The sequence below is a fragment of the Equus przewalskii genome, chromosome 29 (assembly GCF_037783145.1).
Source record: "Equus przewalskii isolate Varuska chromosome 29, EquPr2, whole genome shotgun sequence".
NCBI lineage: Eukaryota > Metazoa > Chordata > Mammalia > Perissodactyla > Equidae > Equus > Equus przewalskii.
Genome location: NC_091859.1, coordinates 28253071 through 28382872, shown reverse-complemented (window position 1 = coordinate 28382872; position 129802 = coordinate 28253071). Strand labels below are relative to the sequence as shown.

The 129802-nt window shown below is 43.3% G+C and overlaps 2 protein-coding genes across 8 annotated transcripts; both read right to left on the bottom strand.

Moving 5' to 3' along the window:
* Positions 1 to 40943: 40943 nt before the first annotated feature.
* Positions 40944 to 128848, bottom strand: TXNRD1 (thioredoxin reductase 1). 7 transcript variants are annotated; one of them, XM_008524924.2, is made up of 16 exons: positions 105710 to 105958; positions 104231 to 104328; positions 83003 to 83340; positions 81860 to 81982; positions 80325 to 80397; positions 78547 to 78666; positions 71098 to 71240; positions 70554 to 70669; positions 68678 to 68903; positions 65666 to 65758; positions 64982 to 65058; positions 63334 to 63490; positions 57709 to 57816; positions 54775 to 54870; positions 51612 to 51746; positions 40944 to 42915 (listed from the first exon to the last, which is right to left on the bottom strand). In XM_008524924.2, the coding sequence occupies exons 3-16, from the start codon at positions 83306 to 83308 to the stop codon at positions 42853 to 42855; spliced, it is 1836 nt and encodes a 611-aa protein (XP_008523146.2). In that variant the 5' UTR covers positions 83309 to 83340; positions 104231 to 104328; positions 105710 to 105958; the 3' UTR covers positions 40944 to 42852. The 7 variants fall into 7 exon arrangements, with proteins under 7 accessions (XP_008523146.2, XP_070456862.1, XP_070456863.1 ...); XM_070600761.1 differs by having other exon boundaries at positions 105628 to 105788; XM_070600762.1 differs by lacking the exons at positions 104231 to 104328; positions 105710 to 105958 and adding an exon at positions 128691 to 128848.
* Positions 92239 to 94364, bottom strand: EID3 (EP300 interacting inhibitor of differentiation 3). The gene has a single exon (XM_008524923.2). The coding sequence runs from the start codon at positions 93730 to 93732 to the stop codon at positions 92521 to 92523; it is 1212 nt and encodes a 403-aa protein (XP_008523145.2). The 5' UTR covers positions 93733 to 94364; the 3' UTR covers positions 92239 to 92520.
* Positions 128849 to 129802: the final 954 nt, after the last annotated feature.

Genomic DNA, 129802 nt, shown 5'->3' with positions numbered 1-129802 from the left:
TTTAGGCATGGCTGGATCCTAGTGTTCACATAAGGCAATCAGGAGTCTGTTTTTCTTCATTTCTCTATTTTGCTTTCCTCTATCCTGGCTTCATTCTTAGGATCAAGTTCAAGTATTGAGAAAGTGGCCTCCAGCAGTCCTGGACCTGAAGTGTACCAGCCTAGCAACCTAGAGAAAAGAAAACCCTCTTTCTGGATATTGACACATTTTGTCCTGGGCCCATCCTCTGGGTCGAGAGGTAAGACTTAGCACCATGGGAACAAAACGGTGTTATCAGAAAAAAAAGAGAAAGGATGTTGAGCAGGAGGGCCAGTTATTCACTACAGCCATCATGAGACAGACCTGCTGTGCTATCATTAAAAATCAGGATGTAAAAGAATATTTATTAACCTGGGGAAAAATTCACAGAGTCTTGCCAAATGAAAAAAAGTAGGCTGCAAAACATTACTGTGAAATGATACCATTTGGGGGCATGAAAATCTATTTTTTATAGTGTTCATATGCCTGGAATTAAGGCAGTAAGGAATATCCATCCCCCTAGGCCCTGGTGGGGTGGAAAGCTTTTCCTTTTTTTATATTTTTTTGCAATTTTCAAATTTCTGTATTGAATATGTACTGCATTTGCTCTTGTTAAAAAATGTATTTAAAAATGAATGTGTGATGGTTAATTTAATATGTCAACTTGGCTGGGCAACAGTGCCCAGATTTGTTGGTCAAACATTGTTCTGGATGTTTCTGTGAAAGTGTTTTGGATGAGGTTAACATCTAAATCGGTGGACTTTGAGTAAAGCAGATGTGGGTGGGCCTCATACAATCAAATGAAGGCCTTAATAGAACAAAGACTGACCTCCCCCAAACAAGAGCGAGAGGGAATTCTGCCAGGAGACTGCCTTTGGACTTGAACTGCTGCTTTTCCCTGAGTCTCCAGCCTGCTGGTCTACCCACAGATTTTGGACTCACCAAGCCTCTGAGCCAATTCCTTAGAATAAAATCTTTCTCTCCGGATACATACGTATACACATCCTATTGGTCCTGTTTCTCTGGAGAACCCTGACTAGTACAGTATGGTTCCTGCCTTCTAGAATTAACTTCCATGTCAAAGAAATAGCAGTCTGGGAGTAAGAAGCCTGTGTTTGAGCTCCAGGCAGCCCCTTACCAGATGGCTGGTCCCAGGCAAACCCACTCACCCCGCTGAGCCTGGGGTCCTCATCTCCAACACGGAGATGACCATTCCAGCCTCCAGCCCGGGAAGTCGGGGACACAGGCAATGATTCCTGCTGCGACAGCCCTTAGTACCATTTTCTCAACACTAAGCTGCCAGTTACCCATTTCTGAAGTCTAGGTGCCGCCGTGAATTCCTTTACCTTAGAAGTCAGTGCGAAAAAAAATAAAATAAAGCAGAATCTCTTGAGCTAGGAGACTTGTCTTGTCACTGCTGAATAGATCAAAAGAAACGCCTGTTTTATCTTCACACTTAAAACACCTGCAATGTCAATATATTTCCCAGTTTCATTATTAGCATCAAGCAGACTGATCTGTGTTTAAACCCAGCAAAACTTTTGCTCCCACAAGGAAAGGACCCTCACTTCTCCGGTCACCTCTCTGACTTTGTACTTTCTTTGTGTGCTGAGCATCAAACATGGCATGAAGAGAGAAACTCGCTTCAAACCCCCACCCTCGGGATTGTCGAATGGGTTCTAAAAGCCCTGAGATGATACGGTCCTCCTGATTCTGGCTCACGCTCGCTGGAAAGGCCCAGAAAGGAAAGCCTGCCTTTGTCCCTCACGGGCCTCTCATTGAAGACACCATGGAATTTCCCAAGGTCCCCAGGGTGGCCCTTGGCTTGCTCAAGTTCTCTTGCAGCTTCACAGATGCTCAAGGTGACCCCCAGGGCCTGTTAGACCCAGAAAGTAACTGAGAATCCTTCTGTCTCACCAGGCAGTTCTCACACCTGCCAGGCCCAGCAGCCCTTGTCTAGAACAAAAGATTTTAATGCTTCCTTTGCTGTGTTGCCATGAAATTCATAGGTAATTTTACCCCTCTGCACACACAATTAAAAAAAATCAATAGAATGTCCTTTCCATAGTAGGAAGGAAGAAGAAAGTAATTTAGAGTAAAAATGACAGTGATCTGGAATAGAATAATATTCGTGCTTTCGATCATTGAACAAATGTTTATGAACGTCTCTGCCAGGCAGAGATGCAGGTGCTGGGCGGTGAACAGCCCCTGCAGGAAGAGGGACATGAAATGTCAAGGGTGGGGGTTAATAACTCAGACAAAACCTCATCGGAAGTCCTAATGAACCAATCAGACACTTGCATCATCTTGTGTGAATTCGTTCAATGTTTCCTGAGTGTTGACCAAGGGCAGGCACTGTCGGTGAGATGGGAAAGGAGCCGTGAACAAATCCCACCCCTGCGGAGGGTGGTTCTAGGTAGGCGCATGTTTGAAGGGAAGAGGTATAAGGAGATCAGGAGCCACCCATCTGAGGAACTCGAAGGAGCTGGAGGTTTGGTAGACAAGAGAATAAAAGCTAGGACATCACACAGCCTGCAAGAAAGCCTTTGCCCTTGGATGGGAGGGAGGGTCGGGGGTCACCCCCAGTCTCACACTTTGCCTAAATTTATGGCAAGAATGCTTGACTGGGGGTGCCAGAGAGACATCTGTGTCCTAGGAGACGGCCCCAGGCTTCCCAGATCTCAGAAGCCAGGAGACTAAACACAGTCCCCAGGCATCCTCCCACCGCCCACCTCATCGACACGGCTCGGCTTCCCTGTCCCTAGAATGTTCTCTTCCCAGGCATCCTCAGGGACTCTCTCCTTCCCTTCATTCACGCTCATGACGCCCCTCAGAGAGGCCGTCCCTGTCCACTGTAGCAAAAACACTCCCACCCCACCCTGTCACCATCCCCCCTTACTCCACCTCATTCTTCACTCATCGGTCTTCAATGGTGTGTTACGTGTTCACTAGTCAGCGTGTCTGTTACTGTGTGTCTCTCCCACTTCATCTACTCTCCGTTTGGGCAGGGGCTCTATCGACGTGCTTCAGTGCTGTCACTTCAGCAGCCAGGACAATGCTGGCACCTAGTCGGCCCTCAGGCAATGTGCTTAAGATGTAGCGTATCTCCGGTCATGTGCTGGAGCCAGCTCATCCCGGCTCACAATGGTCAGTTGCCCGCATCTCACCCCAGATGCGTATTCTGTGTCATGGTGTTGGTGTCTGCCACCGTGGGGGTATTTACACCACGGAAATGGGCCAGCGCTGTGTATCCGGATGTTTCCCCCTGGGAAGCTGGTTGTTAAACATTTACCGGAACTTTACTCAACACAAATGAACACGTGCTATTGGAACATGTCCCCTTTGTTAAGAGAGGTGGTTCCCAAATAACTCTGAGGAAAACCCACTCATTTGAGGAATCCGGGGACAACCTGTTTCAACTTCAAGTCGTTTCTCTGTCATAGGCCCAACAGCTGGGTGACATGGGGTGAGCCCAGCACCTCATATTCATTCTCTGCACTCGGAGTTACTGATGTTAATGTGTGGATGCATTCTTAATGACACCAGAGCCATCCCCTCTAAGGGGTAACATGTTTTTTTTGCCCTAGTAATTAAAAAACGGCAATTGCTAATCATTAAAATAGGCAAGTAGATAAATAGTTGTGATAATTGCTGCATTTTTCTCTTCAGAGAAAACAGCAACAGTGTATGTAGTCATTCTCGATAAATATAGAAAATAAGTAATTATTGCTGGAGCTATTCGCTATGAATCTCGATTCCCAGTCTCTTGTCGGTAAACACCATCCATTGTTTAAAAGAATCATTTTGAAAGGGCGAGCAGAGTCCTCGCTCCCGTCCGCCCGGCGCCCCCTCGGATGGAGAGGGGCAGACACCACTTAGCTGGGGAGTTGGCTGGTTGTCTCGGAGCTGATTGTGAAAACAAGTCCGAAAAGATTATCTTTCCAACATGGAAAAAGCCAAAAAGAGCAAGAAAAAGCCGGCGTGTGTCTGCGTCCCAGCCAGGGGCGGCGGCCGGTGCGGAGATCTAATTAAGAAATGTGCAGCGGGCGAGTGTCACAGCCCTGACTTTGGGTCCACTCAGCCCACAAGGCCTTCTTTCATGTCTAACCTTGACTGAACCACGCTTCTCAGAAAGCCCAGCCCCGATGGAAAATAAATGCCGCTGAATTCGAACGGAGCCATTAACGTCTCCCTTCTGGGGCTCTGCAACATTTATTTGCTTTAAAACACACACACTCATCTCAGTTCTATGAGGAGGCAGAGCCAGCTTCGGCCTCAGAGGGAGATTTATCTCTGCCACACTCTGCCTTCTCCACTCGCTGCTCTGCTCCCCCAGGCAGGGCCAGCTGCTGGGAGAGGGGAGAGGGACAGGGGACAGGCTGTGGGGAGTCCCATGGGTGCCACTCCTCCTCCACTAGTGGGAGGAGCCTTAGCACGACCTTGGGGTGCTAAGTTATGACCAAGCGCAAACCCCTCCCTGCCCCCGGAGCTCACTGTGTGATCTGAACAGGCCATACCGTCAACGACTGCAGAAAGATTATTGGTGTGATGGCCGAGATTTGCCTCCAAACCCTGGCTCTCCCTCCCTGGGTCTTAATTTCTTCATCCATTTGGGAGGGTAGGTTGGACCAGTAGCGCCCAGTGGGGGGACAGTTCCCTATGGGGCGTTTTGGAGATCCGTGAGAACATATTTGATGATTGCAGTGTCTGGGGACACCATTGGCATGAGCGGGCACCGGCAAGGACACTAGGTGACCAGCCATGCTCAGGACAGTCTGGTACAATAAAGAATCGTCCCACATTCCATGCGACTTTCAAACGCCCCGCTGCACGTGCCCGCCCCTGTGTGATCTTTTGGGCTCACTTTGTTCCTCCAGACTTTCCTCTCCTCACTTTAGCTGAGAAGGATTGTTCTCCAGGCTCAGGCCCATTTGGACAGTGTAGGAATCCATAAGAGTGATTGAAATAAATATTTTCATTCACAACAAATACTTCTTGAACCCCAAGTGTGTGGCAGGTACTGTGTTGCGTGCTGGGACCCCACACTGAGTCGGATATAGGTCTCGTCGGCATGGGGCTCATAGTCCAGGGTATCCAAATCTCTAATCCTGGAAAAGATGTTACACTCCCGGATTACCAACCTGAGTGTTGGTTTCCCATTAGGCGCCGGGCAGCCAGCCACCACTAGAGGTTCCGAGAGGAATAAGGCAGATCCCCATCCGCCAGGAGCTCAGCGTCAGGGGAGGCGATAAGGAAGTCACACGATGCAGTGTGATAAATCCTATAAGGCAGGTTTGCCCCCTACAAGCTAAGGGCTACCACTCATCACGCACTTACTGTGTGCCGGGCCTAGGAGAGGTACTTACGTACGTTATGTCATTCTAGCCTCACCACCGTCTCATGAAGGACGCCAGTGTGTGTGCCACCATTACCATTTTTACCATTTCCACTTAATGCCTGTTCTGTTATTTACTTGATATTTTTCTTTAATCCACTCATATGATTATACCAACCCTTGTCCTAAATAATAATATCCCTGAAATTGTAAGACTAATGAACTAGTTTTATGTATATATATATTTTTTCTAATATCTATAAAACAAGTGTGTAACAAATCAAACTTTAAAACTCTTCGGATACCACCTAAATCATCTGGTGTATCAGACGTGCAGAAATACTGGGTACGTGAGTCAGGGAAAGAATGCCAGCCGCTATAGAAACAACATGGTCAAGGTTGATATTTTTGCTCATGTCACAGTCCAGTGTAGGTGATGAGGGGGTGGGGATTCTCCTAAAAGTCACTCAGGGACCCAGCTCCCTCCATCCAAAGGCTCCGTCATCCCCTGGAGCCTCGGGGCCTCCTTGGATTCTCTGCATCCAGCTGGCAGAGGAGGGAGCAGAGAGTATCACATCCCATTGGTCAGAATTCATCCATGTGACCCCACCTAACAGCAGGGCATGCTGGGACACGTGTTGCCCGTGGGCCCAGGAGGAACAGAAAACAAGGTTAGTCAAGATTTAGCATCGTCTCTGCCACACTGAGGTGAGAATTCTTACTTTGGAGACATTAGGGTGAGCATTTCCACTTTACAGAATTTTAAGCCTACAAATGAGGAGGCTCAAAAAAGTGAAGCATCCTGCCCCAGGTCACACAGGCATTAGGAGGTGAAGCTGGGACTCAAGCCCAAGGCGAGGCTGCGTTGCAGCCACCAGCTCTGTGCCAGACGAGGACTCCCACACTCTACCTCCGCTCGGAGCTCACTCCTCACCTCCAGATGAGCACGTCAGCCCTTCCGCCGTGTCCTCACATGGTGTCCCACAGGCGCCTCTAACTAAACGTGTCCTGAGCCCAGGTCATCATCTCTCCCCACAGCCCCAGCCCAGTCACCTCTTCCTTCCGAATCTCCTGTTTCAGTAAATGAGTCCACTGACCAAGCCAGAAAACTAGACCTTACCCGAGAATTTTCCTGTCTCAGAATGCTTTTAGCTGCAAGCAACAGAAAACCTAACTCAAAATGACTTAACCCATTAGGAAAAGCCCCATCGACTATAAAAAACAAGCCTTCAAATGTGACTGGTTAACGTGGTAGTTCACCCTCAGCATCAAGAACCCAGCTTCCTGTCTTGTACTTGCCCATCCTCAGCCTGTTGGCCGGATCTCTTAGCCTGGTTCTGAGTAACACAAGTAGACAGCAGTGTCCAGAGGCAGAGAAGGAAAGTAACCCCTCAATATTCTCTTTGAAAAAGCAAAGAAACCCGTCTCAGAGCTTCCCTAGTGGAGATCTCTTTCATATCTCACTGACCATCATTGTGTCACATGTCCGTCTTCAACGAGTCATGGGCAAAGGGAATGAACCCTCGGAATGGCTGAGATTAACAATGATCCACCTCCTGGGGTCGTGTGAACATCCGTCCTCTCTGGTCACACTGGCCACCTGACACCAGAACCAAAATGGTTCTCTTTGGGAACAAAGATGAGTGAGTGGACAAGCAGCAAACCATGTCTTCTCAGACCCTTCCTCCTTCCTCCAACATCCAACCCATCACCAACGTCTGCCAACTTTACCTCCTTCATTTCTCTCGGCTCCATACCTTACTCTTGGTCTCCATCTAGGCTGTCACAATCCACGACCTCAGTAGGCTGGGCGAACTTCTGCTAACAGAGAATGACTCTGTTAACATATAAATAAATCCTTCTCAAATGTTAAAAATTAAACATTCTTTCTCTTAAATGGTTGTCCTGTCAATTTGCCCCAGGAAATCTTTTCCTTATAGATATACAAGGTTGAATTTTATCCTAGTTTTTGTACAAATTATACAAAAATAAATTCTAAAAGTGAGACTACCACAGCTTCGGTTGGTTTCCCAGTCAGGGAACCACACCACCCAGCTGTCGGTTGTCTTACTGTGGAAGCTGTGTGTGGCTGTGATGCTGAAAGCTATGCCACCAGTATTTCAGATACCAGCAGGGACACCCATGGTGGACATGTTTCAACGGACCTTCCAGATTAGACAGACTAGGAAGAAGGACGTGGCCACCCACTTCCCGAAAAAATTGGCCATGAAAACCCTATGAATAGCAGCAGAGCATTGTCTGATATAGTGCTGGAAGGTGCGAGGAGGAGGCAAAAACTCCGGGCAGGGTTCCACTCTGCTGTGCACGGGGTCACTAGGAGTCGGAATCAACTGGACAGCGCTAACAACAACAAAAGGCGAGACATCAGAATTAATGGGTTAGTACTGTATTTGATATTCTCAGTTTCTGGAATTAATTGTGACTGAAGTTATTATAGAATCTGATTTCTGAAGATGCATTAATTAACATTTTTCAAAGTGGTTCATGAGAGAGCATTTAAATCGAATATATTGGTAGCTTAACCACCATTTGAAAAATTCATGAGAAACACTATCACAGAAATAGAAATATGCGTGTATTGTACATATGCAAAACCAAAGTTGCTATTCTCTCACCAAAAAATCCTTCTATCTACACTCGTCTTATGATATGATAAGCGGCAATTTTATTCTTCCAGTTGCCCAGACCCAAAATCTTGTATGTTAGTTATATATTGCTGCATAACCTACTATTCCCAAACTTCACAGCTTAAAATACTATGTATATCTCCCAGTTTCTATAGGTGAGGAATCTGGACATGGCTTAGAGGAGCCCTCTGCTGCAGGGTCTCTCATAGGTGGCAATCACAATGTCGGGGGGCTGCAATCTCATCTCAAAGCTCAAGTGGGGAAGGACCCTCTCCAAGCCCATGTGGTTGTTGGCAGGATTTGGTTCTTCATGGGTTGTTGAACTGAGGGCTTCTGTCCTTGTTGGCTGTTGGCCAGGCGCTGCCCTCAGATCCTTGCCGTGTGGACCTCTCCAATAAGGCACCTTGCTTCACTGAAGCGTGCAAGCTGAGAGGACAACAGAGAGAATCTGCTAGCGAGAGGAAGTTACAATCTTTTGTAACCTAATCACAGAAGTGACATCCCATCAACTTTGCCATACTCTAGTCATTAGAATCAAGTTACTGGGTCCAGCCCAGACTCAAGAGGAAGGGAACTACACAGACAGGAATATCAGGTGGTGGGATCATTGGGAGCCATGTCATAAGACGCCTTTCAGAACTTGGAATCATCCCCAATTTCTCTCCCTCTCTCGCACCCTATATCCAATCCATCAGGCAACCCAACAGGCTGTACCTTCAAAACAACAGATCCAAATCCTTCATTCGTTTACTCAAACATCACTTGTGTGGTGGTATTTGATCATCCTACTTAATATCTCAACCGACCCATTAACACACACATAGTCCCATCCCGCTTCCCTTATTTTTCTTTACAGCACTGATCACTATCAGATATTCTAGACATTTTAATCATTAAAAAATTCTCTCTCTCCCCACTTTAGCATGTGAGCTCCATGAGGACAGAGGTTTTTATTTATTTTACTTGCTACTGTATTCCCCATGCCTAGAGTGGCTCAAAAATATTGTTGAATGAATGAATGAATATTAAAATGCTTGCAAACTTCTTCTATTTTTTCAAAAGCCTAATACAGTAGGGAAAACTTTATTCAAAGATTCGCAAAGATTCCATTCTCTATATAGCTTAGGTGTGGACCCTGTTGGTTTTTCAAAGTGCTCTTATTTCACTGGGCTCCCAAATGGAGCCCATCACAGCTCTAACTCCCTTCCACACCAAAACCCAGATGGGACGGAGCAGGGGAAAAGCTTCCATTTTGGCCTCAATATTCTAGGGTGGTCTCTAATTTGGCCTTGAAAACCACATGACACGGGCCTCCTGGGCTAAAACTACAGGGAACATTCTGCTAAGGGAGCCCTCAGCCCCGAAGGTTCTGCCCACCCATGGGCAGATGTGGTCCTGGATGGACGGCAATGGAAGGCAGCCCAGGACACAAGGAACAAGGAAGAAAAATACACAGGGGTGTATTTTTCTGCTTAATGACAAATGGCCGTGGGACTCAAGGGGTTCTTTGTAACGTGGAGCTTCTTGAACTTTTCCACATCAGCATCCTCAGAGCAGATGAAAACGAGTGCTCAACCCTGGGGGTTTGAGGGTCTGGTCTGAAGCGGATCAGGTCAGCCTGGTTTTCCTAAATTTCCTCTTGCTGAGAGAACAAGAAGCTTGAGTCAGACAGGGGGCTTTAAGGGTCTCTGGTCTAGTCTCTTTTTGTTGTTGTTGCCTTGAAAAACAGTTTCAAGGGAAATTTTCCACGAACAAAGATGATTGATTCTTTCGTTCCTGTTTCATCACCAAATGTACATGCTGTCACTTGTAAATGAACTAATTCTCCACAGATTCAGTCTCCATGATCAACTCCACTCACTCGTATCTCAAATTGCATTGTCATCGTATCAATCTCGACAAGTGCGGTAACGGCAATAAAATAAAATTTGCACTAACTCAGACAAAAAAAAATCGACTGAAAAGGGAAATTTGGGAGGTAGGTTTTGCCATTAGGTCAAACTGAATCTACATTTTTATCCTTTGTCCCAATGTCTACTTAATCCTTCTTGAAGAGTATTAATTTGACCATAATTCACTCCCTGAACACTGGGACTGCCTCATCTCCTGACAAAGGCAGCAGCATCTTTATAAAAATCATCATTAAAGTGACTCCCCATTTCAGTGTGAAGCTAGGAAAAAGACTGTAGCCAAAGGACTTTTATTTCTACTCTTTTCAATGCTCCACTGAATGCAATGAGAAGCCACGAGAAACTTTCTGATGTGAGGTGCTCCTGGTAAAATGAGGCAGGGCCTGCCGGGGGGAGTTCAGGATGAGAAATAACCTTGATGTCGCCCACCTCTGCGGCCCTTTGCCTGTCACAGAATTGACCTTGTCTTTCCAAAGTGTTTGAACATCTTCTTCCTAATTATTACTATGCTCCATAAAATACAAATCTGGTTAAAAATTCCTCACCAGTTTCATCTGACACATGGCCAGTTTACACGCTTCTAAGTAAGATCCTGTAGTAATGTGTCTGAGCCTGGACCCTGGAGCTGACTGCTGGCCTTGGAACCCCACCCACCTCTACCAATCTCTGGCTGTGTGACTTTATCTTCCAAGTGCCTCAGTTTCCTTATCTGTAAAATGGGGCTAACAATTACGAGGATTTGAATGAGTTAATGTGCATGAAGTGTTAATGCCTGGCAGGCAGGAAGTGCTATCGGTGTTACTCTAGCTGTCACTGCATCTCACTGCACGTAAGATGCCCTCAGTTGTAGGAAGCACCGGTGTTTGATGCACCACTCAGAAAAAAATGGTGCCCATTCGACTATGATTCAATGCTTTCTTCTCTCTTAACATTTTTATTTTAGACTTATCGAAAGTACTTAGCCACTTATTTAGACAGATCATGTCACCCTTGGGCACATCTAAAGAGGAAAATATAAGTGAAAAAAATTGGTTAAGCTATTCTTAAAATTTCTTCACAGAGTCCAAATCTTCTTAGTGATTTTCAACTCAGTGTTGTCAGTGTTCATATTTTTCAACACAAAGTCACCCCTAGGCCATCAACAGCATTGACGAGGAAGCATTTCTTTCAAGGGTGCTGCGCTGTGATTCTGACAGAAGGTGTCAGGCGATGACAACCCTGTCATGACCTTGTGTCAATGACAATAAGACACTGAGCATAAGACACATCCGAATTACACAGCTGCTAAGAATGTGTATGTCTGCGGGAGGGGCTGTATCTTGGACTCAATGAAATACGTTAGTACTGTTACACTCTCATTATAAATAGAACAGACAAAGCTCACTAGATGGTTGAACCATCCGAGTCCATGCCTTCGTCTCGTTGTAAAGAACGACGAACCTCGATCAGGATCTCAACCAGTTGTCCACAGGCATCTTTTAAGCATATCAATTTGTCATTCCACAAGGGCACGGTGTTCAGCGTGGCTGTTTAATTCTGACCCAAACCAGGTGCACATAAGTCGTTAACAAAGTTTCTCCCGGGATGCGCAGGTCACCATCCAAGGAGTTCTGAAAGGAAAGGTCAAGCCATCTTTTATTCGTGTGTCTGATTTCACATGGGAAGGAGAAAGAAGCTAGCACCGTGTTGATTCTCTCAGACCGTGTCTTCTCGGCGTCCCCTCTGGGTTTTGCCCACAATTCCAGGGGCTCACCCCTACGTGTGGTTGAACAGTGGTTCTCTCTCAAATCTGCCTGCAGTACAACCACCTGCAGAGCTCGGTAAGAATGCAGATACAAGGAGCCCACTGGGGAACTGGACGAAAGCAGACTCTGTAAGTGTGACCCAAGAATATGCATTTACAAGGACTGGCCCCTCCCCCTTATTCTGAAGCAACCAAAGCTTAAGGGTAGCAGCTCAAGAGAAAAAGAAGGTAGGAAAAAGTGGGAAAAGGTGGGACAAGGGCCACAGGGGGAGGGGAGCATGAAGAAAGGTCGTTTCTACAGAACATGTTTTCAAAAACTGGCTCCGCTTTCCAAAAAGTGGAACAGCTTTTTAAAGGTAGTATGTTGACTTTGTAGTGCTGTGAAAATGGAATGAAAGATGCAGAGGACGCCGTGGAGAGGGCTGGGGTTAGCATGCTTTCCGCCTCCATCGGAGGCCCAATTCCAGCTGCGTGAGACAATGGGGAAACACGCGGGCCCACCGAGAAGGAAGTCAGAGGTGCGGGCCTGCAGCTCGCTGAGCTCACGTCCCTGTCCATCCCTCCACCCTGCCACTCACACTGCGAGATCAGAGGTTGACTGCCAGGAAAATGGGGGCAATGTGCTCACCAAGCAGACCCTGGAAGACCGCCACCAACCGGTTCACCTGCTCAGAAATGAAATAAAATACGGAGTCCACTGTAGAATGGTTTAAGGGGTATTTTTAACTACTCATAATCCCAGAAGTCTTACAAGTAATTATTTTCATTTATTAATGATGGTCTTCTAATTTTAATTCTTATAAATCCACATAATGTTTACATGGTTATAATCACAGCATATATATGTGTGTGTGTATAGTTTTTTGTACAATTTTTTTTTCTTAATATTATTCTGTAAGCCTTTCTTCACGTTTTATAGCTGCCGTATAATTTTAACTAACAGCTTGGCATTACTTTTTATTGACACACCTCAGCTCACTTAACCAGACTCCACGATTTCTTCCAGTTGTTCCCTATTACGGGCAAGGCTGTGATGACCACCTTTGCATATGGCATTTTTAAACACCTACTGCTTAGACTGATTTTCGTTTTCTCTCCTGTCCTGTGGAAGACAGAACCCTTCTTGGAGCCTCCGCAAACCACTCCTCAGCTTCTTTTGGTCACATGTTCATTCCTGAACCAATCACAGGGAGGGGGCGGGGAGTGTCCTCACACCAACCAGTCCTACCCCAGAGCTGCCTAGAGCGGGGCCTGAGCCGTGGCTGGCGCACAGTTACTGACTACTTGGTGAATGAATGAATGATTTATTAAACAAGACAGCCCAGCATCAGTAAGCAAGCAACCGAGATCAACCTTGAATCTTGGCATTCTCAAATGTCACCTTGGTTCTTGACACACCCATTGCTTTCACTGACTAAAAATATGTATTGGGGATTGACAGCATGGCAGAGAAACCCAACTCTTTGGGAAATTATTGAACTATATCAATTATACGGAAATTTATTCCTAATGTCTCACTATGGGCTATCTTCCCCACTTCCCATCTTCTCTTTTTTGCCCTAGAAAGAAGTTTCATCAGTCACAAAAATACCAAGGAAGAGGAGGAGGAGGAGACAACCTTGATGGTCCCAGAGGAGGACAACCATGACAGTGTGTAAGACTTTTTAAATTAATTTCTACTGCCTTCATTAGTTAAAGTTGCCAACTTTAACTAATGAACTAATGCGATTGCTATTATTAGTATTTATCTTCATTAAACTTGATCGGATTAATTCTCTCCTTTGCGCACTGAAAGTTACTGGGAACATTTCTTCCTTCTCCTGCTCCTCCTCCTAATAATGATGATGATGATGACGATGATGACGATGATGATAGCAAACACAGATTGAGACTTACCGTGTGCAGGCTCTGTTTTAAGGCCTTTATATGTGTTAACTCATTTAATCCCCAACATCCTATGAAATAGGAACTATCTCCGGATTTTACAGGTGAGGAAACTAAAACACTAAGAGCCTCCCTGATCTGGGGCACTGCCAAGACCTTGAAGCAGAGGGATCTGCCCACCCGCTAGCTGGGCATGTTGTAAATATGAGTCCGCTACCTATAACCTGGATTCCCTCTGGACCTTAAAGATTGGGCAATTCCATTAACTCATCGTATTCGTTAGGGAAGGACAGGACAGGCTACAGTGACAAGCAGTCCCCAAATCCTAGTGGCTGAGTACAACATAAGTTTGTTTCTTACTCATATAAGCAGGTGGTTGCAGATAACAATCCAGCGCAGCCATTCTCCGTGCAGTGACTCACAAGCCAGGCTGCTTCAATCCATCTCAAGAAAGGGCCTCCACATTCATCGTGGAGGGAAGAGAGAGACAGAAGCAGCCACGAGGGCCTTCCACTCGCTCAGCCTGGGAGCAACATACTTCCTTTCTGCTCGCTTTTCACTGGCCAGGACACCAGTCATGCGCTTCTGTCCACAGGAGGAGAGAATTGGGTATTGATGAGCACTGGTAATGTCCACCATACCCATTCCTTCCTTCCTTCCTTCCTTCCTTCATTCCTTCATTCAGCAAGTACCTTCTAGGCCAAAGCAATGTGCTAGACACCGGGAATATAAAGATAAAAGATAGGACATTGAGCCCTTCTTTTTTTTTTTTCTCACTCTGTTTTTCCCACTGTGATAGGCTGAATAATGGCCCACCAAAGATGTCCGTGTCCTAATCTCTGAAACCTCTGGATATGTTACCTTACATGGTTCAAAGAGAATTTACAGATGTTATTAAGGTAAGGAACTTGAGATGGGAAAATTATCCTGGATCTTCTGAATGGGTCCAAGGTAAAAAGGATCCTTAAAAGAGGGAGGCAAGAGGATCCGAGTCAGTAGGAGGAGATGTGGCGATGGAAGCAAGAGGTCACAGCGATGCAAGAAAGGGGTCATGAGTCAAGAAATGTGGGTGGCCTCTGGAAGCTGGGTAAGGCAAGGAAACGGATTCTCCGCTGAAGTCTCCAGAAAGAATGTGGCTCCACCAACACCTTGAGTACAGACTTCCGGCCTCGCGAACTGTAAGAGAATCATTCGTGCTGCCTTAAGCCACTAAGTTTGTGATCACTTATTTCAGCAGCAGGAAATGAACAGATCTGCTGCTGGGGCTGGGATGGGAAAGGCACAAAAGTCAGTCACAGGGACGATGATCAAAAGAACTGCTAAGGTCCTTCGAGTGCTTACTCTGTGCTGAGTATCTATCTAGATTCAAGTTCCCCAAAACATGAGAGTCATTATTATCCCCAGGTGACAGATGGGAACCTGGTTAAGTAACTTTCCCATGGTGGCACAGCCTGAGTGGTTCAGTCAGGATTGGGACTTAGTCCAGAATCTAGGAAAGACGCTGCACAAGACTTGCCCAAGGCACCCTGTTAGTGGCAAAGGCAGGACCAACTCCAGAGGACTCTTTCCTCAAAGTATATTTACTGAGGGGGAGGTCTCACTGTGCCACCGCGGGGGCTGGCTCTGGGGGGCTGTGGTGTTGAGGAGCCAGGCCTGGAAGAGGAGGGGGGAGATCTTCAGGATTCTGCTCCAGGCCTGGCTGGGGGTGTCACTGCTCCCTAACTACATGGAGGCTCCAGGTGGCCCCTCTTGTCTCTGCGTGGGTGTTCTTGTCTCCGTGTGGACATTGTTGTCCCAGTGTGGATGCTCTTGTCTCTGTGTGGATGCTCTTGCCTCCGTGTGGACGCTCTTGTCTCCGTGTGGACTCTCGTCTCAGTGTGGACGTTCTTATCTCTGTGTGGACACTCTTGTCTCCATGTGGACATTCTTGTCTCTGTGTGGACGCTCTTGTCTCCGTGTGGACGCTCTTGTCTCCATGTGGACGCTCTTGTCTCCATGTGGACATTGTTGTCTCAGTGGGGAGGTTGTTGTCTCCGTGTGGACGCTCTTGTCTCCGTGTGGACGCTCTTCTCTCAGTGTGGACGCTCCTGTCTCCGTGTGGACGCTCGTGTCTCCGTGTGGACGCTCTTGTCTCCGTGTGGACGCTCTTCTCTCAGTGTGGACGCTCTTGTCTCCATGTGGACACTCTTGTCTCCGTGTGGACGCTCTTGTCTCCGTGTGGACCTTATTGTCTCCGTGTGGATGCTCTTCTCTCAGTGTGGACGCTCTTGTCTCCATGTGGACGTTCTTGTCTCCATGTGGACATTGTTGTCTCAGTGGGGAGGTTGTTGTCTCCCTGTGGACATTATTGTCTCCGTGTGGACGTTCTTGTCTCCGTGTGGACGCTCTTGTCTCCGTGTGGACGCTCTTGTCTCCGTGTGGACGCTCGTGTCTCCGTGTGCACGCTCTTGTCTCCGTGTGGACGCTCTTCTCTCAGTGTGGACGCTCTTGTCTCAGCAGCTGCTTTTTGGTGCTTCTGACATCTCCCAGGAGCCTCCAGTCAGCACCACCCTCTCAAGCCGTAGCATATTTGCAGGGAAGTCTGAGAAAGAGTTACAAACTCCACCAGCCCAGAGCTCCTGGGGTCCTTGCAGGCTCTAGCCTCTCGAGTTTGTCTCACTGAAAGAACAGAATCTGCCCCACAGACCCGTCCTGCTGAGCTGAACTTCTCCGATCCACCCGCGGCCCTGCAAGCAACTGTGTGTTCTGAGCGCCACCTAGTGGTGCTGGGGCCCCCGGAGTGTCTTCTCAAACCCGGTCTGGAGGAAGGGGCTCCTACCTCCCCTCTTCTGAGGCCTCTCCAGGGAGGCTCAGGTGACTTGGAGGGTCTCCAGCCCTCTCAAGTTCCAGGACACTTTAGAGAAGCCCAAAGCCAGCTGGTTCCCTGAAACTCTGCGAGTTTCCATGGGGACTGCCCCATCCTGGGCTCTGCCTGAGGGTCCAAGATGCTGGTTCTGGGTGGGGAAAAACGCTTTTTGAATGAGGGCAGGGAAGGTGTGTGGAGGAAGCAGCATCTCATTGCAATGTGAGATGAACTAATAAAGGAAAGCGAATTTTAAAAAGCTGTTGAGAACAGACAGTATTTGACAACTTAGATAAAATGGGCCAGTTCCTCGAAAAACACTCACTCAATATGAACTAGATAATCTAAATATGCCTACAACTGTTAAGGAAATTGAATCTGTAATTTAAAAACTTCCCTAAAAAGAAATCTCCAGATACAGATGGTTTCACTGGAGAATTTTACCAAGTTTTTAAAGAAGAATTAATACTGTCTCTATATATTCTTTATCAGAAAATACAGGAAGAGGGAACACTTCCCGATTCACTTTATGAAGCTAGTATTACCCTGATATCAAAACCAGACAAAGACAGTACAAAAAAGAAAACTACAGATCAATATTCCTCATGAATATAGACACAAAAATCCTTAATGAAATATTGACAAGTAGAACTCAGCAATAGATAAAAAGAATTGTACTCCACGACCAAATGGAATTTATCCCAAGGATGCAAGGCTGATTCCATATTCAAAAATCTATCAGTGGAATCCACCATATTAACAGGCTAAAGAAGAAAAATCACGAGTATATAAATTGATGCAGAAAAGGCATTTGACAATATTCAATGCTCATTCATGACAAAAACTCTCAGAAAAATGAGACTAGAGGAACACTTTCTTACCTTAATAAAGAACATTTGCAAAGAAACACCCACAGCCAACATACTTAATGGTGAAGAACTGAACGCTTTCCCCTTAAGATTGGGAACAAGGCAAAGAGGTCTTCTCTGACCACTCTTATTCAACGTACTGCTGTCAGTTGTACCCAGTGAAGTATGGGAACAAAAGTCATACAGACCAGAAAGGAAGATGTGTTTGCAGATGACATGATTTTCCACGTAGAAAATCACCAAGGAATCTACAAAAATATCCTCAAACTAATAAGTGGGTTTAGCAAAGACACAAGATACAAGATAAATATACAAAAATCATTGTATCTCTATATACTAACAATGAACACATGAACATCAAAATTTTAAAAACAATACCATTTACAATTGCTCACAAAAAGATGAAATACTTAGGTGTAAATCCAACAAAATATGTACAGGACTTGTATGCTGAAAATTATAAAATATTTATGAAAGAAATCAAAAAGAGATCTAAATACATGAAGAGATATACCACGTTCATGGATTGGCAGACTCAATATAGTAAAGATGTTGATTCTCCCCAAACTGATGTACAAGTTTAACCCAATTCCTATCGAACTCCCAGCAAGGTTTTTGTCGATGCAGACAAGATTATTCTAAGCTTTACATGAGAAAGCAAAGGAACTGAAATAGCTAAAACAATTTTGAAAGAGAAGAATACAGGGGGAGGAATCGGTCTACTCAATTTCAAGACTTATTATAAGCCAAAGTAATCAAGAGCATGTGGTATTGGTGGAGGAATAGACACAGAAATCAATGGAACAGAATAGAGGACCCAGAAACGGATCCATACAAATATGCTCCACAGATTTTTGGGAGGTGCAAAAGTAATGCGATGGAGGAAAGACAACCTTTTCAATACATAGTGCTGGTGCAAGTGGACATCCACAGCTGAAAAAGAAACCTAAAACAAAACCAAAAAACCCAGAACCTAAGCCACACACTTTATACAAAAATTAACTCTAAATGGGTCATGGACTTAAAGGCAAACATAAAACTATAAAACTTTTAGGAAAAGACCTAGGAGGAAATCTTTGGCATCTAGGTTTAGGCTGTTTGAATTTAATTTTTAAATACAAAACATATAATAAGCTATTTGGAAGAAAGTAGGAAGCATTTTCTTTTCTTCACCTTGTCATTTGCTGCCCATTCCTACAGAGATGATGAAATCTTGCGGGAAACTTTTTTAAACTACCCAAGCCTTTCCAGAGATAACATTCACTTGGTCCAGGGTCAGACCTGGGCATCTGTATTTTGGAGAGCTCCCAGGTGATTCTAATGTGCAGCTGCATTGAGAAGGACTTTGTGACATGAAGAGCTCCCACAAAGCACCTCGGTACAGCGCTTCTCCAAGGGTGGTCCCACCCAACCCACAGCATCAACCTTGCCTGGGAGCTGGGAGAAATGCATATTCTCAGGCCCCACCCCAGACCTGCTGAATGAGAAACAGCCATCTGTGAATTAACAAGTCCTCCCTCCAGGTGATTCTGATGCCCACTCACGGCTGAGAACCTCTGCCTCAGTAGACACAATCTGACAACAGACAGGAGCAGCTGGTTCACGACAAAGAAATATATCTGGTCAAAAAGCGCCAAGAGCATTGCTCAAGCTTCCTGGTGATCAAAAGAAAAGCAACATGAAAACCACAGGGAAATCCCATTTGAAACCTGTCAAATGAGCAAATTTGGAAATAAATCAAACGAAAGATAATACTTGACGCTCTCTGTTCACCCAACTAGGGTAACCAACCATCCCACTTTCCCTGGGTCTGAAGGGGTTCCCGGAATTGGCAGCTTTCTATGCTAAAGCCAGGACGAGTTGGTCACCCTACACAAGACTCATCAGATGGGTGTAATTATTGCTTACTCTCTGTTTTCCATCTTAGACAGGGATCTGTAGGGGCAGGACCCGGTGTGTCTTGGATTATGTGTGTCCTGTGTTACAGCCTGGTCCACAGCCTTGTACATAACAGATGTTCCATAAATATTTGGAGATGGAAGCAACAGAGGGAAAGAGGGAAGGACAGAAGGTAGAGAGGAAGGAAGATAGACAACTGTTGGGCAGTCAGTCACTCCCTCAGCCCTTCTACACTACCAGACACGTACCACGATTATAGTGCTGACTGCATCACGTGATAGCTGCTTATTTATAGGTCTTTCTCCCTCTATAAGCCATGAGCTCCTCCTGTGCATGGACTATGTCCTACCCACCATCATGCAATCAAAAGTGTCAGAGCCTGGATGTTAGGAGAATGGGTGCTGAGCTCAGCCTTCCTGGCTTCAAATCCTAACTCTAAGGATTATCAGCTGTGTGACCTTGGACAAGCTATTTCACCTTTCTCTACCTCAGCATCCTCATCCGAGAAATAGGTATGAAAAGAATAACACGGGACCCACCTCATGGGGTTGTTGTGAGAATTTTATACCCCTTAATGTATGTAAGCCATTTAGAATGGTGCCTGGAATATACAGTGCTCCTTACTGTTAGCTATAATTATTATTATTATGGGAAGGGAACCCACAAACACATCTGAGGGGTTGAAGTAACCTCGTGGTGACCAGGAAGCTCAGGTGGCTGTATTTTCTGGATGGTGGGTAGACAGCAGTCTCTCTACCTCCAAAAGGTCAGGGGGAGCTTTTCAGGGTTGGGAAGATGATGTACGAAGGCTGCGGGCTGTCGCTGGGCTTCCCTTGTCCATGTCCCCCTGAAGTCATATCTCCATGAAGACCAGATGCTCCACCGCCCTGGGGTCCTCAGAACTCCCGGCCTACAACTGGACTTCACACGCACTGTGAGTTGAGGGGTAAGGGGCTCTCACTGGAAAGTCAGGTCCAGGTGAGCAGACCCTTCGCTTCATCACTGAATCCCCAGGACCTAGTTTCTGGCACAGAGTAGTTGTTCTGGAGCTACTTGGTAAATGACTAATTTTAATAAGTGTAAATACTGTTCTTAATCCTAGTTGTCTATCAGTGCCCAGACCCGCCTCACCTCTGGTCCTGCCCTTGACCCTGCGCCCTCTAGCTGGGTCCTTCCTGCTGGGTCATGAGCCAGGAAGCAGAATGGCTATAAACAAGTTACTCTACTGGTATTTACCCAAAGGAGTTTAAAACACTGTGTCCATGCGAAAACCTGCGCACGGGTGTTTACAGCAGCTTTCTTCATAATTGTCAAAGCTACCAAGGTGTCCTTCAGTGGGCGAATGGATAAATAAACTGTGGTACATCCAGACAATGGAATATTATTCAGCATGAAGAAAAAATGAGCTATCAAGCCATGAAAAGACATGGAGGAACCTTAAATACTTATTATTAAGTAAAAGAAGCCCATGTGAAAAGGCTATGTAGCATATGAGTTCAACTATGTGACATTCTGGAAAAGGCAGAACTATGGAGACAAACAGGGGCCAGCCCGGTGGTGTAGTAGTTGAGTTCGCACCCTCCATTTCAGCTGCCCGGGGTTCACAGTTTCAGACCCTCGGTGCAGACCTAGCACCACTCCTCAAGCCATGTTGTGGTGGCATCCCACATAAAATAGAGGAAGGCTGGCACAGATGTTAGCTCAGCAACAGTCGTCCTCAAGCAAAAAAGAGGAAGATTAGCAACAGATGTTAGCTCAGGGCCAATCTTCCTCACCAAAAAAAAAAAAAAAAAAAAAAAAACTATGGAGACAGGAAAAGATCAGTGGTTGTCAGGGGTGGGGGGATGGAGGGATTAGCGGGGCACAGGGCATCTTCAGGGCAGGGAAATTATTCTGAAAAATGAAATGGCTCCATCTGTGAGCCCCCAGGACTCTGCCTTTCCTCCTGGCCCCTCAACTTGAGAGTCAGCAAAGGGAAAGAGAACACGCTGGATTAAATAGGCAGGAGCCTAAATCGTCTTCTTCATCACCATCCTTTATTAGGAACCCAACATGAGAGCCTGTTTGTCCTGGCTCATCGCCGGCATTCACAAGTGTTCTTTGCTCCAAGGCGCTAAGCAAGCCTTGTTGCTGTCTCTGCAGTGGAGGTGACCATGCAGTTGGGTGTAATGAGGTCATCCATCCAGAACTGAGTGTTTGAGAAACCAATAAAGGCTGAACTAGCACCAGACTTCCCCCTGCCCCCAGAACGAATCATGCCTCCTGTGGGTCCCCACGGGGACGTGCCATCAATGCCACTTTATCAAGCTGACCTCTTCCTCTCTTTCCTTTTCCTAGACCATGCCAGGGACCCCATTCATTCCTCATTTTTAGCTAGCCCCCACTACGAGGTGGCAGGTCCTATTGTAACCCTGGAAGACAGAGATGAATAAGACATAGCCACAGCCCCTGGGGCGTGTACAGTTCAGGAGCCTCCTGTCCTGCTCATTCCAGCTGCTTTGGCATTTAGCACAGCGCCTGGCAAATGAAAGACATGTTTGTTGAAGGCATGGATGAAAATCCCTAAGTGACCCCACATCAGAGTGCAGAATGTACCGTAACTAAAATTCATTCTGGCGCTTCGGCCACCTAGGTCTGGGCCCCCACACCTGGGGAGGGGCAGTCATGAGGACAGGAAGGGTCCTAGTCACATAAGGACAGAACGTGTCCTTTGTCACTGCAGATCAATAGCCAGTGCAGCCAGCTCAGCGTCCTGACCACCCAGGGCTGCCCTTTGGGTGAGAGCGGGATGCAAACAGAACTGCTCTTTCAGGAGTGGAAATGGATTGGCTGTGTTCTTTCTTAGCCTTTTATTTTTTTTCTTTTTAACGAAAATGGGACCATATAGTATATACTATTTTATAACTTTGGGGTTTTTCCCCCTACTTAACAGCATAAAATGGGCCTGTGACCTGTGACCATGAGCGGGCCATTTTATACAGGTCCACAGCCTTAGCTGAAGCCCTCAGGACCAGCCGTATTTCAGAATTCAGAAGTTTCCGGGCATTAGAGAAGCACTGCGCGTACGTTCTGTGCACCGTGTCACATCTCCAGCAGGTTCTGGGACAGACTCACAAGCCACCTCGTTATTAATATTTCCTCAGTGAAATATGCGAACATTGACCATAAGTGAGCTAAATCAAGACCACAAAGGGCCTGCGAGCAGCTCAGGGCAAGTTCCGCCACTATATGAGTTTGGGAGCTGGAAGTATGTTTAAAAAAAAAAAACAACTTTCAGTGTTCAGAATTCTTGTAATTTGGATTTATGGAGAAGGGAACATGGTATAGCCATTATACAGTCGTTCTGCTGCCTTGTGAGGGAAACTGGCTTAACAGGACAGAAGGAGGTGGGGCAGAATAAGGATTAAGTCATTAGTTTGGGAAGAAAATCCATCTGTATTTGGATCCTGGCTTCATCAACTACAAGCTGGGCGCCCCTGGGCCAGTAGCTTGCCCTTTCTGGGCCTCGTCTCTGAAGAGTACACATACCCCTGAGCTGTGGAGAAGATTACAAAAGATGAAGCATATAAAGCGTGTAGCATACACCTGACTAGTGCTGAACAGAGGAGAACTGTTATTGAACTTGCCCTGGTAAATGGTAGAGCTGGGAAATGAAAGCCCTTGCTGTTCCTGTAATGCCAGCGGACCCAGGTGAACACTTAGGCCTTTCTAGTCGTCAGCCCCCACAGCTGACCCTCAGGATTCTGCTCTGACTCACCTAAGTGGAGGCCCAGAAATGCGGGTGGAAGGAAGGGCCCCGCAGGAGCTGTGGTGGGATCTCTCTCGTGCCCCCGAATGGCTTCTGCCTGTCATGGTGGCACTGGGGCACCCTGTCTCGCTGGCGCCTCCGCAGAGACCTATTTCGGTGTCCCAGGGTGTGGCTGTTGTCAGTGAAGGCCTGGGGAGTTCGAAACTGAAGCTCCAGGAGCAAGTCAACCCGACCCCCGGGCAGGACACCGGCACGTCCCACAAGGAGTCACACTGTCTGGTTAAGGACATGGCCGTCCAGCGGAAAGAGGTGTGAGAATGGGCAAAGCTTTGCTTTCCGTGAGTGCTGGGGTCCTCGGTCAGACCACAGGTAGCTGCCGGGCTGGGTGCCGGGAGGAGGGCAGCTGGAGCGGCCAGGAGCCAGAGGTCTGGGCTTGGCCTTGGGGACGGAGCAGAGGGGAGGGGTGGGGGCCGAGGCAAGGCTTCTGTCCACACGTTCCAACCACACACACACACCCGGGGGCACAAAACTGCACCCATGGGTTGTTTACTAAAAGTGAAAAAAAAAAGGAACAGGAGGAAGAACAGACCTGGAAATAAAAGGCTGAAAAGCTCTCTGTCAAATGCCCGCTGTGGACAGAGTTGCACCAGCACAGATTATAGCACCTCAGTGGCCGGAGGCTCCGTGCCCCGAGGACGCTGAGACGGCTCGCGTTTGCCAAGAATAACTTGGTCAGGGCTGGACTGCTGGGCACCTGGAGGCGGGGAGACGGAAATTTTCAGAAGCCCCCTCTCCATGAGGCCTTTCACGGCTCAGCAACCAGACCCTGGAAAACAGCAAACAGCTGGCTCGTCTGTTTAGAAAGTACTGCAGGGCTTTCTTTAAAAAGAGTTGTGAAATATTCTAGAATCCACTGTAAAACATTATCAAAAGTCTTTCCTAATTGCTCATAAGCCCACTAATTTTGTACAATAATAACTTTATTTCTAAATGCGCCTTCCAATCTTAAACTATATAGACTTACCTGTTTATGTTGTTTTAATGACAGTGTTATTAAATTTCATCTGTATCCTTTTCCTCTATACTCCATAAACGCTTTTTCATGATTTTTTAGTCCTCATGTTAATTCTAATAGTAGCATCCATTTCATTGTTGTCAATGCCACAGATTTCTTAACCAGACTGTAAAAAACACTTTTTCACTATTATAAATAATGCTGTGACGAACATCTTCATATCTGTGGTATTTTCACATACCAACTACTTGACTTCATTTTCAGTTATTTATTCAACATTATACGTACTGGATGCCTACTATGTTAGACCCTGGGGATAAGTGAACAAGACAGACACAGTGTCTGCCCGAAAGGCTAAACATTCTATATTTTAATAATTTTCAGATTTTCCTGAGTGGATCTCAAACACAAAAATAATCCTCTGAATTAAAAATTGTTGCATTTGCAGCCAAGAACGTGTAGATTGGGGCCTGCTGGCCTCAGCTGCAGAAGTGACACACGGAGTTGGGAGCAATCGACAACACCCTCTCTGACCCACTTGTGGAGCGTGAGGAGTCACAAGGATGGAGAACAAAACGGCAGCTCCTTCCTACCAGAGCCAGGCTGGGGGACAGGAGGCTAGGGACAGTGTGCAAGGTGGCTAAGACTCCCCTGCAGCATGAACTTGTCCGTCACAGGGGGCGGCGCTGGGCCTCTGCGGGTCTCTCCCTACCCCCACTCCTACGCCCTGTAAACTGCTGAGATGTGGGGTGCCGGCCGGTAGAAAGCATGCGTCCCATGGACAGGCTGGCTCCCGCCGGGGCAAGGATGTGCCAAGCACACCTAGCTCCTTCTCCTGAGCTCTGGAATCAGGCACCTGGCTCCTCTCCCGACAGAGGCCAGGATGCTATTTCACCTGGAGTCCCTCTCTCTGCCCCCATCTTGCACGGAAAGAGGAATAGGGACAAAAGCAATGGGGAGGCTGTCGGTCCCTCTGCTTACAGTCTCCTGCCCGCCCCCAACATCGGCTCCTGACACCCACCTCCTCTCAAAGCCAGCCCCTGGGACTGGCCCTCCGGGGCTTCAGGACCGTGTCAGCCGTCCTTGGCCACGGCTCACGCAGCATCCACAGGCTAACAGAGGGTTGGAGGGAAAATGGCATCATCCCATCAAAGCCAGGACCCACTTCTGCCCCGCGCTTTCGCTGGGTCTGCCATCAGTATGACGGTGGCCAATGGGCAGACCATCGGGAGGCAAATCCCTCTCCCTCAGCCACAGGCCACTTTTGCTTGCATTCTCGTTGCTAAATTAACTTGCTAAGTCCTTATTGTGTGCGAGGCACGGTGCCACCCTTTTCACATCGTTGTCCTGTTGAGTCTTCAGAGCAGCCCTCTGACCAGGAGCATTTACCATCTCTCCCTACACACGAGGGTAGGTGACGTCTCTGGGATCACACCAGAAAGTAGCGGTGACCGGGTTCAAACCAAAATGTGTCTGATGGCAAAGTTGGGATTCCTAGCCTTGACGTCATGCTGTTTAGACAGCACTGGTCACCCCCGTCTCTGTGCCTTCCTTCTTGAAAATGCATGGATTGCTCTCAAAATCACTGCTCCAGTTACTGAAGAGGAAAGAGAGAGAAAACACGTCTTTTGACAGGCCACACAAGACATTAATGGTTGTAGCTGGGAAACCCAGCATCTGATGGCGGATCTGCTGCCTGCCAATGGTCCACATGTAAGAATTGCTAACACCGACAGAGCACTTTCCATGGGCCAGCTCTGACCTAGGTTAACTTATTTATCCTCATGCGACCACCTGAGGGAGGAACTGATGTTACCACACCCATTTTATAGCCGAGGAAACTGAGGCACAGAGAGGTCGAACAACAAACCCAAAGTCACACAGCAAGAGGTGAAGCTAGGATTTGAACCAAGGCTGTCTGACTCTAGAAGCTAATGTTTTAACCACCTTCCCCTAATTCCTTTTTCACTGAAAGGTAAAGAGGCAGTTCAACCCATTTTACCCCCTTTTCTTATGGCCTTGAATATGGACTTGATGCCCGGAGCTGCAGCAGCCAACTTGTAACCATGAGGTAACAAACAAGGGAATTGTGAAGAAGCAGACCCAGAACCCTGACATCGCTGGGCTGCTGCTCTCCTAGCACCTGCCTTGGGATGTGTCCTTATATGAGAAAACAAACATCTATTTGTTTAAGCTCCTGTTACTGGGTGTTTGTAACTTGTAGTCAAAAACACTCCTAAACAATACACTTGGGTGTTATTATCTTCATTATTCAGATGAAAGTGAGGCCAGAGACACTGAGTGTCTTGTTCAAGGTCCCATTGCTAATCAACAGAATATGAACTGACGTTTTCCCACGCCTCATCCTGGCCCCTCCCCACTGTTTCACAGCTACCTCCACAGTGGTGGCAGGAACTCCATGGAGCAGAAAAACCCACTGGCCGTGAACGACTAGTCCTCCATTCAAGCAGTTAATGCGTTTCCCTGAGTCAATGGTCCAGGTCTGTGTGCAACGAGAGGGCGTTCTCAGCTAATCTTCAGACATTAACCAGCTGAGACTCGGGTCACAGAAAAGGAAGAGTAAACTGCCTTAGCTGTCAGAAGCTTGAGCACATGTTCTTTAAGTCTGGTTTAAGCAAAGCTCAGAGAACTTTCTTCCTACCTTAGAGGTATGGTTGAGTGTGATCACTGGCACCCTTGGGTCCTGGCCACCACCTTATTGGATGATGGCAGGAAAAACAGACAATGGCTGTGTGTCCAAGGGACATAATGACAGCAGTCAACAGGCCCATCAATAGAGGCAGGGATCCCTCAACCTCCCGCAAGAACCGAGGGTGCGAACCAACATGCTGGCCAATATGCAGTCCCAGGTTTCCACTTTCCAGAGGAGAGACGACCTCAACAGTTAGCACACGCTAATCTTTGAATCATCTTAACATTTGGGAAAGAACACAATCAGAATGGCAGAGGAGCCCTGAGCAGGAGCCATCAGTGCCATCTCTGTCCCCGCAGTTGGTGAGGTCAGAAATTCCCGGTTCCCCATGGTCGGGACAGATCTTCCCACCTCAGGTTGCTTTGCTTTGCACGAGTGTGACCTTGGATCACTGTGTAGATGTGGGGCCATTAGCATTCTCGAGGTGACTCAGCTTCTCTGGGCCTCCAAGCCTCCTTTGGAAATGGAAGCTGGCAAGTCCTCACCTTCTCTGAGGCAGAGTGTAGACAAAATGGGTTCATGCAGGTTCTTTTCTCCAGCTCAGAGATCTAGAACCCTCCTGATGGCTAATGCGTCCAACGAGAGTTTGCTGAGAGATGCCAAGAGCCGCGGGTCTGATGCCACTGCTAGGCACAAGCTGCACGTCCTTGGAGAAGCCACTCCTTTCCGAACCTCAGTTTCTGCTTCTGCAAAGTGAGCAGGTTTAGAAGTCACAGGCCTCTCTGGAATAAGATTAAGACCAGGCACCACCCCCCTGGGAAACAGACGTGAGCATAAAATTGTGCATCAAGTTTCAGGAGTCTTACAGGGCCCTTTGAGGATGCACGATCCAGGTCAGGAATATTTGGTTGGAGGCCTCTAGGGCTGTTTTCGGTTCTGACCTCTGGGAGCCTGTTCAGTTCCTGAAGTCAGGGCTAGGCTGTGCAGACCTAGGAGAGAGGACGACTAAGGCGGAGAGGCAGCATGAATAACAGTGTGGGAAAGAGGGTCTCTGACTACGTTTCTGTCCTTTTATCACATCAAAGAGAGGGTCTCAGCCCAGAGTTCCCTGACCTCCTCCCTCTGCTCGCTAATCCTCTTTGTGGAGAGGGGCCCCAGACTCAACGTCTTCAGGAGGAAATGGTGTCTAGCCAGAACTGAATGCCAATGTTTTGTTTTCAGGACACCTTTTTTTTTTTTTTTTTTTTCAAATTATTGGTTTTTATTTAATTCCAAAAGCAGAAAGTGTAAATGGGGATACACGGGAATGGTCACCAAAAGTTGCCCCCACCCCTGTCCCTAGCCACCAGCTCTTCTCTCCATAGGCGATCGCTATGGATTCTTATGTGTCCTTCCAGAAATATTTTACGTGCATGCAAACATATGTAAATATGTGTTTTTGCATTTATTTTAAAAATTAATCTCGATTTATGGCCAATGAGGCTGGTTTTCATTTATGATTTAGATATATGGTTTCCTTTTCAAATAAATGTGTTTACATTTAAGAGGAGGGGGGAAGCACTTGAAAGTACAGTGTTAAGTAAATACACAAAGATGACAACAAGTGCGACTGAGGTTTGCAATGACACACACGGGAAAGGCTGTGAAGTTCGTGGGGATCCGCTCCCAGCTCTGCTCTCTGCACCGGAACGGAGGCAGGAGGCTGGAAGGTGCTTTGTGGAGATTCAGGCCTCCTCTTCTGGAATAGCCCTCATCAGCACCCCCTCTGCCCTGGGGAGGAAGAGGATCCCCTGTGCAGGGCACAGACCCTTACCAAGAAGGCTCCCAGGCAGGGAGGGAATCTGGAGGTGGGACCTGAGCCTCCTGTCTCCCCCAGAACGTCAGAACCATGTGGGGCCTCTCTCTTTCGATTGTCACATCCACATAATGGAGCTTCCATTAGATCACCCTGACACATATTTGCTTCCAGAAGGATTGTGTCCCCTGGACAGAGTTTTTCCTCCTGCTTCGTGAGGAGGCTCGGTGCAGGTTTGTGTGTACATACGTGCCTGTGGGCCCCCAACTGTGTCTAAAGAGCAGAGAAGCTGCAGAAATGGAGCCGTGACACAAAGCTCGTTGTCCCCAGCACAGCACTGGCTTGTCTGACAGCCCTTAGTCGTTATGAATAAAATGTTAATGCATTTTATTTATGCACTAATGAATTTCATTATAAAAACAATTACCGCTCTCATTCTCCTCAGATACAACACCTCGTGAAGCTGATGAACAAAGCTTGGAATGACTACTGTCATTACCCATAACTAAATTCAGATTTCAGAAGATATACAAAGACTTTCAAAATAGTTTCAGGAGCGGTGTGGAATTCAAAAGAGGTGGGATGTGTTTACCATCGCATAGAACAATTCCAAGATGAATTTCAAAGGATTCAGTGAAAACATGCTCAGAACTGCCTGCAACTGTCATAAATGGTCACTCTGTGATGCCACACGCCACACAATAGTCACCTACATAGTAACAGGCTCAAATTTCCTGGGATCACTGGATTCTTGCTCATTCATTGGTTGGAGGCATCCTGAGACTCTCAGGCCCAGCTGAACCTTGGGGGTCCTACCTGAGCATATAATGTGGAGAGTTATTCACTGGGACACAAAACTCCAAGTCCCAGATGCTCCCTTCAAACAAACACGTGGCCGAGACCACAGCACAGAAAAATGTGTGGGTCTTCCATATTGGTGTACATCAACATATCTGGATTTTTTTCAATAGTTTTTTTTTTTTTCTGGTGAGGAAGATTGGCCCTGAGCTAACATCTGTGTCCATCTTCCTCTATTTTGTATGTGGGTTGCTGCCACAGCATGGCCCTTGATGAGTGGTGTAGGTCCGCACCTGGAAACTGAACCTGGGCTGCTGAAGCAGAGTGCACCAGATTTAACCACTAGGCCATGGGGCAGGTCCCTAGACTTTATTTTCTAGAGCAGTTTTATAGTCACAGCAAAATTGAGTGGCAGGTACAGAAATTACCTTACATCACCTGCACCGATACAGGTGCACAGCCTCCCGCACTGTCCACACCCCCACCAGAGTGTACATTTGTTACAATCCATGAACCTACACTGACACATCCTTAGCACCCACAGTTTACATCCGGGTCCGCTCTCGGTTCCGTACACTCTCTGGGTTTGGACAAACATATAATGATGTGTATCCACCAGTACAGTATCATCCAGAGCAGTTTCACTGACCTAAAAATCTCGCTTTTATATACTGATTTTTTTCACTGAGCTATAAACTTTTTCTCATACCATTAAATATTTTCCGAAAAAAAAGATTTAAATGGCTGTCCTAGTTGGAGGACAGGCTGAGCTGCTCTATCTCAGACCCCAAAGCGCTGAGTCTTGGAAGAGGGGTCCACATAGGACCCGCGTTCCTTCTCTCCCACCCGGCAGACAGAGGCGCGCAGGGGGCCGGGGCTGCGCCTCCAGGCCCTGGCTCCCTCCGTCTTGTTGTTGCCAATTTGTACTTTATTTGCTGAAGAAACGAGATCGTTTGTCCATATTCTGCGCATGCGCCACCCCGAGGTTCTTCTGGAAGAAGAGGTGATAAGGCGCCGTTCTTGGGTCCATCCGGGAGCTGAAAGAGACAAGGCTTGAAAGAGCCCGGGCCGGCGTGCAGCAGAGTGGGTGCGTCCATCAGATACCCTCTTTATTTGAGAGGCGGGCTTTCTGATGGCGGCGGCAAGCTGAGCCCTTGTGAAGCTCGTGAAATCCTGCATGCCGTCATGGGGACGCCCCCACTGGCTCTCCCAGAGCTGCCTGACCCCACACCCACCAGAGATGAGCCCTGGCTGGCCCAGCCCCGATCAGCTGATGATAACCTTTCCTTTCCTTCCCTTCCTTTGCTAAATGGTCCTGGATGTGGACCCCAGCAGAGTGCCACTAGAATCATCAAAAGAAATTTATAACGAGGCAGTCATTAAGCTGTACGAGCCACACAGGAGACAAGGCAATTGCATTCCTAATCACTTTCCTGTCTTCACGCTTCACTGTGAGAAATTCATTTCACCAACTATTAGGCTCAAACTCACTACAGTAGAAGGCAGCCAGGCAAGGGAGGTGCCTGTGATGGAGCCAATCACCACCCCACCCCCTGGAGGGGGCACTCATCCCACAAAATTCCCTTCCTATAGGTTGTTTCCACTCTAGGGCTGGTGGGGTGAGGGATATGGGGCGGTGGGTATTAGGTCCTGATGACCCCCCATCACGATGTCATCTTAAAGGGTTCCTAAATGGAAAGACACATCACAAGGCTGTTTTTTTATTTTGTAACTATTCTCTTGGAGGCTGAGGTCTGCCTGGGTTCCGGGTGCTTGTCCCCGGCCTCTGTACTTGTCCCTTGGCAGAGACCGGCCTTTCTGGGTCTCCTGCCTGCTGGCCCAGCGCTCTCCCTGAGGTCCCCCTCACCTCCTTGAGCATCAGCTGGGGCTTTGAGCCATACTCCAAGTCAGCTGGTCTCTGAGTGCCCTGGGAGGTACTTTCAAATGCGGAGCCCTCTTCCCAATTCCCAGACCCACAGATTCCCTGGCAGGGCGGAGGGCTGCAGGAGGCTGTTGTTCCAGGTGGGAGGGAGCGGGGCTGGAGCAGAAAGAGATGGGGAATCACCATCCTGGGCTGGAATCCCATCACTGCCCTTTACTTTTCCTGGACCTCCTATGCTGAGAGTTGAGTTACTCACACTCATAATAATAATAAGAGCACCAACTCACCCAGCACCGGCTTTGTGCCAACCACTATTTGAAGCACTTGCACACATGTATTAACTGACTTGATCCTCACAGCAGGTCTGGGAGGGGAGCACTGCTATTATCTCCATTTTATGGGGAAGCAAACAGGGGCACCAAGGAGCTAAGTCACCCCTGCCGCAGCGTCCTTGTTCATAAAACTGCCTGTCGGTGTGGTGCCGTTTTCCTCCACCTTCCCTTAATTTCCATTCGCTTCCCGCTCCGCTCTCCACCGTCAGTTTTCTGATGTGCCTGATGAGTATAAAGCGATCTCTCATATTTTAATTTGCTTTCTTAATTACTCATGAGCTTGTGCCTCTCTCCCATCTTGTTAGACTTTGGGGTTTCCTCTTGGAGGAATAACCAGTTCAAGGTCCTTCCCCATTTTCTTTTGGGGTTCCTGTCGTCTTGTTGATTGGCCAGAATTCCTTGTCATCACTCGGATCTAAGCCCCTTGTCGGTTTCAGACGCTGTAACTGTCTTCTCCCAATTTTGTTGTCTGTCTATTACCTTTTTTCCACAGTGGTCTTCATGATGGTCATTGGATGCAGCCGGCTCATTCGATGATTGTGCCTTACGGTTTGTGCTTGGAGGCCACAGTTTAAGAAGTCCTTGCCCACTTTTAGGTCACAGAGCTATTCTCCTATATTTACATGTAAACTTTTGGTTGTACCACATACATTTAGGTCTTTAATCTGTTTCAAGTCTACCTTTGTTTTATGGCACTCGATGACGATGCAGTTTTATAGTTATACATATAGTGATCGAGTTTTCGCAGCACTATCTGCTAAGCCATTTGTCCTTCCCTCTTGATTTGTGAGCCCTGTAACTTTTTAGCTCTGTGGCCTTATTCACACAAGCGCATAGTTTGTGTTCCAATAAAAGTAACTGATAATGGCTGGTAGGCCCAAGCGACAGCCTGCTGTTCACAGAAGTGGCCACTAGAGGGCACACCTTCTCTTTGTGCCACTTAGGCGCCATGGGAGCTCGGCTTAATCACTGGATGACCCCGAACCTCATTTTCCTCGCCTGAAAAATGGGTACAAGAGTTCTGAGGGTTCTTACAAAGATTAATTGAACCACTGCCTGCCCACAGCTCCCATCAATGCCTCTTCTCTTTCAGAGCCCTTTTAATCATCCTTCTACACACTTGTCATTGCAGAGTTGCCCCACATCATTCCAGACATAATGAAATGCATCCCCTTCTCATGTTAAATACAATGTTCACAAATATATGGGATCCAATTCCATTTGATTGGTTGAGATAATATGATGTAGGCATTTAAAGATTTCTCCATTGCAGTTTTTCTGTGCTGGCTTTTTTCCTTCATATTTCAAAGCATTTTTTTTAAAGCTCTTTCTGAAATGTTTTTTATAAACTAGGTCTTTTGCACATGGCCCTTAATGGAGAAAACAGCCCAGCCTTCTCTGATCTTGTGGCTACCACTAGTCCTTCTGTGTAGATATTGACTCAGGGCCCGGTGCCTCCCCTCCCCCCTGAGCCTGCGTCCCACCTTCCCACCGGCAGACCCGCTGAGTGCCCAGTCTGGGCCTCACCTTGAGGATGTGCGGAATTCTATTCTACTGCAGTAGCCAAGAAGGGAGGCCCTGGACCAGGCCAGCTGGATTCAAATTCTTGTTCTGCCATTTACTAGCTGTGACCTTGGGTAAATTCATTAACCTCTCTATGCCCACTTCCTAATTTGTAAAATGGGACATTAACAGACCCGACCTCAGAAGGGTTGTCATGAGGATTCTATAAAAGCAGTCATATGTGCAAAGGGCCTAGACAAGTGAGTACTAACTTCAAGCTTGCTAACATTAAACTTCTGTTCAGAGAAACAGTCTTCTCCACAGGATGTACTCCAGTGTTTCCAGAATAGGCTTACTCATAAAAACCACTTGGAGTACTTGATAAAAATACAGAGCCCCAGGTCAGCCTCTTGAGGAATCTAGTCTGTTGGTCTGGGGTGGTGCCCTGGAATCTGTATTTTAACAAGTCCTCGAAGCCTAGATTCAATCTCAGCTCTGTAGTCTGGGAATCATAAAATGTTAGGCAAATTGCAGACTCTCTGAGCCTCAGTTTCCTCCCGTGTAGAAAGGGGATAAGACCAATCTAGGGGGTTGTGAGAATTCGGAGAATAACGTGTAGAACGCCCTCCACGATGCCCGGGGCACAGCGTCCTTTCGTCTCCAACGCCTTAGTCACTCCGGCATAAAAATCTTGGACTGACTTTGTTGTTCTTTTTCCAGCTTCTTGAACTGAATCTTTATTTCATTTTTTAAAACTTGTTTTTATTAATTTTTCATTTTTTTGAAATATAAGACGCTGTAAGTTTTTCTGAGCACAGCTCTAACTGTACCTGATAGATATTCTCTTTTATGTTATTTTCAATTATTATAGTTTTAATTACCTCTTTGATCCAGGAGTTTCTAAAAGACTATTTCTCAGTTTTCAGATGAGTCAGTTCTCCAGGTTATGCTTCTGTTTCTGACTTATTGCAATCAGATACTGTGGTTGTGACAGTACCTCTCTGTGAAAAGGATTAAGGCTTCTTTTGTGGTTTCTAGATATGTTTCATAAAGATAAAAGTGTGTATTTTCTATTTGTAGAGACAGATTTATACAAGCTGTTGATTTTGTCATTCTAATATTCTTCATCCTCACTTGTTATTTGGGTCTTTTTCAGTGTTTTCTAAACTGGAATCATTAAAAATCTCACCTTTGTGATTTTTTCCCCCATATCCATGTATCAAGTATACTGCCACTGAACACATTTATTCTAAAAGGAAACCAATGTCATTTGTCCTTTCAGTTCAACATGAATATGAGTATAACACAGGGCATTATAGGCCCTGAAATATTTGAGAATGAACATGTTATGGGCTGAGTTGTATCCCCCCAAAATTCATATGTTGAGTCCCTAACCTCAGGTTGTGACTATGTTTGGAGATGGGGCCTTTAAAGATTTTTTTTTTCCTTTTTCTACCAAGTACCCTCAGTACATAGTTGTGTATTTTTACTTGTGGGTCCTTCTAGTTGTGGCATGTGGGACGATGCTTCAGTGTGGCCTGACGAGTGGTGCCATGTCTGCGCCCAGGATCCAAACCGGCGAAACCCTGGGCTGCCGAAGCAGAGCGCATGAACTTAACCACTCGGCCACGGGGCCGGCCGAGATAGGGCCTTTAAAGAGGTGACTAAGGTTAAATGAGAGCATTTGGGTGGGGCCCTAATTCAACAGAACTAGCATCCTTGTAAGAGGGAGAGGCCCAGCGGGAAGGCCACATGAGGACACGGTGAGAAGGCAGCCGTCAGCAAACCGAGGAGAGAGGCCTCAGAAGAAACTGAACTTGCCTATCCCTTTCTCTCAGACCTCCAGCCTCCAGAACGGTGAGGAAATAAGCTTTTGTTGTTTTGTTGGTGTTTTGATATGGCAGCCCTAGCAAACCAACACACAATGAACAAACGAGTGGTTCCCTTCCCAGGGGAGACCTCACCCAGAGACCAGGAGTGCTCCCTAGGACTCAGCCCCCACGCAGCCTGCCCGCTGGGGATATGGCCTCACTGGAGACTCACACGGCAACATCTGCCTGGACGCTCACGGAGCTCAGACCTCACACTCTGCTGGGGGACATACGGGTCAGGGACCCCCTAGGCAGCAGCGGTGACCCTTGCCCCCGGTCCTGCTGGAGAGACAAGCCTTCCTCCTGTTTCTAGATCCTGTTTCTAGACCCGCAGCCCCTAAATCACCTGCCATTCCCTCCAGGCCAACAAATGAGCCGCGTTTCAGGTGTGTTTTGCTCAACTGCCCAGCTGGAAGTTGGGGACTGTGCCGAGGCTGCCATCTCCCCATCTCCTCTTGTCACTCAGAGTCGTTTTTGGAAGACTAGACTTTCCCGTGTTTTCCAACCACCCAGCTCTCAGAACAACTCCAAGCACACAGTAGGAACTTTACATGTAATTGTGGAATGAATGAGCATACTGCCGAGTTCCACCCATTTTATTGTTCTTTCTCCCCGTAATAGCCATCCCCTCATCTTTCCCGTGGCAACTGCCCCTTTTCAGCTTTCCTTTATCTCTTGCTCTGACTTGCAACTGCCTACAAATTCATTTCTCCAACCCTCCTTTCCAGTCTTTATTCTGACCCAGCAGCGTAGTAATACCAGTCAGTGTCCCCATATGCTTACTCTAAGTGCTTTACGTGTACCAAATCATTTAACCCTCACAGCCCTACCAGGAAGGTACAATTAAGTAATATTCCCATTCTGCAGATGAGGAAACTGAGGCAAGGCGAGGTTGAGCACAGGTAACCTGGCCAAGAGGAGGCAGAGCTGCGATCCAAACCTGTGTTGCCCAGTCTGGAACGGGGTTGGACGTCAGTCTGCCCAAAGCCCAGCGGTCCATCAGTTGTGCAGGGCCGGGATCAGGGTGAGGCGAGCGAGGAGCCGAGCGTGCGGAAGGTAATTCTCAGAGTTGTGCAAGGACCAATCCTGCTCTTACACAACCCTGAGTGTGCACGCCTCCCTTGCCTCACCCCGGTCACCCCTGAATGACGTCTGAAAGCGTCGGCCTGCCGTTTGGGCCCTTCTACGGGCTGCTTACAACACCCTCTCCCCCTTTCCATAGCTCTCTCATTTTGCTGCCAGGTCTTGTCTGCCTGGAATGTCCTTTCCCCATCCCATGTTTATGGATCTAAAACCTGCCATCCTTTGTCACAGAGAGGACCCCCAGCAGACCCTTTCGCCCTGCTCTGTTCCCTTGGGGGCAGCTGCTGGTTTCTGGAAGAGCTCTTCTCATTTCTGTCTGCACTCGCCCTGGGGGCCTCTGCATTCTTAGGACTTTAAACCTCCTCTCTGGGCTGGTGCTCTGACATTTAGCTCTCTACCGTACGCTGCTTTCTGGAACCCCAGACTCACGTGGCCAACTCCCTCCTCAACATCTCTACTCAGATGTTTAACCCGCATCTCAGACTCAGCACCCAAAACTCGAGCTTCTGACATTCCCCTGGAACCTGCTCCTCCTCCCACCGTGTTCCCATCTCAGTGACATGGCACCTCCAGCCTCGATCCTTGCAGCTGTTCAAGGCCCAAATGTTGGAGTCATCCTTGACTTCTCTCTCTCCCTGACCCCACATCCAATCATACTATATCCTGTGGGTTCTACTCTCAAATTACGTTATCACACCTACTGCTGCCACCTGGGACTAAGACATCCTCTTCTTGCCCCTGGATTACTGCAGTAACCTCCGCCATGGGCTCCCACCTGCGGCCCTGCCCAAAGCCTCAGGCTGCCCCCCACCAGCCAGCAGAGCGCTCCTGACAATCTGTCAGTGGGATCACCCCTCCTCTGCTCAGAGCCCTCCGATGGCTCCCAGCAGTGCCGGATCCCATTATAACCAAGGTCCTGCATGTTCTTGGCACTTACCATCCAACAACATTCTGTATAATTTACTTATTCATGTCGTTTTTGCCTGTTTCCCTCACATGTAACCTAAGTCCCTTGAGGACAAGGATTTTCAATGTTTTCTTCACTGCCGAACTCTCCTCCCTACTAGGGTCCCTGGTGCATAGTATTGGTTGAAGAAATGAAGGAGGAAGTATTTATGGACACTCACCCCCTACTGCCTGATCATACACACCTTCAGAGTGAGGTTTGTGTTTGTACTAGTCACACTTCTCTACAGAAACAGAACCAATAGTGTGTGGATATATATATGAAGAGATTTATTATAAGGAATTGGCTCATGCAATTATGGAGGCTGAGGAGTCCCACGCTCTGCCATCTGGAGACTCAGAAAAGCCGGGAGTGTAATTTAGTCCAAGTCTGAATGCCTGAGAACCGGGAGTGCCGAGGGCAAGAAGATTGATGTCCCAGCTTATCACTCAGGTAGGAAAAGCCAAGTTCTTCGTCCTCCACCTTTTTGTGCTATTCAGGCCCTCAGTGGATTGGATGATGCCCACCCACAGTGAAGAGGGCAAACCTCTTTACCGAGGCCACTGATTCAAGTGCTAATTTCATTCAGAATCCCTCATAGACCCACCCAGAAATATGTTAGCCCAATATCTGGGCATCCCGTGATCCCACACATAAATTACCCATCACCGTGTTTATTCACTTTGTATCCTCTGTGCCTTGAATGTAAGGGGCATCCATAATTTTGTTTGACTCTTCACTCATTTAGCAAACACCCAACCAGGGTGTTTGCTTATGCAATGATTAGGCAGGCTCTGCCTCATTTTCCTGATGTACAAGGTATCCCCATCGCACAGGCAGGGAAGGCAATATTAAAAGCCCCCGATCTGATGCCTCCCTTCAGGTCAGTCAGCATACACGTCCTGCATCCCTACTGTGTGCCTACCATGGGGCCAAGGACCTATCTGTTGGCTTATCAGAGTCAACACACGCTTTCTTGCCCTTCAGTTTCACTGGAGTCAAGACTGTGCTTACATGGCTGAGTGCTTTTAAGTATGTGAAGAATCTACAAAGGAGATGGTGGCAGGCACAAAGCAGCATCGTGTTGTGGAAGAGCAGAGTTGGAAGCCAGGACGCTTCTGGTCCCACTCTTAGCTGTTTAGCCTCGACCTTGATGTTGGTGAGGCAGCTGCACCCGTCTAGCCCTCAGTTTCTGCATCCGTAAATGGACTTGGAGGAGCTGACCTCCTTTTCCAATATCAAATGCCATGAAACAGTGCCTGAGAGACGACGGCTGACTAAGGTTGTTCAGTGGTGGGATGACACTCAGAGACGGCCAGGAGACCCAGGTACACCCCAGTCCTGCTCTGCTCAGCTCCTCGTGACTCTCAGGAGTGACCAGAGGACAACATATGGTGTCCATGTCACAGGACGTTAGCAGGAAAGGTTGTGCAGTAAAACCTTGCTTCCTTGCAGTGGAATTTCAAATTGAATTTTTTTAAAAAGCTCCTTTTTCTAAATAAAATCTTATGAAACGTTAAAAGTTGAGAGCTCTGATTTAAAGTGGGTTTAAGGGAAGAGGACCTGGCCTGCTTGTTCTGTCACCACCCTCTCCAACTCCCACATATTCATTCTCAATTGCTGTGTCACAAATTACCCACAACTTTGTGCATGCTTGGTCCAATCCTAGATCTCACGTCAAGGATGGAACCACGGTGGGTGATGTCAGGAAAGGCCTTCTGTGTACTCTCTGTTAGTCTGGTCTCCCAGCTCCGCGGGTGAAACCTTGACAGACACACTCCTGTTCCCTAGCAATCCGCTAGTTCTCTGAGCTGCCCCTCCCGCCCTTGTAAGGCTGTTTGAATGAACTACTGAGTAGATGCAAAGGAAAATTTGTAAAAAAAAAAATATATAATGATACAACCAGTGCACAAGTCCACCACTCAGGTTGAGAAAGAAACCTTTAGGTCCCAGGGCCCCCTTCCTGACTCCCTCCTCCGCTCTGTCCCTTCATATGTAACCACCAGCTCAAACTCCACATTCTTCATTTTGAATTTTCATTCTCATTTCTTCCTTATGATTTCACCCCAAGTGTATCTCTAAACACATATATATATTGCTATTTTGCCTGTTTATGCATACAAGAGAATCACACCACACACATTCCTTTGCGACTTTTTCACTCAACACTGTTTCTTAGTCCGATCCATCCCGTTATGTGTCTTTTGCTCCTATAGTCTTCAGTTACATGAACACACAATTCACGGGTCCATTCTTGTCCCGATGGATACTTGGGTCGTTTCCAGGTTTTGTTTGTCGCATTACTACCAGTGCCACGGACATTCCCGTACATGTCATTTGGTGCACAGATGCACATTTGTGCTGGGTGTGTATCTAAGAATGGAAGAGCCAGGCCACAGCATGCGTTTAAGTTTACTGGGTGATATCAAATTGTTTTCCAAAGTGATTGTACGAATTTACACTCTTGCCAGCAATAAGTAAGTGTTCCATTTGCTCCACATCTTCACCAACATTTGATACTGTCAGACACTTAATATTTGCAATGTAGCAGGTATCGAACGGTACCTCACAGCAGCTCACCTTGCCATTTCTCCTCCTTGGTGAGGTTGACCATTTTTGTTTATGTCCTTTCTATTTTCATCAACATTTGAACCAAAGGCTCCTGACATAAGAGGAGGAGATTAACAGGCTCCCTAAGTGCCCATCTCTGATAGGTCCTGATCCAAGTGGTGAGGCTCTCCTGCCAATCCACTGACAGGAACCCTTAAATGCCTCTGTATGCACTTGTAGGCCTTGTGCTAGAAGCTGCGGGGCACACCCAGGTGAAGAATACTAATTATCTAGAGGTGGAGACAGACACATTTACCAGTCTCCATGTAGAGAAATTCAAAGCGCTCTAAAGAAAATAGACTACCATGGAGTGTAGGCAGAGAGAATCCTGGTTGGAGGGAATCAAGAGCAGAGAGGTTAGGAGTAGAGTGTATTTAGGGCAGAGAGTAGGTGTGGCCAGAATGGGCAAGTGAAAACAGAGCTCAGAGGTGCAGGTGACAGGCCCAGTGGTTGGCAGGGGACTATGGGCCTATTTAGAGGCCTTTGGAATCACCCAAGGGCTTGGAACAAGAGAAGTTTGAGCATAAAATCTTGGCTATAGTGTAGAAATAAATTGGCAGTGGAAAGATCAGTTACGAAGAGTACTAAAACACTCAGACAAGGTATTTATTAATTGTTCCAACAACAGTGCTCGATGCCATGTGAAAAATGCTGAGTCCCAGGAATGGACTCGGCAGCCCCGAGCGCTCCCACTTGCCAGCACCGAGTGGGAGGCAGTGTGGCAAGGTGGCTAAGAGGCTGGGCCTTTGAAGACAGAGACCTAAGCTCTGGGTTCAGAACTTGCTACACCGCTAATTAACTGTGTAATCCTGAGCAAGGAAGCCTAATTACAGCCTGTTTCTCCACCTATGAATGCGCACAGGAACACTTCCTGATGGGTCGTCAGAAGGATGAAGGCAGCCAGTGAGCGTCGAGTCAGTGCCTGGCACGTGCCGCAGTAAACCCACACGTGGCTATTACTGTTAGCACTCTGCAATTACTCAGGACGGAATGGAAACGTATTTGGCGAAAGTTTTTGGTAAGGATTAACACAAAATAGGAGTTTCTGCTTAACAACTTTTGCATAAGGAAATTAAGTGCGTGTGAGCCAACAGTATGAGCATGACCATCAACATTACTGTAACTATGTACTGAACACCTGCCACGTGCCTGATACAGCCAGGCGCTGGGAACGGTGATGACTGGTCTATCCACACCCAGACCGCTCGGCCCACAGAGGCTGGAAGGATTACACACCCTCCGAGTGCTGCGTGGGGAAATGCAGGAATGCAGCCACGGGGTTACAAAGAGCTGGGGCCCAGAGTGAGCTTGACTAGAGTGGGGTGGTTTTGTCACTTTAAAGACCATGACTGACAAGTCAAATTAGGAGAAGCTGACCAATGGAATTTAAAAAGTCAACATCACTAAAATGTAAACCTCAGCAGATCCCGGCCAGGCCTGAGCGCATGGCTCATTGAAGCTCACAGCAGCTAGTCCTAACTGCACACAGGCCCTGCAGCCTCTGGGGCACTCGCGCGAAGGACCCCAAGGCCGCCGTGCAGGAAGAGGGCACACAGGGTGGATAGTAATACCTTTTAATGTTTCACATTAGAGGTTTTTTCCAGAAGATTTATAACAAAAACATAGAATTTAGTATGAGTTTCGATACACTGGGCAATTACAGAACCTAAACAGGACAACTCCATCAAGTACAATCCTTCCTGTGGGGGCAGAACCTCCATCCCACCAAGAGAGAATCACAACATGATTGGGCATGACCATCTCAGACCGCCTATTCTTCCAATTTCAGAGATTGGCAGACTTGGAGAAAAAACACATTAAAAAAATAAATAAAACTGAACACGGTCGACTGCCTCAGCTCCCCTCTCCGTTCTCCTTTTCCCATTTTCTTCACACAACCAGATGGGACGAGGGCGTGAGGCGGAGGGAGCCCTGTGGCTCAGGGCTGGGTGCTCTGCTGACTAAATGCCAGCAGACGTGTGAGCTCCCTGAGGCGGCCAAGAAATGGACTCGGAATCAACCACTCAGTGCAGGTGTCGTAGCTGAGGAATACGAGCGGAGAGAGGGGAGGGAAAGGGAGCCAGAGAACTGCCGGTGGGAGGCCCAGGTGCACACACACATTTCAAATCCAACTTCTATAATGAGAAGACGGCCTAAATACAATCCTTAGTCAGTACACTTACACAGAAATACATAACTGCGGAGTTAACACCTCTTTGTAATAATACAAGTTGGAATGCTAACGGAGGGTAAACAGTTCTGCAGAATTCTACGGGGCACAGTCCTTCATTCAACAGAAAAAGTCAAAATCATTCGGCTTCTACAAGAAAATCCTTCACATCCACCTGTGTTCAAAAATAATAATAACTTATGATATTAACAGCTTCCTTAAAAAGACAATTACTACAAAAGAGTTAAATCATAAGTATGGAAAGACCTATTTTCCTATGAATGCAGTTCTTAGGAAGGGAGAGAGATATAACACATGTGAAAAATAAAGCCGTGATGGGTGTGTTTTTAGCTTAAAGCTAAAGCTATCAAAAAAAGAGTTTTAAACAAGTTGAGTGTTTTGCATTACAAAGGATCTCAGCTTACTGAGACCGGCACACAATGAACTAAATAAAGACCCTGACTGTTTTTCTCCATTTAAGGTGTACATCTGCCTCCAGGACAAATAATGGTGGAAACCACACCATCCTGCCAGGTTCCAGAGAGTGGACTATTACTTCAAAGAGGCTGGCCGAGTAGTCATTTCCTTTCCTAAAGAGAACTAAAAATCATCAGTGATGTAGCACATGGGGACAAATTTGGCCAGAGTGAACCATACATTTCTTTGCTTTGGACAGAGAACTCACTAGGTGAGACGCTAGGTGAGAACTCACTAGCTCGGTGAAGCAGAACAGCACACTTGATCCTAGGGCAGTTCTCCTTCGTGTGACAAGCCCACGTGGCCTCCAAGGAAGCCAAATCGCGCCTTTCGAGCAACTAGGCACCTTATTTGCAGACTCTAGCCATGACTTGCTTTTGGACAAAAATTGACTACTAACATTTTTCATCTCTGGTATCATTAACACCTTAGAGAGATAAGAAAAAAATAATCAACATTAGAAAGCTTGACAATGAGACTAAGAAGACCCACAAAGGGGAGGTCATGCTAAAACTGCTTCGACAGCTGTTCCATCACCGCCCACCGCATGGGCTTTGAGGCCAGTGACTTCATGGACGCATCCCTTCGATGCACTGCCGAGTGCCAGGTTAGAGTCGTCACGGTGACCCCAGTGTGATGCTGCCTGCCTTGCATTCACCACCTCCTACCCATGAGATCCAAGGAGGCCCTGGCTGGTGTGAGCACAGATCATGCAGATGCCAAAGCCCAAGAAGCTTCTTGAAAACTTCGCCTTGGATTTGGGCAAGGAAACATCAGTGGTGTGGAGTCCTGGCGACAGCATCCACACTGGGGCTTAACCTCAGCAGCCAGTCTGGAGGATGTTTCCCCCTGAGCGCTTGGTCACCGACAGTGTTGTGAATATCTGTGGGGAAGAGGAAGCAAGAGATTTTCAGACACCTGAGCAAACGAGTTAACAGTGGGCAGTTCAGATAACACCATAAGTATTAAGAATGACTTAGGTGACTACTTACAATGAATCAAACAGAGAAGTAATATGAGCAAGGATATCCTCAATTTCTCCAGAGGATAAAAGGGGAAAAACATTTTAAAACCAAGGTGAGAGAGAAGAAAATTTAGGTAATATCTAATGAAGAACTTTATTAGCATGAGGGTAATTAAAACAATTCAATCGGTTACCCACGTTGCCAAATCTCTACAAGAAATGCATCATGAACTATTTTGGATACGCAGGAAGGTATAAAGTACAGTATTACCAACACCACGTGCCCACCCAGCTCAGGGAGCTTTATGAGTACGGTTAGAGCCCCACGTGTGCCCCTCCCTGATCACCTTCTTCCTCCCTGTCCCCAACTGGTGCTTACCATTCCCATGCATTTCTTCCTGCATTTCTTTTGTAGGTTTTTAGAAACTTTACATGTAAATGGTTATGTACTCTTCTGCTACTTGCTTTCTTGGCTCAAATACTCTATTTCTGTAATTCACCCATTTATGGATACCAATAGCTCTAATTCTTCCACTTTTCACTGAGCAGTATTCAATTAGTATAGTATATTATACCATATATAGTATCCATACTACATACTATAGTATTTATTACGCAAATAGTGACTATATTATGAATTACATATCCAGGCTCCTTTTGCAGGCGATCCAAGCTATTGCTAATATGCCATTTGCAATATGCTCTGTGACATGCCAATACGTCTCCTCACACCCAGAGCTAGAGGTACAATTGCTGGGTTGGAGGGTCGGCTGGATTTCTAAGGTGCCCAACCAGCCGACACTGCCATGTGCAGTGACTGACAAGGTCTCCTTATTTCACATCCTCGCAAACACTCGGTGCTTGTGGACTTGGAGCCTTATCATCTTCAGGCAGCTTTGACTTGCTACCACTGAAGACTGCCTCTACAAAAAACAATGGTTCTTGAACTTTACAGTCCGTTCACATTGATTAAAAGACCTGGAAACTACACTGATTCTGATTTGGCAGATCTAGGGTAGGGCCAAGGAATCTCATTTTTAGCAGAAGTCCCAAGTGATTCTAACGCAGGCTGTCCAAAGACCACGTATTAAAATTTCTTATGCAAAGCAACACCAGAGTAGACATCGCACTGTGAATTTCTGGCAAAATCCCTAGCCTGGAAGTCTACAGCGTGGGAAAGCTCTGTAGTCTCAGCAAGCCGGAAGCCTGCAGCTCTCCTGCAGTCCATCAGTAACTCTCTCATCCAGAGGGCCCCTTGCCTGCTCACTTTACACTGCCTTGCTGGAGAATTTCTCACTGTGCATCTCACCTACCTTTTAATTCATTCCTCCTCCTGTTTCCTTGAGGGTGCTCTTTCCGGTCTCCTTTTGTGGCCATTCCTCAGCCATGGCATAGAGGGGTGCTGAAGCACCGATGTCCCCAGTCCCTGGGGTGGCCACAGCCCCTGGGCTGGCTGTAGAACCAGCTGCCTGATCTATGTACTCCAATGTGCTGCAGCAATCTCGCCCTTTCCACATGGGGATGACACGAACAAGGCCAGGAAGCAGTGCCCAGGGTTGCACTCTCAGCTCTCCCTCTGGATACTCTCCTATCACAGTGTCTCATTCAGTCAACTGCCCCCGTTCAGGCAGGTGAATGCGCAACCTCTCCAGCCAATGTGTCTCTCCTTACCATCAAGAAGGCCTAGCACACACCCCTTCTTGGATGACACTTCAAACTTAACACGTCCAGGACTGAAGCCTTTATCTTCCTGAAGCCAGTTCTCTCAGTGAATGGCATCGCCACTACTTGCTTGCCCAGGCAACCAAGAATTAATCCTTAATTCTTCTATCTCCATTACTGCTGATATGTAATCAATTACTAAGTCTTATATATTTTGCTTCTTTTCTGTCAAATCTGATGTTTCTTTTTATTAACACTGACACCAGGTTCAGGTCTTTCTAATTCTGACTGAACTATTCTAAGATTCTTGTTAGTATCCAAAACACAGAGTGCCTTCACCTCCCTGTGATGACCTTCCATATGGTCCACACATTACACACTGCTGCCCTACTGGACATGGACGTGAGGGCCAGGGGCTGCTCTAACCAAGGACACGTGTGGCACTGTGCTGCATCACTGCTGAACAGAAGCCCTGGGCACCAAGGCGTGCTTTCCAACATCTCCTTCCCTCTGCCACCTAGCTAGCAGTGCCCAGGGAGAGGCTGCCCCGTCAGCCTCGTCCTGGAGCGAAGATGATATAGAAAGCCGAGCAGCAGCTGATCCACGATGAGCACAGAGCACCAGCAAGGAAGAAAACTTTGTTTCTACAGGCAAAAAACCAAAACCAACACCCAAACTGTTCATCTGTGTTGCTGAGACATGCAAACATCCAAGGGCTTTGTGTTCAATCAATTAAATTTAGAAACAAATTTGGTTACTGAGTACAATTAAGACTTCTATCCAAACCCTGCTGCTCACACTAGGAAAGCTGTGGGTAAGTGGCAGGATTCCGGAGAATCCATCTGCCCTGCGCTACCCAGGCCGACCTTCTCAAGCCGTCGAGTTGTCTCACTGAGACTGGAAGTCACGGCTTATTAGGGAGAGTCCCCGGCGGAGGCAAGACTCACGCAGCGCCTGTAGCCTGGTTGGCACACGTGGACAAGCTTCTGGGTCAGTCGCCCCTTTGACTCCTGAGAAATAACAGGTTTCCTGATTTTTTAATACATAGAGGAAAGCGCACAAGAAGTCAAGGCCACTTTGATTAACTTACGCGGGTCAAAGACTCAGGAACAGCATCAAAACTACTTTTGAATAAAGGGGAAAGTACTTTTGTGTAAAGAAGGTACATAACTGAGAAAAGCCCTGGGTCCATTTTAGCCTTGAAGAAGCAACCAAGCCTTTTTCCTTGCCATACACCAACATATCATCAGCACCTTAAGAAATTCAGACCCAATAATGGCCAACATCCGAAGACATTATAAATATGAGGCCAGAAGAAAAGATGAACAACTCACATCAAAAAAAAAAAACAGTTATGAGAAAAGAGGTTTATCTTTGTTAGCAAAGATACGTAAAACTCCTTGAAATAGTTATCCCTTTTATACATTACTATAGAAAAAATACATTTACACTGAATTTGCAACATTTTCATTAGCACTCTTAAACTCAATGCTGATGACACTGTAAACTAGTACAATTCTCTTGAAAAGCAATACAATTCCTTTGTTTAAAAAAAAGTGTGACTGTGGATGAGGACAGACAGACAATATGCGGTAATGAAAATAGCTGTGTTAGGACGATGATGATATGGGCAATTTAAAATACCATCAAAAATGCTCTTTTCAATTTTTATAAAGGAAGAAAAATAAACAGCCAGGGAATACATTAAAACAAATTTCAGGCTTGTGAATTTCAAGCTTAAGCATTATTTCTCAGGAATTAATTTAGAAACAGAACTTGTAGAAGATTTACATTGAAAACTAAACCCATCAAAAATGGAAGCAGATTAAAAAAAAGAGCCCTTATCTATTTTTCTTATACTGATAACATGCTTATGTTAAAGAGTGGGGAAGCGAAACTGCCACTGTTGATTAGTTTAAATGGAAAAACTGATGGGGTCAATTTTTACAAGATTTTATTTGCACACAGCTGCTTTAGAATTTTCATAAAAAATGTATTTTTAAAAAGTGAACATGGAGGCTGCCCCTTCATACTTTTCTATTCTAACACAAAGAACACTTAGAAAAGGTCAAATGCCACTGAGGCGTTCACCACCCAGCCTCACGCACCCTTCACTCTAGACTGTAATCCTGGTGACTATGAAAACAAAACTTCTGACGTTCGGCACTAAAACTCATTTTAAGACATTTCACAGGGGTCTTTTCTAATGCTCCTTCCTCTTGAGCTATTATTTTTCCCCTACAAATAAACGTGATTAGTTGAAATTACTGTTCCAAATTATGTGTAATCAGTTTCCTATTCAATTACTGCCGCTCAGATGTCGGGAATAAATTATCACGTACTACCTTCACACCCAATCACGCTAATGCACGACTGACGCTTCAGGCATTAGGACTCCCTCTCGTATAGACGCAGAAGGCTTTCAGTCAAAACAACAGTAGCCTCTCCTCCTCTTAGAGCAATTCCTCAATGAGGAATTTGTCAACTTTTCTAAGTAACTAGCCTCAGAGCCAAAAGTCACTCAACTGCCCAGATTACTTTATCAAAATGGTAGAGGACTTCATTCACTGATTCATTCTGCAAACAACCCACAGCTGGCCTGGGAGCTGGGGCTAGTTCTCAACACTTTAAAACAGTGCTCAGGACCAGTTTTTAAATTATTATTTCTAATCCATCCAATGGACAGACATTTGTGAAATTCAATAAAAACGTGTTAGGAAAATGAAATTTTAAAAGGCATGTAAAATTAAAACCCCCTTTTTTTAATGATTACATCAGATACTGTCAAATAGCTCTTAAAGTTTCTAAATGTTCCTTCTTCATTTCCATTCTTGTCTCATATGGATTAGACATATTCTGAGGACTGCATATAGAGCGGCACCCCTCGACAGCATATGACTGGACACGAAAAAACAGTGGGTCCAGTAGCAAATCCAAGTTGGATGGGACCCAGCATTTAGCACAAAGGAAAGAGTCTCTAAAAAGCCCCTACTGATCAAATGTCACTTTCCCTTCATCAAGAAGCTTTAAAAAAGATCTCCATAGCCAGGGGTCAGAAGGCTTTGGTTTTTCAAAACCTAGTTTCTAAGCAAGTATTTCATACTCAAGAGTAAAGAAAATTACCAGAGGAGCTTTTTCAAAATATGCGTGCCTTCCCACCACTCACCCACCTTAAAAATGCTGTAATGATGACCTTCGGTCAAGCCACATCTTCTGTAATGAAATACCCTGGGAAAACCCGGCCAACAGACGCAGTTACTGAGTATCTACCAAACGCCAAGAACTCTCCCAGTCACTTTCCACACGGCACTGCCCAGCAGCCCTATGAGTGAGACAGTATCTCTATTTCATTTAACATGTAAACTAAACTCCTAGAAAGCTGGGTGCTGTGGCCAAGTTCACTGAGAATTTGCTGAGTGAGATTACAACCCAGGTCTGTGTGTCTCCACTATGCTCATATTGCCACCAAGAAATCATCTCCATTTTTAAATTTTATGTCAAATATCGTAGGAAGGTATGTGGAAGTGGAGCATCATCTGTACAGTGTGCTGCCTCAGGAGCCAGACTGCCTGGGTTTGAATCCTGCTTCTGTCACTTCCAAGTGAGTAACTGTGGGCAAGTTACTCAACCTCCACGTCCTCAATTTCCTCATGTGTCAAATGGAGATATCCTGCCACCTACCCCGTGGAGTTCTTGCAAGGACCTACTTCCCGGAGAGCAGAGTGCCTGACCCACACAGTAAGCCCTCAGAAACATCAGCACTACTAACTACTGTCAGTGTTATTCCCTCGGACCTGCACACTCTACTGTCGCTTCCTATTGCAGGCTACAAATGTGAACCATTCTTAGTTCTTCCCTCTTCCCATTTCCAATCATTTGGCAAGCACTATCAACTCTATCTGCTACTTCTCTCTCAAATATATCAATGTCTCTTGACACTCACTGCCACTACCCCAGTTCAGGCCACTACCACATCCCCTCTAGCCTCTAGAGGTGGCCTCCGCTGGTCCATTCTCCAGAGTGAAGCCAGAGTGATTCTCTCAACAGTGTATCTGATCACATTATTGCCTGCTTTAAACCTCTTTCGGCTGAATCCCAGTGCCCCCAGAGTCAAGTCAAAACACTCCGCCTTGGTTTACAAGGCCATCACCTTCCCACCTACTCGTCCAGCATAAATTTTTTTTAACCTCTCTCTAAGCTCTTCAACTTACAGCAGCATTGAGGGCCTTTCAGTTCCCTGCATGAACCATGCTCTCTCCCACAGAGGCCTTTTATTTGATGTTCCCTCTGACTGGCTCACACCAACACATCTTCTTGTCTTAGGCAAGAAGTCCCTCCTTCACCATCCTGCCCCAATATCCCTGCTCCAAACACCACTTTACATCTGTCCTGTTCCTAGGCCTCCTCACATGGAACTGTAACTGGCACTGCACTCATCGGTCCCCTCGATCTTTTTTTTTTTTAAAGATTAGCACCTAGGCTAACAACTGTTGACAATCTTTTTTTTTTTTTTCTGCTTTATCTCCCCAAACCTCCCCCCTGTACACAGTTGCATATCTTAGTTGCAGGTCCTTCTAGTTGTGGGATGTGGGACACCACCTCAACGTGGCCTGACGAGCGGTGCCATGTCCACGCCCAGGATCTGAACCCTGGGCCGCCGCAGCGGAGCACACAAACTTAACCACTCGGCCATGGAGCCGGCCCCTGCCTCCTCGATCTTAAGCATGTCTTAAATCCTTGCTGCATCCCTAAGTGCCTAGCGCAGTGCTATATACATAGCTGCACAACAAATGTGTTTATAGAGTGAGACAGCACCCAGTTTCTCATCTCATTAACCAGCTGCCAGCTTGGAAAAAAATTTTTTAAATCCTATCAAAGCAGTGGAACATTCAGCCTCTGAGTTTCAAAGTCATAAGAGAACCAACACACGGAGATGCACAACAGCAAATGCTTAAAAAGGGTTCCCAAATGTGCCAGGCGTACAAGGAAAGGCCTTTGGCTGACCTCCCTACAGGCAGAGGCTTCACCAAGACGTCCTGCCTCTCTTCACCACATCTCTCCATCCAGCTGGCAATGATCCTGCCAGATGCTGCCGTATTCGCCACTGCTGGACCACAACACAACACAACACAACCAGGTGGGGAGGCAGGAGTCAAGCACACATCAGTCTTTGAATCGGCCCACTGAGAGCTGAACTCAGATAAAAAGAATTAGACACTCTCATCTGCAAGTCGGGAAGTTATCCTTTCATCCATTTCAGAGATGGTTGTTGTAGTTTTTAAGTATCTTGGACTAACATCTAAATTTTAAATATACTTACTGTTGTGGGTTGAATGAAGCTCCCTAGAAAAATACGTTCAAGTCCTAATCTCTGGTGCTTGTGAATGTGACCTTATTTGGAAATAGGGTCATTGCAAATGTCATCAAGTTAAAACGAGGTCATGCTGGACTAGTTGGCCCTAATCCAATGACTGATGGTCCTTCTATTAAGGGGACATCTGGACACAGACACACAGGAGATAAGGGCACGTGCAGACAGAGTCAGAGATGGAGTGACGCATCAACAAGCCAAGGAACACCAGGGATTGCCAGCAACCACCCAAAGCTAGAAGAGGCAAGGAGGGGTTCTTCTCCAGAGCCTTTGGAGGGAGTGTGGTCCTGCTGATACCTTGATTTCAGACTTCCAGCCTCCAGAGCTGTGGGAGAATAACCTTTCATTGTCTTAAGCCCTCCAGTTTGTGCTACTTTGTTACGGCAGCCCTAGGAAACTAATACACTCACTAAAAGTGTTTCTGAAAAAAATGAAGTTAATTGGATCCTTGCCTAGGCAGGATCTTAGTCATTACACTGAATAAAAGACATATCACACATTTTTTAAGAGCTTTAGTTGAGACTCTTTTCAATTTTTATGTTATTTTTTTGAAGCTTAGTTTTATTTCACAAAAACAGTAGTTTTCTAGGAATAATGCCCTAGTCACGAAACATGTTAAGATTTTAGGCTTCCATTCCAGCCAGGTCCATATGCATACAGAGAAGACTACTCCTAATCATAAAAAAGGCATAGCAAAAAAACTAGAACATTCTTCCAGGTCTTAAAGCTGACATTTCACTTACTTAGAAAAGAATTCAGTTGTGCAAGGGCAATCAAGAACAGAGACCAACCAGTTAACAAGCTGTTGAACGAAACTAGCATAAATGTGCAGATGTGTGTATGTGTGTGTGTATGCTCAGCGTACACCCTGGAAACCACTGCCTGTGGCGGCCAGGTAATAGCCACCATTTTCAACTCCCTACTTAAGCCGGTATAGTACGGGATACCTCCTTCCAACCATCACCAGGTTCTCCATCATAGACACATTTTTGGTTTACAATCCCTACTTAGAAGTAAGCATCACAATATTCAACTCTTGGATGATCACTGACAAGTGTGAAGAAACACTGACACCCAGAGGCCCAGAGTGGTCAATTTCCAGTTCTACTGTCATTTGCTTCATCCTTTAAAAGCACCACTTTCAAATCTCATTGATACCAAAAGCTAAAGGGGTAGACAACATCATTTAGCCTTGAGGTGGCTCCAGGAAAACTAGGATTGATGTTCTTTCTGGGTATGAATGGCATTATTAACTGATTGCCATGAAAATAACATAGGAGAGATAAATAAAAGATTTAAGGCTCATCTCTATAAATCACTCACCCTTGTTACCATTTAGTAGCATGACAGCATTATCCAGTTCACACCAGGACAAAAAGTATTTGAAAGAGAAAAAACTGTCTCTAGAGACAAGGCTTCTTTTGAGGTGCTCTCAGTCACTCATAAGCTGTAAGGAGGTACAGAAGTAGCTCGAGTACTGCAGAAAGAACACGAGCTGCAGAGCCATAGATCTGCTCCCTGGGGAGGAGTAGCGAGGAGACAGGCACTTTTAAACAGAGCAGTGGAAGTGCAGGTGACCCACCTCTGCACAGACAGGGTGGATGCCAATGGTGCTGTCCAGCTGCTGTTTGGTCAGTCCACACTTGAGCGCAGCCGCAAAGCCCTGAGTAACTTCTCCAGCATTTGGACCCAGTACGTGGAAGCCCACAACACGTTCCTAAGATATAAAATAAAGTAATATGATTATGCTGATTTTTGGTCCTTAAGACCCTAGAATATTTCCCCAGTCTATTCTAAAACCCCATTCAGAAATGGCCAAAGACTTATATTAATGCTTGCTGCTTGAAGCTGTGAGGCTGAAGGTACTCCAGCATGGGCCAGCCAGTACAGGGTGCGATGGTCACAGCAAGCAAGAAGGAAGGGACAAGAGCCAGCCACGAGTGATGACAAGGAACAACAGTAAAAGCAAAAATGTCTGCAATTCCTTAAGCACCAAAATGTTCTGGAAAGTGCTTTCAAATGGCAGCTGTGTCCTCATCTCCTCTATCTGGTTCCCAAAGCTACAAATAAATTACTGTGATAGCTGTAACATTTAAGAGCAGTCACTCAAATTAAAAAATCATTTTAATTCAGGTTTTGGAGGTAGATAGCACAATTAGACTGAAGACCATTCTAATCTGAAAACATTTTTGAAAGCAATAGGAAAATGTTTGAGAACTCTGAAATACCTGCGTGGGATTATTTTGGATAAATTCTCAATTCCAAACTCACGCTACCTCTGCCAAGATGCACTCACTGCTCAGACTTTCAGAGCCAACCCTGACTGAGCTAGACTGCCCAGTCCGACCTCCTCATCAAGGATGAGGCGACTCGCTGTGGGGTGCAGAGCCTTATCTAAGGTTCCACAGCTCCCTGGAAAACAGGAAAGTCATTCTGTTGCCAAAGTAGTGTAATACTCCATGTGGGAATCTGTTTATTCATCCCGACAATCAGGGGGTTAGTGTATGCATAAATAAAGCACAAAATATACCAGCACTTAAAATATACTAGACTGACATGTAATCCTATGGATAGATCTCAAAAGAACGAGAGTAAAAAGACAATTTGCAGGCTTCTATTCACTGAGAATACCATTCTCAATTAAACTCACACTGTATAATGTCTATGGACACATAATAGGTGGCAAACATACAAAAAACATGAACAGGTGAGACACTCCAACTTCAAGACAGTGTTGCGTCCAGGGTAGGGAAGGAGTGAGGGGTGTGCGATCAGGAAGGAATGCAAAGACTACACAGGCACAGGGCAATGGTTAATAGCATGGAATCTGCATTGCCCGGGACTGAATTCAAGCTCTGCCATTACCTGGGTAAGTGACTTGGGCACAATTACTCAATGTCCATGTGCTTCAGTTTCCTCACTACGAAATGAGGATAATGATAGCACACATCTCATAGGGTTGTATGAGGATTAAAGAGGTTAATACACGTGGACCTCGAAGGACTGCCCAGCACATACTAAGTGCTCCACAAATGCAGGCTGTTATAAACTGCCTCTGTGACACTTAATCTCTCATACGAGAAAAGCTCTGAAGCAAACACAGCAAAATGTTAACATTCATTGATTCTGCATGGTGGGTATTATCATTCTTTCCGTATCTTCCTGTAAACTTAAAATATTTCAAAGAAGAACAGTATACAGAAAGAATAAAAGCTTAACAGATAATAAATACTATAATTCTTACTGAAAACCAAGGACATTTAGACACTGTGCAATGACTGACTAAAGATGAATAAAAGCATGCCCCAAGAATGGTCAAGTCCTAGAAGCATGTTTTTATACAAGACTGCTCATGACAAGAGCAATGACTAGGATTCATCCTCTCTAACACCATCTTTGTCTACGAAAATAGTTGAAAAGAATATCACCCTGCTTATGGCCTCAACTATTTTAATTAAGATGGGGTTACTGGTAGTGAAAATTACTTTTCATATTATTAAGAAATGCCATTTGAAAAAACGACACAGCAATAAAAAAAAGGACCAAAGAACTATATACAGTTAAAATAGATTTGTTTTGGTATGAAGGAAACTTGGTTTCATTGACTGCTACATGCAACGGCAGCATCTCTCGCTACAGGCAGATAACAGACTGTCGATGAGAAGAACATCTGACGTTTTCTCCTTTTGTCTACAGTAGCATGATATCTAATATATACGTATACAAATAAACTTATGATGAAACACGTCTAAAAAGAAAAAAGTCTACATAAAATTGTTCTTTTGTCAACTGTGTATAGCTAGTTATGTGTATAGCTCATTATGGGTTACCCTAGTATATTCATTTTTAAATGCATCTTTGATAAATTTTTGGAGAAGATCCAGGTTTTCCTACAACCCTGGGCTCTGCAAAAAGTAATCTGCAACTGTGCTACCGTCTAGAGCAGTAGTTTCTAAAGAGGATAAATGGCTTAACATATTCAAATTCCAAGATGAGAAAACTATGAGTGTATTAGCCTTTTAACATATGGATTCTTCAGCATCATTTCTATTTCTACTGAGGACATTTTTTTTAAGTTAAGATTCCAGCTAAGATATAAACTCCAGTTCTTACAGGAGTCAATTCACAACACTTAAGAGTATGAGTACAGACATACATGTGTCCTGGGTTACAATATAAAATAGGGACAGCAGTCAGAAAACTCTGAAAACCAATGATTTATTCAATCACTTTATAAGTATGGAAAGAAACCATGAGGTCAAGGAGTTTGCCCAAGGCCTTCAGTTACCAGTTGTTACTTGTAGCAGCAGGCAATAAAACCTTAAATCAGAACCCAATTAAGAGCTCTTCTATTACAGCTTTCTCATTAGTGCCAGCTACTTAGAATGTGAACTTATGCTATTCCCGTTCTTTTTTGTTTTGTCATTATTTTTAGATAGTCGATGACTTCATTGCTTCCCTTTTATAAATACAAACACAAACAATTCTCAAGTTGCCCCTCTGGTTCCTTCACACAGCAAGTTTTCACTCCCTGCCTACTATCTGTAGGGCTCTGTGCCAAGGAAGCTGAGCGGGGATCAAGCAGCGGAGCCATGGGACTTGCCCTAGGATAACGTCCATGCAACTACAGAGACCGACAGGTAGAATACTAAAGGAATGCAACGTGTATCGTGTGATCAAAATGCAGTTACATCTTAAAAACAACATGACATTAGTGGAAAAGATTAAAAGAGAATTTCACTTACGTTGTCTTTGATATTACAGATTATTTTTGCATAACATTTGTTGTTATCTCTTGATGGAATCGTCCATTCCAACGGCCAAAAGTAACTATGGTAAACCTAAGAAGACATAAGCACAATTTAGACTCATTATCTTAAGAAGAACGCTTGTCAAACACTAGGTGTGGTGCAAAGACAGTGGAGGCTCTTGAGTAATTAGACTTCTATTAAACAATAAAATTCATGGAATAAACAGGAAGCTGGTCAGAAGGTAAATGACTTTAAATTCCTTGTTGTCAGGCCCTTTTGCTCATCCCTTACATACAACTCAGCCTCAAAAGAGTAAACCTTAAGTAATAACAACAAAGAACAAGTAAATGAGAGAAAGGAGCCACATAATTACTTGTTGTTTTGCCTTAAAGCACAAAAAGCCCTCAACCTCAGCACTTTCTAGTTACCTTATGGAAATGACAACTTTGGGCAAGAAACAAATAAGATGCCAGGAACAATTACAGCAATTATCTAGTTCTCTTGCTCTTTTGCTTCCAAAGATATTTCCTCCTTTGGCATTACTCACCAAAAGTACTAAAGGAGAGGAGGAGGGAGGGAGGGAAGACGGACAGATGGAGGGACGCACAGACATCCTTACTGATGTTTCATACACTTAAGTCCCGGATGACTGAAGGGCTTTTTTTCTCCTCCAACTGCTAGCCACAATTCAAAACATATATTGGTGGCTACCTTTTAAAAGCACACTAATTATGCAGACATTATAATAAGTGTTCTTTTATGTTGTAAGAGGATGTGATTTTTTAAAAAGATGTGGATCACAAAATGGAATGTATAGCATCACAGTATCACAACAATTATATAGGGAAACGATGATTAAAGAAATTACCCGAAATTACTTACAAAGTCTATGAGTAATTGTTTCCTATTTCCCTTATATTTTTCAAAATTTGTTCAATTCAAATGCATTGCTTTTATAATAAAAAATGCAAACTCTAATAAAACAAAAGCCAAAGATTATCTGTCAAGAAATATGGAATATATAGTAAGAACCTTAAATTTTAAATACCTTGTGATAGGAATCTGTCCTCAGAAAATAGAAAAACAGATAATGAATTATAAAGATGTTCATCATTCTATCTGTAACAGTGAAAAAGTGTAAGCGACATAATATAAGAATGGCTTAACAGGGCCTGCCCTGGTGGACTAGTGGTTAAGATTGGCGTGTTCTGCTTTGGCTGCCCAGGTTCAGTTCCTGGGTGCAGACCTACACCACCCGCCTGTCAGTGGCCATGCTGTGGCGGCAGCTCACATAAAAAAGAGGAGGACTGGCAACAGATGCTACCTCAGGGCAAATCTTCCTCAGCAAAAAGAGGAAGATTGGAAATAGATATTAGCTCAGGGAGAATATTCCTCAGCAAAAGAAAAAAAGAAAAGAAAGAATGGCTTAACAAATTATTGTATAGTATCCCTAAAAAGAAATAGTACACAAGTCATTTTTTAAAATGGTGTTTTTAGGGGGAAATGCTCATAACCTAACATTAATTGTAGACAGAAAACTGCATGTCACTTAAATCACACTTAAAAAAATTAAGACATAGATACCTACACAAAAGGAGACTAGAATATGCCAAAATATTAATAGTAACTATCTCATCATGAACTAAAATTTCCTTTTTTATATTTTCCTAATTTTTCAAACTTTTTATGAGGATAAATTATTTTTATAATCAGAAAAAAATGTTAATAATGTTACTAATAGACCAAGATATTATATGCCACTACTAATGCAAATAATAAAGAAAACAATTAAGAGATTTAAAACAGACTTTTATACTATAAAACTTACTGATTCACAAATCTGGTCTTCTAAAAGTTTTTACTGGAAACTTTTTTCCCAAATGACTTAAAACAGTAGTCTCTTTCTCTTTGTGTAGCATTATTTGTGTATGTACAATAGCATATTTCATGTGCATTTTCTTTGACTATATCATAAAAGATAAGTAGCAAACAGTATAAATAGACGCTAATGGTATGGAAGAAAAAAATAATTTAGAACACTAGAAATGTAATCAATTTTTAGTTTTCTTCTTTTCCTATATTTTCATACTTCTAAAAATATTGTTTTTGCTTTTTTTTTTTTTGCTTGAGGAAAATTAGCCCTGAGCTAACATCTGTGCCAATTTTTTTTTTTTAAAGATTGGTTCCTAAGCTAACAACTGTTACCAATCTTTATTTTGCTTTTTCTCCCTGAATCCCCCCAGTACATAGCTGTCTATTTTAGTTGTGGGTCCTTCTAGTTGTGGCATGTGGGACACCACCTCAGCATGGCCTGGCGAGTGGTGCCAGGTCCATGCCCAGGATCCAAACCAGCAAAACAATGGGCTGCTGAAGCAGAGAGTGCAAACTTAACCACTCGGCCACAAGGCTGGCCCCTCCACTTTTTTATATGTGGGTCACCACCACAGCATGGCTGACGAGTGGTGTAGGCCCATGCCCAGGATCCAAACCTGCGAACCTGGCCACTGAAGCAGAGTGTGCTGGACTGAACCACTAGGCCATAGGGCCAGCCCCCACAAAATATTGTTTTAATAATAAAAAGAAACCAGTAAAAGTAGTTTTAAAAAGTACAACTAAGTATTATTAGGTCAACTGATGAAACTGAAAAAAAGAAGGTAGATGAGATAAAAATATTCTATCAATATTAAATTTCCTCAGTGATAACTACACTATGATTCAGGAAAAAACCACACACACAGATACAGAGCAAGAGAAAATATGACAAGTACAAAACAAATGAGGAAAATGTTAATATGTTAATCTGGATAATGGGTATACAGAAGTTGCTTGTACTATTTTTCAACTTTTATGTATGGTTGAAATTATTCACTTAAATTTTGAAAAGAAAAACAGCAGTAACTCAACACAGGAGTAAAGAGTAGAACTTACCTCAATATTTTCTTCCCCAAATTTCTCCACAGCATTCTCTTCAGAAAGACCACAAGCACCATATTCCAGAGGAGTAAATACAGTTGTTGGAACATTTTCATAGTCACACTGTTTCACAACGAAGGAAAAGAGTCATGGCAGGAGAATTTATAACTCAAAAGAGGATATACTTCAAAAAGGTTGGAAATTAAGAGGAAAGCACAGTAATAAATTCCTACCAAAAGTATGGGAAGTCACAATCCCAGAGATAAACCTACACTGAGAACCATTAACTGATGCGACAAAGTTTTAGTAGAAGTTTGAAGCGTGTCAAGACTGATCATGAATAAATGAGTCACGTGGTTTCCCCATCCACCTATCAACTGATGTTAACAAGGACACACCTTTTCTCCCTTTAATAAAGCAGCCAAAAGCAATACTAGTGTACCTAACACTGAAAGTCTCATATTATTGGCGACAGAAATTAACAGACTTCTTTGAAAAACCAATTAGGTAATACATATTAAGAGCCATAAAAATAGTTAATGCCTCTTGGCCCAATAGCCCCATCTTTAGAAATCCATAACAGGAATTTAGTGTACAGAAAAAGCTACATGCGTAAACTGAGCATTGCTGCAGCACTCGTCAATAGCGGCAACACTGGAGCGGCTTTAAAGTGCCCGTAAGGAAGGGGTTCTATAGTACATACTCCCAATGCGACACTACGCAGCCATGAACACAGCAAAGAAGACCACACACACGAAGGAGCTAATGGTTATGACAGTACTCCCAGAGCATATTTTATAACGTTAACAGGTGTAGATGACTAAAAGGTTCTGAAGTCAAGCAAAGTTGTAAAATGCTGCACTAAGCAAATAAACAGGTTTCTTTACTATCAGATTTCTCAGAGCCTTTAATATGCTGATGTGAACTGTGAAAAATGTCTCATGTAAATACCTAACATGTCTGCAAATGCTATTTGGTAAAAACCTACCAGTTACATTTGCACACAGAAGTGAGCCTAAGTAATATTCTGCATTTAAAATATGAGAAATTCAGTTCTCACTCTAAGACAGGAGGGTGAAATCTTTAAAATGTGCCTTCTTCTAGAAACAATAAATATACTCCTTTTTCTCTAAGAAGAACACAAACCCTTGAAATTCTGACTCCAAAGTAAAGGCAGACATCCACTGACAGCCATACTGGTATGCCAGGAACCAGATTTATCCTCTTGCCTTAAACAACCAGAAAACCAGACACACAGGAAGCAGCACTCTGCGGACAGTGGACAACAGGCAGTGCAGGACTGCGATCCCTGAGAGAAGGACACAAATGAGGCGAGCCCAGTGACTGCCCAGAGCAGCTTCCAGGACTCAGTGCCAGGAGCGGGAACTCAAGCAGAGTGAGGTAGTCTTTCTGACTTATGGAGACACAGACTGTAGTCCAGGGAAGCCAAGGCGGCTCGAAGCTGCAGGGGAGCACACCAAAGAGCGAGGAGCTGCACAAAGAGAACTGAGATCTGCAGAGAGAGCCTCCTGAGATTTGGGCCGAGAAAACGTGTCACGGCAAAGTCCTCAAGGGTGAGGAGAACCAGTGGAAAGCAGTAGGCCCCCAAATGACCAGAGCTCTTCCAAGACCAGAATAGTTCCCCCCCACAGCCAGAGTAGAAAATATTCATAATGCAAGAGGAATGAGGTAGAGTCCTCTCAAGGGCATCGATTTGGTAGTGGAACTAAATTGGTTCTAGATGAAAGGTTGCTGTTGATGGACCCTAAAAAGCTTAAAAGCAAGTTACAAAAGGATAAAACTAAACCCATGTGACTCGATGGGCTGCCAGAACAGAGTCCTACACTGTATAACGGAATTCAACAAAACCCAGGACACAACAACGTAATATACACAAAGTCCTCATCCATAAGAAAGTAACAAGTTCTTGCAAAGGAGCAAGAACATGTGAACTAAAACCAAGAGAAAACTCAATCAATAGGAAGAGACACTGAAAATGAGATGATGGAATGAGCAGAGAACATCAATAGAACTATTATAAACAGGTTCTGTGTATTCAGAAGATAGAGGAAAACAGGAACTTAGGAGAAAAAAAGAAAATATATTAAAAAAAAAAAACCTTGTAGACATGAAAAAAGTATTTGAAGTGCAAACTACACAGTATGGGATTAACAACCCAAAACAGTGCAGAAGAAAAGATTAGTGAAGTTGAAAACATACCAATAGGCTAAGAAAATGAAGCACAGAAACATGAACAGAGCATCAGAGACCCATGAAATAATATCCAAGGATCCAACATTCATTATTTGGAGGCTGAGAAAAAAAGGAGAGCGAAGACAGAAAAAATAAGAGAATGGCTGATCCAAATTTGACAAGAACTATAAACTGACAAATCCAAGAATCTTGACAAATCACTAGCAGAATAATTATAAAGAAAAGCATACCAAGGCATATAATAATCAAACTACTAAAAAAAGCAGTGATAAAGAGAAAATCTTAAGAGAAACAACGATAAAAATGACAGCCTAATTCTCTTTAGTATCTATGCAATCAGAAGACAATGGGCAAATCATTAAAATATTTAAAGAAACACTGTTAATCTAGGAGTCTATATTCAACAAAAATATCTTCCAAAAAATAAAGGCAAAGTAAACTTTTTTTAAAAAGAAAAAAAGCCAAGGAATTCACCACACGCAGACACACACTAAATAACTCTTAAAGGAAGTTCTTCAGGCAGAAAATGGTATCTCAGAGGGAAATCAGGATCCAAATCAAAGACATGTTTCTCCTTGGTCCTAAAAGGCAATTTCTAATTGGTTGAAATGGACAATTGTGGCCTACATTGAAAATGTTATCATTGTTTTTAATACTTTTATTTGGAAAAACACTTTGTAGTTTTCACAACAATCAAGTTAATGAACTTTTAGAATATAACTCATTCTGAAGTTGATACATGTGCTCTAGTTTCCACATAAAATACTTCATATTTACTATAAAAATGAGTTAACTTATAAAATACCACTCTAAATAATAAGAAAGATGCTAATGTTTACTAGTTGTAATAAAAGTATTTCAGGTGTTTGAGAGGAATTTTAAAAAAGATCCAAGAAATGACTGGTCATTTTGCTGATGTTTCCATCACCCTGTGCTTTAAAGTTGGTATTGTGTCTTATCATTGGTTTTCTAAAGAGCTTAGTGGAATGTCCATCATCTGTAGCTGACTCAGGATTACGGTCTGTTCTCTATCACTTTTTGAAATGATAACATTTTTTTCATACTTCATTTGTGTTCCCCAAATAATGGAATATTTAGTTTATTTAGTGGCAAATATTTTTAGCAGCTTTGAAAATGACTTTAATCATTAGTAGGTGTTAAAAAGTTCATTTAAAACTTTCCAATATATGTTTCACTTTATTTTATTGAGAAAAATTTGAGTTATAGAGGTATTTCCCAATTGGTGGAGTACTTGAAGTCTTGAGGCGTCTTTTCTATCCTCACTGCCTATTCTTTTATAATCTATATTTCCCAAATCTTCCTTCTCTCTTAGGCGGTAGCTTGTCATGGTTAAGAGACAGCAGTACCTACAACCAGATCTGGACCTGACTCATGCCTTGGCTGCCCGCTAGCGTTGTGACCTAAGTCATCCGCCTTCACAGCGTCATAAGGCTGAATGAGAGAATGCTTTCACTCAGCACAGTGCCAGGCATGCCAGAAGCACTCAAATGTAGCTGCTCTGTCTCCTTTCCTCCAACACTGTTGTGAAGCAATAAAGAATACATGATCCCAGTTTCAGAGAAAGGCACATACATTCACGATTCATTTGTGTCCTAAAAATCCTATCATGGATTTATTAACTTAGTCAGGTGTTTACGTTAAGCTGATTTTTTCAATGGAGAGCTACTCCTTTAAAGGCAGGCAGGCAGGTGTGGATCCTCTACCTTCCTACATATGTGGGAATGTTCTCAGTAAAGCAAAATTAATTTTGGGCAAAATTAAAGGGATTATGCAGTTGCTTAAAAAAAAAACTTGTGTAACTTCCCCCAATGCAATTAACCTATATATCTGGTAGCATTTCAGCTTTATTAACATATTGAAGGACAGACTGTGAGATTTCAAACTCTCAGGGGCTTGAGCAGCACCTGTTTGCTCCCCTGTTCTGTAAAGTACTTGTCATATTAGTTAGACTAAAGATAAGGAAAAGGTAAACAAAAAGTGTCTTTTAATTTCAATGTACATTAAATTCTGATGCTGATAAAAGCTTAAGGCACTTTGAGAAAGAATCTGCTCTACCTGAGAGATGCTACAATATAGTTCTATCCCCACACGTGGAAGAATATGTCCAAAGTAGGTGGAAAGGTCCATTACATTGTTTTTTAGCAATTTAGCAAAAAGTTAGTGCTACAATGATTTCACATTTATTTAGGAGCAAATTTTTGCATGTTTGCCCTTTGGTTATTGTTGGTATATAAAAGTATCTCTTTCCATATTAGGAAGCCACAAAAATATAAAGTCAAGAACAAATTAAATGCATGTCAAGCTGTATTTCTAAAGATCCTTTCTTGGTTTACCAAGGACTCAACAACTGCAACAATGAATACAAGACGTAACTCACTCAAAGAGGTGGTTAAGTTTATTTCAAACAGTTGTATGAACCAAGTGCTAGTCCCAGGACAATCGAAAATCTGGGATTCAAAACCCTTTTTACACTCAGTCCTGTTAATTTCAGAATAGAAGATTTTATTATCCTACAATCCAAACTAACCCCAGATACACTCAAAACACTTGTCACAAATTTTATAGCAGCATTCTTTGAGGTTTCCATTACTGTAACCAATCTCAATCAACCCGTGATGATTTATGCACAAAGAAGATGCGTAGTGACCAAATTCTTTAAAATCAACATTTCCAGAATCCTTTAAAAAAACAGTCAAGGAGGGAATGTTATTAATGGGGAAGGCTGTGCATGTGTGGGGGCAGGGGCATATAGGAAATCTCTGTACCTTACTCTCAATTTTGCAGTGAACCTAAAACTGCTCTAAAAAAATAGTCGTAAAAAAGATACAGCATATTTATTCTTTTCTTGCCATCTGGTCCCATGAAACACACCTAAGAGTTTCAATTTCCTACACTGACTTTTAAAAACTACTTTAAAACATTAATATAACACATTCAAAGGTTCAACAGCGGAAGATATATTTTTAGAAAGGACAAGGGAATAAAGCCTGAATATTGGTTTAAGCAGCTCTGCACAGTGACATTATTACCTAGATCCCCAAATCCTTTTATAGCTCAGAGAGGTGCCATAAAAAGATTCAGAAAATTATATTTACATTGGTAATAATGAAATTGATGTAAAATGCAACTACTATGAGTATGTGGAAAATAATAGTGCTGAAACTCCATTAATTAAGCTTATTTCATTCTTAGTGTGATTCCAAGAGCGACAATTTTCATAATAAAGTCACAAAGGTACAGCAGTGTTAACAATGTCTTGTTTGGAATAGTTAATAAAGCACATCTAGGATGCCATCAAAATAACTAAATTATTCAAGACCCAGAAAACTGCACAACCACCCCTAAACAGAGAACTGGGGTATCACTAAAAACAGTGTATCAGTGGGTGATGGGCACAACACTCACCTTGACAGTGGAGCCACCATAAAGCCTCTGAGCCAGCAATCTTCCTGCCTGGATGGCGACGGGGGTGAGCTCCAGCTTCCCCTCCAGTATGTCGCCAATGGCATAGATGTAAGGTACGTTGGTCTGCTCTTCATCCGTGACAGGTATTTTTCCAGTTCTGCAAATTCATTCAGTGAAAATCACCATCAATTACCACTAATTAATTAAGTAGAACAAAATCCCCTGTCTCCCAAAGAAGCCCAAAATTGTGACTCTAGCTGAGGGTAACGTTCTAATGTATTTCCAAGGAAAAAAAAAAAAAAAAGCTCAGAGGAACCAAAAGCTTAGAGACAAGTCTGGCTATTTTGAAAAATCAGAATAAGAAAACTGTAAGAAACCCTGAAATGGGAGAACTAGAACACAGAGGTTAAGAATGAAGATTCTAACTTGTAATAACCAGGTCTGTTATTACCTCTACGATCTTAGGAGAGCTACCTAACGTCTCTAAGCCTCATTTTCCCACCTATACATGGGGTGATAATAAAAAGAAGACCATCATCTACCCTAAGGGGTTGTAAGGACTGAATGGAATGTGTATAAAACTTCTAGCACAATAGTTCCTGGCTCATACTTAAGCGCAGAATAAATGTTAGCTATTCATATTATACAAAATCTAAACCTTGGACCCAAGTGGGAACAGGCTAGCAAGTTATTAAGATGATGTAATATTCGATCTGCTAAATCTTATTAAGTTACCTCCTCAACTCCCCTCTCCACCCCAATGAAAATAAATAAATAAAGCAAAACTCCACACAATAAGATTAGGAAATCTCTTCTCCTGAATAAATGTTATTCCTGGAAGGGGGAAAAAACCCTGTATTTTCAGCTTCCAAGACAGCTAACCATTCATAACACTTGTTTTCACTTGGATGTAAGCAAGGTGATACTGGGAAATACCCCATGCCACTCCCATAAGCAGATACCAGTGTCTCGGTTTTCTGGTATAGTGGTTCAGTCTAAAGGACTTTAACTTTTAAGACTTTTAAAAAAATCAAAGCTCTCAGGGCCAGCCCGATGGTATAGCGGTTAAGGTCGCGCAGTCCACTTTGGCAGCCCGGGTTTCACCAGTACGGATCCCAGGCGCAGACTACACACCACTTGCCAAGCCATGCTGTGGCAGGTGTCCCACATAAAATAAAGGAAGATGGGCATGGATGTTGGCTCAGGGCCAGTCTTCCTCAGCAAAACGAGGAGGATTGGCAGCAGATGTTAGCTCAGGGCTAATCTTCCTCAAAAAAAAAAAAATCAAAGTTTTCTTACTTGTAGCTGTCACTAAAAATGTAGTGACCACTTTGGTAATCCTAAAACTTGGTAATTTTAAACACGGTTCAAATCTAAATATTTAATGAAGCTCAAAGCACACACTTGTACACATATACATTGAAGAAACAAAAAAGCAAGCCAGTATATCTCTCATTTAGATTTTGAAAAGGAAAAACAAACAGGAAATACTGTGAAGGGTACTTAAAAAAGACTTTTCTAAGCTTAAAAAGGGAACTCTCCAACTACGGTAAAAATTACCTTTAAAAATCTGAAACTCCAGTATTAATCAATATTATAAATAACTGAAATAGTATTCAATAAGATATAATAAAGATTTTTTCCTTACTTTTCATTTATCTTTACCCCCACAGTTTCTAAGCCAATTTTTCTTGTGCATGCATCTCTTCCTATTGCCAGCAACACCTGAAAAATTAAATATATAGTGACCGTTAACAAGAAGACTTCCATGTGTTATTTAATCATTTTTCTCTGCTTGTTAAGGCAATTTGATTCATTTTCCAGATCTGGAAAGAAATATTTTATTAACAAAATAATGCAAGAGTTTAAACAAATTCAAATCTTTTAAATAAAATCCTTTCAACATGATATAGGAGAAGTCCTTATCCATTTCTTGTGAAGAAAAAAGGAGTTAATTCCTTAATAAATCTAGCCAAGTTGAGAGACAACGGCAGTATAGCCCTACGACTGAATTAAGTTATCTTTTAAAATGGGGTGGGTGGGGGAGAAAAAAGGAAAGAACACAGGACAGAGAAATTCTAGCTCATTTAAAAATGCTAATGCCTTTTTATAGCCATTTGAAAAGCAACCTTTTAAAAGTTACAATGTAAAAAATTTGAAACTATCCCTGTACCCAAACAAACTATAATATCACAAACAAAAAGATATCTTAGAATGGGAATAGAACCAGGGGCTTTGGAAATAGCAAACAGCCATTGCAAGTACACAGCAAATACCCAACAAGCACATTATTTGCTTTCTAATGAAGTACTGACCCAGGTCCAGTCCTTACCGTGTTATACTCTCCTTCGATGGTTTCGTCACCTTTGGTGGACTGAGCTACCACTCTGAGTCGGCCTGGTGTCCCTGCTTCAATCTGTTCAACCTATAAAAGTGACAAAGTCTTACTCCACAATTAAGACGTATATCCAGTGAATAATTGTGTCTTCCCCTTCTATCTGGTTAACCCAAAGTTAAAACACAAAATCTGGCTTGAAAGTTCTTTTATGCCCCATCTTCCTCACCTTAACACCATTAGGATGGTATGTCATTCTTTTACTTATCCTCTTCTTTCTCACCACAATGTTAGCTAGAGGGACTTTCTTTTAAATAGCTCTCCAACAGAATAAAATTCAGAGAGAAAAGTGGGAAAGGAAAAAGCCAGAGAAAGCACCTTACAATCCCTAAAATTAAAACAACCACCTACTGCTTTTCCCAGGCTCCTATCTTATCACTCACCCAGAACCATTAATCCCCTGGAGAGCCACTGCTGCTCTCTCAAGATTGTCTTTCGACTAGATGTTCAGCTTTGTCAACAAAGAATAGACATGAGAGTAGGCCAATCATGATACAAATAACAGCTGGAAAGCCCTAAAAATCATAGAGGGCAAGGAGGTATGTGTGTTTATCATAACTAGGGGTTATCTTCAGTTGTTAAGGCTACAGGGAGGAATGAGCAAGCCCAAGTACTTGTGCTATGGCAAAGGAGACTGAACATACTAACCCACTACACATTGATGTCAACGATAACCTACAGACTCTGTAACAATGACTTAGAAACCCTATCACATGCAGGCCTCTGCAAGTATGTAATTAATCTTTGATGTCTCTGAATGAGAGCCAAACCATGGGTTTCTATAAAATATTTACTGGAAGAAACCCATCAAGTCACCAGCAATTTCTACTCTGTCATTAAAATAAACCACTCTGTACGGGAAAACTCATTTTATGTTCAACATCAACAAATAGAGATTTCTTTCTCAAATTTCCTTCTTTTCTCATATACGTGGCCCCTTTGAACATATCAGAAAGGTCTTTCCTGTTTAATTTAAATTAAAATGTTCTAATCCTTGGAGAAGAGTTGAATTGGTCCACAGCTTAGATTTGCTTAAAAATGATAAGGGCCTCATCCCACCTCTATTTCCTTCCTGGCTTACTCATTTTTGTGTTCCAGGCAGGCCTTTTCTGGATCTAGAACACTTCCTGCATTTAGAACAATTTTATTCCCCACGGCCTCTTTGCACATATTATGTTCTTTGTTCAATATGTGCTTCTTCCCTCCTCTCCATAGAAGGTTCCCTCCACTCAGTTACTTTATAATACAGCTAGCATTCTCTACCTGTCTGTGGGGATCCAAGACACCCTGGTAACCCAAGCAAAATGCGACGTGCCCAGACACAGGGTTATTTCACTAGGGATAGTCCACCGGGTTCTCAAAGGGCCCACGATTCCCAAAACGTTAAGATATTATAAACGAAGATGTTACTTTTCTATCAGTACAGCACATACATACAGGTGTTGTTTTCTAATCATAGTCCTAGTTCAAATATAGTATATGTATCTCTACTCCCCCAAAACCAGCTACCTAATTTATTTATTTATTTAAGGTAAATAAGGGGGGCTGGCCTGCTTGCCTACTCGTTAAGTTCAGTGTGCTCCATTTCAGCGGCCCAGGTTTGGTTCCCAGGCACAGACCTACACCTCTCACTAGCTATGACATACAAAATAGAAGATTGGCCACAGATGTTAGCTCAGGGCCAATCTTCCTCAGCAAAAAATAATGAAATGATGATGGAACACTCCCATTTCCTTAAACACAGTAACTTCCAGGAAATTTGCTATGTAATCTTCACAACAAACTTATGAGAGAGATCTGTTTTAAACTTACTCTGTCCCAGGTACTATTCTAATAACTTTCTAACTAAGTATAAGCTAATTCGATCCTCAGGCCGGCCCCGTGGCCGAGTGGTTGGGTTGGTGCACTCCGCTTTTGCGGCCCAGGATTTCGCCGGTTCAGATCCTGGGTGCAGACATGGCACTACTGATCAGGCCATGCTGGGGCAGCGTCCCACGTGCCACAAATAGAAGGACCCACAACTAAAAATATGCAACTATGTACCAGGGGGGCTTTGGAGGAAAAAAGGAAAAATAAAATCATTTTTTTTTTTTTTAAAAAAAGCTAATTCAATCCTCATAAGAACTCTGAGATAGGTGCTATTTATCATTCTCACTTTACAGAAGAAACTGAGGCTCAGAGAAGTCCAGTCATTCTCCCAAAGTCATATAGCAAGAAATTGGCAGAACAGTATCTGAATTCAGGTCATTCTGATCCCAATAGTCATAACTCAAACCCATCAGCATTAAGAGATTCCTGATCCCACAATAACCCACTGAGCAATCAGAAAACATGATGGCTAAAATTCCTTCACTTTAGCAAAATAGTCCCCATCCTGATCTGCACTAAAGCCAACTATCAGTTTGAGATATGCAAAGTGATCAATCTTGTCACTCTTACATTTCAAAACATTCATGACAGTGTTAACAAGTTCCAAATATGACGTGGCATATTATTCAGCCTTTTTTTCAAAAGAAGATTAAATGAAAAAAAAAAAGGTCAGCCTACACAACAAAATTAGATAATCATTTCTAGGGAAGCCAGAATAATACAGTACATCTGTGACTCTGCTGTATACCAAAGAGAAAGGTCTTATGCAGGGGGGAAAAAAAATCAGCCCAGTCTTGAACTCTCATTTAAATCACTGATACGTATGAAGAAACAAAGTATAACAGACCAAAGAAAATAAAATAAAGAAATGCATAACAGGAAACATTAAACAGAAGAGAATCAAAGGTAAGAAAGCTGAGAAGGGAAGGAAGAAATTATGTTTGTGTATCACAGTTGAGGAATCCCAGCAGTCCTGACGGTTTACAATGCTGAAAGGATGCTTCCATCACCCACCCCAACTCTTCTCTTGCCTTTTAACTTGAGTATAAGATCAACAAACCTACAGGCAACCCCACTTACTTTTATTGGTACAAACTGTTTTATAAACTTGACACCGTGTTCTTCCATATGTTCACCAATTTTGTTGGCCATGTCCTGGTCAAATCCTCTAAGGAGAATGGACCGTACCATAACAGTGACATCTAAACCAATGCCAGCAAGAAATCCAGCACATTCCAAAGCTACATAGGAGGCTCCAACCACCAGGGTCTTACCCGGGCAATAAGGTAAGGAGAAAAGATCATCACTGAAAAGAAATGTAAACAATAAATAAATAAATAAGAAGAAATGAAAGAGAAAAATGTTCATATGTGAATAATGACCAAATCAAAGTAAATACTTTTACTTTGTTAAGAACAAGACACTTTTAAGATTAAAAACATTCAATTAGCTACATACATAATATCTGAGAAGTTTTTATAAGGTCTTAGACATTCTCCCATTCTTGCTACTCAGTTGCTTTGGGAGTAGCTCAAGCTACCGTGGCTGAACACAGCAAACCACCTAACTTCTGACATCAGTCCAACTCATGGTCAAACAAGGATTTTGTACTGTTCAGAGTAATTCTCCATGTATGTGTTTAAAATCACAGCTTTGCAAACCGAAACCCCTACCCTCATCCCACCACTCAGCTCTCCCCAAGGTGGAAAACCTGTGTTATTAATCCTCATCTGCAAAATCAACTATCAAGAGAGGAGAGAAGAGTGGGGAAAACACTTTCAACATACTGTTTGTGTAATATAAAAGCCAACCATAAAGAATAAAGGGGCTGGCCCCGTGGCCGAGTGGTTAAGTCCGTGCGCTCCGCTGCAGGCGGCCCAGTGTTTCGTTGGTTCGAATCCTGGGCACGGACATGGCACTGCTCATCAAACCACGCTGAGGCAGCATCCCACATGCTACAACTAGAAGGACCCACAACGAAGAATATACAACTATGTACTGGGGGGCTTTGGGGAGAAAAAGGAAAAAATAAAATCTTTAAAAAAAAAAAAAAAGCCAACCATAAAGAATAAAACCTGACAAAATCTTCTAGTGAAGTGAGGAGTAGACAAGACATAAGAGAGATCATAAAAGCATTGTTGGGGAACGAATTTTTTTTAAATATGAGAAGGGAGCCTCATCAAGATAACAGTGATGACAGTTGCCTTCTGAGCTGCCCCAGATGAGGCACGAAGGATAAAATCATATTATAAAAAAAAGAGCCTAAAAATGAGTCATTTATAACACAATTAGAAAATCCTGGGCCAAAAGCATCCAAGGAGACCAACAATCTGTCTTAATGATTTCATAATTTAAAACTCAACGTCACCAGTATTATCACTTTATGGGCAAAAATAAATCACATAGCAAAACCCTGACTGACTCACTTATTTCAGAAGGTCCCTCTGCACAGACACTATGATCATTTGAACAGCAACAAGTAGGGACTAGGGTCTGATAAACTCAGACGGCCTGCCATCGTCTAATTCTTTTAGCATTCACATTGCAAGTGTTAAAGGGTAATAGATGACCCTAGTTTTGCAAAAAAAAAAAAAGTACATATGTATAAATCATTTATTTTACAAAATTGTTTGTGAATATCCATCTGGTTTTATACAGTATATATTTGTAATATATACTCACGTATATAAATTTCTAATATAAATATAAATATTATAAGCATATACATTAGCAGTGATATTAATTCTGGGTGATAAGATAACTAATGTTTATAGTTTTGACTTTTTTAAATGTTCTCTGGGGTAAACTAATTTTTCCTTTCTCTTTTTCCCAATCCTCGGTCCCTTTGGGCAAAAATCTCTAAACTCCAGGAAACTGATTAAATGGTTTTGAAGAAAAAAGCAAACGCATAAATCCACAACGGGTTTTTCTTTCCTCCCTGCTACTTTTTCCTTACCTGCTGATGCAGTATTCTTTGTCACCAGGGATATCTAAATAACGTGGCCTTTCACCAGTGGCAATGAGAAATTTCTCTGCTGAATATATTTTTTCTTTGCCTTTGTTATTTGTTGTCTACAAAGGAACCAATATTATCAATTTTTAATAAGTTATTATCCTTTAGAACCATAAATTTTGTAATTAAAAAGGCCAGTCACCACACTGTCCAATTTGATCCTCGTGAAATTTGGTAATGCAGTAAGAGCTAGCTATTAAAGCTCTGCATAGCAAAGGGGCTTGCTGAAGGTCATAATGCTAGGAAGTGGCAGAGCCAAGACTCAAATTCAGGTCATCTGGCCCCAGATCCAGTACTCTTACCCTTTACCATACACACTGCAAGAGAAAGCCCCATAAGATGTGACTGCAAAGTCACCAAACTAGACAGCCTGCGTTATTACTTTTATTAGGACAATCACTTTCTCTTTTCTTCCCCCTCCCTCATGCAAAGCTTAAGAAAACAAAAAAACAAAGAAAAAAGGCCACTCAAGCTGTCACACAATTACCTTAATCCTATGGGGACCAATAAACTGCCCGTATGCGTTCTCATAGGTGACTTTCTTCTCCCGCAGAGCTACCCGGTAGCCCCAGTTCAGAGAGCCAATGTGATTCTGTACAGCTTCTGTCATTTTTTCCCAGTCATGTTTAACTGCACAAGAAAAGATGAAAAAATGTGTAGCTTTTCAACAGCCTGGCAAAGATCATTTCTCAGAAACCATTCACATAAAATACAAAGAGCAGAGCTTTTAGTCTAAAAGGGCAAGTCCTCCATTTCAAGCATATAACCAACCTTTTGATCTTCAAACATTCTTTCTCTTTTAGAAAACTATGATACAATTAAATAATGCAAGGCTTTCTGGCAATTCTTAAGACTAAAACAACTGCACACAAACTTTTTTCTTCTTTATCAAAAACAAATGGGAATTTTACTTTGCGTTGTACACACTGATTGCTGCGGTAATGGGGTGTAGTAAGGTCTAAGATTCTGTACTTCTAACAGTCTCCAAGGGATTCTGATGCAGCCAGGCTTGGAGTTATTAAACTGGTAAACTAAGGCCCCACGAGCCAAATCCAGCCCATCATCTTTTTTTTTAAATAAAGTTTTATTGAAATATAGCTACTATCATTTATTTATATATTGTCTAGGGCCATTTTCAATGGCAGAGTTGGGTAGCTGTGACAGAGACCCCATGGCCTGAAAAGCCTAAAATATTATCTGGCCCTTTACAGAAAAAGTTTGCCAACTCCCCTAGTCTAGTCAAAGAATATTAAGAGTCTGTCTCTTGGCTCCCCAAACCCTCATCTCTCCAAAGAGAGTAGGATTTTTAAATTCTATCACAAAATTAATCCATTGAGTCAAGGCATAATATAATATCAAATTTCAATGGATAAAAACCAATCCTTTGTCATTCATTAATTACTACCTTACCAATGACTGGGAAAAAAAACAGGATACGGGTAAAATATACTCTGGTGGCAGGAAGAAGGTAGGTTCTGAGGAAGCTGTGGTTATAAGGGAAGAAGAGAATAGAATCAATATATACTGAAAGCCTCTATTGCAGAAATGAGCAGTCTGAGTCTTAGGTTCTGGGCTAAGTAGCTTGGCCACACAGGAAGTGGTGAAATCGAGTCTCTAAGAACCAATGGTCAGCCTCTGGAAGTAGGAATGGCAGCATAAAAATTGGTTGCGGCCTCCTAGAGAACAGATTATAGATATTCGATTCATAGAATCATAAAATGTTAAACTGGAGCAAATCTTGACAGATCAGTTCAATTAGAAAACAAGTGACTGTGGAGGCCAAGTGGTTGTGATACCAAGAGGACTAGGGGCTGGGGCGTGGTGGATGCTGCAGGGAGCCTGGCAGCCTGTCTGTCTGGCCTCCATAACCACCACTATAAAAAGAAGAGGCAGGACTCACTGTTTCTCCACCAGGAATGGAATAGAATAGCAGAACTCACCCCCCATGTGCCAATCATCTAGTTGCAACAACTACCAACAGTTTATCAGTCTCATTTCACATACCTCTCTTTTTTTTACTATTTACTATTTTAAGCAAATTCTAGACATTTTATTCCGGTGGTTGTGGTTGTCAAGTGACTCAGGGATGCCCAAGGGCCAGTGATGCTAAGTATCCCCCAACACAGTTCCTTTCAACTAGGAGCTGCCCAGCCCAATGTGCCAATAATGCCCCCACGGAGAAACAATGAACTGGATCAAAGAGAGGATTCAGCTCTGAAATTCTACAGTTGTAGAACTACTAAAGGGATTATACTCTGCTAATCCTACAGGAGATACCATATTCTAAAAGACACAGTTGGGATTAAATAACAGCATCAACAACTTCAATTATTTCCATGATGGAAATTCAAATTCAATGAGTAGACCTAATCCAACTTAATTCAGATTTCCAAACTCGTCAACCCCCCCTTTCCCTACCAAAGTCCCTTCGTCCTCTGGTAGAGCAGACAGCCACCTCCACTCCCAGTCTCTATTGTGATTACACTCGCTCAGGCAGGCGGAATTTAAAAGTTCCAGCCCACCAGTTTGGGATTCAGCATTCAAGGAACTCTAGCTGCTCCTAAGGTCCTGATCGTGCATTCCATTCTGAGAACTAAGTTTCTGTCTCATAAAATCCAAATTCCTATTTTATATGCTACTGGTGGGAACTGGATCCTTGTTGGACTGAGTGTGGTACCATGCCTGGAACCCCAGATCTCTAGGGCTGCCCTGCCTTCTGATAATGCCCCAAATCCACCAGCTCCCTGTAACCCCCAACCCCACCTGGACACTACATCCTCCTCAGTCCACCTGACAGCATAGCCCCAGCATTTCTCCTAGGCCTCCTGACCCTGCTGGCTTGGTCAACCAGCTGTAATCCAATGCTAAGCCTCTGGAACGTGGATTCTAGTTGGCCAGGCAGATCTTGTATTTCACCTGGATGTACCCTCATGCCTACTACAGCAGAGGGATCTTCAGTCAACTCTCTGTTGCTCCTGATCTGCCCCATCCCACCAGAGAAAGCCAGGCTACACCTTTAAATTCAAAAATAGTAACCAGACTAACAGAACTACCTTTAACAAGTTCAGCACAACTTCTCATTTGAAACTCAAAGCACCAGAAGGGGCTGGAATTAGTCCCATTATACACACAGGGAAATTAATGATGGACTGACCTGCCCAAGGTCACACACTAACTCAGTGGCAGTCACAGACACACTGTACGTGAAACGTCAGGTGTGTGGTGGGAGAATACAACCAGAAACTCTGCAAGACCCCAGTGGGGAACCAATGATGTTGCTTTCTTTGTAATGACAATGGAATCCTAAAACTTCTCAAATACTTAGTTTTTTTAAAGGCAGACTAAATTCTTGAGACAAATTTGAAAAATATAAAGCTAATAAACCTTCCAGAAAGGACCAATTCATCCAGTTTAAATGATCGAGCTCAAGTAATTTTTTTTTCAAGGCTGAGACTCTTTGTATATTCTCAGCCTGGAGCTTTCGGAAAAAGGCAGAGCACAGGCTGAGTCCCGGACGTGTCATTCCCCCGGTCACCACGCAGATTCAGCTGTTCTGCAGGGCCCAGGGTCCCTTCCTCCTCTACCGCACTCAGAACTATTTGCAGTGTCAGAGAAGACAGTCTTCCCAGAAAACTGGAGCACTGTTCTTTGGTCAAGGACACGAGACTAGATGTGTTTCTATACGAAAAATGCAAAATAAGCCTTCTGCTGGGAACACAGATCAGCAGCCTCTAGGGGTCTCTCATTTGAAAAATACACCTCCAAGCTTCTTTCTTCCTCTAAGAGCTAATGACATAAAGTAAGGTTTGCCTAAATCCACTGTATTCTTCACCACAATCATTTTAGCACAAAAAGGAGGCAGGTAATTACTGCTCCCTGAGTGGTGGATCCTGAGGCACAGCAGGCCACACCCACAAAGCCCAGCTCTGGTTCTCACAGTCAGGCCAGCTGGCTTCGGGAGGCCCAAGGCTTGATGAGAGAGCTGAAGACAACAATAAACAAACCACCAGGCTTCCACTCAGGAAGAGTGAAGGGATCTAAACAGAGGGCACAGCTCTTCAACAGCTCTCATCAAAGACCTCGGGATTGCTGCTGCTGACCAACACAGGAGGTGGGAGGTATAAAACAGACAATCACATATTTTTACCTTGAAATCTGGAAAGAGGGAAGAAACACAAAAGAGGTAAAACTATTAAATTAGTAGGCTAAGTAATTTCTGTAAGGTTAGACACAGATAACTTTGACTTGGTTCAAGTTTTAAAACTCCATGGAATTCAGAGTATTTGCTGATTTTAATGTATAGATCTGGACTATGCCAGTAGTGGCTCTTTACCACCTCAAACGTTGTACTTTAATAGATTTTTTTATATAATTTAGACATAAATTCAACATAAATAAGAATAGCCAGTGCTTATTATTGTTACATGACAGCTACAGAAATAGCTTTTGCTGGAAAGATTTGTCAATTCACCAATTATATTTAATCACCTACCTGGTGACTGAATTTATTAGAGTTATACTTAGTTGACCCTGTTAATAAAATTCACGTTTGGCAGAGACGTGCACTTATCCCTTATCTTTTTAAGGTTCTAAAGACCCACTATATATATTTTCCTACATTTCTAACAAATTAAGCAATTCTGTTCCACTGACTTTACTTTTATAAGAGTTGATAGAGTAAAGCTAACATTAACTAGTACAACATACCAATTCAAGTACTAGACCCTATATGAATGAATAAAAATTTTATGACTCTAGGTTGTAGCTCCCCACCACCATTATTTACCTAGACGTAAGGGACAGTGGCCCTCACTATGAAGACATATGGAAGTTACAAAGCCTCATATATCAAAATTTGCTTGGAACAACTCTACGCTTTCCAACAAATTCTAGACTTTTTTAGATTAATATTCTTGTTACATATCTTCTCTTTAAGAGGGAACTAACCTGGCTCAAATATACAACTTTCTATAACATCTGTAAATCTATTTCTACAACCCATTAAACAAAGAACCAAGAAAAGTGAGCAGCGGCTACTCCAAATTTATTGAAACTCTGAATGGAAGAATTAAAAGAAGTGATCCAGGAGGGACAGAAATAAACATTTGTTGAGTGGCAGGTATTTTAATCACTCTATTGTACTTAATCCTCATCACACAGGCAGTAAAAGGCAAAATCAGAATTTGTGCCCAGGTCTATCTACTATAATAACCAACACTTTAACGGGTCGTGAAGGCTGGGGTGAAGGAAGGATCTTAACTCTAGATATCCTAGGGAAAGAAGTCCCGCTGAGAATACCAGTAAAAAATAAACATGGAATGATTGGGGGAGAGGGGATCACAGATCTTCCAGGAGTGACTGGAAAATAAAATGGGTGGTTCTTAGGTTTTCCTCCCAAGGGTACAGAAGGAAAACTGGAGTGTGGCCTAAAGACTACATATCTAACTTGCCCTTTCTGGGAAGAGTGTGGTAAGGAGAGACACACACATAGCCATGTCGAAAGCTCTCAATGTGTCTGCCCGTGTAACACTCCTGAAGCTCTGATCCTGCAAAGGGGCTGCCACCGAAGCCCTGAGGGCTTAAAGAAGACCATCTGTGGTGTGAACCCCAAACGGTTTCAAGTCAGAAAGACCTCAGTCCTAGTGCCACCAATTTCTTAGCTACGACAGGAGCAAGCTACTTCCCCTCCTAGAGCTTGTTTCCTTGTTGCCAAATGGGAACAAAAGGATCTCTATCAAGGGATAGAAGGGTTAAATATGTACTGGACTAGAGATGGAATAGAGGGTAGTATGAGATGATCTGACTTTAACCACCAATCCTGACCAGTGAATCCACAGAAGGCTGGTGGGAGGTTGAGAGGGTAACAGGGAAAGATGGTAGCTTCCTTTCTGCTTCAGCTTTGGTCTCTACCTTCTCTCCCCATTTTCTTCCTACTTCTATCTCAATAACCAGGACAGGAAGTATCTACAAGCATCTGTTCCAACCTGCCCTTAGCAAAAATGGTGCAGCTTGCTGAGCTGATCTGCATTCCTCCTGCTACCCCTCTCCCAAACCACCCTGGGCGTTCAGCCCACAGCAACAGTCCTTTCCCACTCCTCATATACGTTCCCCACACAGCCCAGACTCTAGCGACGCCAGGGTATTTGCTATTCTTCAAATATGTACCTTGTTCATTCTGTTCTCACTGCCTAAATGAAGTGACCGCCCCGGGCCTCCTCTGCTGATTGTCAAGGACACAACATCTGAGAGACCATCTCCACTCACCTCTTAAATCACATTTTCCAATTCTAACTCTGGGCTCCCAGGGTTCTTGGTCTGTACATCAATAATATTAATGATAACAGAATCTGTGTACCTATAGGATTTGTGCTATTTATCTCTATTTCCCCAGCACAGACTGAAGTGCAAATAGTAGGTACTCAATAGTAATGTCATATAACTTCATCAGTAGGATTTCTAAAACGTCTACAAAGAAGTCTAAAATTAGCTGAAGGGAGACCCTGCCGTTAACTAGGTGCATTATCAGTAGGCTTCCAGGAAGGGAAAGAGTGCATTAATGGCAGACTTAGTTGGCAGGCATTCGGACACAGGAGTAAATAACAACTTGGAGCAGGGTAGAGGTGGGAATAGAAGTGGACTGTTTGTAGATTATGTGTTAAATTCATGCTCAACAGGTCAATGAGTCTGCTCAACTGCCATTTTTGTTGGGCAAGAAAAAAGGACATGGGGCATGGCATGCCAGAACCAAACACTGAAACTCTCAGCGCTGGCCTCAGGCCTCCAAAGGTCATCGACAGAAAGCAGCCTGTAACAGTTTGAGCAGAGATAAGACCCCAGCTTAAGAAAACTTTTAAAGTGACTGATTTTCTAAGATTCCAGACTTGGAAAAAAGTACTGTTGATTTTAAATGGGAAATAAAAGCATCAATGAAGGAAGCATGACTAGTTTGAGCGGGAGCAAAGTGTTTCAAAGTAAGTATTTATGCCTTGTGGGTTTTTTTAAATATTTAATAAACTATTAATTAAAACTTAAGGGGCTGGCCCCGTGGCCGAGTGGTTAAGTTCACGTGCTCAGCTGCAGGTGGCCCAGTGTTTCGTCAGTTCGTATCCTGGGCGCGGACACGGCCCTGCTCATCAGGCCACGCTAAGGTGGCGTCCCACATGCCACAACTAGAAGGACCCACAACGAAGAATATACAACTACGTACCGAGGGGCTTTGGGGAGAAAAAGGAAAAAGGAAGAATCTTAAAAAGAAAAAAAAAAAAACTTAGAAAAGGCCACAAAATAATTTGCCCTAGCTATGGCTGGAAGATTCCCCTCATACGTCCCATAGCCCATACATCTCAAACTAACATCAGATAGGGGTTGGAGTTTCACTCTTCAAGGGCATGACCTACGTCATTAATTAGCCACAAAGCTGTGCCAGGCCTCATTCTCTTTTTCTGCCAGATAACGCAATCAACTTTCTAAAGTCAACAAGTTCCTTTTCAACTTGTCTAGGGCTTCTAGGGTACTCTAAATATTTTTAATCCAACAAAGACTAACTATCCTCTTCTCAACAAACAATTCCCCCACCTTCAAAATATCAGCTCATGAAACAGACTTCATTAGAGAGAGAAAAATGTGACAGCTTCAAAGGAGAGCAAATGTAATTTGTACTTCCTTATGGAACTCTATGTAATTATGAGAACTTATTTGACAGAATTCTGGTTTTCTATTATAGAAAGATATTCCAAGTGCCATATCAGTTCCTACCATAATAGCTATGTAGCTACCCGGCGCAGGATAACTGCAGTGATTTTATCCACAAAAAAACATAAACAATAGCAACAACTTCCGGGTTATTTGTTAGTCTTGTAAAAATGGATGGTGCATTTCAAGATCATAGCTCAAACCCTGCAAAAGCACAAAGGGAAGAGTGGCTTCTCCCCCTTACCCATCTCCTCGACATTCCATCCGTAGTTTCGAGAGTCTCGTAGGGCTTGTCCTAACAAAGCTGCTTGGTGCATCAGTTTTTTAGGTATGCAACCCACATTCACACACGTGCCGCCAAGACCTGCAACAACATTGAGACGTCAATCTATAGCTGCTTCACAACCCACAGAGAAACAGGTCAACGATCATTACTATTCTGACATCATAATTTGCTTAATGTAGCAATGTTGTTTATACAAGTTTATTCCTAAGTCTCATGACATTTCTATGTAATAAGAGCCTTATATACCAAACACAGTGACATCACTCTAAAACAAAAATGAACAGATTTCCACATACTTCAAAGATTCAAAACTAACTGACTGCTGATAAAGAAGCCAGAAATTGAAATTTTACTTTGTGCACAGCCCTAGACTTGCCACCCAATCTGTGAATAAACTAACTGATAAGGAGTTGTGACGCTGGGCATGACTGGACTGTAGCTGTAGTGGGTCTGTGACTACCTATAAGATTTGTGATATATGAGCATTTTTTTAAGGAGGTGGTCTACAGCTTTCATTGCTTCTCACAAAAGAATTCATGACCACCCACCTGGCCCAAAAATGTTTAGCATCACTAACCTTAAGGAACATGGTGATAACTTGTCTCCATAAGAACAAAATGTGGGCAGGTGGGGAGGTGGCCAAAATGACATGAGTAAGAGGACAAGATGGCAGTGGACTCCATAGCTCAGGAAAACTAAGCCCTCTGAAGAGAACATTACCAGAGTGTCACTAGGGGTGTAAGCTCCACAGGCCAGAGGGGCTACGCCCAGCACAAGGCCAGTGCTTTACACAAGTGACACCTAATAAATATTTGCTGAATGTTTGCATTAGAAATTGTGACACTGTATTATCCAGACTTCCTGCTTCTGGCGTCCTTCTAGTTTGAGCAGCTGAGTCACCTGCCTTCCTCTGCAATCTTACCTCCAGCTCCCATCACCAATGGCACAACCATGCAGGACTCTTACCTACTTCAGGGCCTTTGTATGTGCTATTCTGTGAGAAAGACAGAGAAAAGTTGCCTACAAGATTCTTCCTCAGCTTTTGGCACAGTTGGCTCATTCTTATCTTTTGGTCTTATCTAAATGCCACCTTTTCAGAGGCCTTCCTTGATAATCTCGGAGTTTAAGTCCTTCCTTGACCCAGTTCCTCTTTATTCCACTACACAATTATTTCAGTACACTTACCACAGTTCGTAAAGATCTTGCTTATCTTTGCCTCCCCACTAGCATGTAAACTGCACAAAGGCGAGAAGTTCCTGTCTACCATGGTCACTGCTATAGCCTCATCACCCTGGAGCACAGTAAGTGCTCAATAAATACTGTTGAATAAATGAATAATGAACACATAATTCACTAAGACTGAGAAGGGCTATCCATTAAGGTATCTGATTCTAGTTCTTGCTGACTGTAGGAGGCGGATTTAAAACAGAAATCCACAGATCAAGAGTTTAAACTTTCAGTTATTAAGCCCCTAAGTATATTAGGTTACTCAAATATTTAGCTTTAAACCATAGCAGCTGTGGATAAGGTTTTGCATTATCTTAACTCTACGCCAAAGAACCTAAATTTTCAACATTTAACTGGAGTCCATTTTAACTTAGCACAAGTGAAAGAAGTACACGTTTTTGTTTTGTTTTGCTTTTAATTTTTAAATTAGGTTTTAGGAGTCATTTAAACTAATGCCAGGTGAAAACTTGCTCCTACAAATTCATTTCTAAAGTATTTTAAAAGCTTACCCCATCTAGTTCCAAGAGGGGTTGGAGTGACAAAATCCAGGACCATCACCTTCTTATTATATTTGGCTGCCTCCTGAAAAGTAAAATTATTAAAATGAGTTGGAAAGGTTAACATGATAGACCAGAAATGGATTGTTAAAAATCCATACTATTTTTATTAAGCTATAATGCTTAAAGCATAATCAGTCATTAATACCTGGGAATTTCATATACCAAGATGAAACTGTAAATCCAAGACAAAAATTAAGCAATATTTAGATAGTCATAGGGTAGCTTTAAAGAATATGCAGATACAGTTGTAAAATTGTCAAGAGTCAGCTGGAAACCCTAGAATCCCATTACACAATTCCACTCAGACAGTGACAAATTAAGCAACAACCTGAAAAACGCGGCCACTGCTGAGCAAGGGGCAAGTAGCCAGTAAAACAGACTTGCTGACAGTCTACAAGCCTTCATTCACCCTGTATCCTCTAACAAAATATCATCTAACTCAGTTTCTGGGCAGAATATTGGACATGTTTTTCTTAAGAAACTGTCAGATTTCCTAAAATTTTCCTGTGAGGAGCCCATGAAAAAGTTGGTGGTATCTATAAGGTTTTCTAATCTATTTTAGGGGAGTGATGACAACACTCAGAAGTTCATTTTGCAGAGTATCCTTTATCTTTCTGAGAAAATAAACTTTGTGTATTGGCAACTAGACCTCCAAAGTTTATTTGAAAGGACTGAGTCTGTGCATCCCTTCAAAACAACCACTGCTAGAGCAAAACACATCTGGTATTACTCCTGAATCATTTACAGCAAAGCACTGCTTGATGCCAGACACCGGACCTGCTCCTAACTTGGGCAGCTTCACTTGAATCTACCTTTACTGATTCACCACAAGCTACCTGAGGGGATTACCGCCTCATCTTTTAAAAGAACCTGTCGGGGAAGGATGACAGGCCCAAGGGTCCCAGGCCCCTCATACATGAAAAATGTGTCTCAATTCCGGGCCAGGAGCCTCACTCCTAACCTCCCTCATTATACATCCTCTACCCCACCACCCTGGGCCACAGTGTCAGTGGTTATCCTCTTAGCTCACTTCATATACACAGGAAGCAAAAATTTTAATAATTAAGAAATCCAATTGCTGCTCTCCATCTTTCTATTGGGGAGGAGTGGTTGTGAACAGAGAAATCATTAAAGTGAAAAGCCTAGTATTAATATTTATAAAGAAAATTAAATATATTTAATTTCAAAGCATTTCCATACAATTTCCATTTCCAAACTATTTCCTTATGCACTGTGAAAAATCAACCGAACTTAAAATGAATGAAAATGAGTCCCAAAATACTGGGCTCACTACTTTTATATAAAAAACAAATAGTGCAACCTAGAAAAATGATTTATAAAGTGGTCCCTTAACATGTCCTGCCCAGATTAATGTGCAAAATGCCACAAGAGTGACTCAAACAGATCCCACAGCACACCTGGAGAACTGTGTCAGGGATGTAGCTACTCTACCCACAACCCAGACAACACACAAGGGGCCTTGCCTTAGCAGCCGCCAGGCCTCCTGAGCCCCCTCCAATGATGATGAGGTCATAGTCATAGGACTCGGGAAGATCCTCAGAGCCATTCATTTTCAGTAGCTTTTGAAGTCTGCCCTCCTCAGAAGCCTAAAGAAGAAAAACAATGGAAGGGAAAATAATTTAACTTAAAAGCAGCAATGTCTAACAAGTTTTGCGAGAAAACCTTCCTTTAAAGAAAAGCAAAAGGAACTTTCAAAGGAAAAATAGTGTTTGGTTCATGTTATGGCATGCAGATGGAAATGTTCAACCTTCCTTCAAGTGGTGATTGGTACCCTGCTTCCTGTGAGGACTGTCCTATGCCTTTTCACATCCCAGACAGCTACTCCGAAGTGTTCCTATAGTGATTCTACAGAAGCAAGGTACTGACGGCCAACAAAGTCAACTTAGGCCTAAATTAAGTTTAACCATCCGTCCTTTTCTCCAGGAATTATTAAACTGGGTTTTTAATTAGGTTTTAAAGCATTTGTATTGTATGCTTCTAATAGAACCATCCATATAACTTGGCAATCATCTTTACTTTCTAGTGAAAGGTAGAATAATGAGGGGGCTAAGGTCTCAGATTAAGATAGGGGCCTGGTAAACAGCAGTTGAAACAGATTAGCTAAATATTTAAGACTTTTCTACATTATTCAGGTAAGGCATAAAATCTAGAAATTCAGAACAAAATCCTTAATTGACATTTACCTGCATGAAAAGTTAAACACAAAGCTCTCTGCTTTTGCAAGGCATTGTAAATAAGCAAAAAAAAAAAAAAGGGAGAGGGGGCTAACTAAGCACAACTCTGTAAAGCTCATTTATTTAATCTACCTATGTGAGAAACGTCCTATGTTTAGTAATTAGCTTCCATGGACTTGGCATGTAACAGGCTATTAATAGAAATGTTAGCCTTCTAATAAAAAAAAAAAAATTTCATTCCACTAGTTTTTATACACATCAGTTACATTTCATATTAGCTTGGAACACTGTTTTGGTGATATATTTAATATTACCTTTTATTAAAACTCTGTGCTAACATGGGATAATGATTGGAAAAGTTAACAAGCACAAAAAAATGTTTTTTAAAAATCAAGTTTTAACCTTAACAATCAAAAAAGCCCCCAAACTTACCAGCCCAGACTGCCCATTTTTCTCCTGCCTATCGTGAGATGTAGAGGGCAAAGGGCAGAGCTGAGGGTCAGTAGAATAGGACGCTTGGGATGTGGAAGGGAGTGCTGTGGAGGAAGGTGGACGAGGAGACTCGGCACTGTGGCCGCCCCTTGGCAGCATGGCAGGTACACACGACGGCTCAGGGACTACAGGGAGAACACCTCGAAACCAGCAACAATGGGGACGAGACTGCGTCACTCTGACCGTCTGGACACAAGGTCTAACGTGAGAGGCTGGTAAACACAGCCAGTATTCAAAAACTGGCATTATGGCAGAGGCTCCTCCTTTAATACAGGGCTCTGTGGGGGAAAAGGAATTTGGTAATAGGCATTCGGAGCAAAGGATCAATATGAGCTTCAGATAACAAGCGTTACTCTAGTTGGTCTCCCAAGAGCATATGTGAGACTTGCTGGTTTCAAAGAATTAACTAACAGAGCAGCTAGATGTTCTTCTGGAAAAATAACCATTTTTAATCTCAGCCTCCTTTCATCTGCATGTACTTAACACAGGTGGAGGCAGAACACAATTGCGGGCTGTCTAAATAAAAACCACCCGTTCTTGTAACCACCTCCCCCAACATACCTACCAGAAGGAAAGAGAGAAAGTACACTGCCGTGCTGAAAGGCCACATTACACCCCCACCAAGGTTTATAACTGTTCTGTATCTGACCTGGGTTCTTATAGTTCAAGCTTCAAGTCAAATTATACCAACCAGCGCACAGATTTTACAAAAAAAGCTCTGAGTGAGCCTGAACATTTTTAACCCTGTAAAGTAAAATCAGTAAGACACACACAAAGCAGCATTCAGCAGACCCCAGAACTAAACACAATGTTTTTAAATTTTAATCCAACTTCAAACTGAAATTGCTGTCATTTAGCTCCAGGGAAGTGGTTTCCCACCTGGAATATAAATAAGATAGACAGTAGAACACAGCTCCCCCAGACAGCGTAGGGAAGGAGCACACAGATGGCATAAGGAGAGACAAGAGAAAAACGCCCCCATTCTCTTCCAGTCACGATTGCTAGAAATCCTGGCCAATGACCACAGCAGCTGATACAGGAGTTCTCAAACTTTTTAGTCTCAGGATCCCTTTACAACCTTAAATTACTTAAGACCCCAAAGAGCTTTGATTACTGTGGGATTTATTTATTAATATTTAGTATATTAAAATTAAAACTAAGAAAAAGTTTTAAATATTTTAAATTATTAAATATCACATATTATTAAACAGTTTATTAAAAATATTTTTTTAATTAGTGAGAAGAGTGGCCTTGTTTTATATCTTTGTAATTCTCTTTAATGTGTGTCTTAATAGAAACAGCTCATTATCTTCTCTATGTTCAGTCTGCTGCAACATTGCCTGTCTCGGAGCCTCTGGAAAACTCCATGGTAGACTTGCAACAGAGTCAGAGTAAAAGAGGCAAACACCATCTTAGCATTATAAAGATAATTTTGACCTCAAGGACTTCCTGAAGGGGCCTCAGGGGCCCCCAGAGGGATCCAGACCACACTTTGGGAACCACTGCTACAGGACAGTGTAAAGATACAACGCGCCTCACCGGCAGGTGTTTGCCAGGCTCACACACAGGATATTCTTCCGTCTGCCTCTCACAGCAATACCCTTCCCCCAGCCCAGCTCTAGTAAAACACTGCTCCAGACTCCTCCAAAAAGGCACTACACTGAAAGCACTTCAAGTGTGCCAGATTTCTTTAAAATTAGAATAAGTAAGGAACCAGCACCGTGGCATAGTGGTTAAGTCCAGCACCCTCTGTTTCAGCAGCCCAGGTTCACAGGTTCAGATCCCAGGCACAGAGGCACAGACCCACACCACTCATCAAGCCATGCTCTGGCAGCAACCCACTTATAAAATAGAGGAAGACTGGAACAGCTCAGAGAGAGTCTTCCTCAGCAAAGAAAAAAAAATTAGAGTAAGTAATTTTTATTTCCTCCCCAAACATGACTCATATCCTTTGGGCACAGATTTGTACTGGTTTGGTTTTTTGGTTTTTTTTTTACCATTATACATGAGTTCTAGTGTTGAATTGACCTAGGTTAAAATACTCACTCTGATGTGGATTAAGGCTGCCCCAGCTAGAGAAGCCCAAGGTGACCTGGCCTACATGCCAAACTATACGACCCAGTGGACTTTTTTTATGGCATGAATTAGGACCGCCCCAGGGAGAGAAGCCCAGGGCATCCTCACCTACATGCCGATCTATATGGCCAGATTCGTATCTAAAGTTATATGACCGCACAATAACCAGACCCCATCTGCACTGAAATCATTTAATGACTTTTTACATCACCTTTTCTTTTCTCCAGTAAAAATAAGTCACGTACCCATGCCTTATAAAATTAGCCCTAACCCTCAACTTGGGACAGCAGCAGGAGCTCTGACTGCCCGTGGGTCTTGTCCCCACACACCAGCTCTGCCTGCCCATGGGTCCTGTCCCCATGCCAGCGGGGGCAGCAGCAGGAGCTCTGACTGCCCGTGGGTCTTGTCCCCACGCACCAGCTCTGCCTGCCCATGGGTCCTGTCCCCATGCCAGCGGGGGCAGCAGAAGCAGCAGCAGCAGGAGCTCTGACTGCCCATGGGTCCTGTCCCCATGCACCAGCTCTGCCTGCCCATGGGTTCTGTCCCCATGCCAGCGGGGGCAGCAGCAGCTGCTCTGCCTGCCCATGGGCCCTGTCCCCATGCCAGTGGGGGCAGCAGAAGCGGCGGCAGCAGAAGCTCTGACTGCCCATGGGTCCTGTCCCCATGCTATTCCACACTATTCTCTAAATAAAAGAGCACTACTGCCAGATCTTGAGAGTCTAAGAAATCTTTCTTTTGACTCCTCGGCTCACCGACCCCGCATCAACTCTACCACTCTCAAGGCTAGGTGACTTGGGCTAATCACCTAATCCTCAGGAGTCTCTGTTTTTTCATTTTGTAAAATGAAGTTACCATATACCCGTACCTCACCAAACTGCTGAGTTTAAGACAGATAATGCATATTAGCAGCAGCTGATAGGAAAAACCCCTTTGAGTTACTAATTCTCCCCTTCCTAAAGAAGGGGAGCTGCCTGGGGCTAAGTGAAACCTCTGGAGTGTTTTACAGATGTCCCCTGCACCGCCCCCACCTGCAACAGACTGCACAACGTTCTATGATTTTTATTCAGTGTACTGTGGGGACCTGAAATTGGCCACCCCAAGATATGTCTCTTTGGCATCAGGATTATTTGAGGCTGATTGCTTTTGATAAACTGGGACAGGGAAGGAGGCTCTGAGGAATGGAACTTGCCCTTTGTTAGGACACATTTACATTTGTAAGGTAAATCTCTATCTGTCAAAGGTGACTCCCTCTCTGTACCAGGAAGAAGAAAGGAGATGACCTTCTCTCTAGAAATTCTTAATCAATGCCAAAGGCAAGGACTTAAATCTGCATTTTATTGTGCTTGTCTGGTAACCTCCTGTAACTGACTTCCCTCCCCCTCCCAACATTGGCATTTCTTTAAGGATTAAGCATCTTTCCTTAGGCTAGGAACTGATTGCTGAGCTCACCTGTGGCCGCCCAGCTCAAGACAATAGACTTGCCTCCTGCTACACCCACTGATAGCAGACCCACTATGTGCTGTGTCCATCAAGCGCTGTGCTGCAGGGCAATCTTGTGACTATTGTGGGAGGGATATTTCAATCATGTGAAATATCCTGTTTGGGGGTATATAACAACTCTGTGCACCCCACTTCTTCGGTGCCCTTTCTTCCTTCGAGAAGAAAGGCCCCGGGCCATGGTCCTCATAAAGCTTTGTTTAATTTTGTCTTGCTACTCTGTCTCATGTGAATTTAATTCGTTCTCCGGCCAGACGAACCCACATTTGGATGGAGGAAATATCTTCCTCCCCTACAGCACCCAAACACATTACCCTTTCTACAGCATTCCTTTAGGAGTTAGGGGGTTTCTTTCACTAACATCCTAAGACTCCAACACAATGCCCATTCCTTCCATGAAGTCTCCATAAAGTCCCCCAAAAACACTCTTCTTTGTTTTCTTGCAACTCCATTAACACATGCTGTCAGGGCACTTAGCACAGGTGGTTCCAGCCCAGTCCCTTTGAGTCCTTCAAGATTTAGCTGAAAGCCTTTACTTGAGAGCGCTCAAGTCGGGTCATCCTCTGAGATCCCACTGACATCACCACAGAATCTCATCAGCTCTGCAAGGACAGGCATCTAGTCTTTCATCTTTGCATCACAAGTGCCAAGTGTGCATGTATGTGACATTTGAAAATATTTTTAGAATAAAAGACTTGGGTGTTAGTTCCTACTCTGCTATGTATACTGAGAAGCTGGGCTTCAGTTCGGTTTTCTCATCCATAAAAATAAAAGTGTGGAAAACACTGGAAAAGTACAAGGGCTGTGGCACAGTGGATTAGGAGCTTAAATATAGTCCAAATCTGAACCTGACTGTGACACTTACGTGTGATCTTGGGCAAGTTCCTTAAATTCTCCTGTCTGGCTTCCTTGTCTGCAGTGATTACACAGCCTACACCGGCAACTTATGTTGACGACATGCTGCAGCATCCACTGGGGTTGTGCCTCAAGCTTCTTTGTGCTTTGCAAGAATATAGGTCAGGAAAGAAGTAACACTAAATGATGGTTTAAATGCTACAGACTTTCTAGAAGAGAATGGGCCCTGGGCCTAAGCCTATGACAGGAGCGGGCAAACTACAGCCTGCAGGGAAAATCCAGCAGGCCTGTTTTGTGTGTGTGCGTGTGTGTGTGTGTGTGTGTGTGTGTGTGTGTGTGTTTAACAGCCCCTAAGAATGGTTCTTAACATTTTTAAATGATAAGGGGGAAAAAAAAATCAAAAGTAATATTTCATGATACATGAAAATTACATGAAATTCCAATTTCACTATCCATAAATAAAGTTTTACTGGAAAAGAGCACACCCATTTGATTCCATATTGTCTATAAGCTGCTGTTTTTGTAACAACAGCACAGTTGATTAGTTTCAACAGAGACCGTATGCCCCACAAAGCTTAAAATATTTACTATCTGGCTTTGCACAGAAAAGAATTCGCCAATTCCTGACCCAGGGAAATTGTGTCACTGTTGATAGGTGGCGCTAGGCGGGAAGTACCAAACTATAGTACTGAGCAGACGGCAAATCAAAGGATCATCTTCCCGCTTGGGGAAGTAGAGATTCTCGCTACACACTTTTCCTCCAACGAGAACCAAGCAAGTTGATTCTCCAGGACCAACTAATTATCTACATCTTCAGCCATCACACACCTTAAAATATCTAGAGCCAAGGTAGTATTTAACATTTACACTGTAGCAAGTTTTCTGATAAATTACTTAGGACAAACAGATTCCATTTCCAACGTCTCCTCTCGGGGCCTTCCCTTACCACTATTCAAGCAGTTTCTCTTTAGAGCAATCATCACTCACAGGAATACTGTTGTCTCCCCCAGTTACAGGCTGAACAATGGTCCCCCAACATCGAAGTCCGAGTCCCTAGAACCTGTGAATCTATTACCTGTGGAAGGGGCTTCAGTGATGGGGAGATTTTCCAGGATTATCCCAGTGGGCCCAACTCAATCACAAGCATCCTTTTAAGAGAGAGGCTTCCTTACAGCAGTAAATGTGAAAACAGCAGAGGTTGCACTGTCAGCTTTGAAAACAGGAGAAGACTGTAAATCAAGGCATGCAGGCAGCCTCCAAAAACTGAAAAAGGTGAGAAAATAGATTCTCCCTCAGAGCCTCAACAGGATCCAGCCCTGCTGACACTCTGATTGTAGCCCAGAAAAACTGATTCTGGACTTCCAACCTCCAGAACTGTAAGATAATTTGTGTTGTTTTAGCCACTAAATGCTAGTTGGTAACAGCAGCAATAGGAAACTAATATACCCACTAAAATCTGAATTCCCTGGGAGATGGGCCATTTTCTGTCTGCCACTTTCCCCCAGTGCCTGGAGCAGCACCCGGCCCAGTGGGCACTCAAATAGTTATGGAGTATGTTAACAAAGTGCCAATTCCAATCAGTTGGTATTAGAGCCCCAGAACTAAGGCAAGAGTATGAGGAAGTCAGCCTAGATTTAAAGGAAATTAAATGAACCATGACAGAGATTGTCACCACGTCATGTCATGTCATATCACCATGGAAAGACATGGACTTTCTGACCCAGATCCAGACTGAGGCACTAACACAAGTGCTCAGAATAAGCCAGATGCTGCGCTAGATGTTTTATATCTATCATCCCATTTCATCCTCACAATACTCTTCCAAGCATATGTCATTCCCATTTCAGAAATGACAACACAGAAGCCCTTAGAGATTAAGAAACTTCCCCGAGTCAAGAACTGAACCCACTGTGGGGCCTGCCCCGTGACCGAGTGGTTAAGTTCATACGCTCCGCTTCAGCGGCCCAGGGTTTCACCAGTCCGGATCCTGGGCGTGGACATGGCACTGCTCGTCAGGCCATGCTGAGGCGGCATCCCAAATGCCACAGGTAGTAGGACCCACAACTAAAAAATACACAACTATGTACTGGGGAGCTTTGGGGAGAAAAAGGAAAAATAAAATCTTAAGGAAAAAAAAAGAACTGAACCCACTGAAACACAAATCTCTTGCTTGTCTCACTACACCATACCCAGTAATTCATATTTCAAAGTACCTGTCACAAACACTTCCTAATTTTATCCTTACTGTAAACTCAAGGGAGAGGTACTATTCCCACTTAGCAAATCAAAAACCCAAGGTCTGCAGGTTCAATAATTTGCCCAAAGTCTCTAACTAGAATGTTAGAGTCAGGATCTGATCCCATGTTCTTTGATTAGAAAGTGGTTCTGGGGGCCAGCCCAGTGGTGCAGTGGTTAAGTGCGCATGTTCCACTTTGGCAGCCCAGGGTTTGCAGGTTTGGATCCCGGGTGTGGACATGGCACCGCTTGGCAAGCCATGCTGTGGTAGGCATCCCACATATAAAGTAGAGGAAGATGGGCACGGATGTTAGCTCAGGGCCAGTCTTCCTCAGTAAAAAGAGAGCAGCATTGGTAGCTGATGTTACCTCAGGGCTGATCTTCCTCAAAAAAAAAAAAAAAGAAAGTGGTTCTGTTATAAAATTCTAATTTAAAAAATTTTCCATAATACTCCCCTAAAACTCAGTTGATTTTATTGAACCTGTGAAATTTAAGCCACTCTATTAGGAGGAAATCAGCATATTTGCAGTTTGGTTCATCCTTAATCTCTATAATTGAATTATCTATGGGTCAATTCTTCTTTTTTCTTCAAGGTTAGCAGTCGCTTTAATTTCAAAGTGATGAAGCAACCTAGGTGTCAAGACAACCAGCAAAAACAGAAATATGAGGTAAACTTGATTTATATTTTAACAACTTTAACTTTAGAGAATACCCAAAAAATTACCTTCCCCACAAACCTCCACATTCTCTATTAATACTTTTAGTCATCACAAAGTTTCAAATACCCTAGTAAAGACACTAGGCATTTAACAGAACAATCCGCTGGTGAGCAAAGAACTGAGACAAGATCTTTTTGCTATCATTAAGAGCACCTTTTCCTCAAACAGCAAACCTCTGGAAAACCCAAGGAATTTGGTTGGCAGAGACATGCTAAGTGAGGATCAGAGAGCCCAAATGATGCTTCCATGCCGCTAAATCACAGGGTGTAGACACCGCGAAGTTAGCATTCCCTCACACGAAAAACGGGTAGGAACGACTACTTTAGAAATTAACTGGCCAAGTTGCATGAGAAATTTCTCTCTCTGCTATAAACCTCCACTATTACTGGTGAAGAACCTTCTCACACACACATAAGATCTCTCTCCTCTCAATAGCGATGTCACTCATTCAAGCCTTTTGATTTCCCTTCCCTGTACACTACACCAGACTCAGTAGGAAAGTTTATCGTTACTGCTATGCAAAATAGACACTTATCCACTTGCCAAATAATGTTCAATGGTACAATTCTACTCCTATCAACGATTACGTTCCTACAGGGATCAAGAAAAGCTTATAGGCATGCTCACTGCACCTTTAGAAATCGTTTTCTGAAAGACCCAAATTTTTGGCAGTAACCTCCAAATAAGATTGTAATTTATATTCATAAAACAATTGAAAGCAACAAAAAGAAGAAAAAGCCTTAATGGCTTTATACAAAGTAAAGAATATTTGGACAAATTTCATATACTTCAGTTTAATCAGGGGCAGTTTCCAGGCATTTAAAAGGTCCAATTAAGAAATGCAAAATTGGAGGTCAGCCCGGTGGTGCAGCAGTTAAACTTGTGCACTCTGCTTTGGCAGCGAAGGGTTTGCCGGCCGGATGCCAGGCATGGACCTACGCACAGCTTATCAAGCCATGCTGTGGCAGGCGTCCCACACATAAAATGGAGGAAGAGGGGCACAGATGTTACCTCAGGGCAAATCTTTCTCAGCAAAAAAGGGGAGGATTGGCAACAGATGTTAGCTCAGGACTAATCTTCAAAAAAAAAAAAAAGAGATACAAAATTGAATAGTGAATTAATAGTCAAGGCTGTTACACAATGAAACACCACTGATTCCCAAGGATGCTGTGTACTAGCAGAAATTACAAAGCGAAACAAGGGGCCAGAGAAGAAATTAACCAAGTAGATAAAGACTATAACTGGATGTTAAACGGCTTTGTTTGAAATACTCTGACAAAAATATTTTCTACCTCTGAGGATACTAAAAGACGAAGTAATTCAATTTTTGCTCAGTTTAACATTCCAATAGTTTTCTTAAAAATCTTAAGGTTCTCTGGTGCTGTAACTTTTCACAATTCCATACTCCCCTGCCTAGAACACCCTTCCTATCTTTGACCAACTCCTACTCGTCTCTCAGCACTTAATGAACGCCTCACCCACTGCAGTAGAGATCCTCTACTTTTGTTGAGTCTAATCACAGGAGAAACTATTTAGAACATGGATACCACCCACTCACTCATCTTACTCAGTCCTCTTTGCGAAGAAGCACGGCTAAATTTTTTTACACGATTAGCATTGCAGACTCACTGGCACTACAGATAGTCTTTCTTGATCACTGTTTTCACCCACTCTTTCCCGAACGTGGTTAGGAGCCCCATATCGGATTCCCCTGGTTCCCTGTAACAGGGGAAGTAATGTAATACCAATGAGCACTGTAAGTGATTTTTTGGCAAATTATCAAATACTCTCTAATTTATGAAATTCAGAACTGAATTTTATTAACAGTCTTAAAGGGCATTCGAAAAATTTTTCTCATGAACATGCCAGTGTTTTTTTTTTAAATAACAGAAGACCATGACAACCTTATAAACTACCAAGAAAAACACATCGCACAGTAAAACAATTTCTGGTGTTCTTGAAAATACTTTTTTACTTTACAAGAGATACAGTATATGCTTCTGTCAGGATTTTACTGTTCATTTGAGATATGTTAGAAAAGCCACAAAACGCATCCTATACCAAGAACAAAAATCTTCAGTATGAGTTTGTGATCATAGCCTCTGAAATTTCAAAAGCTGCCACAATATTTTTCCAGTCCTCTAAACTCAAAGATATAACTCCCTGTTTCCTGCCATGGGAACTGGGATCATTTCCCTCACCCATTTGGTTAATATTAATTGGCTCTAATATTGGCAGCCTGTCTTGGTCAAGCCTTATTCTTGCAAAACCATCCCTTATAATGAAAGAAACATAAAATATATTCTCCACAGTACGAGAAAAAGAGTTCGGATCAATCACAAACTCAAAATAGGACACGGGAGTATCAGGATACTTTCGAAAGTACATTTGCAACAATCCCAAGATTCTTTCTACTTCTTTTTCTGTCGCTTCTTGATTACTATTCAGGTCCACCTTCCTCAGCTTTGTAGGCATATCCCCGTTTTCTTCCATCTTGTGAACTTTTTTCTGGTGGTCGAGCCGGTGCTTTGGCGCAGAGGGCTCTGACTTGAACGAACCAAAAATAAAGTGGAATGTTTCAGCTCGCAACATCCAGGACGATGCCTCCTTCTGTACCGTCTCCCAGAAGGAAAGAGGTACGTTGTCATCACAGCCACTCAACTCATCCTGTTCATCATCTTCCATCCAGTTTAGACCCACAAACAGAAAGAGGAAGTCACAAAACGCTACTTGATTAAAGAAGCTCGTATTAGAGTTTAGCTGCTTTGCTTTTTCTTTACCCAAATCAGAAGCCAAAACAAGAAACTGGGCATCGAGGGCTGCTTCTCTCGTTCGGCTCACTCCGTCAAACAGGACGTTGGCTTCCTCAAGAGCCTCGGTTAATGAGTCGCTGGCTGTGTTCACTATGTCATCACGGTTCTGCTGCACGTTGTAGATGAGCTGCCAGTACTGCTTGCGGATATTCCGGCATTTCTCCTCGTCAGCCGCAAGCCCTAGGAGGTCTGGAGTGATGCCGGCATCGCCACAGCCGAGGTCGTCAGAGCAGCCGTCAGCCCCCAGCGCCACTTCCACCTTTATGGGTTCTCTCTCTTCCTCCGCCTGCTTCACAGAGGCCGCGCTACCGGTGAAGCTCACCCCCGGCTCTTCTTCTTTCTCCACGCCTCCCTTCAGGAAATCCTTCTCATCAGACATGTCGGCGACTGCTGACGCCCAGCTAACGGCCTTCGCAACGCTTCCGACGACAGCAGAAACTGACGGGGTCAGTTGGACCGGTGGGCGTATGCCCATGCGCACTGGCGCAGCCCGGAGGCCCGGCCCGGCCCGCCCCGCCCCTCGGACGCGGCGCCGCGAGCCCGGGCCCCGCGTTCGCCACGAGTCGGCGGCCGCCCAGAACGCGCCAACAATGGGCCCCGACCGCGCGCCCGGATACCCCGCCCAGCAACAACTGGTATTTTAGCGTTTACTCACAGTGTCATCTAGCTTTCAAAGAATCACCTGGACAATCTTACGACAAAATTGTGGCGGGACTAAAGGTCCTGCGCTTTAAAACATTCGCTGTCATATTGCAGCTAGGTCGACCTCCATTTTCCGTTCTTAATATGATTAAAACGTAGGGTGTCTTTTTGTTTTTTTGAGAACTAAATCTGGCTAGATTATAAACTGCCGGTAAAGCCAAGGATTGTGAAATGCAGAACCTCCATTACAAATAGGTTGAACTTTCAGGGTTCACTTGCAAGGTGGTTGTTTGCAACTCACTCTTCATTATACAAATGCAAACTGAGTTAGTTACTTTCAGGGGCCCTCAAAAGCCAAACCCCCTCCAACCTACCCCATGGGGGAAGGGAGGGTCAGTCTTAGAGGTGGGCCTCTCTGCTAGCGCATGCGCAAAGGCGGGGGGCGGGGGAGCGCGGCGCATATCTCAAGTGAGCTTTGGTTCTCCACCACCCAAGGGTGGAATAAAGTGGGTACGGCCTCTGCAAAAGACCTGTCTATTTGGAAGCTTGCGAAAGGCTAAAGGCCACAGACGAAATGGATAGTAAATCGAAACGCTAAAAAGTGAGCAAAGCTATGATGATTTTAAACACAATCTGCTATAAGTATATAAAAGCGAATAAGGACATGTAAATCAGGCGACTAATCTATGTTGGAAAATGCACCCACTACCTAATTCACTGGAAATTCTCGTACAGTTGGAGAAAGGAGTCGGCTCATTAGTCACATAAGTAGCAAAGTATAGGTAACAATGGGAAGGAATATATTTTGTTTTTAAAGAGAACATGTACACTCTCAACCCACAAGATCAAAAGCTTTTAATCACTGCAACAGGTGCCCCTTTGGGAGAGAAAAAGAGCCCACCACACTGCATCTGTCAACTCGAGTTTCCCTTCCCTTCCTTCCTATGCATCTAGACTGCTCATTTTTCTTTGACATTAGCGGAAAGTTTTTTGCAAATGCATGAACAGCAAAAAATAGTATTAAGTTACTCCAAAATATTTATATTACTATTCGTCCACCATTATTTTTTTAAGCAGGGGTAATTCAGGAAGAAACATGCATTTTTCAAAAGCACCATGCATTACGGTTACTTGTGCACAGATATTATCCTGTTCTCCACAGTGAGAACTTGGTTTTAAATCTTCCAAGCAAAGCTGTTTTCACAGAGGCATTTGAGTATGCACATTTGGATGTATAAATGAATGTAGATGAAAAACTTTGTTCCAACACCTATTGCAAGTTATTTGGCAGCAAAAGATTAATTTCACAGGTCAGTGGAAGAGATCCTACACATTGAAAATAAGTTAACTGCTTTTCAGAAAGTCAGCCTTATCCCTTCTCCGAAATAAAGAAAAAGCAAGAGGAAAACCAAAGTTGGGACCCAGGTTCATCAAAGAGCCATATTTTCCCTCCAAGTCTGGCCAATTACAAACTAATACTTAAACCTGCTTTATTTATTTTTAACAAACTGATTTTATTTTTTTTAAGATTTTTAATTTTTTCCTTTTTCTCCCCAAATCCCCCCACTACATAGTTATATATTTCAGTTGTGGGTCCTTCTAATTGTGGCACGTGGGCCGCTGCCTCAGACTAGCCTGATGAGCCGTGCCATGTCCGCAGCCAGGATTCGAACCCGTGAAACCCTGGGCCGCCGCAGTGGAGTGTGTGAACTTAACCACTCGGCCATGAGGCCGGCCCCTTAAACCTGTTTCAAATCTTAGAAGAAAACACACAGTTAATTCTATGTCCCAAATCCAAAAAAGTTTGCTTTTATAGTTAACCATATTCTTGGGAGTTTCTAATATCCACTTCATATTCAATAAAAGCAATTTATAAAAGAACTCCAAAAGATAAGCTGGCCTTCCCACCATAAGGTACTTATTTTCTGCTGGCTCAGAGCAAAGAAAACAGGCTGACACCAATATGCTCCATACAGACCCTTTCATTTAAGAATTTCAAAATGCTTTAGAAAAATAAATTCATTCTCCCAACCTACTTATAAAATATTATTAATGCCATTTACAGGGATTTCTCAGGAGATAACAGCCCACACAACTTGCTCAGAGCAACAGAACACATCAAGACAAGTATCATTTCTAAATTGTCATTTCCGGCGCTGAATTCATTCTATGCTAGATCTCTGTCCCTAAGAACCTCAGTAACATGTAACTTAGATTGTCCTCAGCAAGTCATGCGTGCATTACATTCTTCCTTTTAAAATCTGCCTTTAGAGCACAAAGTTTAGATGTCGCTGCAAAGTAAAAATGTCAAGTCTCATGATTTTCCCTAATCATTTAAAGAATGGGATTTCTACACCTATGAATCCTTAAGTCACCAAACAGATTTTCTAACGTAAGGTCCAATTACTAGTAATAGTTATATAAATGTGGCTTAAAAAGAAAGAACATTTAGGGGCTGGCCCCGTGGAATGGTTAAGTTCGCGCGCTCCGCTGCAGGCAGCCCAGTGTTTCGTTGGTTCGAATCCTGGGCGCGGACATGGCACTGCTCATCAAACCACGCTGAGGCAGCTTCCCACATGCCATAACTAGAAGGACCCACAACGAAGAATATACAACTATGTACCGGGGGGCTTTGGGGAGAAAAAGGAAAAAATAAAATCTTGAAAAAAAAACCCACTGCATTATAAAAAAAAAAAGGAAAGAACATTTATATAATGTTAGAAACCAATGTGACCTCAATAAAAAATAAATAAAAAGAAGAAACAGCAATACATAAGTTCAGTTATACTGGTAAGCTTCTCTATGACTTATTACAGAAAGCAAAATGTACTAGTTCTTCAAAGAAGTTACTAAGATCTAGCTTCATGCAGGAAGCCTAGTTCAGGCAACCAAGACACACAGCTTGGCCTTCAAGGTAATTTAGCAAACCTCTTCTCCCCTTTTTTCCTCTTTCAGGAGTTGCTGCCAAGGGCTCAGTATGGCCCTTTTTCTTTTCTTCAGTTTTTTTCTCATATTATTTTTCAGTCCCTTTGCTAAGAGTTCAGATTCATTCATTCCCAGCATTCTTAAGCCCTCTCCCATAGTCCCCAGGGCTCACCAAAAACATGGTGGGATAGTGTCATAAGTTACAAGTCTCTGTACAGTCAAATAAGAAGAATTCACATAGGGTGAACTATCTTTTCCAGTAGGGTGTTTGTTGCAGGATCAATCTATAATAGGTGTTTAAGAGACTTCTGAGCCAAGACCAGGACCCCAGTCAGGTTTGAGTCCTGCACTCTAACAGACAGACTTATCTTGCTATTAGGCACCTCCCTAAACTTTCCTCTTCCTTCTTTCACAGCAGTTTTACTCCCCTCATCCTGCCAGGGTATCTATTTAATGTGGAGTTGTGAAGAGACGTGGTAAAAGTCCTAGTCTGATTTGTAATAGGAGCAGGACATCAGGTATATTTTCTCTCTCATCTTAATTTCCTTTAAAGTTATGTTTGTGTGTATATGTTTGCTTTGTTTGGTTTTTTAGTATTAAAGGTAAACTTTGCTATGATCAAGGCAGATAGCTGTGTGTTTTTTAAATGATTTTGTGAAAATGGAGAGTGGAAGGAGGAAAACCCGGGTTCCACTCTTGACCTGTTAGCTCTCAGTGTCATCTCAGGCAGGTCGCCACCCCCTCAGCCTCCAGCGTCCTCATCTGAAAGATGGGAATACGACTACTTACATCCCAAAGTCACTGTAAGTATCGAATGAGGATTATGTGACAGATCTGAAATATTTTCAACTATTGAGTAGATACTTACTAAATCAAATTATCTCGAAGATAGTAAATGTTTAATAAACAGACAGTAAATAGACAAAAAATGTATACAAACTAGTAGCTTCACTTCTGGATGTTGTTTTAGGAAAATAAAAATATTTTAAAGGTTAAATCTGTAAGAAGGAACACAGAAATATATCCCACAATAACAAATACCAGTGAAAAGAAATTTACCATCTAATAAAATAAATCTACTAAGCCTTCAACTAATGGAAATATGTATAGTACTGTGAAGGGAAAACTCTTCTGGATATTCTGAAGCAAGTCCACAAAGAGTCTGAGATTGTAATGCAAAATTATTTATGTATGTTTTTCTCATGAATGGCTCCTTGGATTTCAACAGATTCTTTAAAAAACCCAGTAGTATCCAAAAGAGGCTTTGTATAACCATTCTAGTCAAATAAGATGGCTTTATTAGTGAAGTAAAAGATAAAATCAAAGTCAAGTCCCACAAAAGAATATGGACCCACACACTGAAAGACTTGAGAGTACATAAAACCTCCGCCCGTGCTCTGTGGTCAAAAGTCATACATGTAACAGACACGTCAGAAAACCCAGTACTGGCTGACTTGCCAAGCCTCAAGAACTAACATAAACAAGGGTGTGAGATGAGGAGAATAAAACCTTTCAGTTATGAGAACAATTATCAACGCTTGGGATACCTCAGAAATCAGCAATGACCAGGAGCATCATTTTGTGTGTGTGTGAGGAAGACTGTCCCTGAGCAACATCTGTTGCCAATCCTCCTCTTATTGCTTGAGGAAGATTGTTGCTGAGCTAACATCCGTGCCAATCTTCCCCTATTTTATGTGGGATGCTGCCGCAGCGTGGCTTGCTGAGCAGTGCCAGGTCCACGCCTGTGATCCGAACCTGCGAACCCCAGGCCGCAGAAGCAGAGCATGCGAACTTCACCACCACGCCACTGGGCCAGCCCCAAAAGCATCGTTTTGATAGACTAGGAGTAGGAAAGCACTGGGTAGGTGGCTTTTAAAGGAGGCAGCCTTGAAGGAACTCAGCTTTGGAGGTCTGGGTTCAAATCAAAACTAGTGCTTTATTAGTTTCCTGAGTTTCCTCATTTGTAAAATAAGTCTATTGGATGTCTTCTCTGCCATACAGAATGGTTGTGACTCTGTAAAAAATCGTATGCAAACATTTGTTGACAAATGTATTATAAAATATATACATTACCCTACAGACTCGTGTTAGAGTTAAAGACAGTGTCTAGCTGAACTTGAAAACACAGCTGCTGAATAAATAGGAGCTAAATAGATTGACTTCTCAACTGACCTGGACACATCTGCGTAAACTGCTGAAGGTGAACAACACTGCTATCATCCAGCTCTTTAAAATCCTGAACTGCTTTATGTGCTGGCGAGAATCTCTCCTGAATAACTTAGGGCTCTGTCTCTGATAGAGACAGTCCAACTTCACAAAATCAAGACACCTGGTAGCCAAATCTCTCACATAAGTGAGTCTCCTCTATCCACTCACTCAACAACTATTTACTGAATGCACACTAAGTGTTAAAAAAAAAAAAAAATCAAAGGTATAAAAATAAATCATTTTCTTCCTAAAGGAATGTGCAATTTAGTAGGCACATGAGAATGCAGTCCCGCTCAGCAAGCATCTAATGAATGAAGGCCAATTTGCCAGAGCTATACTAGGAATACCAAGATGTGCATGGGCCCAGCCCTGACTCATGAGCACACAATCACACTAAGGAGATGAGGCATGTATCCCAACAGCAGTAACAGAAAGCCAAGCGCCAGAAGTATGAGTACACCACAGGAACTTCAGACAGGCCTAGATTTCATTCCTAGCTCTGACACTTAACTAGCTGTGTTATCTGGGCATGCTCCTTAAATTCTCAGGGCCTCCATTTTCTCATCTGTAAAACTGGCTAATACCACCTCCTTCATAAGACTATCGTGAGGATTTAATAACTAGGTATTATAAGATTTAAAGTCTAGTGTATAGTAGACAGTCAATAAATAGTAGCTACTATCATTAACAGACATGTTTACTTAAATATTTGCTGAGGTCTAATATAGGCCTGGGATCACAGGCACAAAGAATAAGACTAACTCTCCACTTTTGATAAGTAAGTCAAAAAATTATCATTGGCAGGATTCCTCCTTTTCCGGAGATAAGACTGTGGGAGTGCTGTGGGAGTACAGAGTAGGGACGAAGGGGCAAACCTGGCCTTGTACTCTGTAACAGGTAGGCAGTTGGAAAAGTGTGTTTGAGCAGGAAGAGAAGTCAGGAACTGAAATAAAGAACAGAAGGAGGGGCCAGCCCGGTAGCACAGTGGTATATGTGCACATTCCGCTTTGGTGGCCCATGGTTCGCCAGTTCGGATGCCAGGTGTGGACACGGCACCACTTGGCAAGCCATGCTGTGGTAGGCGTCCCACATATCACATAGAGGAAGATGGGCACGGATGTTAGCTCAGGGCCAGTCTTCCTCAGCAAAAAAAGAGGAGGATTGGCAGCAGATGTTTGCTCAGGGCTCATCTTCCTCAAAAAAAAAAAGAACAGAAAGGGGGCCGACCCCCTAGCTCAGTGGTTAAGTTGGTGTGGTGTGCTTCGCTTCACGTGGCGGCCCAGGGTTCACTGGTTCAGATCCTGGGCACACACCTACGTACCCTTCAGCAAGCCATGCTGTGGTGGCAACCCACATAGAAGGACTAGAATGACCTATCATTAGGATATGCCACTATGGGAGAAAAAGAAAAGGAAGATTGGCACCAGATGTTAGCTTAGAGGCCAGCCCGGTGGTGCAGTGGTTAAGTTCGCACGTTCTGCTTCTCAGCGGCCCAGGGTTCACTGGTTCAGATCTCGAGTGTGGACATGGCACCGCCTGGCAAAAGCCATGCTGTGGTAGGTGTCCCACGTATAAAAAAGTAGAGGAAGATGGGTATGGATGTTAGCTCAGGGCCCATCTTCCTCAGCAAAAGAGGAAAACTGGCAGTAGTTAGCTCAGGGCTAATCTTCCTCAAAAAAAAAAAAAAAGATGTTAGCTTAGGGCCTATCTTCCTCACCAAGAAAAAAGAAAGAAAGAAAAAACAGAAAGGGAACAGCTGGAGAGTTATTAAATTGCCACTCATTTCCTCATGTCTATTTAGTTAAGAGTCTGGTTTCCAGTAAATTTAGAAGTTAGGTTTGAAAGGAGACCTGCCTTTGTTTCAGTGTCTACCCCCCAGACTGGAACTTGGGGTCACCAAACCTGACTACCACATGATCACATCTGAGCTCCTCCTCCGACTGTCTGCGTAGTTCACTTGGATGTTAATCATGCACTGCTTTGTGTCTGTCATCTCTCCTATTATTGCCTTGAAGAAATTCAGTCCCATGTTGCCAGTTGTGGTCTTATCTCCCAAGACTATGACCTCAAACTACTAAAGTCTTAACTCTGTCCAGCACTTAGTATTCCAATAAGCACTTTTTCATTCACTTTGCTTTTCCTCTCAATACCACCAACAGGCATTTATACAGTGGTTTCAAAACTCTGGGATCCTGGACACTGATTACATACAAGAAAGGTTCCCTATAAGAATACTTGCAATCTTGCTCTAAGAACTAAAATATTTATGAAAGCTAGGTATGTTTGAGCAGAATCTATTCATAGTTCTTAAAACTTAGTAGCTACCTGGTTCCCATTTCCCACATGGACATACAAGCTCTGGCCACAGATGGTATATTTCCCTATTTTTCTATTCAGGTATAAAGTGTTATGTGGGGGCCGGCCTGGTGGCGCAGCGGTTAAGTTCACATGTTACGCTTTTGCAGCCTGGGGTTCGCTGGTTCAGATCCTGGGTGTGGACATGGCACCTCTTGGCAAGCCATGCTGTGTTAGGCATCCCACATATAAAGCAGAGGAAGATGGGCACGGATGTTAGCTCAGGGCCAGTCTTCCTCAGCAAAAAGAGGAGGATTGGTGGTAGATGTTAGCTCAGGGCTAATCGTCCTCAAAAAAATAAATAAACTGTTATCTGCCTGTTGAGTCACCATTTGCTACTTTCTAACTAATATCTTTTGGTATTAAAGAGAAGTCATTTGTTTGATTTTCCCCAATTCTAATTATTTAGCAACTAATCTTGACCAAACTACCTTATACATTAAAGCAAGTCTCAAACGTGGTAGTTATAAAAATTACCTGAGGGGGCGTGTTTAAAATAAATTAAAAGGCAGATCCTAGCCCCTTCCAGAGGGTTTAATTAACAAGACCTCGGGTAAGGCCCAGGCATGCATGTTTAACGACCACTCCAGGGGATTCTGTGCAGGTGGCTAGTAGACTAGTTTTTTAAAACACACTTCTTTAAAGCCTTCACCCTGTAGGTAGTCATCCACACTTATCCATTCCTTCCAGGAGGATTCTCCCTCCCTTGTCTTCTATAAGACACTGTGAAAGCAAAGCAGGTTTGGCGGCTGCTGCTGCTGTTTATTGAGGGGAAATGGAGACACAGGAAGAAAGAATATTAAGAGAAAGGACAAGCAGACCTTTTATAGGGCTCCCTCTCCATTATTTTGTTGGAATTAAAGTATGAAATCTTAACCTTTTTTTTAAGGTGTGGACTTCAGGATTATAACACTAATCCTATAAGCACTCAATTCTCCACTAAACAAATGCCTTTCTCCACTCAAACCCAATGTTTCCTAAAGGTTTTCAGAAACCAGTATTTAGCCCCAAATGTGGGCAACAACTGCTAGAAATTTCAAACTAGTAGCCCTTACATCTTGTTGTGTGTCTTGTTCCATTTCTTTGTACCCATTAAGAACCAAAAGTAAATCAAATGATACAAAACAGAGTGGTAAGTTTACTTAAAAGAGATGTACTAAATGATTTCTTTTTACTTTAATTATGACCTCGTGGTATGCTTTTTATTCATGGCACTGCACTAAATGTCTGAAATTAACTATGATTGTATGGAATTGAAAACTTCAGACCATATCAATAAAGTGGGTCCAAAGCTTCTAAAAACAGTGATTCTTTTTACTCCCATTGGTGTTAAAACCATGACCACATGTAGAATTTATATAAAGATCAAATGCCTATATAACTCTTTAAGTGCAAATTTATGACACAGGTAGACCAAACAGAATAATCAGACAGGAAGGAATATTAATAGATATTTGTCTCATTTTACTTGCAAACCAAAGGTGTGGGTAACACAATATTATTTTAAATCAGGCTAAAAGCCTTTTTATCTCATTTTAATTATTTTCCATTAATTTGCTATTTGTCTTTGAAGTCTATTCCCACTTCCAATACCCATTCTTTAAAAAAGTAAGACTCTTGGGCCAGCCCTGTGGCCGGGTGGTTAAGTTCATGAGCTCTGCTTCAGTGGCAGGGGGTTTGCCAGTTCAGATCCTGGGCACAGGCCGACGCACCGCTCATCAAGCCATGGTGAGGCAGCATCCCACATAGAAGAACTAGAATGACCTACAACTAGGATATACAACTGTGTCCTGGGGCTTTGGGGAGAAAAAAAAGAGGAAGATTGGCAACAGATGTTAGCGCAGGGCCAATATTCCTCACACAAAAAAATAGTAATAAGACTTTTAGAAGAAAGAAAAGACAGTAAATAAAAATGCAAATTAATTGTTAATATCCTTTCTAAAGGTGCACACATCTAAACAGATTTTTACATTTAACTGAAGCCTCAGGTTTACTTCTAAGGAGGCAATGTTCAAGTGTGAGTTCCATTTCTTAAAAATTAGATACAAAAAGACAAGGCCAAAAAACAATCAGCAAAAATTAGAGCAGATGTATCAAGGTGATGGAATTATGAGGCTTTCTAACCCGTAACAACCACACCTGATGTAGAACATCATCCACGTTGTGCATCACCTTGAACACACTCACAGCCTCCCAGCACTGCGCCAATACCACAGGCCATGGCCATGCACCCCTCGGTAGATGGTCGGTCCTAAGGGAGGACTGCCACCGGCCAAACCCAAGAGTTATTTCCTTCCCTCCGCCCAGCTCTTAACTCTGGACTAGAAAACGACACCTGAAGGGAAATGAACTCCCTCCAGGAGCTGCCTGGTTGCTGTCCTCAGAGCCCGGGGTTTCGGGTTTCCTCCCCAGGGAATTAAAGAGGAAGATGCAGGCACCGACAAAGACGAGCATTTCCTGGTCCCCCTTTCTCAGCAATTCTCCAAACTACTCACTTTCAGCAGTTTACACTGTTGCTAAAAATTTTTAAGTAATTTAGATTTACTGGGAGGGAAAGAAAGGGAAAACAGGAGAAAAAGAACACTTTTAAAAACGTAGTTTACAAGATGAAAAGAGTTACATACTCCCCCCCCCCAAGCGGCTCTGGTTCAGAAATTTACCCATCAGTCCCATCAACTCGGGCTGACACGTGAGCCGGCGCCTGTGCGCCTCTGTGTCGATGCCTAAGCACGGGCTCCATGCGCATCCACCCCGGCTCTGAAAGCAGGGCTGCGACCTCGATGGCCTCCGTGAGCTCACTCCCCGCTCAGGCCGGTAACAGCAACGTTCAGGCTCCCACCTACCTTCAGGGTTGGACCATGGCCGCCCAGCTTTCTCCGTTTCACAAACACGGTTTCCGAGGTGAGTTGGGAGAGCGCTCCCTCGAGGCCGCGCCCGTCCTCTGTGGCACAAAGCAGAGGGCAGCGGGACAGGCCTGCCGCCGGGGCCGCGGCGGGAAGGGCGCGGGGCGGGGCTTCCGTGGCCCCGGCGCCCCGCCCCCCCCCGCCCCGCCCCGCGCCCCGCCCGGGCAGGGCCAGGGATCCCGGGCCGCACACCTGCACGCGCCTGGAAACGGGCAGACAGCTCACCGAAGTCTCGCTAAAATTAAACGTCCTCCTTCCCCAGTAAATCCGGAATTCAGAAAGGCCTCAAAAGGAGGCTTAATGCACAATTCCCTCAGCCTTTATAAAACACCTCCCAGCTTAATCCTCCTGTGAACCCTGCAACAATACAGAATGCCGAAATCCTACCTCCAGTGTTTCTGGGAAATGTGAAACCACGGGGCAAAATGAAGACACTGCCCACTCAGGGCGCTTCGACCTAAGAACCCTGAAGCCCTGCGGCAACACCTTTCGTGACAGACCCGGAGCTAAGGTCCAACTCTACAAACGGGTCAACTCAGGTGGAGGATGAGTCAGTGACGGAATTAAAAATAGATTCCAGATACACTGACATCAAGCCCATTCATGAGACAAAAACCACAGCAACACTCAAACGTATAGTTGTTTGATAATAGTAACAGCAGTTGACACTTCTGTAGTGCTCTGCATGTATTAACACAATCTTGACAACTAGCCTTTTGAAGTAGGTCCTATCAGGTCCATTTCACAGACAGGAAAACTGAGGCACACAAAAGCTGACTTGCCCAAGTTCAAGCAGCTAGTCAACAGCAGAGGCAGGATTCAAACCCAGGCAGGGTGGTGTCTGCTTTTAATCACGACCCTGTACTGCCCGAGAAAGTGAGATAAGCACGGGGTTCCACTCTTCACTGTCCTGTGACCTGGGGCAAGTCACATGATTCTCAGCCTCGGTTTCCCCACTTGTAGACATGGAGATACACAGATCTGTCAACCTCTCGGGATTTCGAGGATTCAGTGGTGTGAAAATTCCCTGAGAAGCATCCTTAAATCGTTATACTCTCTTAATGCGATTGAGGGTCTGTCAATCTATTCATCACGCTATGATCTACATTTCAAGATACAAACACTCATTTTCTCAGATATTCTGCAAACTGTACCTACAAAGAAGAGCTAAAGGAAGGAAACGGGCCGCCGACAGGGGGCCGGTCTCGCCTACCACAGGCTGAGCTCTCACGACCCGGGCGAAACCATGCCCGCGGCCCAGTAGCTCGGCCGCCTCAGCAAAGCCTCGGCCGGCTCAGCGACCCCCCGGCCACCCCCCGCCCGGGACTCGCACGCACCGACAGGCGGACGCTCCCGGCCCGACGTGCCCACAGCCTCCAGGCTCGGAGCCGGTCCGCGTGCAGTTAACCCAAAGCTTACGTGAAGGCGAGCTCTAGGCTGTCAGCCTCTCCGCCTGACTCCCACGACCTTCCGCTCCGATGCAATGCGGGACTGGAGCAAACTGAGGCGGCGGGGTTGCAGGTTTCTAGTGGCTACGAGAAGCCACGCCCTTCTCTGAACCGGCGGGCTAACAGCCAGAGTCAGAATGACAAAGCAAAAATCCACTCCTCGTGCAGCCCTGGCAACCTACGCGAATGGGTTTGGCAAAGCGAGATCTCCTAATTGGGTGACACCACATCCTCTTCCTGCTCATAGCGCCCCCAACCCAAGAAACGAGCAAAAACAATTTAAGGAACGTTTGGAACCAGAACCAAAATAAGAGTGTTTTAACTGAACAAAACTGTACTATGCCCTAGGGCAGTAACTCCAGACCTCTGCTGCCCATTGTAATCACGGGAGGATCCTGAATAATACTGCCGCCTGGCTCCCACCCACACACACACGATCTGATGTGATCCGTATTGGGTGCCACCTGGGCATCTGAGGGTTTTTTTTTATTTGATTTGATTTTTTCCTTTTTCTCCCGAAAGTCCCCCTCCCCCCGTACATAGTTGTCTATTTTTTCAGTTGTGAGTCCTTCTAGTTGTGGCATGTGGGATGCCGCCTCAGCATGGCCTGATGAGTGGTGCCATGTCGGCGCCCAGGATCCCAACCGGTGAAACCCTGGGCAGAGGAAGCGGAGGGCATGAACTTAACCACTGGCCACGGGCCGGCCCCCATCTGAGTTTTTTTAAACTCCCTGGGTAATTCCTGTGAGCCGCAAAGTTTGGGACCCGTTGCCCTAAGGTAATGGATTAGTCAGTCTGGCAACTCCCTAAAGGAAGTTATCAGGCTAGAAGAAACATCTAGTCCATCCTGACTAATCCTGGAAAGAAAATGACAAATTCTCACCAACACATAACTTCCCCTTACAGTACTTCCCCCTTAACTACTCAAGTTTTGGTCTGTCATGTTTGTTTTAAGGAAAACTGAGAGTATGTTTAACTCCAGCCATGCCAAGCCACCTGCAGCTGCCCATACTTCCCTGCTCCTACTCATTCTTACTCAGCACCTTGCACTGGAAGGTAGCGACCAATATGTGCTGAATAAATAAATGAATGTCTTTCCCACTTCTTTGTCTGGATCCTGCCAGACTGAAGCACACAGGGGTGAAAGGGTTGCTGGCTTCTTAAGGGAGCAAGAAGCCACATCTCTCTGAACTGGCAGGTAACCATAATTTGCTCCTTTGAGCTCATTCCAAAGCACAAGTTGGAGGTCTGGTGTAGCCTCTCAGCTACACACACACACACACACACACACTCTCTACACTGACACTCTTTCTGCATGATGGTTATTTAGTGAGTGCGCGCCTCACCTGACTCTGGGGTCCTTAGAAGGAGGATGGTTCTATCATATCGGTGTTCAGGAAACAATGTGATTTAAGGAGCAAAGAATGAATAACATGAGGGAAAAAAAGCAAGCTGGGACTTAGGGAGAAAACAACATTTACTCCTGGCTGCTGTGCCAAGCTGTGTATTAACTATTTTATATGCTTTATACCATCTAATCTACACAATTACAACCCACCAACTAGGGTCATAAACTCCTCATTCTTAAAAATATATAGAAACTACAGTTTATTTCAAAAGTATGTCTTAGGATAGAGAGGGATTTTAAAATCATTTAACTTGAAATAACGTACTAAAAGCAAGTGATAATGATTGATTTCTAAGAACCTTGTATGACAGAGAGGTCAGGGTTACCATAATTACCATTTTTTAACAGTATACCAGAAAAGGCTAGATAAGGCATTTTAACTTCACACTGTTCTGTTTTTTTCTGATTATTTCATTGAGGTCATAATGGTCTATAACATTGTGTAATTTCGGGTGTACGTTATTATTTATCAGTTTCTGTGTAGACTGCATCGTGCTCACCACCAATAGTCTAATTTTTATCTGTCACCATACATATGTGCCCCTTTACTGCTTTCACCCAACTCCCAACCCCCTTCCCCTCTGGTAACTACTAATCTGTTCTCTTTGTCCATGTGTTTGTTTATCTTCCCCATATGAGTGAAATCATATGGTGTTTGTCTTTCTCTGTCTGGCTTATTTCGCTTAACATCATACTCTCGAGGTCCACCCATGTTGTTATAAATGGGACGATTCTGTCCTTTTTTCATGGCTGACTAGTATTCCATTGTATATATACACCACGTCTTCTTTATCCTGTCATCAATTGATGGGCACTTGGGTTGCTTCCACGTCTTGGCTGTTGAACTTCACACTGTTCTTAAGTGAGCAAATTATAGCAGAGATGCCTAGAGTAGCTCCATGTAGGTTTTTTTTTTAAGTAAAATTTTTTTAAAACCATTTTTAAAAACCTTCTTTTCTTTGAAATCCTTCCTGCTACAGTGAAGGGCCCAGATGCCTGACCCTTGTCACAAAATACAAACTCCTTAGTTCTTTTTAGTTGCTGGTTAGTGGAAGAAGTGCTTCACCTCCCACAATTTCCCATCATACAGCATTTGTTCTAGTCATACATTTTACATCTCATGTTATTCCCCCTGCCTAAAATTATCTTCCCTCCCTAAGGGCATACTCCTTCAAAGCTCATCTGAAATGTCACCTCCTCTGGGAGGTGTTCCCTGATTCCCACCCATTGTTAATCGCTCCTTCCCTCTTCTGTGTCCCCAAATACCTAAAAATTATTACAAACCATTTAAATCCAAGAGAGCTTTGGGAAGGCAAACCCTTGTTTGATTTACCTTGTCCTCCCAGAACCTGCTTATATACAGTAAGTACTCAGAAAATGCTGGAAAAGACCCTCTATGTTCCTGAGCTGTCATCTAAGCACACTATAAACAGATCTGTGCAGGTGTTTGATCAAGGGTACTATTGCACTAAACTACTGTTCCTCTTACCATACGCCTCTCTCATACACATATACACCACACTAAGCTAGAACAACCTTTCTGACACCCTAATCTTCTCTTTTCAAACCTTCAGTAGCTCCCTAGGCCCCTCAAGTTAAAGTCCAAATGAAGTCCAAACTCCTCAACTGTACTGACTTGGCAAGGCCCACCCTTGCCTCTAGGTGTCCATACATTCTGCACCCTACTTACGCAAAACACTGGTGGAGAAAACACAGAAATTAAAAGTGATTGCACTTTACAGTCAAGAGCACAAACCTCAGTGTCCCCAAAGCTGCCTAGCAATCCTTTGCGTCTCTACTATATTTGCTTTCCCAGTTTCCAAAGTGACTATTTCATACTTACTCCTCTTTTCTCAAAACTCTAATACACCTACACCTTCCCATTAGCTCATGACCTGTTTTCTACTTTAAAAAAATAGAATCAATCAGACAGGACTCCCCCCTATTTTCCTCTCAACCCCCAAGCTGCCATATTCCCTGCCTTCACTCCTTTAATGAAGGCCAACTTCTCCACTTGTGTGCAGATTCTCATCTTTTCTTGTCTTCTGAGTCTTCAATAACTTCACTCCTGAAATTAGCCTCCCTCCTTGGCATCATCAATGTTTTGTTCTGTACCTGATCACTCCCATCATCATACAAACACACTGTAGTTTTTCTATTTAAAAAAAGCCTCCCATGTGCCCAACCCCATGGTTACGACTCCATTTCATTGCTCCCCTTCACAGGGGACAAAAAACTTTTTTGAAAGAATTCTTTGTAGAATTCTGAAGTAGAATAAAGTAGTGTGTGTGTGTGCGGTGGGGAGGGGTCCAGGAAAGATCTAAGAATATGGCACTTGAGCAGAGACCAGAGGGAAACAAGGGAGCAGGCCATAAGAGTATCTGGGGGGAAATCTGTGGAAGCAGAGGAAACAGGAAGTACTAACGCCTAAGTGGGGAGCCTGCTTGACTTGTCCAAAGATCTGTAAGGGAGCCAGTGGGTCTGAAGCACAGTGAGCAAGGAAGAAAGCAGTAAGCAGTGAGGTGGGAGGAGTAGCCAGGGGTCAGATCCCAAGGGCCATAGTCAGGACTTTGGATTTCATTCTAAGTGTGATAAGAAGCCAGAGTGTTGAGAGAGGAAAGGGAAGTGATCTAGTTCCTGTTCTAAAAGGATTGCTCTGCTGTGTGGAGAACAGCCTAAGAGGGCGGAAGGGACTTAGAGTAGAGGAACATAGACCAGTTAGGAAGTTACTGTGGTGGTCCAAGCTAGAGATGATGAAGGCTTGGATTAGTGAGGGAAGATGTATTTGAAGGTAAAGCTAATAATTTTTGTAGATGGAGGGCATGAGAGATGTAAAAGAGAGAAAAATCAGTGATGAGTCCAGAGTTTTGGCCTTGGCAACTGGGTAAATGGAGGCACTCTTTAATGAAAAGGGGGAACACTCAGGGAGGAGGAGGAAAGATGGCACTGCAATGCAATGGAAAGCAATAGTTTGGGACAAATCCATAGTGTGGTTTGAGAGACCTATTAGTTATCCAAATGGAGGTGTTGAGGAGGCAGTTGGACATGCAAATCTGGAATTAAGGCAAGAACTCAGGGCTAGAAATAAAAATTTGGGAGTCAAATATAAAACATACTCAATGCCATGTATATTAGTTAGGGTTCTGCAGAGAAATAGAACCAATAAGATGTATATATAGAGAGAGAGAGATTTATTTTAAGGAACTGGCTCATATGATTGTGGGGGCTGGCAAGTCTGAAACCATAGGGCAGGCTGGCAGGCTGGGATTCCAGCAGGAGTCGATGTTGCAGTCTTGAGTCTGAAGGCAGTCTGGAGGCACAATTCCTTCCTCTTCAGGAGACCTCGATCTTTTCTCTAAGGCCTTCAACTGTCTGGATGAAACTGACTCACATCATGGAGGGTAATCTGCTTTACTTAAAGTCTGCTGATTTCAGTGTTAATCACATCTAGAAAGTACCTTCGCGGCAACATCAAGAATGGTGTTTTTGTTTTTGTTTTGTTTTAAAGATTTTATTTTTCCTTCTTCTCCCCAAAGCCCCCCAGTACATAGTTGTATATACATATTTTTAGTTGTGGGTCCTTCTAGCTGTGGCACATGGGACGCAGCCCCAGCATGGCTTGATGAGCAGTGCTAGTTCTGCACCCAGGATCCGAACCCTGGGCCGCTGAAGTGGAGTGCACAAACTTAACGACTCGGCCACGGGGCCAGCCCCTAAACTGGTGTTTGACCAAACAACTGGGCACCAACTTGACACATAAAATTAACCATCACACTATGGGACTAGCTGAAATTACCCCGGGAGTCAATATATTTAGAGAAATGAAGACAGTCCAGGACTGAGCCCTGGCAAACTGCAAAGGAGGAGAAGAGTCCAGCAAAGGAGCTTGAGAAGGAGCTGGAGGGAGGCAGAAGGAAAACCCAGAGAAGGTAGTGTCTCAGAAGCCAAGGAAAAAGTGCTCTAAAAAAGAAGATCAACTATATCAAGTGCTGCTGAGAAATCCTGCAAGATAAGGACGGAGTCATAGAAGTCATTGCTGAATTTTATGAAAATGATGGGGGGAAAGAAAGCCCAATTAGAGAAAATTCAAGAAGAAACAGAAAATAAGGAAGTAGAGGTAGTAAGTAGGTATAGCCAACTTTTTCAAGGAGTTTTGCTATAAAAACAGAAAAATGGGAAAGTAGCTGAAGAGGGATGTAGGGTCAAGGAAGGTTTTTTGTTTCATGTAGAAGGAAATTATTATAGCATGTTTTTCTGCTGAAGGAATCATCCAGTAGAGGGAAATCTGGCAATTTCCAAGGAGGAAGGGAGTGAAGGGAGATCATTCCAGAAGTACAGTCCTTTGAATATACATCTATTATGCAACATAAACTTTTAAGTCAAATCTAGGTTCTACCACTGACAAAAGAATCAAGATACTCAGCCTCTCAGCTTCTTCATCCTCTTTCTACAAGGCCCCTGTGACCCTTCTACTCTTTATCTCACCAGAACCTCCCCTTAATCTCTATGCCACAGCCGTTACCCCTTTTAAATCTCTTTAATTACCCAACCACGGGGCTTTGCTAACTCCCAATCACTCATCAAATCTTAGTTCAACATGTCTTCCCTAAGGAAGCTTGTTAAATAGGTCAAATCCCCCTATGAAATGCCCTGTGTTACCATATATTCTTTCTGCTTAGTACTTAACACAGTTACAATTATCTGTTCGTTTATGATTATCTGATCAATGTCAGCCTCCTCCTCTAGAACAGACAGTTCAAGAGAACTTTCTGTGATGACAGGAATGTTCTATATCAGCACTGTCCAACCCAATAGCCACTAACCACACGAACACTTAAAATATGGCTAGCGCAAGTACAGATCTGAAGTTTTTATTTGTTTAATTTAAATGAAAATAGCCACATGTGCGCAGGGACCAGGATTATTTATGCTCACCGTGTTCCCAGAATTTAATACAGTACCCACACACAGTAATTGCTCAGTAAATATTTCTTAATGGGGATATTACTAGTTAATTTGTGGATTCCATCTTTTTCCAGAGAGGAAAGGAAAAAAAAGTTTTTATATGGTAACTGTTGGGGCTTCTCAGTCTTCCTATAAAGGCAAATGACTTTCAAGAATTTGATCTACCCCAGAGGGTAGCTGGGATAATAAATAAGAACATATTGGGTGGTCTGAGTAAAACGACATCTGTAATATGCCTAGGAGCGTGCCTGCAACAGAGTAGGTGCTCAAAACGTGATCGTCCATCAACTTCACAGAGGGGAAGCGAAAAACGGTGTGGGAAAATTGGGGAAGGCTTCACAAAGCAAGTGATATTTGGACCATATCTGGAGGAATAATGAAGGTAGGAGCGATGGGAGTGGGAGTGATGCCTAAGAATTTTTCAGTGCTTATTATGCGCCAGGCATAAACCTAGGTCTTCTCGTGAGTAATTTAATCCTCACACAATCCAGTGAATAAGATGCTATTATCTCCTCGCTTTACAGCTGAAAAAACCTGAGGGATAGAGAGGATAATTATCTTGCCTATGGTCACCTAGCTAATAATTGGCAGAGCTGAGACTGACATCCAGCCCTTGGCTCTCACCACGATGCCATTCTACCTCTTGAACGGAATTTTTCCAGGCAGAGGGAACAATATGTACAAAGACTCAGCACTAGGAAAGATACAGTGTGTTTTTGCACAAGATGCAGAAGTATCAGGGGAGATGAAACCATAAATATATTGGATTCAGTTTGAGGTTCACAAGGCAGCCAGGTGTCTGGCTCTTTTCCCTACGTTCTTGGTTAATCCTCAAAATCATCCAAGTATTACACCCATAATACAAAATTAGAAACTGAAATTCCAGGAAGTTAAAAATCTTGCCAAAGGTCACAAAGTAGGTGTGTTGGAGTGAGGATATAAATCCAGGTGTGCCTAGCTTCAAATCCACTGTTTGTCTTACATTTCAATAACGTACAGTGAGGTACAAGCTAAAAGGAAGTAAAAGCAACATGCTGTAAGGACTAAAAAAGCAGCATTAACTTTCTGACAAGGACCAGGGCAAACTTCATCCATGAGTCATCCACCCTGAAAACTGCGAAATCCTACCTGGGGGACCATGATCACTGTGAAGCCTTCTCTCATCAAACATAGAACCAGTCACTCCTTTATTTCTTACATCAAGCTATGCTAAAGCCATCTGTTTACACGTCTGCCACTCTCAGAACTGTCACTTAGTGAGCACCTGTTTGCTAGAAACTTTACACGTTCTCTCTAGTCATCCAATAACCCTTTGGGATGTGTATTATCATCTCCATTTGCAAATGAGTGAACCAAGTTTAAGTGAGTGGCCCAAGGTCTGACAGCTAGTCCAGGATTTATGCCCTCAGACTCTTCTCTCTCCACCACAGTATTTTTCACTTGAGGGGCTGGTCTTTGTATCCCCAGGACCTGGCACAGTGCCTTTCCCACAGCAGGCACTCAGTCGAGGTTTGAATTCAACTGGCACTTCAGCAGGCTTTTGAACGTTAGTGAAGGGGAGAAGAGAAGAGAGTCTAAGGTGTTCTGGTAAACGAGCTTTGGGTAGTCAGGGGGAGAAGCCCTCATCTGTAGCATTTGCCAATTTCTGTGGTATAAATACTCCCTCTTGGGCTGATTTCAAGCCACCAACCTGCTAGCAAAATTCCTGCATGTTTACCAATGGCTCTCTTGGGCTGGCAGCCAGTTCCAGCACATCACCCAAAAGCTCAAGGTTATCAGGTACGAGCTCCTTTCCCTCCTACGTCTCCTCTTCACAGCAACCTCAGAAGACAAGGATAAAGATTGTTCTCTCTGCTGAAGCTCACCTCCACCAGAGCCCCACAACCTTTTCCAATTCCAAGTGATCCTAGGGATCCCACATCCCTTAAACATCCTCTCCCTATTTTATATCCAGGACTATTCAAGCCCTCCTGCCTTCAAATGTGCCCAGGCCCCCTCTTTTGCAAATATTGGAGCTTATCCCACAGTCTCATCTGGCTTTCTGCTAACAAGCAGTATAGCCCAATAGTTATGGCAGCCTCCTCTGAAGACACATAACCTGGCTTTTCTGCTGACAAGCTGCCTGCCCTTAGGCAAGTTCTGTTACCGCTCTGTGCCTCAGTTTATTCACCTGCAAAATGGTAATATAGTACCTACACCTCATGTGGTGGTTGTAGAAATTAAGTAAGTAGATGTAAAAAGCTCAGAATATGGTAGGTATTCAATATTTAAATTATATCATTATGTCCTTATGCATGGTGTAAATCTAGGAAGACCTCAGTGTGGTTAAGAGTTTAGATTTTCCCCTTTTACAAGTTATTCACAGTAACTGTCAATAATGTGTTACAGTAGATTTTTTTTTTTTTTTGAGGAAGATAAGCCCTGAGCTAACATCTGCTGCCAATCTTCCTCTTTTTGCTGAGGAAGACTGGCCCTGAGCTAACATCCATGCCCATCTTCCTCTACTTTATATGTGGGATGCCTACCACAGCATGGCTTGTCAAGCGGTGCCATGTCCGCACCCGGGATCCGAACCGGTGAACCCCGGGCCGCTGAAGCAGAACATGCAAACTTAACTGCTGCACCACCAGGCCGGCCCCAGTGGATGCTTTTCAATACTTAATTCAAGGGTGTAACCCATTCATCCTTCCTTTAGTTAGCATGCCATTTGCCACAGTGCATCCATTCTCATTACTCAGAGCTTGTTGTTTCCCTGACAGTAGAAAAACATAATTTTCTTTTTTTTAAAGATTGACACCTGAGCTAACATCTGTTGGCAATGTTTTTTTTTCTTCTTCTCCCCAAAGCCCCCCAGTACATAGTTGTATATTCTAGTTGTGAGTGCCTCTGGTTGTGCTATGTGGGACGCCACCTCAGCATGGCCTGATGAGCAGTGCCATGTCCATGGCCAGGATCCGAACCAGCGACACCCTGGACTGCCAAAGCAGAGCGCACGAACTTAACCACTCAGCCTCGGGGCCAGCCCCAAACATAATTTTTTTAAACAACTTGCTAAAAGAAGTGGAAAGGACATGAGAACTTCTTTAAAAATTGGTACATGCAACTACAAAGCTATAGTAATCAAAACAGCATGGTACTGGTACAAAAACAGGCACAGAGATTAATGGAACAGAACTGAAAGCCCAGAAATAGAACCGCACATCTATGGACAGCTAATTTTCAACAAACAATGTAGTTCTCCACCAAAATATTTCTGAACTCCTTTATCTACAGATTTACAATGCTTATTTAATCTTTCAATAATCTCAGGTACTCTTTTGAGGCTGTGCTGCAGTGAAGGAAGCTGGACTCCCTCCTACTCTCTTTCACAGGCTTCAATGTTAACAATTAAGTGAATTTACTAGGCCTCTGGTTCAGTGTTCAGTAACTGGCCTTTTTTTTTTTAAAGATTGGCACCTGAGGTAACATCTGTTGCCAATCTTTTTTCTCTTCTTCTTCTTCTTCTCCTCCCCAAAGCCCCCCAGTACATAGTTGTATATTCTAATTGTAGGTCCTTCTGGTTGTGCTATGTGGGATGCTGCCTCAGCATGGCGTGATGAGCAGTGCTAGGTCCATGCCCAGGATCAGAACTGGTGAAACCCTGGGCCGCCGAAGTGGAGCACATGAACTTAACCACTCGGCCCTGGGGCGAGCCCCTCACTGGCCTTTCTAAGAAGACAAAGTATTTTCCAGCTTACTACCATCATATAATGACCATATTATGGTGCCTCTATACTTACGAATTAAATAGGAGACAAATGTATGGTTTATACGGAGATTATTATATAAATCCCTTCAGACGAAACAAACTCAGCTGTTCTACAGGCAAAACCAAGACGTTACTAGCATCACTAGCTGAACTTTTTATTTTTAGCTCTGCACAATAATTTTTAAAAACTCATTGAGTTTGTAGAGCTATCAATTAGTATGCATCATTTAAAAGGTTCTAGAACTTTAGAAATGTTCACTCTGGCCCAGAAATCCATTCCAGTAATCTATCCTAAGAAAATAATTATAGGGGCCGGCCCCACAGTGCAGCAGTTAAGTGCACACGTTCTGCTTCAGCGGCCCGGGGTTTGCCGGTTCGGATCCCGGGTGCAGACATGGCACCGCTTGACAAGCCATGCTGTGGTAGGCATCCCACATATAAAGTAGAGGAAGATGGGCATGGATGTTAGCTCAGGGCCAGTCTTACTCAGCAAAAAGAGGAGGATTGGCAGCAGTTAGCTCAGGGCTTATCTTCCTCAAAAAAAAAAAAGCATTAAGAATCAAAAAAAAAAAGAAAATAATTATAAATACGGCAAAAACTTTATGTAAAAAGAAAAATATTTCTAACCTGTTCTTCCATAATAGCAAAAAATTTGCAACAGACTATTTGTCCAACCATAGAGGAATGGCTAAGTAAATATATGGAATATTTTATAGCAACTGAGAAAATTATTAAGAACTTGTAATAACGTAAAATATTTTTTAAAACCTAGTATTATTTCTTAATAGTTGCTAAGTACAAAGAAAACTCACTGTTTTCATCTGTCTTCAGAGTGGAAAAGTTGGTCTGAATACATCTAATGTTATAAATGAGACAGGTCACTCTCAGTTCAAATCAGGGTCTGGAGTATTAGTTGCTAACCAGGAAGATCCAAGGCTACTTCAGGCTCAGCTCCAAGAGTGACCATAGCCCTCTATCAATGCCTGTAGTCATCAACGTCTTGGGATTCTGGAATTTCAGCTCTTGGAGAAATTAGAGGGGATGTTCCTCTCAATATCAGCTGCCTAATGGGGCTTAAGAATTTAGAGGTTAATAACAAGAAGCAGCTATACGGCACTTCTTTCATCTGTAGGATCTAAAAGTTGTTCACCACTATTAATACTCACACAGCTTCTTGGCTGGTGGTGAGAGTACTTGATCTTGTTTTATAAGACAAGACATCTGAGAGTTTACTGCAGTTGAGCCTGTACCCCTGAAGCTCTGCTGACCAATGGTTTTCTACATTAACAATGTATTCTTTAGTCTAGAATTGAAATGGGACACTGAGAGACTTAAAACAAATGGAGTGCAGAAGAGGAATATTTCCACATGTTCTGGTGTATGTACATTATGTGTGGATGTACATGTAATACAAAATGCATGTACCGATTTTTTTTATTGAGGTCATAATAGTTTACAATATTGTGAAATTTCAGTTGTACATCATTATTTGTCCATCACCATATAAGTGCTCCCCTTCACTCTTTGTGCCCACCCCCAGCCTCCTTCCCCATGGTAACCACTGAACTGTTGTCTTTGTTGGTATACTTGTTTATCTTCCACATATGAGTGAAATCATATGGTGTTTGTCTTTGTCTGTCTGGCTTATTTCGTTTAACATCATACCCTCAAAGTCCATCCATGTTGTTGTACATGGGACGATTTTGTCTTTTTTTATGGCTGAGTAGTTTTGCTTGTATATATACACCACAACTTCTTTATCCAATCAGCAGTCGATGGGCACTTGGGTTACTTCCACATCTTGGCTATTGTGAATAATGCTGCAATGAACATAGGGGTGCCTAAGTCTCTTTGAATTGTTGATTTCAAGTTCTTTAGATAGATACCCAGTAGTGGGATAGCTGGGTCATATGGTATTTCTATTTTTAGTTTTTTGAGAAATCTCCATACTGTTTTCCATAGTGGCAGCACCAGTTGGCATTCTCACCAGCAGTGTATGAGGGTTCCCTTTTCCCCACAACCTCTCCAACACTTTTTGATTTTTGTCTTGATGATTATAGCCATTTTAATGGGTGTAAGGTGCTATCTTAGTGTAGTGGGGTTTTTTTATTTTTTTTTAAAGATTGGTACCTGAGCTAACAACTGTTGCCAATCTTCTTTTTTTTTTTCCTGTTTTCTCCCCAAATCCCCCCAGTACATAGTTCTATATTTTAGTAGTGGGTCCTTCTAGTTGTGGCATGTGGGATGCTGCCTCAACATGGCCTAATGAGCGGTGCCATGTCTGCACCCAGGATCCGAACCCTGGGCCGCCAAAGTGGAGCACACAAATTTAATCACTCGGCCACAGGGCCGGCTCCTCTTAGTGTAGTTTTGATTTGCATTTCCCTGATGATTAGTGATGCTGAACATCTTTTCACGTGTCTATTGGCCATCTGTATATCTTCTTTGGAGAAATGTCTGTTCATATCCTCTGCCCATTTTTTGATTGGGTTGTTTTTTTGTTGTTCAGTTGTGTGAGTTCTTTATATATTATGGTGATTAACCCCTTGTCAGATACATAATTTGCAAATATTTTCTCCCAATTGGTGAGTTGTCTTTTTGTTTTGATTGGTTTCCTTTGCCTTGCAGAAGCTCTTCAGTCTGAACTCCAACTTATTTTTTCTTTTGTTTCCCTTGTCCAAGAAGTTATGGTATTTGAAAACATCCTTTTAAGACTGATGTCAAAGAGTGTACTGCCTATATTTTCTTCTAGAAGTTTTATGGTTTCAGGTCTTACCTTCAAGTCTTTGATCCATTTTGAGTTAATTTTTGTGCATGGCGAAAGATAATGGTCTACTTTCATTCTTTTGCATGTGGCTGTCCAGTTTTTCCAACACCATTTATTGACGAGACTTTCCTTTCTCCACTGTATGTTCTTAGCTCCTTTGTCGAAGATTAGTTGTCTGTAGATGCACCTTATTCATCTTTTTTTTCCTGCCAGTGCTTAGCACATAAATAGGTGCCGAAAACACACCAGTCAAATGAATAAGCATCAATACCAAAGTGGTGAGACCTGCGCTAGCCTAGAGTACCTCTTCTTGCAAGGGGTTTTTATTTGTTTAAGGAAAGCAATCCCTGAAGAGGTAACTGGGGAACCAGACAGGCCTGGGCTTGACACAGCAACACTGGGCAACTTTCTAAAATGCTGAGCATTTGCTTCCTCACTTGTAAAACAGAATTAAATCCAATAATCTCACAAGGTTGGTGTGAAGATTACGTGAGAAAGATGTAAAACACTGGTACAAAAAAGGAACTCAAATGTTAGTTCCTCTCCCTCTCGCTGAAGACATTAAAGCCATGCTCTCTATAAACAGCCAGGGGACAAGGAGCATACACATTAGAACCCCGAAGCTACTGACATATGACATCCAGAGATACACTTCTGGCAAATTGTCACACCAGTCCTCTCAAACCTTCCATCTGTTTTCACATCAACAGGTGAAGAATGGCAGCAGCTGCCAGACCAAATTAAGATGATTACATTGATGTCGTCTGTTCCTCAGATCAAGGCCACTGGGCAGATACCCGAGGCCAAGAAACAAGGCTTCATATATCAACAAGCTCTGTGAGTGGCAGCTCACAGGGACATCCTGTGTCATCCACAGGGACAGCTAACATGCAGCTGGCATGATGGCAGGTTGCACAACCTCCGGTTGCAATAGTCACTGCCACATCCAAGAACACCTATCATAGTATCAATACCATGAACACCATACACAAGGCACGTAGGGCGAGTCATGGAAGGTTCTAAGGAAGTAGATGGAGGAAGCAGAGGGGAGGGACCAGGAATTACCAATGGGTTCACCAGCAAGCCAGATCTCCTGTATATTAATACTTTTCTACACCTTGTTTCCTCATGATAAGAAGGTGATATCACTACCTACCCCACTGATGGTATTTTGAAGATTAAACAGGAGAACATGCACAGCCTCCGGCAGAGGGAGGAGAGCGTTTACGACTACTACCACTACCCACACACAGATGATAATGCCAACGTCTTCCGGGAGCTGAGCTCCTCTCTCCAAGACCAATCTTGGCAGATCCAAATTGATCTTGACAATTGTTCTCAAATAACAACCTTAATTTATATAGACTGGCCCAAAAGAAGGAAGAAGAAAACTTTGGGGTGGTAGGGGAGCTTCCCTTCTTGATTTTCTTGGAGAAATACTGCAAACACAGGAACTCCCTGTGCAGTCACTACATTACCAGTCCAGTTAGACAACACACCGCCCTCCGCTCTAAAGGAGGATAAAGGGGATTTTCTGAGGAAAAAAAGTAAGTCTAACTCCAGAAGAGCAAGAAGCACACCTGCCCAGTTCCCTCGTATATTTCCAGAGCTTATACAGAGCCTAGCATACAGCAAGCACTAAATAAACATGCACAATGAATAAACGCACCTACCTGATTCTATACCAAACACCCCTGCCTACCAATTGTCCCTTGGGCTCTTTGAGAATCTCCTATGCTCCAGGCACTGGGGTGATTAGGTAGCCAAGACTAGTATGAAAATCATGCCTATGGAGGGATCTCTGTGGAGGCAGGCAGAAACAGATAAAAAGCTATTCTCTCAGGAAACCAGCACTTAGAGACCACCTCAGCAATTCTAGCTCTGTACTTACAAGCTTCTTGAAGACATGGACCAGATCATATCTCTCTCCTACGAGGCTGGCCTGTGAGGCCCTGCACATGTTGGACAGTGCTCCTTCCATGCTGGGGACAAGTAACCTCAGAGAATCAAAAGTGGTTGGATTAACCCTCACACTTCCTACCTGCCTTAGAACAGAGATGTCAAACTTTTGGTGTCAGCCCCCCTTTACACTCTTTAAGAATTACTGAGGACCCCAAAGAACTTTAGTTTATATGGGTTATAGCTATCAATATTTACCACATTAGAAATTAAAACATTTCAAAAGTATTTATTAATTCACTTAAAATTAATAATAATAAATCCATTACATGTTAACACAAATAATATACTTAATTAAAAATAACTATATTTTCCAAACCAAAAAAATATAGTCAGAAGATTGGCATTATTTTATATTTTTGCAATTTTTTTAGTGTCTGGCTTTACAAAAGACAGCCAAATATGTGCTTCTGCATCCAACTTATTGTGATATGTGTTGTTTGGTAGAAGTGTATGAAGAAAACTCAGTTTCACAGAGACAAGTAGTTGGAAAAAGGAGAAATATTTAATAGATTTTTCAGATAATTGTGGATATTATTCTTTGACACTACACTAAAACTCAACAAGTAGTAGTTGATTAAAAGTTAGCTGCAGTGTGGAATCTGAAACCATATGAATGAACTTTTCATACTCTATCACATTAAAATCCACTGGTCTGTCTTATACTTTGAGCGGCTTTTTTCCCCATAAATGACTTTGTAAGATCATACATTGATCATTTAGAAAATATTCATTCACTAAGTTATGCAGATTTCCAAATGTTGACATATTTCAATATATAACATCAAAAAAAATCACATTCATAAACATTACCACCAACCTCATCAGAAAAGTCTCTAAGTTTTGAAAAGCTATCAAGCTCACATGGCAGATATAAAATTCAAATTTTCACCTGAAAGCTCAAATTTTGTCATTGGCAACAAATACTGTCAGTTGTTTTCCTTGAACTGACAGACACACTTTGTTTATTTTGGGGGAAATGTCTGTCAAATACCCAAGTCTGAATAACCATACTTGCACTGTCAGTCATTCTTTCAAGTATATAAGGTGTTCCATGAAAAAAGCAGCTAGTTCAGTTTGCAACTCAAACTATTAAATGCACAAGTGCTTTTCCTTGAGACAACCATCATACATCAGGCACAAAAACACTATGCATAGTTTCCTCATCACACAGAATATTAAAAAGATGTATACTCAAAGGGTTGAGATTTAATAAAGTTAATTTTTACTACTTAATTGAGCAGAGTCAAGTAAAATGGACCTTTTCTCCTACTGTGAGTGTGTGGTAGTGAAGATCGTAACATACATAGTACAGTTTGGTGCCCCTAATTGATTCACGCTAAGCCACCAGCAGTTTTACCACGCTTTTATACCATCAATGAAAATGTCAAAAACAAGTAAAATGGTAAATGATGTCTTATTATTATGAAAACAGTTTTGACTTTGAGGACCCCCAAAAGGTCTTCGGCACCCCCAGGAGTCTGCAGGCCACATTTTGAGAACTGCTGCCTCCCTCTGTGCATCCTGCTCCGCCCCTGCAAGCTGCTCAAGTTCCAGACTGTAAGTGAGCGTGGGAAGGAAGAGCGCTTCTTAGCTGTGATGAAGCAACAAGTGAGGACAGAGGATCCTTGGTCCCTTCATCTAGCAAGAGGCTCCCATCCTGCAACTACAGAAGCTGGTCCTAGCAAACCTATCCCAACTCACATACTTCAGGTTTTCTTAGGCAGGACTTCAAGCAAGAGGTGAGTGGGAGCTCCCAGCCATGACCTATGGAACTATGGCCACTTCCATAGTAAAGGGAAGGAGGTTCTTGTCTGTTTAGTGTTGCCAGAATTAAAATTTCAAAGTAGCTGACATTAGCCTTTACTGACCTCCCATCCACCATTTGGCACCCTTGTCAACCCCCTTACCTTCTTCTTTTTTTTTTTAATAAAGATTTTTATTGTTTCCTTTTTCTCCCAAAGCTCCCCAGTACATAGTTGTGTATTTTTAGTTGTGGGTCCTTCTAGTTGTGGCATGTGGGACGCCACCTCAGCATGGCTTGAGGAGCAGTGTCGTGTCGGCACCCAGGATCCAAACCAGTGAAACCTTGGGCCTCCGAAGCAGAGCACTCGAACTTAACCACTTGGCCACGGGGCCAGCCCCCCTACTCCCTTTCCTTCTGGTTCATGCTCCCCAAACACCTGGTACATGCTGCCCACCCGCTTCCAATGTTACCCTCCTCACTTTTCCTATCCTTAAGAGACATGTTCGTTTGCTTTATCTTGTTAGCTTAATTAGCTTGCTGTGTGCTTTTGCCGCCTAATTCATATCAAGTTGCAAGTGACTTAACTCTTCCAGGAAAACATATTTTTAAATGGCTACTTTTTGACACAGATGAAATTTTAATTATTGGGATTTCCTTCCATGTACTCTGGAGTATTTAGGGGCAAGAACCTTCCTTGATGGAGGAATAGAAAGGTCATGCTAGGGGAGACAACAACATGGTATCATGGAAAGAACATAGACTGGAATTCGACAGGCCTATGTCCAAATTATAGATCCACTACTTATATGATTTAAGGGAAGTCAGTCGGTTCCTCTGGGACTCAATTTCCTCATCTGTAAAATGTGGATAAAATTTTCCTTGCAAAGCTCTTGTGGATTAGTGACTTTGTATACAAACCCAGCATAGTCCCTATGAAACAGCAGGCACTCAATAAGTGGCGGCTATTATCTGATTCTCTCTGTATTAGAGAATCTGTCTTATAAACAACAAATAATAGTTTCCTCCCCCACAACTACCTCCTTTCTCTTGACCCTAGAAATGAGCTTTCTATCCCAGTTACCATTTCTCTCTCTAGCTGAGTCTCCTCTGTGTTGTTTTGTTCCTTCAGAAACTGGGCTGAGACTATAAATGCCCAGGACTCTGCTTCCCCAAGCTTCTAGGCATGAAGGTTACCTACACTTCCTGATCTGGAGGGGCCCACTTTTCCTAATAGAAATGATGATGCTGGGGACTTGATCAGATTCTTAATAATGTTTGTCTGATGAATCTTTGGGATTTTCTGATCCATGAACAAAAACATGAGCCCCATGATTCTAGAAAGAGGCTTTCAATTTTATCCCACCAACTTTTCTTTCCCTGGGATTTCCAGTCACATGCAACTATCTCCCAATGGCTTCTTCCATGGATCTTTATCATTACTTGTCTTTATATGTCCTTTCCACAATTTCTGAGTGGATCTCAATTTATACTTAATTCAAATACTATTTGATATGACTTGCCAGAAAGGAGGCAAATTTGCGAAAAACAAAGTTACCATACAACCAGCAAATACTGTACCTGTAACTAGACTCAAGGTCAAAAGGAAGAATGATTTCAAAAACAGGAAACTCAAAGTAATAGCAAGGCTATAAACCAGGTAAAGACTAAAGGTGAGTATGATGTGTCCCAGGGGCGTGCTGTGTCTAAATGGTCAATAAGAGAAACCAACTGGTAAGGCTCACTAAACAATGAAAACCTCAAGGAGGAAAAATGAAAGCCAAACAGAATAGATTAAATAAAATGTACAGTCAGCAGATATAATTTACATATTAGACTCTTACCTGCTTGATCAAGTTCAAGCAAAAAATAAGAAACACGGATAGACTTAAATATCTTCTTTACCTGGAAGAAACTGAAAAACGAGGAGAATGTCCAAAAAAAAGGTTACAACCAACAGAAGTCTCTCTTCTCCAGCTTTGCTGCTTCCCTCCTCAATCAGTCTTCTCCTTTGAAAACTTTCCAGTTCACTTTTATGTAACCCACAAGACTCTCCCCGTTGATAGTAAAAATATTTAAAAGGGTATTTGAAGTCTGCTGAGTCCATCCCATTTTCAATGATTCACCTGCATGGCTTCATAAAATATATTTTACATGTTTAGTGACTCAGTCTATCCCACTATAAAATGGGTTTCACACTAACCATGTTTAAAAAGGCACCAGAATACTTAATATTTCCAAAACATTATGTGGCAACTCGGGAAAAAACACATCCCACAATAATCAAAGTATTATTTATTTATTTTTTGGCTGAGTAAACTTCCACCAACAAATCAGTTACAAAAGTCAAGAATATACAAATTATACTGGTAAAAAACAAAATTTTTTTTGAAGGATACGAATTATTTTTGCCAAATTTGTACCACTAAATAACATTTAAATTACTGATAAGAGACTTTAAAATGACATTTACATACATGACACAGACAGCCTGTAATCAATACTTTAAGAAAGTTTAGAATCACATTTTTCCAGCTTATACAATAAAGTGAAAAAGGCTAGAGCAGCCTGAAAAAAATCACCAATCAAGAGAAATTATTCTTGTCCCACTGTAATTTAACTACTAAAACAGTAGGCTTCCTACCGTACAGAAGTACTCGGAAAGAGTTCTACCATTTCTATAGGACCAAATACAAGACTGTGATAAAAATGAGAGCAAGTTCATTCACACAACCTCGGTGGCCTTCCTCCTGCACCCCTTGGGACAGCACCTCTGCCCCAGTCTGAATTCAGCTCCCCCTGGCAACACAGGTTTAAAAGATAAGAATGCTTCTGAAGAATGACGCAGTGAATAAGGGGGACTTGAAGGAAAGGGCAGGAAAGCTACAGTGGGAGACCACCTGGACAAATGTCATTTCATATTCCAATGCTCATTTTTTAAGTCTAAAAATAAAAAGTTCATACACGTAAAATCATGCACTCTTAGGACTTCCTTAACCACTTAGTTTCAGAAATAAACCATTTGCAGTTTGTTACCAAAAAAAAACCAAAAACCAACAAGTTTTCCAGATTTAGAGAGTAAATCTTAGCAGCTCCTGAAAGTAATTATCAAAATTTGATACTACGTGAAATATAGAAAATACACTCTCTAGATTCCGGAGGACACATGACCCCACTTTAAGAAACTATTTTGTAGGTTATTTTAACTCTGATTAAACTTTAGTATTGTTCTACAGTACAAGATTAAAGATTTGTATTGAATTATCAGAAGTGCTGGTTTCTAGAGTATTTACTGATAAAAGTAGAGGATGGTAAACTTTGCCTGTAAAATAGACAGACTATTGAGAACTGGCAGTGAATCTGGATATAAGCAATAGATAAACTGTAATAAGACATTTGCTAATTCCAGCTGCATATTTCTGACTTCCCACTGAAATACCTATAAGAAACAAATATCACATTTTCTGAAAAGGTAAGAAGGGTCTATCTTTGCATTGTAAAACCCACTCTTCACAGTAGGATGCATTCGAAGCACAAGTGGTAATGTGTTATAACAAGCAGGAAACTAACTTTATGTAAAAGTTAATTTCTTCATGGGGATTTCCCAATCTGAATTAATGCAAATTACATTGCTCATTCCAGAGAGAAATGTAAATTAACCAGACCAAGTACAAATATAAAAATGAAGTTTCTCCATTCTGACTTATTCACATCACAACTGTTAAATGTGATGATAAAATCAAAACTGAAGGAAATAATCTGAGGAAATGCTACTTCAAGGTAGTTTTTAAAAAGTGAATGTGAACAGCCAAGTATACAAGTTGTACCCCTACAGGAAAAAATCAGTATTTTTACCAGGAGAGGCACCTACCTATCCTTCATGGCCAAAGACACTGAAAATTAATTTCCATATCAATTGGCACAAATCTGAAAACAGCTTATACATTATATATTTGGAAAAGCTACAGGAATGGTAAAACCGGAGGATGTTTGTCCATAAGACTTGGCATACCCAGGAATTATTCAGATAATGACGTTAAATAAAGTTGCCAGAATAACTATACATTTTAATAAAATAAGTATGCAAATACCTACCACAAATTTTACAGGACAAGTTCATCATTCCCAGAGTACATTTAATTAAGTAAAACTGCAAAATAAAAAAATAAATAACAGGCCTGGCTTTGCGTTTTCTGGGAAATGAGGACGTCAGTAAGTTCAGAGATAAGGCAGCAGGGGTAAGAGTACTCACAGGTCAGAGAGACCTGAGAGTGCAGGGCACACGGACCCTAACCGCCTATCACTAGCACGGTCCAGACCAAGCCAGCCCACCCTTCACTGCACGACCATAGCAGAGTCAAAATTAGAACCTTCTAATTCTTGAACTGTGTTTTAAAATATAAGTAGAGTGAGCAAGTAGTGCCTGGCACATAGCAGGCACTCCATGGTGGCCATTATTAGTATAAGCACACATTGTAGGCTTCCAAGTGCTTCCCACAGATTTGAAATCCTCTGGTCCTCATAAGAGAGCTGTGTATTTAACAAGTATAGTAGATAAGGTGTCACTGTGTTCCCTATTTTACTGTTGAGAAAACTGAGGTTTACAGAATGAGAAGAGAGGTCTTTTAACTCCAGGCATTCCTTCTCCTACACCCCTGTGAGCATGGGGCTTTGGGGGCGGCTAGACTAGAAAAAATAAGCACTTTTTAATAGGATTAACTGTACTTAGAATAGTCAGATATTTGTTGACTGTCACGTAACCGAGCCTCAGTAGTGATGGAAGAAAGATCACTGCCCAAGGTTTTAAGTCCTGACAGGAAAACAGGAAGAAGAAGCAGCTCTTCTATTTCACAAACACTTACACAGCATTTACTACGCGCCAGGCATGATCTGTGGCTTTTATCAATGCTACTTAATTTAATCCTCACAACAAACTTATGAGACAGGCACTATTATTATCCACAATTTATAGATGAGGAAACTGAGTGACAACAGGTTAATAACTAAAGTCACATGGCTAATAAGTCACAGGGCCAAGATCCAAACTCTGACTTCAGAGTCCAGGCTCTTAACCAATATTTGGTGACAAAAAATTGACATCTACATAATTGCAGAGCTAAAAAGAATCTCAGTAATCAACCAGCCAAAGATTAAACAAACAAGGGACGGGAACCTCAAAATGGACAAGATCACCAGAGCTAGATAATTAAGCCTCCAGAGGCTAGAAATTATACAGCACATTTCTAATACCCAGCCCTCTTCTAAAGTCTCTAACATTTACTGCCCAAACTAACCATTTAGAATTTAGCATGGGCTCTCTTAGATCATTTTTCTTTTTAAGCCCATGTTCTACCTTCTTAGGTTGACTAAACCCCTAGGGATGGGACTTGTCTCCAACCTCTTTGCAACCCTACTCCCGATGCGATAACCCAGGGCATCGCGATGGCCTTCACAGGAATCAAGCCTCGGCTGACAATGAAGCAGACTATGTTCAGGAGAGAAACAAAGAGGAAAGATTCTGCCTACTCTCAGTGTTCCACTGCCGCCCACCTTCTCTTTCTCCTTATTTGGAAAAAGAGAAAACACACACACATACAGAGTCAAAAAAGCCTGTCGCCATGTAAGGCTTCCAAAATAAAAAGGCTTCTGAATTCAGCCTCCCTGAGAGCTGGAAAATTGGACTTAATAAATTACCCTACAGGTGAACCTGGAGAGATGGCCAGTTATGTTTACTTCAGAGTCCGCTGTGTCCAGTCCTAGAGCTACCCTGAGTATAATTTAAAGCTAACCTGCAGGGACATTTACATGCCCCCAGCCTTCCCATAAAGCACCTGATCAGGTTTGTCCTTCAATTCTCAGCTTCATTCTGTGGTTAAACAGGGTGCATTAAACCAATTCTCCCATGGCTATGATCACCAACCTTCTCCCTCTGACAGTTTAAGATTAAGAACAAAGTAGGAAGCACAGTTTACTCTTTGTAGTCATTTCCCCCATAATAAGCCAGAGCATAAAGAGACATTTACCAAAATTTTGGAGTACCCCAAGTAACAGCTCCTCAGGAAATATTCCCTATAAAAATGTCTAAAAAAGCAGCAAATCACCTGGTTTGGTAACTCCCCCACCCTAACCTTCCCTCACATTGACTACCTGAAAACATCTAGTATTTTGCAAAAGCTCAGAAAAAGATTACTCAAGCAATATCTTGTTCTCAAATCAACACTCCCCAAGCAATCTGAAGCAAGTTACACCCACACACACTCCTTCCTAAAGTGAAATCCAATTACTCACACCTGAGCTCAAAAGTCTGTCAAATTTTTATAATTCAACAATTTGTCATCACCCCTTGAGGTTAAAGCCTTACCTCAGCACAGCGCTGGCGCGCGGACTTACTGTAGACGACCACAGGGTGGCTGTCTATGCAGGCCTGCAGCCGGGCCTGGGGGTCTGCCGTGGCTACGCTGGTGGATCCTGAAGGGCCACTCACACCAGTGGCTGGGTTTTCTGGCAAAGTTTGACGACGGAGATGATCCTTAGCTAGAAGTAATGGAAGCAAAGATGCTAATTATCAGAAAGGAAAACATGATAATGCGTTTTCTAATATTAGGTTCCCTCTAAAAGCCTTACAATTTTAGCCCCAAGGGCCAAAGTAAGGAATCTGAGGAAGGACTCTAACACGGATTATATGTTTAGTTCTGTCATCTGACTGGAGACTTCTGGCAACTCACTCAATATTCCCAACTCATTTTGTGACACACAAGATTAATTCTCAAGGGATCCTGACAAATGCTAGCAAGAGTCTGAACCCACCTGGAGGCAGGAGATTAAGTAACAAGTCCTGGACACTGAGGGCCACATTCTACCCCAGCCGTACTCCCAACTGTGGTTGAAACGCAGAGAGGCCTAACGCCAAGGATCTGGCCTTCTTTACACAGCCCTGCTCTGAGACAGGAGTAACCACTAAAACCAAGACTTACTCCTTTTTCTCCAACTAATTCCTGGGTAAGCAGGCACTGGATCTGCAGGCCACAGACGCAGCGAGATTTCAAAAAAATCCTTTCTTCAAATTCCCTGTTTCCTCCCCAGGATTTTGCTGTGGTCCAATCTGGCACCAAAACACACATGAGCCAGCTTAGTGGCATATTATCCCCACATGACAGCACTGTCAGCCTGGGCATCATCACCAGCCAGAACCACCGAGATTGCTACCTCTGGCTTGTCAATGTTTTATTTTTTCGATATATAATCTAATTTTTTTTTAAGTTTTATTTTCTTCGGATGTACATCATATTTCGAATTCTGGATACATTACATCATGTTCACCACCCAAACACTAATTATAGTGCATCCCCTCACATGTGACCCTAATCACCCTTTTGCCCTCCCCCCTCCCCGCTTCCCCAATGGTAACCACCAGTCCAATCTCCAATGCTATGTGTTGGTTTTTTTTTTTTTTGTCGTTTTTATCTTCTACTT

Coding starts and splice junctions, on each gene's coding strand:
- TXNRD1 (XM_070600762.1), bottom strand. CDS start 83,308: ATGCCAGTTTTTGAATACTGGCTGTGTTTACCAGCCTCTCACGTTAGA. Junction 65,759..68,677: donor AACAGTTTGTACCAATAAAA/GTAAGTGGGGTT, acceptor TCACTTTTATAG/GTTGAACAGATTGAAGCAGG. Junction 54,871..57,708: donor TTGGGGAAGAAAATATTGAG/GTAAGTTCTACT, acceptor ATGTCTTCTTAG/GTTTACCATAGTTACTTTTG.
- EID3 (XM_008524923.2), bottom strand. CDS start 93,732: ATGGGCATACGCCCACCGGTCCAACTGACCCCGTCAGTTTCTGCTGTC.